This window comes from Pelobates fuscus, chromosome 11 (assembly GCF_036172605.1).
Source record: "Pelobates fuscus isolate aPelFus1 chromosome 11, aPelFus1.pri, whole genome shotgun sequence".
NCBI lineage: Eukaryota > Metazoa > Chordata > Amphibia > Anura > Pelobatidae > Pelobates > Pelobates fuscus.
The window spans coordinates 49214877-49359055 of NC_086327.1; the positions used below are offsets into that span (position 1 = coordinate 49214877).

Below are 144179 nucleotides of genomic sequence, written 5' to 3' on the forward strand. Positions count from 1 at the left end.
TGACTTGTAAACGGTGCCTACTTTGCCTAATGGGCAGCCATAGCTTATTTAGGGATAACTAAGACAAATATTTCATTTAATACATAAAAATACACAAAAAGAAATACATTAATATTATAAATATATTGCTACATTATTACATTTAACATTTGGTTTCAGCCCACCTCCCTTCCCCTTTGAAAATAGGAAAGTCACCCAACTGGCTGTGAGATCGTTATGTAGTGGATTTCTTTTATGCAAACCAATAAGTTTGAATGACTATCTGTTCCTGTCCAAATTAGAAATAATAAAGTTGCGTGCACGCAGAAGTAAATTCACACTGAGACACGAGGTTCAGGTTAATTAAAGAACTTCAGGAAATTTAATGGCATCTGTTAAAAAGTGGGTGCGCAGACCCTTATAAAGGCATAATTACATCACTATAGAATTCAAGATAACAACAAGTAAACATTATTAATTGGTTTAGGTGTTAAGTGGTTAGTTAAATTCCCTCCCTACTGGGTGTACCATCTTATGTCATTACTGTCGTCATGAAGTTCTGCTCCGGATTCCAGCACCATCTTGTTAGCACGAGGAGTTCACTCGATGGGAGGGGGGCTTTGGCAGCCATTTTGAGTAGTTGGCACGTTAGTCTCAAGGTTAGTTCTCAAGGCTTTTAGTAACTTCACATTTTATTAAGACTAGCTGCTACAATGTTTCACTCAACAGGAACCTAACATTTGCGCTGACACATAATAATTTCTACTAACAAAGCATTCTTATAAAACTTGAATCATGAGGCCTAAGACAAAAATTTATGGGGCCTAATAATTCAACAACAGTCCCCCCTTAAAATGTTAAGTTAATATCGGAAGACTTGTTAGCCCAAAGACACAGAAACCCCGTGGCCGCTAGCTTGGTGTTAGTGCAAAGTGCAAGTCTATCCCTTTTCTGACCCTAACAGGCTGCAGCTCATCCGTCAGTACGGCTCTCGAACACTTAACTCCATGGGTATCCCGCAGTGGCTAGTCCACCACATCTCCGCACGGTAGGCTAACCCATACAGACGGAAGCTGTCCCTGAGCTGTCCCTTCCTAGAATTTCTGCACTTCATCAGCATAAGGGAGAGTTTGTAGCGGAATACAGGGCGATGTGAGATATTGATCACCAATTTCCAGATGAGTAAAGGTTGGTGTTGCTTCGTCTACAGTCTTCTGTAGGAATTTTCTGAGGCATGGGAGGACACAACAAACGAGAAGAGCGAGAACAAAAAGGAAAATTAGTAGAGCCATACCAATATGGACTAAAGCTTTCTGCCAACTAGTCATCCAACCAAACCATCTTTCCCAGGGATCTGTTACCCCAGAATTCCTTTTCAACTCTTCTGAGAGTTTATTCAATTTTTCTATGGCCAAGGTGACTTTACCATTGGGACCTGTGTTTTCTGGAATGTAGTTGCAACAAGTCATGGTGTCGGGTAGTATTTTACATACACCCCCCTTTTCGGCTAGAATCATGTCTAAGGCCAGTCTATTCTGGAAGGTCATTTGGGATGTGGCCTGTAATTGTTTGGCCAGGCCCTGGAGGGCATCCCTGGTGTAATTAACAAAGGCTGTTGGTTGTAATAGATGTAATTAATCTAATTAAGGTTTTTGTTGGCAGTGACTATGGTAAACAGTGACTCAAACCCTACTGCAACTTCATCTCTTGCTTTAAATTCATTAGGTACCCCCCTAGGCACCCCAATGGCATCTATGTAAATGTGTGGGTCAAAACTGCCTTTTACTGGGGTTTCACGCTTGACTCTGGCTGGTGTATGTGGAGGACCGGGTGTGTCAGAATGATTATCAGAAATAATATGAATGGGCATGATAACTTTAGCTAGGGCACATTCACCCCACCATTCAATCTCTAGCCTGGATCTTATCAGTAAATCCCCACATAACCAGTAAATATCCCCTAGTGACCTGGTATGGTGTTGTAGCAGGTGCATAGGAACAGTTCTGTAGGTGGCACAATAACCATTGGAAAAGTTACCCACAAATTTACCAGTTCTGTCATAGTTAGTATAACAAGTGTAATTACCTTTGTAAATCATAACTCCATCTGGGGGTTTGACATTTCCAACTAAGAGTGGGTACTCTGCTGTCCATGCTTTGCAGAGGGACTGGTTAGAATCATAGTGATTGGCAAAAAGACTTAGAAAACAATTCTCTATTTCCAAAGGGATAGTTAAGGGAACAGTGCCAAGATGGGGTCGGGCACCACCACATACATAGCATGCAGTTCTATTATGCTTATTAGCATTATATCTCATCCACTCTAACCACAAATTAATATCATTAAAGCCAGTTTCAGCGGCCATAGTATCTTCAAATGTGGGGTTAGCGATGGCCATCATGTCTAGATGGCTAAAGGACTGGATATGTGGTTTCAGTGGATTCGGGACCATGTGCACAGCCCCTTGCCACTCTGGAGAGTGGCACATATCTTTAAGATAGAAATGACCTAGTTTGCTATAGGAACCTTTCTTCCAATACATTCCCATTACATACTGGTCAGCATCCTCTGGGCCAGGATGTTCAATGTTTAACATTAATTTCATGGGCGTACCTCCTCCAGGCTTCCTCAAAGTCATTCTTTGAAGGAGGGATCTACCATGGTCATCTATTTTAGATAAGGCACTTTTGGGTTTATAACCCCAGGCAGGCCCAGCATTCCATCCTGCAGCCCCCCAATGGCTACAGCTGTGCCCCCACTGCTTGTCAACTGCACAAACATAGGGGTCTTTCGTATGTGGTATATCTCTATAGATGTCTTGGATCTGTGACTTGGGGAATGGACAATCTACAATGTCACAGTAATCAAAGGTAAATGTAGCTACGCGGGTGCATGATGAATTATACCAGAAAGTATACCCGCTATCATCTTTAATAATGGCCACTTGTTGGGCTCTAAGGAAGTTAATCAAGGGGATAATGTACCAGAAGTACATGGTTGTACAGAGTCGGCTTCCTCTGGGGCAGGTGTTCTTGCAATGGGAGGCGTGGATCCAGTTGGTTCTTCCAGCCAACTTGACAGAGGTGGATGTGATCAGTAGAACTTGGAATGGTCCGTCAAATCTTGGTTCCAAGGTATGCTTCCGCACAAATTTCTTGACTAGGACCCAATCACCGGGGAGCAGACTGTGATTTCCTGTGTCAGAATCCGGATCTGGAATTGAAGAGAAAACTTGGGCATGGATTTTGTTTAAAGCACCTGCAAGTTTAGTCACATAAGCTACTAAAACGTCAGTTTGAAGTTGTAATTGTTGAGGAAAATAGCAACCTAGCCTAGGTGCGGTCCCGAATAGAATCTCGTATGGGGACAATGAGGGTTTTCCTCTGGGTGTATGCCTGACGCTGAATAAAGCTATTGACAGGCTTTCTGGCCAGGGCATCTTTGTTTCTTGTGACATTTTTAACATCCTAGCTTTTAAGGTGCCATTCATACGTTCCACTTTGCCACTACTCTGTGGGTGATAAGGTGTATGGAAGGCAAGGGTTACTCCTAAAGCAGCCCAAATTTCTTTGGTTACTGATGCGGTGAAAGCTGGGCCTTGGTCGCTTTCAATTACTTCGGGGAGTCCAAATCTACATACAATCTCCGTAAGCAGACGTTTTGCCGTTGTCTTAGCGGTGATGTTGATTACCTGGTAGGCCTCTGGCCATCCTGAGAACATGTCAACTATCACTAGTGCATATTCATAGCAACCACTCTTTGGCATCTGGATATGATCTATCTGAATTCTCTGGAATGGATACATAGGCTTAGCCAGGTGTTTTGGAGGGACTTTGGCTGTTTTTCCCGGATTACACTTAGCACAAATAACACAGGCCTTGCAGTAGTTGTTGGTTAGTATAGTAATTCCTGGTGCATCATAGTACTTTTGTACAAGAGCATTCATTAGATTCTTTGATAAATGTGCAGGTCCATGTGCCCATTGAACCACCGCTGGGTACAAACTCTTAGGGAGGCAGAACTTGAGGTTGTTGTAGTACACTCCATCTTTTAGAATTGCCCCTTTCTGCTTCCATTTCTGTATTTCCTCAGGGGTAACTGCAGCCTGTTGTTCCCGTAAGATTTTTAGATCAGTTGGAAGAGTTTGCAGGGTAAATATGGGGGTTTCTTCATTTCCGGACACTCTTCTTTCCACTTCTTGCGGCTCTCTTGCAGCTTGCTTGGCAGCCTGATCAGCCAGATGGTTGCCCTTTGCTTCATCTGAGTCCAGCTTCCCATGTGCCTTTATCTTCAAAATAGCCACTTCTTCTGGGAGTAGGAGGGCGTCCATCAGCTCCTTGATTGCAGAACTGTGCTTGACTGGTGTACCGGCAGTGGTGAGAAATCCCCTTGTTTTCCAAATCAGTCCGTAGTCATGAGCCACGCCCAGTGCATATCTTGAATCTGTGTAGATATTGGCGCGCTTTCCTTCAGAGATCTTGCATGCTGAGGTTAGGGCTTGTAATTCAGCTTCTTGCGCAGACTTTGTTGATGGTAATGGTGATGATTCAATAATTTCATCTGTTGTGGTGACGGCATATCCTGTATGGTATCTTCCTTCTTCATCAGCATACCTTGAGCCGCCCACAAACAGGGTGATGTCGGGATCTATTAGTGGATCTTCATGCACGGTTGGTAGATGTGTTGTTTCCATTTTCATTTGTTCAAAGCAGTCATGGGGTGTTTCTGGATCATAGTCGTGCTTTATGACCAGATCTTCAAATTCTTCTTCCAGAAAGTAGCGTGGCCATGCTTTTACATGTTCAGGTTCAGTTGATGGATACTTGACAACGCCTATTTCCTGAAGCTGTGAATCATTCATGGTGGCCCATAGTTTTGCCATAGGCCCAAGATCACCCCATGACTTAGTTTTTGACTTGGTTACAGGGACATGTGGAACGGCTGTGTCCCAATGATGATACAGATGTTCAAGTCCATGTGGTAATTGGACTAAAGCCATACTGTTGCCTTCAGTATCGCAGTAAAAATCTTGTAAGATGAGCATTACCTCAACCAATTGATAAAGTTCATCTTCGTAATGAGGGTCGGGGTTGATGGTTGGCTTGTACCACATGGTGCAGAAGGCATATTCTGGCCCGTCGCAGGAGGGCAAATTGGGGTGCATTTTTCCAATGGTGTGTGTAAGGAGTAGGACATATCCTTCGTCTATGATGAATCCATAATAGCTACCCCCCTCAGGGAGTGGCAGAAGAGTGGACGGATTTAAAACCTGGCATCGTTGAAGGGTGACGTTGTCGGGTAGCAGTAGACGACATTGGAGACGAAGGTGTCTGGCAGCAGTAACGTGTTTGATCTGGACCTGGTTAATTATGGCCGAAATATCATGAGGTGCCAAAACAGTAGGAGAGTGGCCAAGAACCAGGTCCCCAGTACATTCAATAAGTTCTTGAGCTGCAAAGCGCGAAGGCAGGAGGGAGTTCCTCTAGCCACGATGTCTAGTTGGCAGGAGAAGAATCCAATAGGCCTCTGGCGTCCGCCAGGACCATGGGCTTGAGTGAGGACACCTGTAGCATGGCCTTTTCTTTCAGACACAAATAATTTGAAAGGTTTGTCGTAGTTTGGTAGGCCAAGAGCAGGGGCAGAGGCAATTGCACGCTGAAGAATATAGAAGTTGTCATATGCTTCTGATGACAGACAGAACGGGTCTGATTTGAGAGCATCATACAAGGGTTGCATGAGCAGAGAGGCCTAAGGGATCCATGCTCTGCAATATGAGATGAGGCCTAGAAAGGCATGAAGGGATTTTGTATTCTTTGGAGGTGGAATGGCCAAAACTGCTCTGACACGATCACGGGTGAGATGTCTGGTGCCATGGGACAGGCAATGGCCTAAGAAAATTACAGTAGGTTGACAAAATTGAAGCTTGACAAGAGACGCCTTACATCCCTGATCTGCAAGATAACAAAGGAGATCCAGAGAAAATTTTTCTGTTGTAGGGACGTCGTCTCCACAAAGGAGTAGGTCATCCACATATTGGAGCAGGACAACCTCAGGGTGGTCAGATTGCCATGGGTCAAGGATGGAACACATTGCTTTTGCAAACTGGCTTGGAGAATTTTGTGCCCCCTGGGGCATAACAGTCCATGTATATTGCTGTTTTTCATGTGTGAAGGCAAATAGATACTGGCATTGGGTCCAGGGGAACACTGAAGAATGCATTGGCCAGGTCAATTACCGTGAAGTATCTAGCAGAGGGTGGAACGCCAGAGAGGAGTGTGTGTGGATTTGGCACAATTGGGGTGTCCAGAACTGTGGCCTCATTTACTGCTCTAAGATCCTGGACCATTCAATATTTCTCTGGTTCACCCTTGGGTGTCTTCTTCTTAACAGGAAATAATGGAGTGTTACACGGTGATTCACACTTGACAAGAGCTCCTTTTTCTAGTAGTGCCTGGACTTGTTTAGTGATGGCTGCAGCTTGGGCAGGTTTCAATGGATATTGAGACTTCCTCGGCAGTTTGGCTCCTGGAATGAGCTTGACCATCACAGGTGGGACTTTAAGATGGCCTATATCCTCTGGGCCTGAAGACCATAGTGTCTTAGGGACACTGTTCATTAGAGATTCTGGGAAGTTGTCCCTCAGAGCCTTTGCATCACCATGGGGTTTCTCTAGATGAAGCATCAAAGGCAAGGAGCACAGTGCTGAGGTGTCTGAATCAGACAGAGCAGAGGATAATTCCACTTGGCCGTCTGGTGTGAAGGTGATAGATGCCTGCAGGCGAGAGAGAGCATCAGCACCTAACAGGTTAATGGGGCATGTGGATGACACCACAAAACGGGCAAGCAGACTGGGGCAGTTGCCAACCCGTAGAGGAGTGGTCAGGGGACTCTGCCTTGGAAGGCCATCCACTCCTACACAGGAGACATCAATATTGGAAAGGAATGAGGTGTCAGGCAGGTCTTCTCGCAGAACACTTCGGGCTGCACCTGTGTCAACAAGGAAAGTGGTGGGGTGACCTTCAATGGGTAAAGTTACAGTAGCTAGAGGCCCCCCTTGTTCCCCTGAAGACACTGCCATAACAGGGGTTAATGACACAGGCTTGCCGATGTCCTAGTCTTCTTGGGCTGAATCAGGTGAGGGAGGTTTTGGGGCCTTTGTGGTAGCTGTAGGCCTGGATACTTCCCTGTCAGCATATGGTTTTTGGTATTTAATGGGTGCAGGGCAATCACTCTTGAAATGGCCCTTTTCCCCACAGTTAAAGCAGAATCCATCTGCAGGCTTGGTGCCTTTAGGGACCGGTGGGCGTGACACCATAATAGGAGTGGAATTAGATCTTCTTGGAATTTGTGCTGACTCTAGTCCTCTGGCAACCAGAAGTAGCTTATCAAGGGAAACCACTCTATACTCAGGGCGTGCAGCAATAATACCCTTGCGTATAGAGTCTTTGATGCCCTGAACAAAGGCACCAGAAAGCATTTGAGCGTGTATTTTGTTGCTGAGGTCAAACCCCAGGTCTGTGAATACTTGGAAAAGCCTAGCATGAAACCTCTCTACAGATTCACCTTTTTCCTGGATAACATCATTAAGGCCAGCTGCTAGGTCCGCAAGCTTATCTTTAGCCCAGGCTTTCAGTTGGTCACAGAACTCAATTCCAGACATATAATCAGTATCACTGACAAGCCAATTAGTGCAGAGGTGGCGGGTAATGTTAGGCCAATAGGCATCTCCAGCCTTAATGGCACAGAGGCTCAATAAATCTCGCCATGCGGCGGAATAGGTTTGTTGAATCTGAACTACTGCTCTGTAGAAGGGCATGGGCTGCTTTTCAGGGTCAGGAAGTGATTTCATCAGGGTTAAAAGTGACATACATTATAGGAGCCTTGTCTCCCTGAGTCCGGCGACCAAAAGGGTCATTTATAGAACGACGGGGTGGTTGGGGCGATACCTCCCTGGATTCTGGCAGGATCTGGTAACCATGAGAGCTAACTGTGTCAGACTCATCTGCACGTGTCACTCGGACTCCCGGAGGGTTTAGCACTACCTGTGGTGTCAAGGTTGGAGGTAGAAGAGGCACCCCACCAGCCGGGGCTGCTGGTGAATTATGAGTTGGTGGTAGCAGATCATACGGAAGGACTGGCATGAGAGGTGCCAGATTGCTGGGAGACGCCATATTGGAGGCGTGGAAGGAAGTGGCGTTTGGGTTAAGTGAGGAAGTGACGGCCATGTTGGATGTTGGCACGGTGTGGGTAGGTGTGACCGGGAGGCACAGGGGAGATGGCTGAATAGGGCGGGAGTGCGGAGTAAGGATAGGTGAGAGGCCAAGGCATTTGGGTGGGCGCCAGGGCTGAGTAGGCGTAGGGCGGTGGCGATGGGTAGGGATTAGGGAGGGTGGAAGGATATAGAGGATACGGATATGATGATGGGGAAGGGGAGGGATGGGAAGCGGGTGGAGTAGGAGGAGGAGAGGGTGGAGTAGGAGGGACTGGAGGAGTAGGTGGAGGAGAAGGTGGAGTAGGAGGAGCCAGAGATGCAGGAGGGGAAAGTGAGGGAGCAGTAGGAGGGGAGACGGATGGAGGGGATGGGTCAATGGGAGGGGAAGAGGAAGATGAGCAGGCAAGGGGGCATGCAGGTGATGCAGCAAGGGAGGACGGGCGGAAGGAGGGCATATTGGAGGGGTGAAATGGGCTGGAGGGAGATGGCTGGGGTAGAGGATGGGATGAGGATGATGGGAGCTGCGGGACTGATGGGGGGGAGAATAAGGATCCATCAGCATTCAGGACTGGGCAAACGGGGGCAGTGATAGGGAAGGGACCAGGGGTGGGAGCCATGGTCAGCTGCATTTCAGTCATTGCTGATGTGATGCTGGGAGTGGCCACCTCGTGTGCACCATATCTGGGCGCCGGCTGGGAGAACTTCCCGGCAACATAGTTTTTATAGTATACAAACAATCTTAAACCTTTGTGATCAACCTCTTCCTCAATCCATCCCTCTTGCTGAATAGCTTTTGCTACTCGGTACCAGGCTTCTGCTGTACGGACTAAATCATGGTCCAACAGCTTCCCTTTCTTTTCTGTCAGTAACAGCTTTCTGGCTGCAATCTGCCGCACGGAGGTACGGTAATTCCACACACTTTAGCAATTTTATCAACTGTCTTAACCATCTCTTCTCCTTCTCTATCTTCTACCAAATCACATGCTAACCAACCCTTATTGGGTTTATCTAACTTCTGTCCCATCCTCCCTATATAAGGTGTCCCAGATATAGGGAAAGAAAAACGGAAAAGAAGGTCTACAGTGCTCGACTGCTACGTAAGAGTGGGTTCCTACGTACGTCTTCCCAAAACGTAGACTAGTCACTAATTCCGCCTACCTGAGGCAGCAGCGGATTGGAGCGTGGCAAGAAGTGTGTGACCAATCACTTCTCTCAACAAAGAGAAATAGGAGGGGAAAGTGTAAATAGTACAGAGAGTAAGATAAAAGTAAGCACAGGAATCTGTGTGACAGACAATTAAGACAACATTTCAGTGTAAATACAGTGCATGCATCACAGTTCAAATAAAATCAACAGTAATCCCTTCCTTTACTCGTGTGGACGAAGCCACCTCCCTCAACCTCGTAGTGGCCCCGCTCGTGGAATGACCTGGCGGCGACGGAAAACAGCAAACACCGGGCCGAGTTCCGTACGCCTCCCTCGTTACAGTGGTTCTCAACCACCTCTACCCTCACTCCCGTAGTGCACCTGCAGACCCACCCGCAAATCTCACTACCACGTGGTGATGGAGACAGCAATGCCTGCCCGAATCCACACGCCACAAAAGTAAAACCGGAACACTACCAGCCTCAGCGCTCGAGGCTGAAGTGTTCCACCTCTCTGCAAGCAGAGTAAAGTAGTGTCCAATGAGGCTAGCTAAGCTGTCAAAGCGACACTATGGGGAACCCCCAGGAAGCAGTGAGTCTACACAGACCTCCACAGATCCCCCCTCCTCTTTTTCCTTACTGCCGTAGCCACTCGGCACCTAAAAGAGGTAAACAGGCAATAGAGGACCCCCAGGAAAACTTCCACAGATCCACCCCCCTCTTTCCTTACTGCCACAGCCACATGGCACCTAAAAGGGGTAAACAGGCAATCACGCTACCCGGGCACTAAGCTAAGGACAAACCAATACAAACACACCCAGGTAACAGATAGCCAACAGTTGCAGGTAAATTAAGTATTAACAGGTAAGATGTAGGATCTCTGGGCAAGCTATTACCTGACTTTGATGTCCTCTCGGCAGCAGTCTCAGACACTGGGGCAGGTTATAAAACAAATGGTACAATGCAATATACGCACTACTGAAGACAGTGATAGTAGTGAAATATATATACAAATACTTAGCTTGAATGTTACAATGCAGCCTCCCAAGATCGTTACCCAGAGATGGCGACCTTTTCATATAACCACAAACACTACAACAGACTGCGGGATACGGCTGAGAACAATTCTAAAAGGAACATACAAAATACACAGAAATAGTGAAGTACAGTTTAACACATCTCATGCGCTATATATAAATGCACTCACAAGATAACGGAGAATAAATCGCTCATAAGGTGCCTCCCCCGGTGGATATGGGGGGCTGGTAATCCCTTGATTCCTCGTTGGATTTCTTAATAATACTCAGGACTTCAGATGGGTAGTAGTAGAAAAAAAGATGCTTTTATTCAATCAATAAAAGCATATTTTTTTCTACTACTACCCATCTGAAGTCCTGAGTATTATTAAGAAATCCAACGAGGAATCAAGGGATTACCAGCCCCCCATATCCACCGGGGGAGGAACCTTATGAGCGATTTATTCTCCGTTATCTTGTGAGTGCATTTATATATAGCGCATGAGATGTGTTAAACTGTACTTCACTATTTCTGTGTATTTTGTATGTTCCTTTTAGAATTATTCTCAGCCGTATCCCGCAGTCTGTTGTAGTGACTGGGGCAGGTTAATCACAGGGGTGGGAACATACCGGCTAGGTGCTGCAGCAATCTCTACCGTGTATTCAGAGGTGATCAGACTCCTTCCTTCCCCCAGGATTCATCCACCCAGCGTCTTCTTGGACGGCTGCCCTAGTAGGGCATAACCCAGAGCCGCACGGTTGGGCGCCAAATTGTAGTGGATTTCTTTTATGCAAACCAATAAGTTTGAATGACGATCTGTTCATGTCCAAATTAGAAATAATAAAGTTGCGTGCACGCAGAAGTAAATTCACACTGAGACACGAGGTTCAGGTTAATGAAAGAACTTCAGGAAATTTAATGGCATCTGTTAAAAAGTGGGTGCGCAGACCCTTATAAAGGCATAATTACATCACTATAGAATTCAAGATAACAACAAGTAAACGTTATTAATTGGTTTAGGTGTTAAGTGGTTAGTTAAATTCCCTCCCTACTGGGTGTACCATCTTATGTCATTACTGTCGCCATGAAGTTCTCCTCCGGATTCCAGCACCGTCTTGTTAGCACGAGGAGTTGACTTGATGGGAGGGGGGCTTTGGCAGCCATTTTGAGTAGTTGGCACGTTAGTCTCAAGGTTAGTTCTCAAGGCTTTTAGTAACTTCACATTTTATTAAGACTAGCTGCTACAATGTTTCACTCAACAGGAACCTAACATTTCCGCTGACACATAATAATTTCTACTAACAAAGCATTCTTATAAAACTTGAATCATGAGGCCTAAGACAAAAATGTATGGGGCCTAATAATTCCACAACAGTTATTCTGATGACCTATGGTAAAACGCAATACTTCACATGGGGACCTATTTGTATGATGTTCCACAAATTGGATGTTTCTCATATTGAAGCATTTTACAAGTACAGCTTTAAGAGAAGAACTATTCAACATCATCATGCTGGTGTGATGATGTCAAATTGTAGACCTTTGATATTTTCAGGTCTTCATTAAACATGACTCTGATTTTTTTTTTTTCATCATTCTGATTTTTTTTAACCATAAAAGAAATACTATATGCATAGTTATATATATATATATATATAAAAAAAAAATGAAAACAGCAAGAAATGCTCCCCGATGGCCCAAACACTATGGACATGGATGCAGACCTGAGGGTGTACCACACTTGTCTCCTAGGCTGGGCCCCCTCATGCCTGTCATGCATAACCCCTGCCAGGTTTGCCACACTGGGCATGGTCCTACCTTGGAGGTGCAGAATACGTCCCGCTGAAGAGGATCTTGGGGATCTCTGGACTGATAGCACTGGGAGACCTCTTAGGTGATGGTGCCCCGTCACAATTGCAAATGTTCCACTACTCCCAACTCCCACACTTCTACTGTGACTTAAGTGATAGCACCGCAATACACCGAGATTTGTCCTGGTTTGAGGATCTATGCGTTCTCCAAGGTGATCTGCCCAAGGCTATATCAACATTTTACCAACACCTTCTGGTAAGGGGCCTGACTAACAAGACCATGTTTATTTTAAACGGCGGTGGGAAGAACTAACAGGAAAATATTTTTCAGATGCTCAATGGGAAAAAATCTTAATTTTACACGACAAGAGCTCTATAAGCTCTCGATACCAGGAGGTTAATTACAGACTACTCTCTTTTGGTACAGGATGCCTACCCTCCTACATAGGACCTTCCCTGTGGTCTCGGCGACATGCTGGAGGTGCAATGAGGTGGAGGGCACAGTAAGACACGTGTGGTGGGATTGCATTGGCATACACAACTGGGACAAATAAAATCATAGAAGTACTGGGTAGTGGTCTACCTCTGGACATTGACCATGTGCTACTGCACTCTACACCCCCTCCAATCAGCAAATATAAGAAATCAATACTTAGGCACCTGCTCAATGCTACAAAATCCCTGATACCAACACTCTGGATACAAACCACATCTCCTACAATGGAACAATGGATTGAGAGAGTGGCAGCCGTGGATAATGTACCTGGTGAGACGGACAGGAGGTTGGCAGAATGGTGATGGACTGAGGGGGGGGGGGGGTGCCTGGAAGATGTGCCCCATTACCTGTACGCTATACCTCCTCTCCCCAAATTCTCACTGTAACTATTCTACTTCTACTTTCTTCCTACTTACTTTCATCTTCTCTTCTGGGACTATTTAAACTAAATGGGTTATTTCAGCAGAAGAGTCTCCAGTGCCTGTCAGAGAGACAGCCACTAGATGCATTTAAACCCTGCAATGTAAACATTGTCGTTTCTGTGGAATGGCAATGTTCTCAGTTGCATTTTTAAAACTAGATGGACTTAAAAACCCAGACCACTTTATTGAGATAAAGTGGTCTGGTCGTTTATAGCGTTCCTTTGATAATTTTTTTTAAATGCTGTAAACACAGTGTGGTTGAAGCCTGCCATTGCGAGTCAAGGTTGAACAGATTTAAGAAGATACTGCAAGGATTTTTGGCTGCCCAGGAGAAGATGCATTTTGCCACTCTTCACCTTACACTCGTCTTTCTCCAGCACTGCCCTGCACCCAGGATATCTACATGAGAGTTAAACATTCATGCCTCCCAAACATAGCTGGATTTACCTTTAATGCAACTAATATATACCGTATTTATCGGCGTATAACACGCACTTTTTCTCCCTGTGTGCACACTTCCTTTCAGTCCCGCCGGAAAACCGGAACCTGAAATTTAAGTTCCAGTTCCGCGGTGCGCGCTGTGAAGCCGGCCCACGCTTCAAGACAGGTAAGTAAATATGGGACAGAGGGAAAGTGCACTAGGGGACACTATGGGAGGGGGGGGGGGACACACTATGGGGGGGTGGAGAATAGTATGGGAGGGGGGGAAGAATACTATGGAAAGGGGGGGGGACACTATGGGAGGGGGTGGAGAATACTATGGGGGGAGAGAATACTATGGGAGGGGGGGGGATTACTATGGAAAGGGGGGGGAACACTATGGGATGAGGGGGGGGAATACTATGGGAGGGGTGGAAATTTCCTGGAATTTCCTTCTGGAAATGAGGTGCGTGTTATACGCCGATAAATACGGTATACACACACATTCATGCACACATAATCACACACACATTCAAACACACATACATACCAATTCTCATACATACAAACAATATTACAAAATACATTCTCACACACACATTCCCTCAAACCCACAAACTAACACACACATACAATACACAAAGATCACAATCTCACACACACATATATACATTCACACACATGGACAAACACATACATACATTATCACACACACATAATCTCTCACACACACACACATATAATTTCTCCCCAGTGAGGGTTGCTTTGATCACACGGTCAGATTTCCCATTGCTTTCATTAAAGTAACTAACGATCTCATCGTGGTTAAATCCAAAGGTCAATACTCCATACTAATTCTTCTAGACCTCTTTGTTTCCTTTGACACTGTTGATGATGCATTCCTTCTGCAAACTTGTCACTCTTATGGTCTTTGTGAGACTGTTCTTTCATAGCTCCTGTCCTTGCTCTCCCAATGTTCATTCAGTATCTCATTTTCCAATAACACCTCTTCCTCTTGTCCTGTCATGGTTGGAGTCTCCCAAGGCTCAGTTCTCTGTCCCTTTTGTTTTCTGTTTATACTTACTCTCTTAACAAACTTATTAATTAATTTGGATTCTGCTACCACCTATATGCCATTTGCAGAAAAGTAATGATGGTCTAGGCACCCAAGGTAAATCCAATAATATAAGCCACATTTTGGCCCAAAGCAGGGTGTTTGTCAAGCTAACCACAAGTGTATTGATATCCTTTATAAAGGGTAATCAATTCTTAACACAGTGTATATCAAGACATAGATAATCAATCACACATCACATTAATCCCATGTTAATAATGCATACTAATAAAGCTTAAAAATAATTAGAAAACATAATGAAGTGCACAAGTGTCACTTACATTATCATCCACGCAATTATAACAAATAAAAATATGTAATTGTGTAAGTAATTAAATACATATATATATATATCTAAAATAGAAACAATGATTCATCATCACTCTATTATCAATCCTCTCTATTGAAGAAAAAAAGGAAAAAGACTTACCCCATAATTATAAGCTTCAGAACATAAAAATCGCCCAGCTGACTGGCATAAAAGATTCCATAATGGAAATCACCAAACACCATAACAATCAGGGGGGCAGAGAACTCCCTACCCTACAGTAGCCGTTAAGGGACAAAACCACAAAACACTTTTGGATTCACAGGCCCTCGGTGTCAGCAGACTACAGAGGTCCAAAGGCCTCTGTGCATGGTCTTAGTGCCCATTCCCCAACGGCATTTTAAAATTTGCAGGCATGATTCAAAATGTGGACCGTCCCCGGGACCTGGAACAATAACCAAAAATGCAGGACTGATCTGGCAAATTTAAGACTGCTAGCACATATGATAATAAAGAGATAGCACCTAAATACATCTTGAACAATAACTGCTCAAATATATTTCAGTGTTTATGGGGCTTTAAGCCTTGCAATGAAGAAAGAGCTAATTAAAGAGTAAAATTCAGTCTTTAGTCAGGATCTTGAATGGGATATGGTAGTAGTTGCGGTACACATTGAGTTGAGAAAGGGACGAAGTGCTGAACTCTCATGTACAGCATTGTATGTATGTGTAAGAGACTGTCTATGAAGGGACATTAAACTAACATCAGACAACTGGTTCTGATAAAAAAAAATGACTTACTAATAAAAAAAAAAAGACGTAACATGCATTACAAGGCAAGGGGCAGTCAACTACACACTGGAGAAGATAGAATGCACAGCTTGTTTTACCCCATAAACAAGTTGGATATGGCAACAAATGACAAAACAGATTTCCACTTCTATGAGCAAAACAGAAATTGTGAAAGTCTCTCAGAATGAATCCCTAGCTCAATTAAATAATTATATCCCCTATATTGCAAGGCTACAAATACATAGGACTGTGACAGCTGCTCATGAAACCTCCACACACCCTCCACACAATGGGGTATGCCTTGAGTGTTGTTTTGGGATGGGATGGCAACACATTCAGGCAACAGCACATTCCATGACACCATCTTCCCGGAAGAGATCGAGTTCCCGTTAAATAAATGTTAAAGGTAATCTTGTTATCCATAAGATGTGTGCATTGTACAACTACTTTAGTAGTAAGAAAAGGCGGTTAATGTATTGTACACTCACTCAGGGTGTGTATCTGAAACTGATGGGAAACAAATTAAATACACACAAACATCATTCTTGAACACATTTATAGACACTTGTAAATTGTGACACTACAGGACTCACCTAAAAACATTGCTATCTTGACATAAACTAGATAGATAGATAGATAGATAGATAGATAGATAGATAGATAGATAGACAAACAGGCAGGCAGGCAGACATACAGACAGACAGACAGATTAGACAGATAGAAGAATGGACAGATAGTCAGAAAGACCTATATAAATATATGTTTATATATTCTTTAAGAAAGCACTTATTTATACACCTATTGTTTTAAATTATGGAGCAATTGTGTTAATAGACTATGCTGAGAGATATTTCTCTCAATACTAAAACCTACTGGATTAAGCTGGCTGTCTAGAAGTAATTTCAGGGCAAGAATAGTTTACCAGGGCATCATCTCCTTAAAGCCCTATTGAGTTCATTAGCTATGTTTAAAGTAAGTCGTTGATCAGCTCTAATTGCATGTAGGACACCCAGAGTGGAGGTGGGGCCTTCTAGGGACTTAAGGACATTATTCTGCTACCTAAAACTGTTTCCAGACCAGGCTGTTTAAGCTAGGGAAGTACTGAATGCCATGAGAAGAGGATTAGATCATTATAGAGGCAGGTGACATTATATAGACATCAAATCCTTTGAAAGTCATTTGCTAGTTAAGAAGGACAACACAAGTAAAGGAAGAGAGAGACACTGGAAAAAACACAATTTCTACTGCAAGAACTCAAGACATAGTGGAGCATTTTTCAGAGAAATATGAAGCTTTTCTCAACTTTTGTAGTTGTGTATCTATTCTTGGTTCATGTTTGCTGGGGGGAGTACTCTCTACCAAAATTTGTCTGCACCCCCATGCCTTTAGATATGGACTGCCAAGCGAGTATGCAACGTCATAGTGCCAGTGGCAGTGGGCACTGGGTGGGGATGCAGGAAGAAGCCAAAGAGACCATCCTACATTTGCGTGAGACAGTTGTACACCAGAAAGAAACTATCTTAGACCAGAGAGAGACAATCAGGGAACTGACTTTGAAACTGAGCCGCTGTGAGGGTTATCCTCATAGTAGCAGGGGACATGATGAAAGTTATGTCCATTTGCCTGAGCATGGAGTGGACAGAGAAAATGGCCATGAAGAAACACATGGGCATGAGAGTACACATGGGCATGAGAGTACACATGGGCATGAAAGAGAACATGGGCAAAAAAGGGAACATGGGCATGAATGGGAAGAAGGTCATGAAAGAGAGCATGGTCATGAGTGGGAGCATGGTCACAAGAGAGAACATGGACACGACTGGGAAGACCGTCATGAAAGAGATTTTGGACATGAACGAGAACATGGGCATGAGCGAGAGCATGGACATGATAGAGATCACATTCATGGACATGAGGACGGACACACAAGAGATCATGATTACCATCATCCCGGCCACCGGGAATATCGAGAGCAACCAGCCCACGATTCTTATCGAAAGCCCAGTTCTCCACCAAACACAATGGAAGATCCTCCACAGGTGACACCACCTGGGATTCATCAAATGGAACGAATGCTAGAGTCATTAAAAGAGAGACTAGAACACCTGCAGGTAAGTGCTATAATACTAGCTTCCCGATACAGAATTACTTTCTTTGGTATACCAGGTCTAATTTTTACTAATTTTAATAATGTTTTATTTCTAAAAGAAATATTATTTGACTACAACTTCCATACTTTTCTGTCAATATTTTTTAACAGAGAATTATGGGACTGGTATAAAAAGTTAGGCAACAACAGCCAACATGCCTACCTTGAATTAATAATTAAAACACATTTGCATTAAAGCTCAATACATATTACTCTGTTTCAAGATATACCAGTTAGTGTTTGTTCATGATTATCTGCAACTGGATTATAGGAGATGACTGAGGATGGAGGCTAGACAACTGTTGAGTATGTAGGTAGATTACATAATAATCTGATACTAGTTTGCTGGAAGAATCTTCTTTAATTAAGTACATTAACGTGATACTATGTTTCAGTTGTGGTTTCTTATGGTAAGTGTAAGAGAGGAGTCCTGAATGTTAATGTGTCATAAAAACATATTCTAAGCATAATACCAAGTGGCTATAATTTGATAATACTCACTGAGCATGATCTATGTTAGTGATGGCACACCATATTTTCTGTAACTACATGTCCCATGATGCTCAGCAAGCCATGAGAATTATTTCAACACATCTGATGTGCCTTGGTTATCCATACTTGCCCTATTTGATCTCAAAATAAGACTAGTGAACTCTTTTCTACTTTTTCCTTTGTAATTTATTTAATTATTAATAGAATGAAAAGTATAATTGAGTTCTTTTAACTTGTAATTTTGAGCTTCTAACACAAAAACATGCATTTCTTTAACACAATTGATGTTCAGTCTGTCAAGACAAGACGTATTTACTCAGGAACTCTCAATAGACAGTGAATACAAACTCAATCCTTTGTGCACTCCAATCAGTAAATGTTTAACAAAGTGCGATTCTGTTTTTGGGCAAAGACAAAACTACACACCAGTAGCCTGCAAGCACAGAATTTACAGATGCCCTTGAAAAATAATGAATAAACCCATTTGCATTCTGGATACAGTGTGAGAGCTGTTAAATAAATAATATCAAAGCCCTCGGGTTATCAATACAATGTTGGCCAATGCCAGATCTTAAGGGCTAGCATCATACTGTGCTTAGGGATATCTATCCTTAAGCTGAGATGCATTAGCTGCAACAACTGAACTACTAAAATACTGCTGTATTAATTAGGAGTTAGGTCATTTTGACTAGAGGAAATCTGTGCTCAAGCAGAGATTACATTGAAACCTGACTTTACATAAATTTCCAAAAATATCTCCATATATATATATATATATATATATATACACTGGAGATTGCCACATACATGCTAACAATGCCTGCCTACATGTGCACACAATACTATAACGTTAATGGGCTAAATGGAACCATTTCTAAATGTGCATTTTAATAGGATATTTAGCCAAAAATTAAACATCTCTGCATGCATCATTTTTAATGCGGCATCGCATAAACTGCACATTACTGCCATAAATGTATTGCCATGCATTACATATAACAATATATGATATGAAATGGGTATTGCAGGCACATATAAAATGCAGGCACATGCAAAATAATATTAATAATAATATAAATAATACAATATAATATGCAGACAGATATGTTTTTTGCATGTCTTTCTGTGTGTGTGCATTGTGATAATGCATGTAGCATGTAAATGAATATGTATATTGTGTGAGTGGACAAATATGTGCATGTGTGTATTTCTGTGTGAATGCATAATTTCATGCATGCAGTGTGTATGTTTGTGTAAATGCATTGTAAGTAATTCATAGTTTGTTACTTGTTTGTAAGTCAAAGCAAGGTTTTTGTGTGAGAATGCATGACTAAAGTGTTTAAATCCATGAATGTATCCATTACATTAATGGAATGCACTCATTGACATGGTTCTGTTGTCTAGTGTCCCCAGGCACTGACCCCCATTTCATTGTTAAAACATTTTCAAACATTTTAACAGTGAATCGGGATGCCTGGGTATCTGCAGCCCAGTCGCTTACTAAAGGAACATCTAAGAGTTATACTCCACCTTACACCATACCAAATCACACCAGCAATTGCAGACATTGATAGGCTCAGATATTTACTTTGGGCTTACACCTGTAGGCCTGTGTCTATTTTGAATATTGGTTTAGTCCATATGGCTCATGTTTTACCTGCGTTGTCTCTCTTCACTGCCTAACTATTTATGCAATAAGTTAAAATGTAAATTATTTCTCAAATTGTACATTCCACTAAGCTGTAAATGTTATATTAAACTGAGATGTTTAAATATTTTTTTCTGGACCAAAATTGTGCAAATTGTGTGTGTATGAGTCAGTGGCGGATCCAGAGCCTGATCTCGGGAGGGGCACTTGTAGATTATTTAAAAAAAATAATCCTAGCACAATAACCACTACAGCTCAGTGTAGTAGTTATGGTGCCAGTAGTGCCAGGATCCCACCCCGGAGTAAGTAGTCATACCGTTTAAGAACAGTTTGACAACTTACCTGGGGTCTGCTGGGATATAGGGCATAGGAGAAGTGGTGTGTGTTAGGGGTGAAGTGTGTGTGAAAGGTGCAGTGTGTGTGTGAGCGGTGAAGTGAGTGTGAGTGCGTAAGGGTGGCAGTGTGTGTGATAGGGGGCAGTGTGTGTATGGGGGCACTGTATGTCTGTGTGGGGCAGTGTGTGTATGGGGGGGCACTGTATGTCTGTGTGGGGCAGTGTGTGTATGGGGGGCACTGTGTGTATGGGGGGGTCGTGTGTGTGTGTTTGGGGCAATGTGTGTATGGGGGGGCAGCAGGGTGTGTAGGGCACTGTGTGTGTATAGGTGTGCAGTGTGTGCGGGGCAGTATGTGTATGGGGCAGTGTGTATGGGGACAGTGTTTGTGGGACAGTGTTGTATGGGGACAGTGTTTGTGGGGCAGTGTGTGTATGGAGGCAGTGTTTGTGGGGGCAGTGTGTGTATGGGGTCAGTGTGTGTAGTGTTTGTATGTGGGGCAGTGTTTTTGGGTCAGTGTGTGTATGGGGTCAGTGTGTGTAAGGGGGAAGTGTGTGTATGGGGCAGTGTTTGTGGGGCAGTGTGTGTATGGGGCAGTGTTTGTGGGGCAGTGTGTGTGTGGGGCAGTGTGTGTATGGGGACAGTGTGTATATGGGGACAGTGTGTGTATGGGGACAGTGTGTGTATGGGGACAGTGTGTGTATGGGGACAGTGTGTGTATGGGGGCAGTGTTTGTGTGTATGGGGGCAGTGTTTGTGTGTATGGGGGCAGTGTTTGTGTGTATGGGGGCAGTGTTTGTGTGTATGGGGGCAGTGTTTGTGTGTATGGGGGCAGTGTGTGTATGTATGGGGGCAGTGTGTGTGGGGTCAGTGTGTGTAGTGTGTGTATGGGGTCAGTGTGTGTATGGGGTCAGTGTGTGTATGGGGTCAATGTGTGTAGTGTGTGTATGGGGTCAGTGTGTGTAGTGTGTATGGGGACAGTGTGTATATAGGGACAGTGTGTGTATGGGGACAGTGTGTGTATGGGGACAGTGTGTGTATGGGGACAGTGTGTGTATGGGGGCAGTGTTTGTGTGTATGGGGCAGTGTTTGTGTGTATGGGGGCAGTGTTTGTGTGTATGGGGGCAGTGTGTGTATGTATGGGGTCAGTGTGTGTAGTGTGTGTATGGGGTTAGTGTGTGTATGGGGTCAGTGTGTGTATGGGGTCAGTGTGTGTAGTGTGTGTATGGTGTGTGTATGGGGTCAGTGTGTGTATGGGGTCAGTGTGTATGGGGTCAGTGTGTGTAGTGTGTGTATGGGGTCAGTGTGTATGGGGTCAGTGTGTGTAGTGTGTGTATGGGGTCAGTGTTTATATGGGGACAGTGTGTGTATGGGGACAGTGTGTATATGGGGACAGTGTGTGTATGGGGACAGTGTGTGTATGGGGTCAGTGTGTGCATGGGGTCAGTGTGTGTATGGGGTCAGTGTGTGTAGTGTGTGTATGGGGTCAGTGTGTGTATGGGGTCAGTGTGTGTATGGGGGCAGTGTATGTTGGGCAGTGTGTATGGGGGCAGTGTGTATGGGGGCAGTGTGTATGGGGGCAGTGTGTATGGGGTCAGTGTGTGTATGGGGTCAGTGTGTGCATGGGGTCAGTGTGTGTATGGGGTCAGTGTGTGTAGTGTGTGTATGGGGTCAGTGTGTGTATGGGGTCAGTGTGTGTATGGGGTCAGTGTGTGTATGGGGTCAGTGTGTGTATGGGGGCAGTGTATGTTGGGCAGTGTGTATGGGGGCAGTGTGTATGGGGTCAGTGTGTGTATGGGGTCAGTGTGTGTATGGGGTCAGTGTGTGTATGGGGGCAGTGTATGTTGGTCAGTGTGTATGGGGGCAGTGTGTATGGGGTCAGTGTGTATGGGGTCAGTGTGTGTATGGGGGCAGTGTGTGTATGGGGTCAGTGTGTGTATGGGGGCAGTGTATGTTGGGCAGTGTGTATGGGGGCAGTGTGTATGGGGTCAGTGTGTGTATGGGGTCAGTGTGTGTATGGGGGCAGTGTATGTTGGGCAGTGTGTATGGGGGCAGTGTGTATGGGGTCAGTGTGTATGGGGTCAGTGTGTGTATGGGGGCAGTGTATGTTGGGCAGTGTGTATGGGGGCAGTGTGTATGGGGGAGGGGAGGAGGGAAGGGAGGCTTTTTAATAAAAAAATAAAATAAAAAATGTATTTAATAAAATATATTATGTCCCCCCTCCCTTCTTACCTTTACTGGGAGGAGGGGGGACATTTTTCGTTCCCTGGTGGTCCCAGTGGGGATTCCCTGGTGGTCCCAGTGGTAGGAGTGAACTCTAGCCCGCGCTCCAGGGCTAGAGTTCACTCTCGCGAGATTTGGAGCGTTGCCGTGGTAACCGCGGCAACGCTCCAAATCTCGCGAGAGGAGGACCCGGAGGAGCTGCTGGTAACAGCTCCCGTGTCCTCTCTCCCTCCCCTGCCGGTCGGCTGTCAGTAATGTGCCTGCGGACCGGGGAGGGAGATCACTGATCTCCCTCCCGGTCTGCAGGCACAATGCAGGGCTGGCACTTGGGCAATGTCAGCCCTGCACTAGCCGGCAGGGGAGAATCTCGGGGGGGGCAATTGCCCCGTTGCCCCCCCCCTGGATCCGCCAATGGTATGAGTGGACGGTGGAGTGTGTGAGAGTGTGAGATAAACCCTATGATTAAAACAATATTGTATTTTTGAATTCCAACTGTTTAGATATTTTCTGCAGCCTACAGTCTGCTGGGAATCTGTAGGTTGTATTATGTTTGTTGAACTTGTGGAACGTCAGGCCTTGAGGTTTTTATATTTCAGACATTTTCATATGATTTCATGATTTCATGTGTGCCCTTAAACGTTTATGAACATGTGGAGGGAATCATGGGACATTAGCAATTTGCATAAAATGCTAGGCTGTGCCATATCAGTTTTGCATTTGATGTAGATAAAAAAAACGGTAAGGACAATAAGCTGTGGCAAATTACAAGATTGTGCACTTATATGTGATATCAGTTGTCGAAAATGTACAAGACAAGGATGTGCCTAATCTCCTAGTCCTATGTGAGGATACCATAGATACCTATGTGACAAGGAGTCCATAAGACCTTGATCACATAACCAATAATATCACCTAAATAAAAAATAAAACCAAATCTCTATCTTCAACCACCCATTTGCCTCTAATTATGTGTAGGGTAGGGTTCTTCCTTACATTTTACATAAACATTTAAACAACAGTATAAAAACAATATTTCAAACAATAACGCCAACTAATAATGATGCAGAAAAGGACCACCCAGAGCTAGAAGAGTCATATGAATTACATATAAATGAAGGTATAAAGAAGGAGGTCAAGTAGGGGATTTCAACATTTTCTTTCTTTAGTGATAAGATGACCAGTTATAGGTGGGTGTTCCTTGGGATCAGAGAAGGAGAATACCCTTCTGGTAATGGCAAGCATCACAATGGTTTGAGAACTGGACAGCCTTATATGTGGCTTAGAAAAACACTAGCATGCCATACATATATTATTCTTCCCATCCCATCACAAACAGGATGGCGACAAAGGATGACAGAGCTGAATCCAATGGTTATTATTTCCTCTATACATATAATTAATCGAGAGATTTATTTTTTTCTCTTACTAGGGGACTAATTACTGAAATCTCTTCTTTGGGATTCCTAGGGACTGTAAAATAACCGGGGGGGGGGGGGGGGGGAGTACATATAGTACCCCTCATAGGCATAGGGTGGGGAACTTTAAATTTGACGTGGACCTTTTGTCCCTAGCCTCCAACCATTGGCAGCAGGTGGGGCTCAAAATAATTATTCAAGAGAGGTGGACATTGAATTCTCCACCTCCCCAATTAGTGGCAGGGCCAACCTCCCTGAGTGGCTAGGGATACCCAAGGCCCTTGCCGCCATTCTGAAATTAAATTAACCCTTCTTACCACTCTCACGCTAATAGCAGTGTTAAACTAAACTTCTTTATTTTGGATCTTTTATTCTTCAGCTCCAAAAATGGTCAGATTAAAATCTATTATACACGACGCAACTCAAAAAAAAAAAAACATTCAAAATGCAACGCAATAAAAGATTCATTAATCTTTACCTTGCGAGGGCTCTAGTTGGCTTGTAAGCTGACAAATCAAACTGCTCTAACAGACAAATCTCACTATTCTCGAAAACGTGCCTGTCCAGAACCCTTGCGGTTCAAATATATTTGACATTTTTTACAGCATTCCAGTTTTTTCGGGTTTTTTTTGGGCAAAGCAGCTTTTTTTTTGTTCTCTAGAGTTGTACTGCGTCTAATGGATTTTAACTTTTACTTTTTTGGGGTGAGGAATAGAAAATTTTGAAGAAAGAAAACTTCCCAAGGTAAATATAATATTTGTCATTCTAAAGTTATTACTTTAAAGGCCAACCCCTTACTATTATTAGGGTGAGGGACAGTAGGTAGGGTTTATTTAATTTAAGGGGTAGTGGCTAGTGGTTTAAAGGACCCTTAGACACCTCGGGCGTGGACCATGCCAATACTTTGGGGGTGTTCAATGGCATTTCCACATTCCTTATATAATTATTTAAAGCCCCCCCCTGCTGCCCATAGTTGGGGTCTGGTAAGGTGACACCTATTTTGTAATATGTCTTATTACTTCTTATAATTGCCACCCATTATGTTATTACTAACATACACTTCCTGAATTCTTGAATATTAAAAATTTGTTTGACATATGTGGACTGCATTACCTGCATTGACTTGCCGCACATCATGGGAAATGTACTTTTTTAAAATAACTACTCCTCTTTATGGGCTACCATTCCCCAGATGCTCTATTAAGCTAGCTGAACATCATAAAAAAATCAATTTTCAAACTTTATCCATAACCCTACCAAGTTATGGCCATCTCAAGGGCTGGATTAAGTGCCCATTGGGTCTGGTGCTGACAATTATGATGGGCCTAATTACAAAATCTTATCGACGGGAAGCACTAAAACATTTATAACTCCCAGGTGTCATTTATCTGGAAGAGAATGTGCAAGAGGGAAGCTCACAGGAGGCATTTATAAGAATACACACACCCTATGCTAATCTCTCATTTTCATCTCTCAACCATAAACCAGGACTCAACATCGTCATCCTGTAAAGTAGGGCATCGTCAGACATTGTAAAACAAGGTGGGCCAGTGACTCAAATCACTTCACTGGCACCGACAAAAGGACAGACCTACCCTCTTTCCAGGAAGAAGAAATGGCAATCAGCCAGGCCAGGCATAGGCAACCTTCAGCACTCCAGATGTTTTGGACTACACCTCCCATGATGCTTTACCAGCATTATGGGTGTAAGAGCATTATGGGGGATGTAGTCCACAACACCTGGAGTGCCGAAGGTTACCTATCCCTGACCCAGGCCATCCAACTAAAGGTGGACTCTGCAGATAGCACTATTTCAGCACCCTGAGTTTGGCGCGAATGCATCTAATGGTGCTCCCTCTAGATTTTCTGAGAGTGCCTGATGTCTCCCAATACTTACTTGTCGCTCCTCTCCTTGCCTTCTTATTAGAAGATCCTGGTGTGCAGTGATGCAGTGAGTGTAGCACAAAGAGGGTCCCACTGCAGAGAGACCAAAGCGGCAAGAGCATTTGCACAGTGCGCAGTCAGCTTTACCTTAACTAATTTATAGTCAGTCAGTCCACACAAGTTTGATTCCTCTGCATCCCTCTTAAGTTCGTACTTAATGATTCCCTCTGCACAAAGCAAGAGTAGTAATAAAAAAAAATGTTGTGACAGTTGTAATGGTGGACTGGAAAGTCACCAGAATGCATTAATAAGCTGTGATGGGCATTGTTGTATACAACAATCTCTCTTCACCTCAGTGAGTTACTTGGGATACCCTACAGCACACTTTCAGTCATTCCCCTATTTTCCTGATATACAATTATTAAAAAGACACATTAAACACCATAACCTACCGCTTATTGGAGTAGTTACATAAAAAAAAAAAATCTTTGGATGCCATATAAACCTTATTGTGTTAAGCCATTTTGGAGTGAAGTAACACAAAATTGAGCTCTACTGGCATCTAAAGCCCAGCCCTTTGTCTGCTGCCAAGATAATGTGCAAGTGAACTTCCACATAAATTGTCCAACAAAAACATGTCAGCAGTGCTGTTTTTTGGACAAATAATGTAGAGGTTTACTATCAGCCACAGCAGATGAACCAGACGTTAGGTACAGGAAGAGCACCGGGTTTTGGAAAAGGGAGTAAAACCATTTCAACACAAACTGCAATAGTGGCACCCAACAACCATAATCACTTCTGTTATGGTCATAATAACTGTTATGCTGTTTAGTGTTACCATTTGACTAACATATTAATTGCTCTTTCCATAGCCTAACTCTGATTTACCTTATAAGATTTGTGCACCCACTATATTGACCTAACCACAATATATCTTCTGACTTGACTTTATAATGTATGGAGCAGGACACACATTGACACAGCTGGTAATTGTTCTTTCTGGACACATTGCGTATTTTCAAAATTTCATTTTGGTGGGGTTATAGTCCATTTTGAATTTTTGCTGTATTTTTGTTTGAGCACAAAAATCGTCCCCTTTCCTAAATGTTCTTACATGTTTTGCGTACCCACTCCTGGTGTAAATAAAATGATAGTACAAATAAAGATGCTGTTTTGAAAACTCTGTTGAAAAAAACTATACTGCACCATAACTTTAAAATGATGGTTTCTTTATTATATTACAGTTGAGCAGAAATTCATCACTTTTTTCAACAAGTTTGAGAGACAATCTTCAGAAAAAGATCAGCATCTTAGAACAACAGCTATACAACAAGCACAATGAAACTGGTCACCATGACCAGGACCATGATCGTACTCTTGAAGACTCAATTAGACACAAATTGGACAGTACATTACCGGGGAATGAGAAAGGTAAATTCCACCAAGAATACATAATAATTTACCAAACTGCATCTATGTTAATGTCATGTACTTCATCATGAAAATATCTATTTAGTTCCAAGACAGAAAGCTTGTCAAATTGGTTATTTTCCACTCAGTGATTTACTTTAATGTGGCATTAAAAGTATTAAGCATTTTGCTCTTAATGCATCTGGGAATTAAAAGGTCACATACAAACCCTGCACTTTACCATCAGCCACAACATTTAAACCACTGAGAGGTGTAGTGAATAACATTGAGTATATTGTTACAATGAAACCTATCAAGAAGTGGGATATATAGGGCAGCAATTGACCAGTCAGTTTTTGAATTTTATGTGTTGGAAGCAGGAAAAATGGACAAGTGAAAAGATCTGAGTGACTTTGACAAGGACTAAAGCGTGATGGCTAGATGACTGGGTTGGATCAAGTCTTGTGGGGTGTTGCCAGATGCAGTGGTTAGTACCTACCATAAGTGGTGCAAGGAAGGACAACTGGTGAACTAGCAACAAGTTCATAGGAACCCAAGGCTCTTTGATGCATGTGGGTAGGGAAGGCTAGCGCATCTGGTGTGATTACACTGCTGAAAAACCTTGGGTCCTGGCATTTATGTGGATGCTACTTTGACACAAACCACCTATCTAGCGATTGTTGCACACCACATACAATCCTTCATGACAATGGTGCACCCTACCAAATGGAAAAAAAATATTAAGGAATGGTTTGATGAACATGAAAAAGAGTTCAAGGTGTTTTCTTGGCCTCCAAATTCCCCAGATCTCAATACAACTGAACAGTGTTCAAACTAAAATAAATCAATCTAGATAAAAATTATTGTTCTTGGGTAGAAAACTGGATTAAAGATAGAGTACAGAGAGTTGTCATTAACGGTAAATTTCCACGCTGAACAAAAGTGGTAAGTGGTGTCCCTTAGGGTTCTGTTCTGAGTCCCTTCTATTTAACATATTTATAAATGATCTTGATATAGGCATTAAAAGCCATGTTTCAATATTCGCAGATGATACAAAACTCTAAAATAATGCAAAGTGAGCAGGATATTGCTTTGTGGCAGAGAGATTTAGTAAGTTGGGGGGACTGGGTACTCAAATAGCAGTTTAATTTTAATTTATCAATATGCATAGTTATGCACTTTTGAGTAAAGAAAGCACAAGCAACTTACACCCTAAATGGTAGTGAATTAGGGATAACTACACATGAGAAGGATCTGGGTATTGTTATACACAACAAACTAGGCAACAATCTGCAATGTCAATCTACTGTTGCTAAGGCCAGTAAGGTATTGTCATGCATAGATAGTGGCATTAATACTCAGGATGAGAATATAATTTTGCTTCTTTATAAATCACTGGTGAGACCACACCTTAAATATGTGTGCAATTTTAGGCACCTGTTCTAAAGAAGGATATTATGGCACTAGAAAAAGTGCAGAGGGGGACTACAAAAATGATGAAAGAAATTAAGCATTACAATTATGAAGAAAGGATAACAACATTTGGTTTAATTTTAGTTTGGAAAAATGGTGCCTCAAAGGGGATATTATAGAATTATACAAATATATTCGGGGCCAATACAAACCATTGTCTGGAAATCTGTTCATAAATAGGACCATACATAGCACACAAAGTCATGCATTTAGACTGGAAGAGATGAGATTTAGTCTAAGGCAAAGGAAAGGAAAGGGTTTTTTACAGTAAGAACAATAGGGATGTGAAATTCTCTGCCTGAAGAGGTGGTTTTATCAGAGTCTATACCGATGTTTAAGCAGCAATTGCATAGATACTTGCATAAACAAAATATACAGGGATATAATTTTAATTAGTGTGGTAATAGCTTCTTGATCCAGGAAGATATCTGACTGCCATTCTGGGGTCAAGAAGGAATTTGTTCCTAGTTTGTTGCAAAATTGGATGTGCTTCAGACTAGGGTTTTTGCCTTCTTTTAAATCAACAGCAAAAATAAATGTGAGAAAGCTGAACTTGATGGACGAATGTCTCTTTTCAGCTATGTAACTATGTAATTATCTGTGAGATGGGCTGCAACAACAAATCCAATCCATCGAGAACCCATCTGGTGCTAAATACCACAGTGCTGTTGTGGCAGGATGAGGGGAACCTACACAATATTAGGCAAGTGGTTTCAATGTTATGGCACATCAGAGTATGCATGTAATATCAGTTCAAGCAACCTAACAACAGGTACATACACCCACACAGTACACACCAACCACATATCCACTAGAAACCACATATCCACTAGAAACTGTACTAGTCCGTGGGGGCACTAGACGCCGTTAAGTGAGCATGTATTTGTGTGGCCACTGTTTTCAAAATAATGGGTAGAGCAACAAATCTGCATCATATTTTAATTTAAGCATGAACATTCCTCCATGGAAACTATTTATGTGATTTAGAAGGCTTTCGGGGACGATGCAATGAGTGCAGTGCTAATAAAAGTGTGGCACAAACGTTTTTTCAAAGATGGTCGGGAATCTGTTGAAAGATTTGGCGCCCTGCAACTTCTGACTTTTCCCAAAGCTAGTCACACCTTTGAAGGTGTTTTGAACAGTGTAAAAGACACTGGAAGGACTGTCTGAGGTCCCAGGATGCCTACTTTGAAGTTTACGGAGACGTTATTGTCCTGTGTACAATGTTTCTTGTATCTTGTATCTCCTTCAATAAATGTCTCTATTTTTCATATTACATGGCTGGATACTTTCCTGACCGCCCTTGTATACAGATAAATAGATAGGCAGATTGATGACAGATAGCCCAACAAACAGATATAACAATAGGTACATGTACACTTATTAGGCCATATACAATTTGTGGCTACCCTTTGGTAGCAATGAATTTTTGTTCATGTTGACATGATAGCATCTCACAGTTGCTGTAACCTTGTTGGCTGCAGATCTCCCCTTTTACCACATGCCAAAGACGCTCCATTAAATTAAGATCTGGTGACCAGCAAGGCCGTTGGCATACACTAAACGTATTGTCAGGTTTCAGAAACTAGCTTGAAATAGCATGTGCTTTGTGACATGGCAAATTCCCCCACCGGAACTAGCCATTAGAAGACATTTATACTGAGTTATAACCATACCATAACTCAGTCGAAACCCATCAGATTTTTTTCAGGTTTTTTTTACTGTCCAGTGTTGGTGCTTCTTGGTCTGCTGTAGCATAATTGTCCTGGATATTCTGGTGTATTCATTTTCCACTGCTGTAGTGGATTCACTTTAACGGTCAACATGTTTTGCATAGATGCCATTCTGCAAACCACTGTTATAATGTGTCGTTATTTTAGCTGCTGTCTTCCTGTGAGTGTAAACCATTCTGACCCCTCACATTAACAAGGCAATTTTGTCCCTCAAAAATATGATTTTTTTTAATTCATTCTCAGTGAATTCTAGAGACTGTTGTGGCCAAAAATCCAAGATCAGCGGTTTGTTTTATATTCAAACCACCACATTTGTTACCAAAAATCATTCAGCTTTCCTGTTCCAGATTAAACATATTTGGCTTTGTCCACTAAACCAGAAGGATAAATCACAACAGAAATACAAATCTCAAGTCAAAAGAGCGGACTTGGAAATTGGAAAAGAAAAATCTTAGATTATTTATTGTTGGTTTTACATAAAATTTACAATCCTGTAGTCCATTCTTTACAATTCTCAGTTTATACAACACATTCAAATTGAAAGTGATGATGCAGCTATGGGTGTAAAGATTATGAACTCGCAGGTATTAGAAGCAACTGAAGGCAACAATGCCACTGCTAAACTGGAAAATGTAATGTTAAAAAAGACTACTAGATACCAATAGGGTAAGAAGTATAGAAAAGCTGTTGCCACCAACAAATACCTACAAATATTTTTTTCGTTTAAAAAAAAAAATTTTGTGTTACCCAAAAAAATTCTGTAATCTCAAAATGCGAAGTACTGCAAAGTATCGTATATAGAAAATTTTAAAATGTACTAAGAATACAGTATTGTTAAAAAAAAAGTATAATAAAACAGAATGTAGACTATCAAAGGACTTGAATACGCCAAGCGAAATTATAATTTAAGTGAATTGAAGTAGTCATGGTGCCTGGAGACTGTGTTTTGCTATGAAAGTCTGTACATACAGAGTTTAACCCCTTGGCTGCCAGAGGTGTAATGTCACCACCTACAGTGTCATTGAGCCATCATTAGCCATCCCAGAGCAAGAGTTCCAGGCTAGCTAGTGTTAATTATGTGCATATTCTATGCACAGAAGGTCATTCATTGGCTAAGAGTGATCAGCTGATGCCCTCCACCAATGAATGACTAGCAGGGTCAGTATTTGACTCTGCAGAACGCGGATGTGGTTCAGCCACTATCGTTCGACCCTCTTCACCTTGCTGGAACAAATAATTGTGAAAACTGTTGTGAAACGGTTTGTCCCAAAGCTGGGAAATGGTGGCAAGGTACCCCTACCATCATAACTATGGTTAGAGTAACCATTTAATGCACTGTATAACTCATATATCTGTCAAGGTCTGGGGTGGATTATTACTATGTCATGCTTCTGATCAGGTCACATAAGAGACTTATACCAGGGTTAACTTTAGTTTTTTTTATTTGTAGACTTTGACATGGTTAGTTAAGAAAAACAATAAGTGTAGCAGGACTTAAAATAGAAGTGGAAATAAAATAGACAAAGGGAGAAAGCAGAACCTATAAACAAGATTACGATTACAGGTAAGTATATTGAGGGCTACAAAATAAATAGTTTGGACAATAAGCCCCAGACCGTTTATAAAGTAGCAGGAAAACCTATAAATGAGATTATAGGCAGAAGGTGGAAGGAGAACCTATAAATGAAATTATAGGCAATAGGTAGAAGGAGAACCTATAAATGAAATCATAGGTAATAGGTAGAAGGAGAGCCTATAAGCGAAATTATAGGCAAGTTTAAGGAGAGATAATAGAAAAGAGAGTTAGGCAATTTGCCCCAGACAGGTTATTAGGTAACAGGATAACCTATAAGTAATATTACAGATAAATAAAGAGAAGGAAAACCTAAGTAATGAAAATATAGGTTACAGATAGACAAAATACAACTAGACAGAACTAAACAGAATATAAAGGTTAAGTAATACAAGTTAGTTAGCCATTTAGTGGATCAGCCTATTTTGTTTGGAGGTAGTACTGCAGGTTTTAGATAGTTGTAGCAGGATCTCTAAGGATAGTTGCAAATATCAGGAATGTTTGAAATATCCAGGTCGGTTGCGTAGTTTTCGGTAAATGTACAGTAGGTTAGAAACAAAGCAATAAGGAATCAAAGTCCAGGATGGAATTAAGTAGGTAGGAATTGAAGATCAGGTTTGTCCCCAAGCGAATGGGAATGTAACAGGTTGGAAGGATACATTGGGTTGGTTCAATGATATCCAGAATTTAGCAGTTTTTTTCAGTAGGAGCCAGGATCAGAAGTCTTGTCAGGATCAGAATATAAACTTCAATCAATGTAAAGGCCATTTGTTTAGCAGGGTGTGGCCTCTCATAGCAGATTCAATAATCATGCTAGGCGGGTGAGAGGAACTGTGGATTAGACTAGTGGTTTGGGAGGCCACTACTAGTGGAAAACTGAAATTGTAGAAATAAAAACAGGAAAAATTGAATATAACTTTGGTTGTCAGGATAGGATCCGGAAATACTATTTGGATTATTGATTAAATATTTTGATAAATAAATGTTCAGTTTCACAGATCTCAGATAATTTTTTGTAGAAAAAAAAAACAGCATGATATAAGAAGTATTATATCTAAATGCTAGAGTGGGGGATACAGTTTTATTTTGGGAAACATTATGCATCCTGTTCTACATGAGGTTATATTTTCAAATAACTCCTCCTATATTCTACACAAGACTGTATATTCAAATAAATCATCATTCAACAGTTTCCTAAAGCTATTTTTACATCCACAACTGAACTTGTAAAGTCCATGGAAAGCTTAATTATTAAACCATATTATCTTCAGCTCCCGTTTACCAAATGCTGTTTTGAGAATTTCTCCATTCCATTGTTTGCTGATGGTGTTTATTTAAGGGTGAGCACTATGTACCATATTATACATTGATTATACATCACCGTGTCATATTTTCCTCCAACAGGACACAAAGGTGATAAAAAATCCAAGGACTTCAGGGTCAGTTTTCCTCTTAGAACAAACTACATGTACGCCAAAGTGAAAAGGACCCTTCACCATGAGATTTTTGCCTTTACCATCTGCTTGTGGCTTAAATCTAATTCGTCCCCAGGGGTGGGAACACCTTTTTCATACTCTGTTCCTGGTCAATCCAATGAGGTGGTGCTTATTGAATGGGGAAATAACCCCATGGAATTGCTAATTAACGACAAGGTAAAGTTTGGCATCTCCTTTATTGTCTTCCTTATGATATGATACTTTGAAATAAGTAGAAAGTGTAATTCAGATGTCTTATTGTTGTGGAAGGTTACATTTCATTCATCTAGTCATATTAGAGAATATATGCCCCTGCATTAATGGTATAATACAAGACTTTATTATAATCTGCTTCTCAACCCTGATTAATAATGACTTTAGCCAAAGAACTGTGAATGACTTGTGTCCAAGTACAGTTACAAATGAAAGAATCTAGCTTGACCATCAAAGGCATTAGAGTAGTATTCAAACTTTTCTTTCTTTAAGTTCTTCATTTTGTTACTTTTGTTACAGTGTAATTGTTTTTAATTCAGTAATGTTCATTTTGGAAAAGGTAAACTCTACCCCTTAAGATAAGCGTGCGCCCAAGGAGTCCTGGCACCATAACAACTCCCTTTAGATGAAGTTGTTATAGTGACCAGAATTTCCCTTTAAACATATATAGCAGAGTAGATAATCAAACAGAAGTACAGTCCAGGAACCTGGATACAAATCAAGGGTCCATGGGCTGTCTCCCTGTAACCACCTATAGTTGAGAACTTAACCCTCTAATGGCGTAAATGTATATAGAAAGAGTCCCACTAGGGGGAAACTAAAATGGGGGCTCAACCAATACAGGAGAGTGAAAGAGACCCTACCTTTCATAAATCTAAGGATATGCATAAAAACAAGCAATAAAAGGGAATAACAGGAGGGAGGTTAACTAAATGGTGTGAAGGTGATAGGTTGATTTAGAGTGGTCTAGATTCCAGAGATGAGGGGACCAAAGGAGAGACACAAATCTTCTCCTAAATATAATATAATAATGTAATTATTATGATTCTAGGGTTCCCAGGACTCCCTAGCATCTGACTGAATTGATAGGTAGGTACAAGACAGTGAAGAGGTAGGAGGGGAGGTAGATAGGAGGTTATTAGAAAAAAGGGTAAACCTATAAAAACACCTCAATAATCTCTCCCTTTGGATTACCTCGGCACCATGGGCAAGCCACTAATGCCTACCTATACCATCTCCCTACTAGACTTAAACAAAGAAAATAATGATAATAATGAAAAGGGATACCCTAATGAAAAAATAATAAGCATAGTGGTAAAACCATGCTAACTAGTGAGGTGTGAGAAAGAAAAACAACACAAAAGCTTAACGCACGTTTCGGCATGTTAGCACGCCGTCGTCAGTAGCATGTAAGTGGGGGCAGCTTGTTTAGTCCACAATATCTGGAGTGCAGAAAGTTGCCTACCCCTGATCCTAGGCAATGAACAAATTATTATGGTGCTTGTAATTCCCCTCTAATAGTTGTTACTTTAGCGATTCCAGTTGCCTCGTCTTCTGTATAAAGTGGTTTGCTCATTCGCTTTGTCCTAATTGTCTAACTTTCAACTCCACTAGCCTCAGCCACTGCAGAGTTTGTCATCGATAAGAAATGGTTCGCCCAGCAGATATTCTTAGAAATGTCTCATCAATCACTATAATTAAGGGGAACTGTGGTCACCTCTGATTAAGAACATTTCTATAAGATACTTTCTCCAGTAAAACATGATAGTTTTCTCTGTGGTTAAATAGCATCTAATCCTGCAGTTTCTACTGATTACTCTGTCCAATACCGTTTATTTTGCTCAGGGTGTGTGAATTTGAAATATGTCACTTCTACAAGAGTGTTCTTGCTCAGTCTGTGTAATTAATAATGCAATTTTTTTCTTCTGATCTGTTTAGGCTGCCACTCTTCCATTGGCTATTAATGATGCTAAATGGCATCATGTTGGCATTACTTGGTCAACTAGAGATGGTGTATGGGAGTCTTACCTAGATGGTGTAAGAAGAGGAAGTGGTGAAAACTTGGCATCTTGGCATCCAATAAAACCTGGTGGAGTTTTTGTCTTAGGACAGGAACAGGTATGAAAACATTATAGCACTTTCAAACCGAAAACAAAATAGTTTCTAGAATCAGGAAATATGATGTTTTGGCAGTCTGTGGCATATTGGCACTCAGCATTACTGAATCATGATTGACGGCCGAGTGTTGTCCTTGTGCACCGCAATAGAGCACCATTGATATTAGAGAAGTTTCCTAATTAAGGTTAAAGAATATTTTCTGAGATGATGCTAATTTTATCATAATGTCGAACTCTAATTTCAATTCTAAATTTTTAACCCTTAATCTAACTGTAATGTAACCCAAATCTGTTAAACCTTATCTATGCGCAAATCTCCAATCCTAATGCTTAAACCTAATCCTGACGCTTAACCCAACAGGGTACTTACTGAAATCCGATTGTCCTCACTCCGGATTAGCGATAATAGTCGGGGCCCACCTTGGGGCACTCAGATAACATAAAATGAATTTAGTTCTCCAGATAATAATGAAATACAAATGTATTCATATTACTTTATATTTGGATTTTTTGATATTATTTATTATATTTGCATTCATTTATTTATGTATTATTATTTTATTCATTTATGCACTGGCTGCACATGGTGTTAGTAGGCAAACACTGCAGACTTTTAGCTTGCAAGTTAATTTAGTTTCAGAATTTGCCTTCTACCAGATCTAAGTGAATCTAGTTGAAATTCTATATTATACATAGATTTCCCATGTGAGCATTACTTATTTTATAGCAGACACTGGATGATACTGATTGAGATGTGCTTTTTCAGTTGACCTACGGAATTTGGCTTTAGAAAATATAATAATTACAAATTAGGTTGAAATTCAGTTACTTTAACGTAATATAACTGATCTGGACCGTGTTTAGACTTTAGTGAATAACCCTGCTAATATTGAACACCAAATTCAGATTCCATGACCTAAACCATAATAACTTATTTTAAAGAAACAGTCAGGGCACCATAACAAATTTGTTAAGTTAAGTTGTTAGGGTGCCAGGGGGTACCTACTGCTTCCTTACATATAGGAGTTAAACCATTCACAAATTAATGAACCCCAAAGATGGCTCTCCAGCTTATTACTTGCTGTCTTCTTCCATATGATCTTTCAGAAAATCAGATAGAGGAAGCTATGGATTACGGACAGCGGACGCTCTAAGCAAGTCAGTAGCTCCCCATTGATTAAAAACGGCTTGAGAAAGATAGCTTTCTCAAGCCGTTTGCCTGAGGCTTCCTCTAGTTTATTTTTTGTAAGTGGATGTGGACAGTGACAATGAGGAATGGTACTGGAGAGACAACTTTGAGGTTAAATCGTTCATTAACGGTTTAACCCCTAAAGGTAAGGAAGTGGTTGGGACTTCCTGGCACCATAACAACTTTATATTGATTAAGTTGTCATGGTTCCCAGACTGTTCCTTTAATAACAGAATTCTCTGTGCCATAATGCTCCATTTTGTACTTTAGCAGGCTGTACAATTAATAAATTACACAATTTGTGCAATATCGTGCCATTTCAGGCAACTGTAAAACATTACTTTGAAAATTATCGATGCATTCCAGTCTGTTTTAAAAAAAAAATTCAGTTAAATAATAGTAGAAAGCAATAGCTAAGCAAAATAAAATTAAAAAAAATATGTTTTATGTTTATTAAAGGAACACAGCAGTATTAATGTGCCACTCCCCCCCCCCACGCTGCCAAAAAAACCCCCATAACTAATTATACAAAATGAAATTATTTACCCACCTTCTTTCCAGTGCCAAGTCTCCCTCAGCGCTGCTGTAGCCTGTGGCATCCTCCTTCTAGTGTAATGTTATCGTGGAGGTGTACAACAATCCAATGTCATGTTTGTGTGTATTAGGTGCAGAGTGGGCAGTGGATGCAGAGTGTGTAGTGTATGTAGTGTGTGTGTAAATGTTGTGTAAGATAGGGTCTGCATTCTGTGGGGGAAAAAAGCATTTTTGTTTTTTTACATTCATTTTAATACGTTATGATTGCATTCCCTGGAGGGCCGGTGGCATGATGAAGGCCCTCGGCTGCATGAATAATGTATAGGAGGCCCAGCACATTCCTTCTTCACTTTCCAGTTAATCCTCTCTCTCTAACTCTCGCGAGCCTTTCCTGCGTGCCGCGCAGAGCATTTCCATGGTAACCCGTGGCAACAGTGTCTGTCGCAGGACTTGCAACAGTTAGAAAAAGGGGATCAGTTGGCAAGTATGCAGGTAGCCGGGGCCCGCAGGTGCACATTTATATTGTGATAATCGCTATATATCTGGGCACATAAGGGATGGTAGCTTTGGGTATTAAAGCCAGGTAGCACAGTCCCATTGCACATACACAGAGGGCTTGGAGGTGTGGCTTTAAGCCACGCTTCCAAGCTTTCTAATTACTAAAACATTTAGATAGGGGCTTCTAGGCAGGGGGAATAACTGTTGATGAAGTTGTAATAGTGGGTACTGCGTTCCGTTACATACAACAAAGCTGTTTCAGTAATATTTGTTTGAACGGTATAAAGAACGCTCATTTTCCTAACTATCCCAATTTAAATTTTCTAAAAGAAGCAAGCATGTTTAAATGTTTAAGATTTCCTTCTTTCTTTCACCAATTTAATTTATTTTATAGAAATAACAGCTATTCATAAAATATATCCGATTTAGGGAAATGCACATAGAAACTTCCATGTTATTGAAAGAAGAAATAACGTCTAACATCGTAACAGATTCTACTATTAGTACATCGCAGGATCTTATTTATCAAATTCTCTATGTGTTCAGAGTAAAATGCAAGGCATTTATCGTGTTTTTGCCATTCCATTGTTTTTATAATGGAATAATGGAATATGCTTTATTGACCCATCATGTAAGATTGGTGGTCAACAATTTTATTTTAGGAATCTCAAATAAAGATTGATGATGTCTGATGTAACAAAACTGGATTTTAGTCGGCTGCATCACTGAGTTCATTTGGTAGTTTATTGACAAGAGTTTAAATAATAGATCTATATGATATGCCTTCCTGATTAAAAAAAAGTTAATTATAGCACAATAACAAACATACGTGTCAGAACCCTCCACGTGAGACCCACACAATAAATATCTAACCATGTCTGATTTCTTAGGACATGTAATAAAAAGGCACACCACGGTTTTGCACATAAAAGAGTATTTATTCATTCATAGAAAATACAACAAAGCATCATTATAGCAGAGAGAAATGATGCCTTGTTGTATTTTCTATGCATGAATAAATACTCTTATGTGCAAAACCGTGGTGTGCCTTGCGATCATTTCTTTTTTTTATTACATTTATATATCTGGTATGGGAACAGATTATCTTCCTTTAACCCCTTAAGGACCAAACTTCTAGAATAAAAGGGAATCATGACGTGTCACACATGTCATGTGTCCTTAAGGGGTTAAGAGCACCCTGTACCTTATAAACCACACACTTATTACCCATTTTTCAGTAGAGCATTTCCTGTAATTTTATGTTTGTATGTTGATTTCTTAGGACACCCTCGGAGGAAGATTTGATGCCACACAGGCCTTTGTTGGCGAAATTTCTGACTTTAACATGTGGAGTTACATCCTGACCCCAGGTGAGGTCTTCAAGTTGGCCACCTGTGCCTCTCATTCCACTGGTGATGTCATAGAATGGGCAGAGTCTACCATGGAGCTCCATGGAGGTGTGACCAAACTCCCGTTTAACTCTTGCCATTGACATGAGGAGTCCCTTCACACGCAGCATGCTCTGATACAGAATCCAGACATGGAGTGGATTTCTGGCACCCCAATGACTATTGCTTCAGTTGGAGTAGAAGTATTCTCTCTGTCGCCATGTTTCCTACCCATGTTTAGTTTTATACCCTTTGTAACTGCTTATATAACCTAACCACATTTCTTGTTTGTAGCGTATTCATTTTACAACTTAATTTCTAGTTTATAGTGAACTGCTAGTGGACTTATATCAACTATTATTGTCTTTCTCAAATGAATGTGAAGGAAAAAAAACACAAAAGCCCAATGTAAGATGCTGTTGTAAAACAAAGTTATGACTGAAGATAAAATCCCATTTTCATTTTATTTCTTATATATCTGGAAGAATGCACAGGACATGACAAAATCAATTTGTACGTTAAAAAAAAAAAAAGTTGGAATATTAATTGTAGTGTTTGATAAGTAAAAAGAACTGAATTTAGATTATGTATAATTGATTAGATATCACATATTCACAGAGATCCACCATGTTTTTGTTGTCTGCCAGCATTGAAGTATGGCCAACAACTAACAGAATTTCTAAATGATATATATATATATATAAATATTTGTGGCCGGGAACATAAGCTGTGGCATAGTGCAAAGTGGGTTGTGGTGTGCCGAAGCAGACATATGGGTAGGTCTGTAAATAGAGAGGCCCACCAGGATAGTGATATGATAAAGAGGAGACTGGTGGGTTGGGTCATCGTAGCTACTTTGCTTTGTTCAGGATGTACAGAAGCTTAAGCTAAGCTCCTCAGCTGGTGAACTCATATTATATTCACTTGAGTGATGCCATAGCAACTGTTGTGGCCAATAAGAATTAGCAGCTCTTGAATTCCATTTTTTTCCCAGATGGAAGACTATCTTCCTTGGACAGCTCCTTTCAGAATAGGAAACCTAAAGGGACACTGTAGGCACTATAACCATCTAATTGAAACGCTTGGAGACCCTTGGCACGGTCTCTCCAGTCAGCGTTAAACCATATAAGAGCGTTTTAACATTAAATAAGGGTCCCTGGCCACCCACAGCCAGGCTCCTACGGGAGCTATAGCCAAGGCAGAAATTACACACTACCTTCTAACTTTACCAATTCATATAAGAAATGGGCAGTGATAGGCTGAAAGTGGTCTGCTGATGCTCCAAGCAAGTCACATCAGTCCATTGCTGCCCAGACTTCTCAATTAACTAAGCAGCACAGAGGGGATGGGCTGCTGTGGACTCTCGTTTAGTAGTAAAACATTTGAATCGGTTTAACGCTGAATGGTAGGACAGCACCAGGGGTTCCAGCCATTATAACTACTTCAATGCAATGAAGCAGTTATGATTGCTACAGTGTCTCTTTAATTTTACACACTGAAGCCAAACCACCTGAAGAAACATCAAATAACAGAAGTTATCTTGGCTAAGAACCCAATTAGTCATGTGGGGAAAAATGAAATGAGTACAGAAAGAAAAGAAAAAAAGTTAATATTTGTTGTTCATATCTTCTTTGCGGTGTTTTGTTGTTTTTTTTTTTTTCCTTCTTTATTTTTTTGGTCGACTATATATTAATAAGTGTGTATAGAGTCATAGTTGTTCAAGTCGATGTGTATTACAGTGTGCAAACTTTTAGTTACAGTGTTCTTAACCTGGGGAGTAAAAAGAGCATTTTTAATATGTTTTACATTACTCAAGGGTCAGTTATACAAAGACTGGAAACCTAATACCATCATCTGCTGCAACGTGGAGGCAAAATCCATGTGTTAATATAAATATATATTTGTGTGCTTAACAAGTATACCATTGCATGAATGTCTGTGCGCATTTTGTTCAACATGTCATTTAGTTACCTGTATGCTGTTTATAACATAAATGTACCGATAACTCATTGTTTTCCCCTTATTAATTTTGCTTTTTATATCCCTAATGTGTGATTTTTTTGAGGAAATAAAATAAGGAATATTTATTTTATTTTAGGCTGACAAAAATTCACTGTTAAATATTTTTATGGGGTGATAGGGTAGTGAAAAAAAAAATTAAAAAAAATTCAGACCAGCAATAGGTGGCTATGATAGGCTGAGAGTGCTAAGATGCCCCTCTTAGCCAATCACCACCACCTATCGCTGCTCTGGCTTATGCTTCCCCGTGAGCCTGATCACCAGAGGGGACAGACTGACAGACACTTGTTTACCATTAAAATATTCAAAAATGTTTGAAGGCTGAATGGAAGAACAGCTCCATGCAATTCCAGACACTAAAACCACTTCAATTAAATGAAGTTAAAGGTGCCTGGAGCCTCCCTTTATCAACTAAAATAAAATGTGTAAGTCTTTGCTCCTCTGTAAAGTGACAACTCTTTCAAAGGTAATTTAGGAAAACGTTCAAAGTGGTTCTCACAGTCAGTGGACATTCATAATGGCAATGAGCCAAGATGCCTGTATGAAACTGCTAACATTGTACTTCACATGTGAGAGGAAAATAATCACATTTGTACAAAGTAACTGGGTAACGCTACATTAAATTCAGATCCGATTCATTTATTGTTTTCCCTTTCTTTTTCATTAAATTAGGAATTGCAAAGACTTTATAAGGGAATGCTGGAGACCACCCCCGCCCCCTACTACTTTAGCCCACACCACAATTGGGAATTACTATTATTATTGTTGTTTAACAAACACCACAGAAAATGGTACATGCAGAGAAGGGTACTACAAGTCCTTGAGAAGTAGAGTTCCGTGGGCTTTGCAAACATACCCTACCCAGGCAGTTAAAATAGCATTTCACAGTATTTGCAATTTACTGACAATTGTAATCCTGTTTCTCTAAATTCCTTTGTTTATATGCAAATTGTTATTGTGTAAAGCAGAACTAGATTAGTAAGAAAGCCAACCATTTAGAGCCACTCTATGATGCTTTAATTATTGAAGATCTATTATCTATTGAACAGAATACATACAAAAACACCTCGCATATAAGGTTGAACGGGCTCACTGATCCACCTCGGTTATAATCCAACAGGCAGCTGATAATTTGCAGGTAATCTGGTTCCTTTACTTTCTTTTGAAGAATTACTGAGCATTTTCATTATTGGCATTCTATTTAAATGTCCCATACAAATAAATAACTATCACTTGTGCGTACTACACTAGGCTTTCTACCAATTCTCTGAACACTTTCTGTTGGAGTTAAGTGGAGAGGATTTATCAAAGAGTTCTGTACTTAAAGGGACACTCCAGGCACCCAGACCACTTCTGCCCATTGGAGTGGTCTGGGTGCCAACTCCCACTAGTCTTAACCCTGCAAGTGTAATTATTGCAGTTTTTTTATAAACTGCAATAATTACCCTGCAGGGTTAACTCCTCCTCTAGTGGCTGTCTATCAGACAGCCACTAGAGGTAACTTCCGGATTTCTAGCAAAGATTTTCTTTGCTAGAGCGTCGCTGGACGTCCTCACGCGTCGCTCAATTCTCCATAGGAAAGCATTGAAAATCTTTTTCAATGCTTTCCTATGGGGAGCGCTAATGAGCATGCGGATTAGGTCTCCCCGGCCGGTGGGCGGGATCAGTCTCGCCCGCCGGCCGACGGAGTCAGTAGGAGGAGCGGCGCGGAGGAGGAAGCAGCGACGAGAGACATCGTCACTGCCTCAGGCAAGTTACTGAAGGGGTTTTCCCCCCCTTCAGCGATTGGGGGGTGGGAGGGAGAGGGAACCTGCAGTGCCAGGAAAACAGATTGTTTTCCTGGCACTGGAGTTTTCCTTTAAAGGGACACTATAGTTACCAGTGCAACTACATGTATTCCTGACCATATAGTGTTAACACGACCATCTAGCCCCCCTGGGCCCCTCATGCCTCTATAAATATAGTAAAAATTTTACTGTATTCAAGCCAGAAGCTGTAAATCTGCATGTGGTTAGACTCAGGAAAAACAAGCAGTCTGCTGACATGTGATAGCCTGATCCATTCACAGTTCTTCCCCATAGGATTGGCTGAGACTGACAAGGAGGCAGATCAGGGGCAGAGCCAGCATGATTCAAACACAGCCCTGGCCAATCAGCATCTCCTCATAGAGATGAATTGAATCAATGAATCTCTATGAGGAAAGTTCAGTGTCTGCATGCAGAGCGAGGAGACACTGAATCACAGGATGCTCGTGCACTGCAAATCTGAGTGGATGGAGGCATATTAAGCCTCCATCAACTCCGAAGTCCCTCTGGATCACTCTGAGTGACTGCAACTGGAGGCGTTCCTAGCTTTCAATGTAAACACTGTATTTTCTTAGAATGAGAAAAATTTTTACATGAGAAAGGCTGCAGGGAGCTATAGTTCTCACCTGAACAACTTCATTAAGCTGAAGTCGTTAAGGTGACTATAGTGTCCCTTTAAAGAGGTACAAAAAATATTCACAGAAACACATGTGCACACATCTTGCAGCTTCCCATTCATTAATAAAAGAAAGCAAATTAACACCCTCTCAAAGGGTCTAAATTACAATTAAAGTGTTTAGAAATCAGTCTGTGTAAATAAGATGCATTGTTCTTGTTATCAATTACACCTCAGTTGCATAATTTGTTAATTGTAAATTACACAAATCTCTCCTTACAACCCAACCCTAGCCACTCCCTCTTTTTCTAATTATTTTATTTATGTAGCGCCAGCAAATTCCATAGTGCTGTACAATGTACATTTGAAATGTATACATGTATTGTCAATGAATGTGATGGTGGAAGCAGCTACATTGACTTTTGTTAGATGTGCAGTAAAGGAAATGTAACTGCAGGGTCTTGTGTTTTTGGTGTTTACATTTGTTTGCCATTTAAATAGCGCCAACTAATTCCACACATTTTGTTCAGTACATTTTAAACTGATGTGACCAAAGGGCGAGTAGCTTCTAAGATTAGCTCAAAACAAAGTTAAAAAAAAAAATAAACTGTCACATTTTAGAACCACTATGATTTGGTAAAAAAAAATAATAAAAAAAAAATCAAGGAATGTGAGACTGACAATCTAAAAGTGTTTCTTAAAGGGACAGTGTAGTCAGCTTATTTTAGTTGTTCTGGTGAGTATAATCAGCCCTTAAGGCTTTTTTGCAGTAAACACTGTCTTTTCAGAGAAAAAAAAGGCAGTGTTTACATTACAGCCTAGGGACACCTCCAGTGGCGGCCACTCAGATGCTCTGCATGGAGATGCTGAACTTTCCCCATAGAGCTAAATTTTTTTTTTTTTTTTTTTTTATTCTTTATTTTTGTTGTGCAGTGATAAACAAGCAAATTTAGAATGACAAGTCTGCAAGATCATAACATGTACAAGCACATGTTCTGAGTGTTGAATTTTTATTTATTTTTACAAGAAAAGAAAGCAAGATGTATACTATGCCCTAGTGGCAGTATTAACATAAAAAACATTCGCCTATGAATTCAAAATAACAGGAGTGCTCAGCGAAACACAGAACATACCACAGGGGAAGGGGGGTGCAGGCCCTTTAGGAGCCAGGATAGTCCCAAAGGGGGAGATCAGCTACAATAATATGGGTATCGCAGTGTCACGATTGTAACCGTGAAACGACCGGGACCTCTCTCAGAGGGTGCCAAATAGGCATCGGTGGTTGGAAGTCAATTGGCAGGGTTAGTTAACCCCTAAATAACTTTTGAGTAGAAATTGGTCAGAAGCCAAAGCTTGCTGCTACTGTCCTGCATGGCGGCCAAGCCCCACACCCCCTAAATAGTGTTTTTAACACTATATGGTCAGGAATATACGATTGAATACCTGACCCTATAGTGTTCCTTTTACCTTGCTCCAGCACTAAAAAGGTTCATGAATTATAATTTGCATAACTGTAAAACTTTAAAAAGAACATGAACTACTTACTTATTTGCATTAAAATAACTGTAAGCAAAAGTTAGGGATCTTTATAATTTCTAATTGTGTAATCTGGGTCTTCATTTGTTTGTCAATTATTCCCATTATCAAATCAGAACATTTTAGATTGAGTTTGTTTCAATACTTGTGTCTGCAGTTCTCCTCTGCAATAACATACTTAAATTGTGTTTGAGTTCACCCAATCCATTTATTTATATAATGGCTTGGTTTAAGTGTTAATTTTTTTGTTTGCTTTGCTATACACTTACTATACATTTATAAATCAATCTCTATTTGTGCTTCCAATAATCATACTTATTGTTCAATGCCCCAGTTATTTATGCATGTTTTGCTAATCACACAAATAGTAGGTATTGTTACTTAGGAATGGTTATAAGCAACAGATCATTTTTAGACTGTCATTTTACTGATGCTTTCTATTGAGCTGGGGGGGAGAGGGGAGAAGCAAAATATATATATATATATATATATATATATATACATACATTAAAAAAAACACATCCAAGACAGCAAAATGCTGTACTATATCTGGGTAAATAAATAAAAATAGAAGATAAGCAGCTTCTGTAATAAGAGGCTTCCAGCTGGGGAGGCAACAGCTAAAACCAACAAATGGGCATATTTCCAAGCATTATTCTTTATACTATGTACACACTTTTTTTTTTTTTTTATAATTCTTTATTTTGGTCGTGCAAAGATAAACGGAAAGTCTTGCATTGCCATAACTGTTTTTTTTTTTTTTTTTTTAATGCAACTTCGAGGTGTTGGCAGAGAGCCTGACACCACCAGTAAGTTTAAGGAAATCCTGTGGAACAAAGCTTGCGCAAATGTATAGATAGCAAAAAGGTACAGGAGACTTGTGCTCAGACTTCTGTTTTGTACAATACCATGTGTAACAAATAGGGAAAGAATATGCCGTGTGTGACGGATTGGAAGTGATGGAGAATTCTACTTTTAAAGAGTGGCTTTAATTCATTATGAATTAGAAACGGTTTGGTGACAACCTACATTAGAAATGCTTATTTTCAGGACACCCTAATGAAGAAATTTAAGAAATCAAGAAAGTGCAACTAGATACTAAATGTGCATTTTAAGGACATTTTGGCAGTGACAAAGGGGAAATCCAAAACGTGTGTTTCTTTGTCTTATTTTGAATTTTGGGTACTGCAGTAACCTCTACTCTATGTGGCCACATTAGTGACATACATCTTTTTGAGAGAGTTCTTAATCTCCTTTTTTAAAATTAAACAGATCAAACCAAATTGTAAGTATTTAGAATGATTTTCATTATTTACTTGGCAGTCACAGATTGATATCTTACACAATTTCTCAGAGGTAAATAGTTCCAGATCTTTGCAACATCAGCACATTCTTAGATTCTGGTTTTATCTTACTGTGAAAACAAAAGCCTTTGCTAATCATATCCTTAGCTGGAGGATCAGTACTGATGTCATCTTCGGACATAGCCAAGGTCAAGATATTAATGAACAAATGCTACGGTGCATTCAGATCAAATCCTTTTCACTTTGTTTTACTATATCAATGCTTACCATTAGAGGCAACAGGTTATGACTAAATTAAAATACTAGAGCACGTTACCAAACCATTACAGAGAAGCGCATACTACAATTATTGAAGCACCCAAACAGAGAGCATTTTGTTACATCAACTCTGCAATTTCCAAGATGTGTTTTTTAGGTTTCTAAAGGGTTAGTGATGTTGGGAGGAATTCACTAAACAGTGAGTTGCAGGGTCTAAATCAGGGGTAGTCAACCTTTTTCTACCTACCACTAATGCATCTTTCTTGATGGAAAAATGTCCTTACCGCCCACCAGTTTTTGCACAAGTGCTGAATATTTTTAAGAAAGGAGGGTGTTTTTAAAAATAAAATAAATGTACATACATTTATCTTTTTATTTCTACTTTATCCATGTTTATAATGTTTTTAACTTTATAAAGTTTAACCCCTTAAGGACCAAACTTCTGGAATAAAATGGAATCATGACGTGTCACACACGTCATGTGTCCTTAAGGGGTTAATGAGAAAACAAAGTAAATTTAAATTACCTTTACTAGTGATTAATGAGGTCCTTGAGGTTGATGCTGCGAGACTAAATATTATCTGGTTCGATTTTCGTAAGGTGGATGGGGGGGCTGTGAGGTGGGTAGGTGTTCTGTAAGCTGGGTAGAGGGGCTGTATGGTGGGTAGGGGTTCTGTATGGTGGGTAGGGGTTCTGTGAGGTGGGTAGGGGGACTGTGAGGTGGGTAGGGGGGCCGTACAGTGGGTAGGGAGACTGAGGTGGGTAGAGGGGCAGTATAGTGGGTAGGGGGGCTGTGATGTGGGTAGGGGAGCTGTATAGTGGGTAGGGGGACTGTGAGGTGGATAGGGGAGCTGTATAGTGGGGACTGTGAGGTGGATAGGGGGCAGGGGATCTGTGAGGTGGGTATGGGGGCTGTATAGTGGGTAGGGGGGCTGTATAGTGGATAGGGGGGCTGTATAGTGGATAGGGGGCTGTGAGGCAGTATAGTGGGTAGAGGGACTGTCTGTGAGGTGGGGGGCTGTTAAAAGGTAAATACCTTTCAGTGTCCTCTTGGTCCGGTGGCAGCTCTCCAGAAACGTGCATGGGGCGGAGCTTGTGTGTGGCAGGCGGAGCTTCCGTTTGGGGGCGGGGCATGCGGCCGGAATGATTTCAGACTGTGCAGGGAGACTGGCAGGTCTCCCTGCAGCTGCTGGCAGCCACACCAGCCCCCAGCTCCTCCCCTCGGACAGACAGGCTGGCACAGTCCGAGGGGAGGATTAATCAGAATGATCATTAGGGCTGTCAGCCCAGCCCCAGCCACCCACTCTCTCAAACAGAAGATTTAGCAGCCGAAATCCCTACCGCCCACCTGGAATCCTGAAACGCCCACTAGTGGGCGGTAGGGACCAGGTTGACGACCCATGGTCTAAATAGTTGAGCTCAAACACATTAAGTAGAACTGCAAAGAATCCTTAACTCAGCACATTTGGAAACAAGTTCCTGCTTTGCAGTTTTAGTGTAAACTTTTCCAATTTTGTTGTCAATTCATTGTATAGTTAAGACATTTTAAAAACAAGTTTTTGTTTTTATTAAAAAAGAAAAACTTGATATAAATAAATAGAAACACAATGAAAATGGTCATTAGTTTTATTTGTGAAGAATGTGTTCTCTCTTGTAAATTTTGCAAAAAGTGCATTTTGCAATAGAAATTGGCACTTCTATAAATTAACTTGGGTACACCCCCTGGCTTTCAAGCAGACAGGTAATGTTACTTCCAGGTTTTGTTAGCTCAATGCAGCGGACCTCAAGAGGCATCAATTGCCCAGAGCACCTGACTTACAAAGACTTCTCATTGAGCTGTATTGGTAAGTCTGTGATTGGACAGCAACAGAAAGTCTAGGTGGGTGTTAGAAAGGGAGAGCTTGCAAAGGCAGCAGACGAGAGAACTGCAGATGTTGCAAGCTCATTTTAAGTAAAACTTAAATGGGGGGAAAAAAAATACATAATTAACCCCTTAAGACCGCAGCCAAATGTACAAGTTGTGATCCAAAAAAAAGTAAACAAAACCTGGCATTTGCACTATATGTCTGTCCAACTGTAATTCACCTCTTTCATATTAAATGCACCCCCCCTTATTATATATAATTTTATTCAGGGGAAACAGGGCTTTCGTTTAACATCAAATATTTAGGTATGGAACATAATTTAATATGAAAAAAATATTTAAAAAAATGGGAGAAAACAAGAATTTTTAAATTTTTTTTAGTTCTACGTGACATTTTAACTGTGAATGCCAAAATACGGTTTGCTTTTACTGCAATAAAATACACATTTGTATTCAGCGATGTCTCACGTGTAAAACAGTACCCCCCATGTACAGGTTTTATGGTGTTTTGGGTCAAATATAGCGTGTTACATATTTCCGTTTTTTCACATTGAAATTCGCCAGATTGGTTATGTTGCCTATGAGACTATATGGTAGCCCAGGAATAAGAATTACCCCCATGATGGCATACCATTTGCAAAAGTAGACAACACAGGGTATTGCAAATGGGGTATGTCCAGTCTTTTTTAGTAGCCACTTGGTCACAAACAATGGCCAAAGTTAGTGTTAATATTTGAAAATGCAAAAAACTAATCTGAATGCAAATTTTGGCCAGTGTTTGTGACTAAGTGGCTACTAAAAAAACTGAACATACCCTATTTGCAATACCCTGGGTTGTCTACTATTGCAAATGGTATGCCATCATGGGGATAATTTTCATTCCTGGGCTACCATACGGTCTCAAAGGCAACCTGGCGAATTTTTATGTGAAAAAACTGAAACGCAAACCTTATATTTGACTCTAACTTATGAAAACACCATAAAACCTGTATATGAGGGGTACTGTTATACTCAGGAGACTTCGCTGAACACAAATATTAGTGTTTCAAAACAGTAAAACGTATCACAACAATTATATCGTAAGTGTAAGTGCCATTTGTGTGTGAAAAATGCAAAAAATGTCACTGTCACTGACGATATCGTTGTTGTAATATATTTTACTGTCTTAAAACACTAATATTTGTGTTCAGCGAAGTCTTCAGAGTAAAACAGTATCCCCCATGTACAGGTTTTATGGTGTCTTGGAAAGTTACAGGGTTAAATATAGTGCTAGAAAATTGAATTCCCTGAACTTGCGGCCTGAGTCGTCAGGCAGGTCCTGCAAGTTGTAATTAATAAAATGACCAAAATTTTTAAAATTATTACATATATATATACGTAGAATATATATATATATAGTGATGTATACGTATATACTTATGTATATAGATATATATTATTTCGTTCTACATGTATTTTGATATCAATATATATTAATTTTAAAATAGAACGAAATTACGCATGTTTATCTATTTTTATCTATTTATTTTTTATAATTGTTTTAATTTTTTTTTTTAATTCTTTATTTTATTTGTGCATGAAAAAATCACATAAGGCACACAATGCCACAACAACTAGAGCGTGCAGGGTGTCATACATAGATTTACATTGGTTAGGCATTTGTAAAAACATAGCACAGTTTTATGGATTATTATCGCGTGACAAAGAGTTATATCTGATAATATTGTTAATGACAGCATTAAACTAGGTTATCCAGGAAGAAAACACTATAGACACAGTTCTATGTCAAGGTAGGTTAATCTGCAGGTTATGCATGCGAGAAAGGCTACATGTAGCTTGACCAGAGATAGATGTTATCAAGAACCTCGTTGTAGTTGTTGGCAAGCATGAAGTATATGCAAACAATACAGGCTACGCTTGCTGGATAATTGGCATGTAAGTAGTAAAGTGAACACAAACTAAATAAACTTAACGTGTTATAAGATTGCTAACAGGTACATTTTTAACGAGTGTTGCTTTGACATCGTGTTTGACCAGGGCAATAAACGTTAGCGCAATCATGCTTATCTAAGTGTGCTAAATTTCGTCTAGCTCAGGGGTACAAGGCTTAATAACATTATGGGACATAGTCCTCCATGACTGCATGGACGTGGTGGCGTGGCAGCTGTCCATGCCTCAGTGTGGCGGTGAGAGTAAATGAAAGTCAGCCGACTCCTGTATTCAGCACTGGCCGGGCACATACCGGAGAGTCCCATGGGGCCTCGGCGTCGCAGGTCATGAAAGTTAGAGGGACTCCGCTGCTGCCTCCCGGTTCTGCATGTGCGCCTTGGGTGGTGTGGAGGTATACTTTGTGGCGGGACAGCTTTTCCGCAGCCCGGGCTGTTTGGTGAGTGTGGGTCTTTGTGTGTCCCCTTGATGCAGAGGCACAGTCCCTCGGAATGCTGTTTGCGTCTGTGCATTGCTGCACGTGTGTAAGACGTTGACCGAATTTCTTGGCCTCGCCTGTTGTAGGCCAGGAATAGGCCCCTTGAGTGCACCATTTTAGTATGTAGAGTGGCGGGCCGCGTTTAGTGGCTCTCCGAGCCCGTCGGGACCCGGGTTTGCGGTGTCAAGTGCTCGGTCTGCGATTTTTAAATCTGGGTAGAGCTCTTATTGCCCTCTGCCGCTTTGTGTTGGTCGGTGGCATTGCTATGCATTTCAGCGCAGGTATACTTGCGGGAGAGGTGGCGGGCAGTCGGGTGGCTGCTTGGTTCTGTGCCAGTATGGTCTGCCACCGTGTCCAGAAAAGGTCGAAGGCTGCTGCTATGCGGTCCTCTTGGGTGTGCTCGCTTGCTGGCTGCGCCGATAAGGGTTGGATATGTGGGGGTGTAGAAGCTCGGTCGGCAGCCGCCATCTTGGCCTCTGGGTGTGTGCCACCTGCAGTCCTGGAGGCCTGCGGGGTTCTGTAACCCTGTGGAGTCTGGACCGGGATGACCCCCGCTGGTCCATGGGGGGTGGGGCGGGGAACAAGGGCCTTTAGCCATCGAGGTCGCTAATCGCGGCGGTAGGAGAGAGGCCGTCCCCCCCCACGCTCGCCACGTGATTCGGCCTCGATTGCCTGATCGGTGATGGTAGCTTCTGGTGCATCATTCTATGCTGCTGAATGTCCCCTTTCGATTGGTGGCCGTTGTGACCCGATTAGTCGCTTTGTGGAGCGTGAAAGTAGCTTTTAAGTGCTCTTGTTGCAGGAGCTTTCGTGGTTCACGTCTTCCCTGCACTGCGGTCAGGCCCCGCCCCCTTAATTAAATTTTTTTAAACGTATTTATATATTTATTTTTTATTATATATATATATATATATATAAATATATAAATAATGAAAATTATATATATATATATATATATATATTAATCAATATCATTGTACGTGTATTTTGATATATATATGTATTATTAATATTATAATACACGTAGACAGTGTATGTGTATTTATGTGTATGTGTGTATGTGTATCCCGCGATCACATGGCCCTGGGGGACCGAAGAGGACAGAGGGGGACTCCCTGGGCTCCCAGGTAAGTCCCCCAATACCGCGATCGCCGGCGACCGGGTAAGTACATAAGATCGCAGGGCGTTCTATGCCGCCCTGCGGCTTTTAGAGCCACCAAAATGGGGACGTCATAGAACGCCCTGCGGTCTTAAGGGGTTAAAGGCATGCAAGTTTTAATTTGGTGTATATCTACTAAAAAGTTATGTTTATTTTGTATTTGGGCAATGGAGAGCCCTTTAGCAGTGACAAAATAATATGCAAGCACATCCAAGTCAGCTATGCTTTCAAATGATATTTTGCCCATAAACTTTAAATTAATTTTGAATTCCCAATCATTCTCAGTTCAGTGAATAACCCTCTTAATATAAAGAGACTGTTAGGCTTTTGACTTTAAATTGTCAGTTTTTATTAAGTCAAAGTTTGCATACAATATTAAATAGAAAAAAATACAAACATTAATCCAACCCAACAATACCAATTCCTTCCCGTTTATGAGGAAGAGGCGGTACCCATCCAGAGGTGTATTCACAGTACTTCCTGTCAAAAGAAGAGAAAGGAACAGACAGGCACAGTGCGGGAGCAGGGGGGAACCAAAAAAATCAAAAAAAAAAAAAAAAAAAACACTTACCCCCTTTGGCACAAAAAATTTTACAAAACCCGCTAAATGTATCACATTACAAAAAAAACCCAACTTAAATAGGATTCAAACTTTAATGCCCTTTAGCTTATCTTGGTCAAAATTGTGTGCTTTTAATGTCTTCTAAAACAGCAAGAGATCATTAGACTGGTATAAAATGTTTGATTATCTTTTTACAGTTTGTAGTGTTTTATTGCCATTTGAACATAGCAGTACAAGGTCTGTGGACTGGTCCAATGACTGTGTTTACATGTTCAATTATATTTAAAACTAAATCTAGCTATTATTCAGAATCAACACCACAGTCCATTCAGATTCAATATTGCAGTGCATTTACTACTAATTGCTCTGTTATTTCAACCAACTTTCAGCAGGTTTCAATTTAGTTAGGCAGAACTGCCTAAAACATGCTTGGCATTTTGTATTTAATTTTTTTTTTTTTTTGCAAAATACCACAATACTTACACAAAGCAAAAAATTATGACTGTACAACAACCGGTCTAACCAGTTATTCCATTTCAAATGTGAAATAAAGAAGAAAAAAAAGTCACAAAAACCATGATCTGTAGCCACACAAAACCCCTATGTGAAATGTTCACTTGTCAAAACCACGCACTGTCTCTTCCTGTGAGAAAATGGAAACAACAACAAAAAAAACAAAACACAATGTTGACATATGAACTTAAAAGGAACGGTGTAGGCACTGTAACTGCTTCATACATTTGAATTGGTTATGGTGTATGTAGTCTCCTGGTGCCATCCTTCTATCAAGCATTAAACCGTTTTAAAGTTTTAGTGCTAAAATAGTCCCCAGCAGTTCATCCCCTCTGTGCTGATTGGGGTAACAAGTATTAGCCTAAACAGCAATGAGCAGCTGTGAGTAACTGATAGACCCACCCATTGCTGGTTTGAATTGGTAGGGCTAGAAGGAAGTATGTAATGTCTGCCTTAGCCATACTCCTAATAGGAGCACAGCGGTGGGTGACCAGGGACCCTTTATTTTGTGTTAAACTGCTTGAACATAGTTTAAAACTGAATGGAGGTAGAGTGGCAAGGGGACTCAAGCACCATAAGCCATTTAATGAGATTAAATTGTTACAGTACTGAAGAATGTCTCAAAAAAAAAAAACACGACTTGTATTAAAATTTAAATAAGGGGGGGGGGGAAAGAGAAGAAAATCTGTAAACGGCTAGTTACAAGACTTTTTTTTTTTACCAACATGGCTCCTCAAAACACCATCTTGGTGTTCAATCCATTCAACTGAAAATGTATACAATGTATTGCACAAAAGTGCACCATTATACGAAGTTAAGTGCCATACGAATAGCAATCCTAAGGCAATGGTTCTCAAATATAAACTAATTTAACTGTATTAGTGGAGCGCTTCACTAATACACAATACACTTTTATTGGGTGTGGTGCACAAGGGGAAAGCCCGGAAGGAGAGTTCAAGCTGCTGGTTATTCATATATTTTTATACAATTTGCACAATGGTCACACATGTGCTGTGCTTCTCTCACTTATTTGAATGCGACATTAGGAATTGGCTTAAAAATCGGTCATTTTCTGGCGGTTGCAGAATCTCTACCCTGTGTAGCATTTGTGTGTAGCAATTAAAGACTCATTTAGTGTGCCATTTTTTCCAAAAACATGAAAAGTTGCATATGTGCATGACTTGGTGGATTGCCAAGCTTTAATTAGGAACCATCAAATACGGAAAATTTTACACAAATACACATTTTTGCACATGACGACACACTAAATGGCCTCTCCGTTTTAAATAAGAAACTGTACAATGGTTTCCTCCAGCCCTAGTGAACAAGGAAACATTCCTTTCGCATAATTCAACCATTTCCACTTTACACAGAACGGTTTGCATTTATCTTTAGATAATATATTTATGTTTTTTAAGTGGCAATCTTGTGCAGTGCATTGGTCACATCTTCAGCACACAAAACATTAAGGACAGAAATAAAAGGATCAATATTTTAAAACACTGCTGTAAATACCCTATCTCAAGAGTGCACAGTATTTCGCCATTCCAAGTGGGATAAGGGGAAAGTCTGTGCTTTTATATATTTCCATTAAGACCGTAAAGGATATTTATCAAAGTGTTATAATCTAAAAAGTGGTGCAACAAACTAAGGTTCAGTCACCAAGGAAACCAATAGAATCAGCAGATCTATTCCCTTTGGTACTGCCTTAGTTTTAAATTTTTGTTAAATCTCCCAATATTTATACAACAGCTTTGGAGGAACCATACTTACTCTGTTAGCCATTCTATGTGTTTGCACTCCAAAAAAAAAAAATATATAAAAACCAAAAAAACACTTGCTTACTAGTGATGCTTAAAACAAACTTCCAGCTGAGGGAGTTTCTGCATTTTATTGTAAAGAACAATCCACTAAAATTGCCTAGATGCCTGATGCGAGAAAAGGAGACAAAACCTATCCATCTCCTGCTTTTCCTCTCTTAGCACATACAACTAGGTGGTTGGCAGTGTTAAGGCAGAAGACAAACCTGACCAATAGGGGTATATGGAAGATCTTGCGAGAAGGAACCATCCTTCATAGGTATAGTTCTTTTCTAAGACACACAAAAGAGATGCCATAGGCATGTATCGTGCACCGAAAAAGAACATGCCCCCCTCCTCTTCAGCCCTCATTTGAGACAGCTGATGGGAAAAGGCAAGACAACGCAGATGGAAAGATTCTGGATTTGCCATATTTAAAAGGCATGTAGATCTTTTGAATGCATTTGTAATTTCACTTTAAATTCTTAAGCAATATGCAGTTAGCCTTTTATAAAGATCTTATCTTTATGGAAAACCCAAATGTGACAGGCTTGCTTTAGACACATGGAGTTCAAGTACAAGGGATAGTCTTAAAGCACAGTTTTAGAACCTCTTAACTGCTAGTTTGTTCTAAGTATGACATCTGTTCAATGGTTCTATATAATTCTGGTGTCCAGCAAAGTGTCCTTATAGGTTGACCAGTGTGAAACTATAACTTTCCAATCTTTTCTGCCATGAATTTGTGAGTGTTGCTGGTCATATTGCTTTTTCATGCAGTTACGTCATAACGTTTGCTTGTCTGTAAGGCTGAAAATATATTAAAAAAGATTTTTCAAGCGAAAAAAAAACACCTAATTTTAGTCCATTATTAGAAAATCTACAAACTGGCTCATTTGCATTGGCATCTGTAGCAAACATCTTCATAAAAAAGTTTTGAAATGATATAAGACCAGACACACTCCAGCTGCAAGTTCAAAGTCTTTTGAACCAGTCCTGCCCCCCCTCCCCAATAACAGACAACCAGTATAAAGTTGCAAGCTTCACCTTGCAAAGGAGTGTTTGGAAGAGACTGCAGGCCAGAAGATGGCAGTATTGCCAAAACAACATTGTGTGTCCTTTTTAAGACTGTTCCTGCTGCTGCTGTTGCATTTGTTGCTTTTTCTTGACCGAGATCCTTTTCTTCCGAGCAGCCAGCATCTCATAGAATGGGTCCACACTTACAGCTGCCCTAAATAAGATACACTTACATTACCAAGCAGATATAATACATGCCTAGATATAGCAGAATTAATGAGCACAGGGAAAACTAAAATATGTAGAACCTGTTGCTGGGTGTCAGTCTTCACCATTGCAATTTATAATCAGATTTATTTAGAATCAAAGCAAATGTTTTGATTGGCTGTTTAATTGAAAACAATCAGACAGATCTGCACCACTGTGTAGAACAAAATAGTGACAGTGCTTTGCTGCAGTAAAAAAAAAATAAAATATTAAAAAAAGGCCTTTATTATTATTATTATTATTTTTTTTTTAATTCTGTTTGCAGATATTTAAGCTCTGTAGCTTAGGTGATCGTTCTATAGTTGCTGCAGCATACAATCCACCCAAGGGATACTCTCAGCACCAAGACAACTTAAGCTGAATGAATCTGTTTAAGGAAACTTACACTAAAACTGCTCCATTACGTTGAAGTGTATAGATCTTACTGCAGTCTCACTGCTTAATCCCTGTTATTTAGGTATTAAATCACTGGTTTCTGTTCAGCCCTAGGCAGTCCTCCCCTGGCTGTGACTCACAAACCAACAAGAAAAGTGTGTTTACTTTATAAGTTTTTATTTCCTGCTCTGTTAGTTGAACTTTACAGCGTTATTCTCTAAAGTGAGAATTCAAAGAGAATTTCAAATGTAAGGCTAAAGCAGCCAAACTGAAAGCAAAGCTGACTTATCCTTATGACTAAGGATTTTTTCAGTTCAGTTATTCTGACCTTAAATTCGAAATTTACTTTGAATTCTCCATTCAGTGAATACACCAATCACACAGGAGGCTCCTGCAAGCTCTAGTAGTTGATAAGCACAGAAAATCTAAACAAACTGTGCCATAGTGGAGGTTTAAACATTAGATTTCTCTTAACAGGAAATGTGTAGAGCGGCTGTAGGACATGCATGGGAGGTGAGACCAAGTCTTTACATACAAAGTGACATAAAGGGACATGCTTCACTCAAACAATTGTCTCATTGTCTGGGACAGTTGCCTCACTCTCCAGGCTGAAAAAAAGCAGGCAAATATGATATTTTTTCATATTTACCTGTTTCTTCTTTCTTTTGCTTTTCACAACCATTCCAGGGGGACACTGATCTAACCAATCCGTGTTCTATCCCTTGGAATTATGGAAAAGTGCATTGGGCATGCCTGCCAGCTTTACACAGCAGTTGGAAGACCTCTTCATCTTACAACATACTGACAGAGGGAGAAGAGAGGAGGTTTGATCAGTGTGATTAATGCAGAGCAGGCTCCGGTGTCGGATTTCTCTCTCCTGCTGCTGCACAATGATGGCTTGTGTCTGTCAACTATTGACTGGTCTGAAACAGAGATGGGAGGGTGAGGGGGGTTTGCAGAACTTCCCTTTTTACCTATGTTAGGGGCGTTTCCAACAATGCAATCTGACCAAGTTTATACATTTTTACTACAACTGCAAACTTTCTTTATTTTACATAGTTACATAAGCTGAAAAGACGTGTCGATAAAGTTCAGCCTTTCTCACATCTGTTTCTGCTATTGAAGGAGGAAAAATCCCAGTTTGAAGCACTTCTAATTTTGCAACAAACCAAAGAAATTCCTTCTTGACCCCAGAATGGCAGTCAGATTTGTCCTTGGATCAAGAAGCTATTAACCCACTAATTAAAAATTATATCTCTGAATATTATGTATTTGCAAGTGTGCATCCAGTTACTCTAAACATCTGTACATACTCTGATAAAACCACTTATTCCGGCAGACAATGCTACATCCTTATTGTTCTTACGGTCAACTATAAAAAAAATTAAAAAAAAATATTTCATTTGCCTTAGACTAAATCTCCTCTCTGCCAGTCTAAGTGCATGACCTTGTGTCCCATTATGAATAGATTTCCAGACAATGGTTTGTATTGGCCCCCAATTATATTTGTCGAATGCTATCATAGCCCATCCGAGGTGCTGTTTTTCTAAACTAAAGAGTTTTAAATTTGTTAACCTTTCTTCATAACAAAAAGGTCTCATTCCTTTTATTAAATTTTGTAGCCCGCCTCTGTAGTTTTTCTATTGCCATAATATACTTCTTTAAAATAGGTGCCCAAAATTGCACAGCATATTCAAGGTGTGGTCTAAGCAGTGATTTATAGAGGCAAAACTATATTTTCACCACTTTTTATACATGTTACCTTACTGGATTTAGTCACTGCTGATTGACACATCGTAGCTTAGTTTGTGGTCTTCTATAACATTTCCCAAATCCTTCTAGTGTGTTATCCCTAATTCACTACTATTTAGGGGGAAAGTTGCTTGGGCATTCTTAACCACGAAGTAGTACCTTAGTACCCTTAGTATTTTTCTACATTAATATTTTGGCATATTTGTAAAAAATTGTTTGCTTATTGGTTTAAAAGATAATGGTCGAGTGATTAATGTCCCTTTAACACCTAAAAGGCAGACATTTAATCAGACTGCATGGTCATGATCTATGCACCAAAACATCCCCATCAAGCAAAAGCTGTTATGGTTCTTATAGTATCCCTTTAATGAATGGCATGGATGCTAATACATGAGATGTACAAACAAAATACAGAGATGTACAAACATAGAAAGATTCTCCTTACTTTATAGACTTGATCCACTCATCTTTTTCTTCTTGCGTTGGTGCCGAAATTCTATACACATTATGGTTGCCTTCCACCACTCTGCCATCTGCTTCTGTCTTGCAAGCTTTTATCAACTGCCCTTTGTTATTTGGAATGTAAAGCTCAAAGCAGTTCTGTGGCAAGAGGAGAATTGAAGAGGGCAATAAGTTGAACAGTCCTATTTATCTTTAAGTCTAATCACAGAAAACTTTAAAACCAGCGAACAGTAAATGTCCTTATTTTGGCACAGAGACTGAAGGGGAAAATTACACTAAACTACCAAACATTGACCAGGCTAAGACTATTCATTGCCTTTTTTCCCAGGATGTTTGAGTCTTCTACTACCCATCTGATATACACTGTCCTTGTTTTTTTCAGAATTTATGCCCACTTAAAAAAAAGTTAATGTGACAGTATTTGCAGATTATGTGCATAAATTCTAAATAAAACACCATTAAAAGGGGTTCACTGGGCAGCATAAGAGCTTCATCAGAATGTTTCTCACTTGGTTTTGTGAATGTAGAGCTGATAGGCTTAGAGCATCAACGATGCTACTGGTACTCTCAGCCCATCAGTGGCACCCTTGTTCAAGGCTTCCTGATTGAAGCCTCAGACTGTGGTGGATGTTTGTGGGGAGAGCTATCAAGCGCCGGACCATGGCGTTAAACCATTCCATTTGTTAACGCTTTAACTCCTTGAGGTAGGCTGGTGCCCGTGGACCTCCTCACACCATAACCTAATTCTGTATGAATTTGTAATGCATTCAAAATGGTTCTTTTAATAATAATAATAATAATAATAATACAGATAAAATCTAAAGAGAGTTTTAATAATGGTACGTTCAATGAGGACACAAATGTTAACAGTGAAAATTCTTACTGGTTTCCTTGGATCCTCAACTTCCCGAATACTAAGATTCTCCAATGGAATGATACCACGTGGCTCCTTATCCTGTAAAGAAACAAATATTTAGAAGGAAAACAAGAAGAACACAGCAGTTCTGTGCTAAGCTTGTCTACATGTGGAACTCACCGTAGTATATTCAAAGTAATACAAACAGTTATCAGTTAGAATAAACCAACGTCTCTTCCACGTTTTCACTCTACCACCTGCAAGACATTAAAAATTACACAAACATCTACACAAGCAATAGTAATTATGACAAAGCATTCATTACATCTGCAGGAGAACAAAAAGTTATACAAGTACAACATCTAAGCCATGGGGAAGATCATAGTGACATCATTAACCCCTTAAGGACCAAACTTCTGGAATAAAAGGGAATCATGACATGTCACACATGTCATGTGTCCTTAAGGGGTTAAATATATATGGAATTAAAATGGTTATTTGGTGAATTTTATGATAACAATATGGCAATTAAACACCATCTTAGTTACGAACAGTAAAAGTAGCTCACTGTGCAAGCAAATAAATAAGGAAGACCTGTAGAAAACCATAGGCTGCAATAGAAAAAAAAATATTCATACATCTGTCTGTTTTAGTTTTTTATTGTGTCCTGGGAGAGTTTTTTTTTTTTAAATCAGGTGTGGTTTTTGACATTATTTTCTGGGTGAATGCAGATGTACAGGTATTAATGAATCCTATATGGGATGACTGCTGCCGTATATACTGCTTGCTCAGTGGGAATTTAGGCACAACACCACAAACTAGGACATAAAATGTTAGGTGCACTGTGGGGTCCGCATTAAAGGCCCTTTTTACTTGGGCTAAATGTTTACACATTTTATTTTTTAAGCAGAACTATCGAGGAGTTCCATGGAAGGGAGTAGATATACTTATCTGATGGGAAATAGCTGATAAGGTGGCAGATGTTCCACCCATTGCTAGATTTGCCAAATAACTGACTTGCTCATGCTTTGTCTAAGAATTTCGTTTCACTGCATTGAAATTTAATGTGAAATTGCACTGCAAATGCAAAGTTGTGGTTTTTTTTTCTTCATAAAAACTGAATCATCACAAATGTATTTTTTCCACAGGACCCAAGAGTGCACTTCTATTCCAGAGGTCTAATTACTAAACTTAGACATAGATTGCCATTAATATAGTTATGAAAAAAACAAGACTCCATGACTGATTGAACCATGATTAAGGAACAGTATCCAATGACTAACTTTGTAGATTGCTCTGAAATAAATCTATGGCTGAATCTGATGCTCTCATCGTTCAGACATATGATGGTACATATAAGGTTGAAATTTTGTAACAACATTTTTAATTCTCCAGTATGGGACCTATCTTTAACCCCTCCTAAAAAATTAAGAATAATTATTTTAAAAAAAGAAAAAGAAAAAATTTACCAAATTAACAGGATTCATGAATAAATTAAAATTAAGAACAAAACATTTGCCCAAATCTTAAAGTTTTGTTTAAAATAAACTTAACTTTAAGAAAAGCAAAAATACGTGAATCGATTATAAATACAAACACATAATTAATCCTAGCGCTCAGACTCCCACTACTCTTGGCCGTTCAGGACTCAAGCAAATGCAAACACACAACATTTTGGATTACACAGCCACGTTAAAGCCATTTCTGCTGAAAGCAGCAAGGTGAATTGTTAGTTTAAGACTCATTGAAGAGGTTTTGCCTTGACGTGGCAGGCGAGTGTACACTTAAATAACCATTGGAGTGATACTAAAAATCCTCCAGTTATTTAGAAGTACACAGTGATTTTGGATGGTGCTCAGGTAAACTTATTTTCTTTCTATGTAAATCAATTTGCAAACTGATTGAAGACATGAAACCACATTTCACTGGAATATTATAGGTGAAGCTATACAGTGGGCTGAGTGTAACATTTAGCTCTACCTACCTCCTGGGTAGTTATTGTGAGCAGACGGAAGAGCAAATGTCATCAGCCGCGTAGCACATAGGGCAGGAAAAGCAGAGAAAGGGAAAAGGGCAAAAAGGGGGAGGGGGGGAAAAAGTAAAGAGATGTGCAAAACATAGGGAGTGGAGCAGGAAGGTGGGCAAGGAGAGAGAGAAAAGGAAAAATAAGTTACATAAACAAAAGGCGGAAGACTAGGTTCATACACATCCTCTAGGCACAAAGTGTTTTAGTGCATTAAATATTAAAGGGTGTCAAGCAAGAACAAAATATTTCTAAGACACAGATTTTACTGGATTGCAGTTTTCTGGGGAGATGTGTTGGAAAAGGATTTGTACTCTATACAAAGTCAGCTCTTATCATAGCAGATATCCTACTTAAAAATGAGCCAATATTTTCATTTTCTTTTCATGTTCGTCATTGTAAATACACATTTCCCCATTTAAAATTCCTTGCAAAGAAGAGGCAGAGTATTAAATAGAATACAAGTAAATCTAATAATCCGAATACTGAGAATGGCACACCAGCTACCCTGCAGAAAGTTATAAATAAAACAAAGGATTATAGATTTATTGTGCATTCTTCATTTCAGTTTTCATTAAAACATTCAGTTGAGTTTTTTGCAGGACTTTTCTGCTCTGGTGTCATATAGGTATGGTATGCATACTATATGAGAGGACAGATATTTCACATAAATTGATAGTATTGACCTTTGTGCAGTTACTCGGATTACTGATTTTTGTACAATAAGTAAATTAAATTTGGCTGCAAACTGAACGCCCACGTTGTAACACTGGCTCTGGGTTTCGATAACTTTTTATTTCAACTGATGGAAAACAAACTATTAATTTAATTCTAAAATGTTTTAGCTTTTAATTTTTTTGTCGATTTATATATGGAGAATGAGGTCTCAAGACACGGATAGTCTCTCAAATTATATTTTGATGATTAATGGAATATGAAGTATGGAAAGGTGTCCCCCCCCCTCCCCCCCCTCCTTAGCTTGTGCAATCTGGAGGGAATTCTAGAAATCGTCTGCATATTTTAGTAGAGAGCAAAGTGTACACATTTCTAGCTTGTAAAGGTCACACTGCATATAACAAAGTGGCTCCAGAGGGATGTGGTGGGATGGCGAATAGAGGAGCAGAAAGACGTAGAAGAATAAAAGGCTTGAGACTTGGAATGAATAATTAAAAATTAAGTTCTCACCCAATTTTAGGAGCCAGCCTTCCCTGTCAGGGTTAAAGAATGTATGAGTCAGGTCATTCCCATCATCCTCTGGGATCTTAAATGGTTCATTTCTGATGCTGTCGTACAAGTTCTGCAACAAAAAAAATTAGAAGTTTTATACAGAAGACTATATGAGAATCATTTTCTGCACTTCACGCCCTTACATATTTATTAATGCATAGCAAGTAAGCCAACAGACAATACATTGTATACAGAAACAGTATTCTAAGTAGATAAGCATTTGGGGTTTTTCCACTAAGTTGCAGAAATGACTATGGAATTCTAGGCCAATAGCTAGCAGGAGATAACAGCTAGGCAGGATAGGGTTTATAATATTTGCCTACTTAGGCTTGTAATTGGAAATTGTACAGAGTTTGCAGGTTAAGGAGTAACCCTAATTATTTAAATGTAATAGATATATATACACAACTGGCAATTTTGATACAACTGTCAGCAAATCAGGAAGCACAATGCATCTCTGAGATGTCTTAGTTATGAAGTAATTAAGCAAGTGGTGACCAAAGCTGGATGTGAAAAATTACCCAATTTATTACTCATTGCTTTGCATGTGTGATGTTGTTAAGACATAAAATAACTACCCCAGCTAGACCAGTAAGGCCATTAGATCATACACACCTGTATAATACACACAAGTGAAAAGAAAGGCATATATTAGAACAAACAGCACGGAGCAACCACATCCCGTCATAAATACAGACTTTCAGTTTCACTAACCCTGAGCAGCTCCTCAGGAAGATCTCCTCCATCATTGATGCCCCTGTTCATTGAGATGAATCTCTCAACACTAGGCTTATCGCGAACATTGGGATTGTGTAGACTAGTGTTCAGCATGATAACAGCAAACGATAGAACATAGCATGTGTCTGCAAACACAACAGAAAATAAAAGTTAGGTTAAAGATACGTGCTGCTTTAAGTCTAATCCACCATGGCAAGTATTTTACTGAAAACAGGAGGCCATCATTTACTCATTCTCAACCATGCCTTTTCTTTGCAGCCTTTGTTTAAAAATGCAGTAAATCCCAATTTCAGTATAATTGAACGTCTCACAAACCATAAAATACACCTGGTCAGACAAAACGTGTACCTGTGGATTGAAACACGCCTGGGTTACACATGCAGTATCTTTGTGCAAATGCCTCCATCATGCGGTCAATTTTCTGTGCCTCTCCCGGCAGGCGAAAACTCCATAGGAATTGTCTAAATGTAACAAAAAGATTGGTTTGCAATAAGGCATCAGATGTCAAATGGAAATAAATTAAGCCTATGACTTGACAGATCCTAATTAAAAATTGATATTCAGTAAACTCGCCATGTTATAACATAACAATACTGCAAAAGTTCATTAAAATCATCAGCTACTAAGAGAGCTTAAATCTGAGCAGCCGTGAAGTTAAGAAAATTAACTTGATAAGAAAACAAATGGTTAATACACAAAAGCCACTTTAATATGTTTTGTGAACTTGTTACTTTTATGCAACAAGCTAAAAGATATGTTTATAAAAAAAACAAAATATATAATCTCTTTAAAATTGGTTGTTTTGAAATGTCTAATAAAGACAATATGGCCATGTACAGACCACATATCGCCTCAGACTTGTTTGACGCCTTCCTGAATGATTTTCTTTCCTCTCTGTGGTTAGAAACTTACAATGACCACTTCCTCCCTTAAAATCGCTCTATTTCTTAACTCAAAGACTATAGAACAAATATCATCTTATTTAAATATGTGACAAGCATCTATGTAACTTACCTTAGAGCCTGCACCAAATTAAGGTCTGTAAACTCATGAAGGTCCACAAAGGCATGGAGAACTGCAATGTTGAGATCCTCTCTTAAAAAAATTAATAGAAATGGTGATTGAATCATGAAAATGTAATTAGACTTCTCCATTTACCTGAAAATATTTTTAGGTATACAAATCGACAACAGTCCCAAAATTTCTTGGATAGATATCTAATGGTCTTTGTAAATCAATACTTTTATAATTTTTACAGAATTCAAAACAAAACTATTTAGTTAATTCCTGCATAATTTGACAAACCTACATTGTTAATTCAGCTGACACTTTAGTAGTCAGTCCAGCACAACTCCTTTATTTCTTGTGTGATAGAAGATAGTTAAAAGTTGTAAAGGGATAGAAAGACATGGCCTTATTCTGCAAGGTTTGGACATCACATCCTTACAGTGTTCTTAGTCAGGATACCGTACAGTGGGTCTTGAAACAGTCTGTCCTTTCCATAACTCACCTCAGTCAGAGGTAAGCATCAGAGAAGAGTACAAACTATCAAAAATAGGTGGCAAAAAACAAATCATAAAATACTGTAATTCTGTTGGAGATAAAATTTCTGTATTCAGGTCAGTCTTTAAATGCACAAAACTCCAATTTCTTTCACAAACCAAGATCCTGAAGATAACTTTAGTCCTTTTACATAACATTTAGGATTATATGCTTTCTTCCCTACACATTCATTGTCAGCAGAGCTTCCCAATGATTAGCAACAAAGTGCCCAAGTGTATCAGATCATCATGCAACACATTTTGTACTCAATAGACCAGCTTGTCTATCAAAGCAAAGAAACTGGAGAGTTCTGTGCTTTTAAAGAATGTAAACTTTAAGTGATACAGGAGTTTTATCACCAACAACAATATACCAACATTTGTATTTTACTAAAGTACCTCCGTTTTCTCTTTAGTAGATTTTAACCATTTTTAGATTTTATATTTACCATCAGAGTGGTTTTATCCTGCAGTTACAATTCTATTAAAGTGTATTTTACATCCTGAACTTTAATAGGTGCTACAGATTAGCATTTTTTTTTATATGGAGCAGGGAAGAGTAGGCTTGAAGTTCAATTCAGAGTTTGTGTAGGTACACATGTGAGTGGCTTCATATGCAAGTGTGTGAGCATGGTGATAGATTGTGAAGGACAGAGCAACGAATTAGGTGTGCAGACATGTTTTAGTATAATCAGGGCCGGTGCAAGGATTTCTGCCGCCTTAGGCAAAGATCCATCTTGCCGCCGCACCCTCATGTGACAGACTCGCTCCCTCCCTCACAGACACTCAAACACTCAACTCCCTGGGGTCCAGTAGGGGGCAGTCTCTCACTCCTCCCGCCCGCTGTTTAGTATGCTGGGGCCGGAATGACGTCATATTCCAGCTCCCGGCATCACAGAGGGTGCGCAAGGGAGGAGTGAGAGACTGCAAGAATAGCCTCCTTTGCTGCCTGCATTCTCCTGGGCACCTGCCATCAAGGTAAGCTGGTGCCTGCTCTGCCATACTGAAAGACAACTTAGGGGACGGGGCACAATGAGGTGGCCTCCTGGGCCCCCTGTGACAGGGCTTCTCTGGGTGCCACCACCTTCGAGCGCATGGAGGAGCAGCCCGTCGCTGAGGGGGGCAGCAGCACTGCGGCCCAAGACAAAGGGAGCCCATCAGGAAATATCCCGGTGGGCACCTGCCGGCAGGCAGGCTCCCTAGGCGAATGCCTAGTTCACCTAAGGTGGCGCCGGCTCGGAGTATTCGGTCTAGTTCCTAAATGTTCCTAGGAAAATTGCAAAACCCTGAGAATTACACACTCCCAAGTGCCCTCATCCGTAATGCACTCATTTTAGTATACAATATACATTTGAATACTATCAAGGAACCTCCCCTTACCTCTCTCCTAAATAATCACCGATCGCAGTTTTATTTAGGCCTTCCCCCTTGTAAAGAAAGCGTGATATTTCTTCTGGGGTGTTACGAAGCAGGTCATTTTCCTGTAAGTAAACTATACCCTTGAATGAGATGAGAAATGAGAAATCAGATTAGGTTGAAAACATTGGAGAAAAAAAAATAAAAACTGCTAAAAGCAACAAAACAGTATTACTGAAATTACAGTAACTGATATACCGTGCAAGTTACTTGAACGCAAAACATCTTTCTTATTGGTTTCAAATTTGTCATTCAGACCATTAAAATATAATTTTTTTATAGAAGTTAACAGTGTGTAATATATATATATATATACACATACATATATATATATATATATGAAAAAATCTCTTGCACGCACGCTGTAAATGTCCCTTGTTTGCCGGGTGCTAAGCCAGGGCTTGGTTATCCGGATATCCAAAGAGGTAGCAGCACTCTTGAGTTTAACCCCTTAAGGACCAAACTTCTGGAATAAAAGGGAATCATGACATGTCACACATGTCATGTGTCCTTAAGGGGTTAAAAGTCTTAAGCTTTATTTGGTCATATTAATCGTGATTTTTAATATGACCAAATAAAGATTAAGACTTAAACTCTGAGTCCTGCTACCTCTTTGGATAGAGATAGAGAGATATATATACACATACATACATACACACACACACACACACACACACACACACACACACACACACAATATATAGGCTACTCAAAAAGTGCAATATCAAATAAAAAGAACAATATTTGTTAATATATACACACATCCTACCTTTTTAGGATCCATGTTGAATTTCTTCCTTCCCATGCCAACTTTACGATTTCTCTGCAAAGTTTTACTACGAGAAAAATAAATATGTATATCGATTAGGCTATGAACAATATGAAAATTGTTTCTACGTGTGACTTATTTTCAATATGAGTAAGTCTAAACATGCAGGTATGCCAGTATGTCAAGAGTAATAAAAAAGTTCTTAAAAGCCAAATGTGGAGCCATGATCAATGCCATGTGTGAAATGTCATACCTCCCAAAAGCCACAGATCTAGAGTCCAGTCTAGGAGTTATTTATTTTGCTGCAATACTGATAGAATACATTAAAATAAGAATACTCTACTATAGCATAAAGTCTCCTGTTAAAGGCACACTAAGCACCAAAACACTTCATCCTAATTAGGTGTTTTTTTACGCACAGACCCAGTTACTTTGTTCATGCAGCGGTTCCAGGCAGCTTAGCCTGCCATGCCGCTGTTAAGAGGCTGTTACAAGGGACACTGGGGTCAGGGCTGGGGATTGTGTTGTCTGCGACTTTGTGCCAGTTTGCACAATAGGTGCTCCCTCGTAGTCTGGCATTCACTAGTGAGTCAGAGTTCAACTGCCATGACTCCTATGGTGCACTACATTCTATGAGTGCTGGACAGTGAGGGAGTGAAAACTGTGGTATTCACTCACTCACACACTGCAGACCATATACGCTCCCACACTAGATCACCAGGTACTTTGTTCTACAATAGACCTCCATAGATCATGAGCAAAACAAAATACACACGCCCTTCACACAGGAACACACAAATTACCTATCAGATGGTGGACACCACACATACCCATTATACGTGTGTGTGTGTGTGTGTGTGTGTGTGTGTAGAGCGAGACACTGTGTCGTGTCTAAGATTGTCATGGTGGACAATAGAGACTGGGTTACTTATATATTCTATTGAACATATGATTTTTTGTTCTACATTTCCACAACCCTTATTTCTGATAAACGGCAATTTTTACTTCTGTGCGGAAGCACACCATCTAGTGGCTGTTAAAAATCTTCCTGCTCAGGGCCTTCAATAGAAGAAGCATTTGACTGAGTGCAGCAAGTGCTGTGCATTTGCCCTTTGTCAACAATGTTTCTCAAGGTGAAGACCTGATTGGACAAGGATTATTTTGACTGATGTAATCAACAGAGGAGGAGCCTGTTGAGAACAGACTTTCATGGCACAAGAATATAAGCTGTCTTTCTCTTTTGTTAGAGGGACACTACATTACTCAAACAAAATAAATTAAAATCACTGTTTAGTAGATATACCTCAAACGAAAACATCCATGCATTTAATTATGCATTGTTTTCATTATAACCAGAAACAGCTTTCAAAACCTAGTTATCTTGTCTGCTGCCTTTGCAAACCCTCCCCTACCAACTCCAGCCCAGACTTTCTGTGGATGTTCAATCACAGACTTTACAATGCAGCTCAATGAGAAGTCTTTGTATACTAGTTGCTCTGGGAAATTGCTGCCTCTTGAGTTTATCTGCACTGAGCTAAACAAACCAGGAAGTAACAGGACCAGTTGTCTGCTTAAAAAGGAGGGTATGTAACAAGGTTAATTTAGAAAAAAGTGTCTATTGCTACTGAAATCTGCACTTCATGCAAAATGATAAAAAAAAAAAAATTGGACAATTTTCAGCAAGCTAAAGTGCTTTAGGGGTCTAGGATGTCTTAGAAATTCATGGAGGATCCCAATCTAAATACAAATGCAAAAATGATTAATAATAATATTAATATATATTTTAATATCTATTTTTTTTTAACAGACTGGAGAAAATTTCTAATTTCACTAACAATGCTATTTAAAATACAGCAACGTTCCTAAAAAAAGACAGCTAAAGCCATTCAAACAAAGTGAACATTACATTCAGACACACCCCTGCAATCAAACTCAAACATTTAATACAGGGGTGTGTTGGTATGTAATGTTTGTGCTCGATTGCAGGAGTGTGCTTTTACACTAAAACTATATACAAGCACCCCTTCAAACACCAACACTGTACATCACACTATAGCGCCAGTAGTAAGTGCTGCAGCGCTGTACAAATATATAACCTAGAAATTTTGACTTGGGGTGCCTTGGAAAAATATTGAAATATTAAGGGTGCCTTGAATCTAAAAAGTTTGGGAAACACCGATGAAGACAATTATTTCGGGAAATTGCAAAAAATATCAAAAAGAAGGGAGCAGATGCCAAAATGAATTAAGAAGAATTTTGAAAGTCGCAATTTCCATAATATGACATGGTCTATTTATTGAATGCATTATTCATCCAAAAAAAGAAAAAACCCTGTACAAAAATCATACCTTCCTTCGTTTGCTTCCAGGCCTTCCACCTCATTCATAGCCTCACTTAGCTCATCTTTCAACCTCTGGATCTCCACAAGCAGTTCCTGTTTCCGACGACGGATGTTCTCCAACTCAATACGCTCTTCAGGAGTAAGGTCAGCAGGGACTATAAAGGAAGCAAAAAAGCAAACATTCTCAGGATCTCTTAGTGTCTGCATTCTCTCATAGTTAAAACTAGCTGAACGTTTTAGATAAAGGTTGCAATCCATGCTGTTGTGGGAACTTGTCAGTGCTGTACAGTTCATCCAGCAGCCCTGAAGCTTTACCCAGTTATTGGGTAATACAGTGTACAATGCTCAATTTTGCCTCTTTGCACAACATAAATTAAATCGCCTACCGGTACTTGTTATCTGTTACACTGAGCATCTGCTATAAAATGGAAGGCTGGACTTGCATTGTGAAGAATGGTTTTCGCTTTCTACATCTCACAATAATCAGTTGCTTTGTGTCCTTTGTTACTAGTGAATTCCACTTCTCATAAAATAGAGAATATATGGTTCCTTTGTTCACTCCACAAGACCAATAACAGTGTCAAGCTATTAGTACAAAAAAAAAATAATTCAAAAATTACACTTTGAATCAATAACAAAACTAACCATTAATGAATTATATCTAATGTGAGAATATACATTTAAAATATCATTCGAAAGGATCCACTGCTTTCAATGGAGATTGCGGTGTGTTGCACAAACCTACCCCATACATACTGCAATAAAACTTAACACACAACTCCATTCTGAGACTTATGGATATAAAAAGGCATATATGCTTCATCAATAAAGAAGTTTTAATTCGTTAACATCCTTTTGCACACATCCTTATGCAACTTGCATTTCAACATATCAACCACAGTTTGGTCATAAGAGACCCTTGACGTCTGCTGAACAAGCCTCTAGAGCAGAGGTTCAATTAAAAAAAATATATATATACGCATTACAATCAAGCAGAAGGCATCTGTCAATCAATATCCCTACACCATAGCCAATTTTGTAATTCACCAAAAGCAGAGACTGCAGATAATTACAGTTGTACATGATCAGAAATGTGATATTTAAACCAGAAAATGGCATGATATTTCTACTTTACAAGGGAAAAAATAAAAATAAACTTGACAAGATTGGGGCATAAAATGGTAGACATCATAGGCTCACAACAGATATAGAAATGTTTTTTTGTTTTTCTTTTCTATTTTATAAAGAGGATTTCAGCATGCGTGGCATGAACCTACTTTTGCTATACAATATCTGGACATACACTATATGGACAAAATTATTGGGACACAGCTTAAAGGGACACTATAGTCACCAGAACAACTACAGCTTATTGAAAATGCAGTGTTTACATGACAGCCTAGGGATAACTTCACCGGCCTCTCCTTATGGCTACTAGAGGCGCTTCCTGGGGTAGTGCAACACAGTGTGCAGCACTGCCATTCAGTGTCTCCACCCTATGCATGAAGACACTGAACTTTTCTTATAGAGATGCATTGATTCAATGCATTTTTATGAGGAGATGCTGATTGGCCAGGGCTGTGATTGGCTTGTGCTGGCTCTGCCTCTGTTCTGCCTCCTTGACACGCTCAGCTAATTAAATGCTTTCCAATAAGAAAGCATTGTGATTGGCTTTGAATTTCACTTTTGATGTAAGCCAAGGAGACAGATCAGGGGCAGAGCCAGCAGCAGCAGACTGTTATAAAAGTAAGATTTTTTTTAAATATATTTAGGGAGGCTAGATGGTGTTTCTAACACTATAGGGTCAGGAATACATGTTTGTGTTCCTAATCCTATGTGTTCCTTAAATGATTACCGGTAAATTCATGAGTTTCACTAACTTGTTTAAATAAAAAATAAAACCTGGCTTCTAACTATTATTAACTGGCCCGAGATTCAAAGCACATTTGTCAAGCCCTTCTTAAAGGGAAACTCCAGATCCCTAAAGCACTTTATTGGGGGGGGGGGGTGATTTTTTTTTTGTGCTTAGAAGTCCCTTTAAAACTTTATTGGATAGGGTTTAAGAAAAATGTTTTTTTATTATCAACTGATAAAGCAATAGGCAGCAGAATACTATCATTTGGACTAGCCTTTGTCTCCATTTAAAAAAAAAAAAAAAAAAAGTCCAAGCATAGTGATTTTTGCATTAATAGTATAAAGACCACATATGTGTAATAACCACAGAAAGAGGATGACTAAACCTTGCAAAATTTAACAATGCACAAGGATTCTTGTTCAAATGGAGTACAGTATTGCTCCACTGGCACCGAGCTTAACACCAGTTATGCCTATCGCTTTTTTTCCAAATAAAAGCTGCATAAAGAAACCCATTGTTGCAAATAACTCGATTATGTTACAGTAAATCAAAATGCAGATTGAAAGGGGTCTGGGATACTTCAGATATCATGCTAATAAATGCCTTCGACAAAGGCATCTTTATTACGTTTAGACTGGTTTGACTTTATTCAATTCAAGACCCTTGTGATCGCCTGGGTAATGCTGGAAAGCTCTGGAACGAACATTTGAACTGGTGAAAGGATTCCTTCATGTAATAACAGGCCAGAACATTTTAGTGAACCAGCTTTACATTATGCATTGATTAGGTTTTTGGAGTCATTGCAGATTTAAAGGGAAACGTTCAGCAATTACCTGGCCTTCTCCACTTCCCTGCCACACTATGCTAGCAGAGGTGGGTGTTACACTTCTTCTGTAACACCCACCTTCGGTCTGCCTACGCTCCTCAGCTTTTCGTTGATTTGCCCTGCTAAGGGACACTTCCCCAATAGGGCAGACCTCCATGACGCTGACACGCTGGCTTTGTTGCCAGCATCTGAACGACACGTCATCTTGTTCCTATACATAGTTAGTGGCTAGAGAGTTACCATAGAAACCACCTTGTATGTTCTGTGGTTGCTATGGATGGAAAGTAGAGGGACACCCTGTTGGAGGTCTTTCTGTTCTCCCTGACAGGGAAGATCAACATCTTTAAAGTCATTATGGGCATTACAGGTTCCCTTTAAAGGAACACTGCAAACTCCATGACCTCTACAGTACGCACTGGCACCCTCTAATGTGAGTAATGAATCAATTCTACAACTTGGTTGAGGATCACCAGGCTTATACCAGTTGCTATCTTAGATATCCACTAGGCCTCAATCACTCTTACAAAGCTGGAAGCTCCTAATAGAAGCTTACATTAGCTTTCCTGAGCCAATGCCCTGCTGTGTAGGGTTTGATTATTTGCCAACATTGTCAGCTGTAGCGGTTATGGTACAAGAAGAGTTTCTTTAGACAATGTTTGGACAAATCCCTTTTAAAACTTATTTTAAACAAAAAAGGGTTTTTTAAGAATCTTTACAAAGTTAGTTTATTATGAAGTATTTTAATTTGTATTAGGGATCGACCAATATTGATTTTTTTAGAGCCGATACTGATAATCTGAATTTTCAGGCCGATAGCCGATAACTTACCGATATTCTGTACATTTACCATTTTGAAAAAATAAACTATTTCTAAAGGTAAATGCACAAAATATACATGCCACAAGTAGTGGATGCAGTGTGTTTAGACAAGGGAGCTGTGTGTGTTTGTGTAGTGTGTGTGTGTGTAGTAGATGCATAGTGTATTTGTGTAGTATATATAATGGATGCAGAGTGTGTTTGTGTAGTGTGTATAGTGAATGAAGGTGTTTGTGTAGTGTGTATATACTAAATGCAAAGTGTGTGTTTGTGCAGTGTGTGTATATAATGCAGTTTGTGTAGTGTGTTTAAAGTGAATGCAGTGTGTGTGTTTGTGCAGTGTGTTTATATAATGCAGAGTGTGTGTGTATATATTATATATATATATATATATATATATATATATATAATGCAGTGTGTTTATATAGTGTGTGTGTGTATATAATGCACACTACACAAACACTTTGCATTATATATACACACACACACTACATTATATAAAGACACTACACAAACACACTGCATTACTTGACCAGGGAGGGGGGGATATAGCATTCCCTAGTGGTCCATTGACATGGAAAGTACAGAGGGGGCCTGCAGCAAGCGCTTACTTACCTTCCCAGCAGCTCCCTTCAGCTCCCTGTGTAAATCTCGCGGCCAGTGTGCCGCTTTGCCATGGTAACCCAGGGACTCGCGAGATTTACACAGGGAGCTGCTGGGAAGGTATGCAAGCGCTTGGCTGCGGGTCCCCCCAGGACCGCCGGGCTTGTAATGGGTCCAGTGGTCCCGGTATGTATTATCGGCAATATCGATAATACAGAATATCGGCCAGACCGATAATCGGTCGATTCCGAATTTGTATGTCTTATCCAGTGGTCAGAGCAGCAAAATTGTGGTGCATTCACGTCTAGGAAAGTGCTTTGAACACAAATACACAAGATGAACACACACCATATCCCAAAAATATCAAGAGTAAATCTGTTTTTATTTCCCTGAAATTTTAAAATCTATGTGGTCTCTGAAATGCCTGTTCTTTAGACAGTCTATATTAGGACTTGGCATTAAAGGGACACAATAGTTACAAAAACAACCAATGTTGTCAGAGAAAAGGCATTACAGCTGAGGAACACCTCCAGTGTCCACTAGAGGCGCTTCCTGGGTCAGTACTGCAAAGTGTGCAGTACTGACATTTAGCATCTCCACGATCTGCATGGGGTTCTTGAACTTTCTTCATAGAGATGAATTGAGTCAATGCATCTCTATGCTCTGCCCCATCTCCTTAGCCAAGATCATCAGAATTGACAATCTCAGCCAATCTAATTATTTCCTATAGGAAAGCATTGTGACTGGCTGAGATCATCCATTTTGATGATGTCAGTCAAGGGGGAGGATTGGTGTTGAAGCCAGCAATAATGTGAGTTGTTACTGTATTTAAGGGGGACACGTTTGTGTTCCTGACCTTATAGAGTTCCATTAAGTGTACAAAAAGGGTATATGTGACTAACAATACCTATTTGTAAACAGAAGCACAAACTTATTCAATTTCAAGATGTATAAACTGTTCAACACACTGTTTCAATCCTTGTAGTGACTGCATTATCACTGTAGATTCCAAATGCCAGTCACTTTAGTAGTAGGCTATCATTATCCTTTTCCTTAACCCAATTTCTTAACAAGCAGACATAAAAAAAATGAGAAGACTCTTCTTTGGATTAGACCATAATGAATCACTGCTTTTGGAGGGGCAACAGGAATTGAAGTTCCTGGTAATAGCAGCATGCTTTGCCTGGGAAGGATGTAGACAGGAAATGCAAGGGACTGGCTTATTAAGAGTACAAAAGCTGTGTGAACAATCCGACAAATTTAGAACATTACAAGATAAATATATATAGTATACACACATCATCATTATTATTTAAGGTTGCTTTGAGTGTGATACTGCTAATGGAATGCACCAAATCGCTTTCTCTGCATAAGCAAACTAATCTTGCATACTATGGGCAAAGTACTTAAAGGGTAACTACAGTGCAAGGAATACAAAGTTGCATTTTTAGCACTATAGTACTCTATAGTTCCCCCTTCTCCCATGGCGATAACATGTTTATATTTTGTCACTTATCGGATTCCAGCGCTGATTTCCCTTGGCGCTGGGTCAGGTTCCACCTCAAATCGCGTTTGGACTATCCCATAGGTTAGCATTTCGCTTACTCTGGATGTCCTCACTTCCACCATGAAGTATCTCCAGTGGCGATCTGGTAGACAGTCACTAGAGGTGGAATAAACCCAGCAAAGTAGTTATTGCAGTTAATAAATAACTACAATAATTACAATTGCAGGGTTAACAGGGGCACTTGACCCACACCACTTTAACAAGCTGACATACTCTGGGTGCCTATAGTGTCCCTTTAATTTTGTGGTCTGCCTCTGAACGTTTTCTAGTGCCATGATATCAGTTTTTTGGCCAAAACAGGTGGCCAAAACTGCACAGCATATTCAAGGTGTGGGATTGATTTACAAAGAGGCACAATTACATTTTTGTATACATTTTTTTTTTTTTTTTTTTTTTAAATAGCTGAGTGTTACACAAATAAATAAAACAAACAACGCACACATCTGAATCGAGAAGTGAAGATGAAGCAAAACCAAGTAAATACACTGCTTTTATGCAAAAACTACAGAAGCAAAATTTTGGTCCATTCATATGGTACGATATACTCAAAAGAAAGGTAATTTTGTCTGAATATCCAACACTACAATATTCACAAAAATAAGGATTACATATAATGAATAAAATAAATAAAAACTTGACATCTTAAATCCTGTCAATTATCTCATTGCTACGGCTGGTATACATTGAGGCCAAATACAGTGAAAAATTATAAAATGTAAACCTAAACCATTAACCATGAAAACCAGTTGAATGTTCCACTTTTAGTACTTTACTCTATATTTATCTCTCGCTCTCTTTATATATCTCAGCAATGGTGCTGCCGTAGAGAGCATAATTTATACAAAATACAGATATAGGAAAAGCACACACATAAAAATACAGTTTTACAAGTTACAAGGCTACTTCATACCACCCATCACCAAACTAATTTGGGGAACATATGGCTAGATCGCGTCAAGCCCACCAATACATCACAGTTCCCCAAAATAGGTGCGTTCTACACCAATTCCAACAAGGAAGACAAATTAAAGATTGCTAGTGCTAAATGATCTAAAAGTGTATTTAATAAATATGTTGTAAGAGCATTGGGGATACATATAATGCTAAATTAAACAATTTTTTAAAAGAGTGTAAAAATTAAACAATTGAAGTGACAGTGCTTTAAAATATATAATCAGAATTATACATTTTAGGAAAATAAAAATTAGATAACATCTTCATGAAACTCATAAGTGTCAGAGATGCTTTATGGTAATGAAATGTGAAAAGTGTAATAAAGTTTTATACACAAACATAAAAGCTTAATAATATTGGATAAACTCTTTATCTAAAATCCATTATATAACTTGATGCAGCAGACTAATACGTTAACATATTTGTTTCAAAACACTTGTTCTCTTCTAAACCCAAGAGTATGCAGTTTATTATGTTTTCTTAGATCTTTGCCCTAAATATTTCAAGTAATTCTACAACGTTTACCCTTGATTGACCCAAAGAATTCCACATCGTGTTTAAATAACATGGCAGATTGGCAGGAGATTTCTGCTGTATAATTCCCATTACATAAAGAACTGACAAAAAGGCATTCTCATTTAAATACCAGGATCAGCACTGAATTTTTAACAAAAGAATGCAAGCCAAGCGTAGACTAACAACAATCAAGTTGGGTTCAGAGAATGCCGCTGGAGTCACATATAGTTTGTGATATAGAATACACACACACACACAAACACCTTTTCTCCTACTATTTATAGGTTTTAAAAAGTGAGTGAGCTGGATCTAGATTCTAGACTATTAAAAGAACACACTATGGTTTTAGAATAACAAATGTTTTAGAATTTAAAGGACCACTATAGTGCCAGGAAAACATACTAGTTTTCCTGGCACTATAGTGCCCTGAGGGTGCTCCCACCCTCAGGGACCCCCTCCCGCCGGGCTCTGTGGAGAGTAAAGGGTAAAAACGTACCTTTATTCCAGAGCTGGGCGGGGAGCTCTCCTCCTCCTCTCCGCATCCGATCCTCCCTTTCTGATGAATGCGCATGCGTGGCAAGAGCGGCGCGCGCATTCAGCCGGTCTCATAGGAAAGCATTTACAATGCTTTCCTATGGACGCTTGCGTGCTCTTACTGTGATTTTTTTCACAGTGAGAATCACGCAAGCGCCTCTAGCGGCTGTCAGTGAGACAGCCACTAGAGGATTTGGAGGCTGGATTAACCCTATTATAAACATAGCAGTTTCTCTGAAACTGCTATGTTTATAAAAAAAAAAAAAGGGTTAATCCTAGAGGGACCTGGCACCCAGACCACTTCATTAACCCCTTAAGGACCAAACTTCTGGAATAAAAGGGAATCATGACATGTCACACATGTCATGTGTCCTTAAGGGGTTAAGCTGAAGTGGTCTGGGTGCCTAGAGTGGTTCTTTAACCCCTTAAGGACCAAACTTCTGGAATAAAAGGGAATCATGACATGTCACACATGTCATGTGTCCTTAAGGGGTTAAAGCTTTAAAAAGAAACAAAAATAGCTTAATTAAATGATTTTGAATTTGTATGCTCCTGCAGTCCAACTACTCAATTATCTGCCATTTAGATTATTATGCAGCCCTAGCCACAAATCCCCTGGCTGAGACTCGCACAATATACTACACAATTCATGTATTTATTTCAGGGTTTTTTACATACTTGTCTTTTCGTTGCTTATCTTTTAAATCACCTGTGCTACTATACTAAAAATAACTTAAAGGGATACTATAGGCATCAAAACAGCTTTAGCGCAATGAAGCAGTTTTGGTGTATACATCATGTACCTGCAATCTAATTTTTAAATCTCATTTAGGGGTTAAATAATTTTTGTTTCAGTCCATGCAGCCCTAGCCACACCTCCCTGTGTGTGACTCACACAAAAATGGTTTCATTTTCAATCAGTTCAGAGGTGTGAATTATTTGTTTTGTTTTTTTAAATCTACTTGTCCAATGGACTAAAGTGGTAGCCCCAATCTAATTGTCCCGACAATCTACTTGTCCTGACAAAAATAATTTCCATTAGAAAAGTTGGGGCCACTGCCAAAAGCCCTGGACATTGACCCAACACTAAATTTTCACAAAATAAATCTGAAAGGATAATTTGAGGCAACGATAGCAACGATATAGGGGAAAAAATCTCCGCTATGGTCACAAAGTAACTATTTTCACCATTTCGATTTATTTTACAGAAATTCACAGCTTTGCAAATTACCCAGAGTGTTTTACCCTCAGCACTCCCATAGTCTGCCACTTTTTAGATAGTGTGTGCTATCTGTGCAGTGACAGACACACATGCACACTGCATACTGACATATATAAACGACACATTCACAGATTACCAGCCGTTGAAGTTAAGTGGGTGGGCAGCCTGTCCTATGCTCACTCTGCCCTTTACAGTACGTAGGTCAGCGGGATAGCATTTCACTCAAAATCGCAAACCTTGTGAGGAGCAGTAGGCTGCTGCCACTACTTACACCTCCCTGTGAGCTGCTAGAGGCCCCAGTCACTGAGTTCTGGTATATCTGCTTGAGATACTGCCCCTGCTGGGCACCAACTCCCCATAGACAATAAATGAATAAAAAAAAATATTTTAAAAAATAACTTGATAACCTATTATATGTATATTGAGGACTCAAATCAAAACAAAAAAAACTGTTTTTAAAACCAGTAGATGATAAAGGGATTCTCCAGTGCCAGGAAAACAGTTTTCCTGGCACTGCAGGACTCTGGAGTTATAGACAGCCACTAGAGGAGGACTTAACCCTACAAGGTAAATACTGCAGTTTATAAAAACTGCAATAATTACACTTGCAAGGTTAAGGGGGAGTTGGCACCCAGACCACTCCAATGGGCAGAAGTGGTCTGGGTGCCTGGAGTGTCCCTTTAATAGTTTTAGCTCAATTAGCAGCTGTCAAATAGGCTTAATCAATCCCCAAAAAGTATTTTTTTTTTACGCACAAAGAGGAACTGCACCGAAAGGCATATCAGAAGAACAGATAAATAAGAGAAAACGGATACCAACTAGTTGTACTCAATAAGCACAGGAGGCCGAGAAACTACCAAGAAGTTCATTATTGAAATGTAAAGATAAAAAGAAAAATACTTTTAAATCTAAAATCTCTTTTAGCTGTAACTACAACTGTGCTAGTAGAAGAATAAGTGAAAACAAGGGGCTGGCTGCACTCACCTAAACATGCTTAAATGGGGTGCTGCTGAGGGCAAATAAGTACAGTAAAAATAGAAATCCAGCGCACTCACTTATCCACTATACAGCTACTTTGATGCTGACAGATTTGACTAGTTTTATTAAAAACAGCCTTGTACTGCAGAGAACTTGAGATGGAAGGATTTCCCCAAGTGAGTAGCTCATTTAGTAGACAGTTGGCAGTGAGAGTAGGACCTGCCAAAGATGGGGTACATTGACGTTTGTGGCAGGCTTATGCAATGTATGATCATATAGTGTAACTAAACCCCCATTATTTTTTGCCCAGATTAGGTGTTTTTAATAAAACTAGTCAAATCTGTCAGCATCAAAGTAGCTGTTTAGTTGATAAGTGAATGCGCTGGATTTCTATTTTTACAGCAGAAGAAGGAACACTTAATAAACATAGGCCAATTCTTCTGAAAGATCATGAGCAGCAAACCATACACAAGTCATTTTAGAGAGGGGGGAGGGGGGGAGAGTCTCAGACCATTTAGCAAAAAATAATTTGAAAGAATTATTAACCTCAACATATTAAAAACAAAATATTAGTTTTTTTTTTGTTATTGTGGGAAATGTAAAGCATAGTTACATAGCTGAAAAGAGACTTGCGTCCATCAAGTTCAGCCTTCCTCACATATGCTTTTGCTGTTGATCCAAAAGAAGGCAAAAAACCCAGTCTGAAGCGCTTCCAATTTTGCAACAAACTAGGAAAAAATTCCTTCTTGACCCCAAAATAGCAGTCAGATGTCTCCTTGGATCAAGCAGCTATTACCCCACTAATTAGAAATTATATCCCTGTATGTTATGTTTTTGCAAGTATTTATCCAATTGCAATTTAAACATCTGTATAGACTGACAAAAGCACCTCTTCAGGCAAAGAATTCCATATCCTTATTGCTCTTACTGTAAAAAAAAACTTCTCTTTGCCTTAGATGAAATCTCCTTTCTTCAAGCCTAAATGTGTGACCTCGTGTCCTATGTATAGCCCTGTTTATGAAGAGATTTCCAGATAATGGTTTGTATTGTCCCCGAATATATTTGTATAATGTTATCATACCCCCTCTCAGGCGCCGTTTTTCCAAACTAAAGAGATTTACATTTTTTAACCTTTCTTCATAACTAAAATGCTCCATTCCTTTTATCAATTGTGTAGCTCGTCTCTGCACTTTTTCTAGTGCCATGATATCTTTCTTTAGAACAGGTGCCCAAAATTGCACAGCATATTCAAGGTGTGGTCTTACCAGCGATTTATAAAGAGGCAAAATTATATTTTCATCTCGAGAATTTAGGCCCCTATTTATAAATGACAAAACCTTACTGGCCTTAGCAACGGCAGATTGACATTGCATATTGCTACCTAATTTTGATACATGTATGTTCAACTGCAGTTTCCAACTTTTTAATTTATTGCACCAATAGATATACTGCTTTTTAAAGGACAAAATGGCCTTATTTTAATATGACATATATAAATTCTTATTTACTATTCAATAGTTTTGGCAATAATATTTTTCATAGTTTTGGCAATAATAATGTGTGCAATGTTTCATAATTAGCGCAGTTTAAATGAACACTATAGCAAGGATTACATGTTTGTATTTGTAAAGCTTTAGTGTTCTATTAACTATTGAGCCTATGTCTCTGTTTGGAGCATTGTAACAGTTTGACAGTTCAAGTTACCTTTACAATTTGAGTCTTGATAAAGTCCCGTGGGTGGGACGAAACGCGTAGATGTGGCTGTAGTTTACTTCTGGACCTGCTGTTTTTCCCGGCTGCCGACTTTTTATTTTATTTTATCCTCATTTTTCAGTTATTGTTTTATTTTTATTTATTTTTTATTTGTTCAAGAGAGTCCTTTAGTGTATCCTGCTCAGGACCTCTGGAAGGAGGGTTTTTCGGCCCTTGCTGACCGCTGCTTTCTTTCCTCTATACCGCGGTCTTTTGTGAAGGCTCCGACCGCAGTATCAGTCTCCAGCCTGTTTGCATCGCATCAGCTGTACCTGTGGGTGGTCCGTTATATCTACACCGCGGTCTTTTTCGAAGATCCCGACCGCGGCATCCTTTATTGCCATCTAACGGAGGTCTGCTACCTCGAACTCTCTGCAATTTTTTAAAATTTTCATCACTCAATCTTCATTTAACTTTGTTTTTTTTCCAGTACGGATTCTCATGATATATACCTCGGTGGGGGGCCCACACCGAGGCAGGTATTTAATCAATTTATTATTTTTCATATTCCATATTTGAGTGTTTGACTATACTTTTTCACACTTGTTTAGTTATTCCAATACTTTATTCTGGTGCACATTTTCGTATATATTGTAACTATTTTGCTTTTTATTGTTGTATCATCTATGAGGCAGCCGGTTGATACTCTTTACACTATGCATAAAATGTATCTATAATATAGAGTTCATTTGTGCATTGTTGTAAACAGTGGGTTCAGGTTTTATTTTTATTGCTTATTTTTATTATCCTATTATTGTATGTTTTGATTGATTTATTCATATGGATTTATTTTTATAAAGTGATTTTATATGAGTTATTACTCAATAAATTTATTACGCATTTCATATTGTATTTACTGTGAGCGCACATACTATTTTGACTTTTGAGCTTCCACTCAGTTTCAGACGCTTGTTATATGTATGTAGCTGCCCCCCCTTTTTAAAATAGTTGTGGTTTATCACACCTTGTATCTACTTTTCTATTTTACAATTTGAGTACCTAATACAGCTCATCTGTAAAACTGGGTCACTAAATATGGCCCTGGCTGACATAGGGGAGCTCCAAGTATCAATTGATACCTGGATATCCCTGGTGTAAGCAGGAGATTTTAAAACTACTCACACAAATTTGCAGCCTCTGGCATTTAAATCTCTATTTAAATGGACGTACGCAGCTCTCACTTTGAGCGCTCCCCGAAGTCATTGGTAAGCATGGGACCACTTATTCTGGCTCCAGCGATTGAGTGATTCCTTTGGTTCCCAGTTACCAGCAGGGAAACTGTCCATGCTGGTAAAATTGTACACAACGTAATGTGTCATGGGTCCTTTATGGTAGGACAATCATGGCAGAATAATTCCTTCATTGGTCATACAAGGGTTAAAACATCCGTACTGTCAATATTCATAGACTTATTTTACAGACTCATTATGGTGTCACCATTTACAAGCACTTTTGTTCTAGGTTACATAAATGAGTATATGTGTATAGTTAAGAAAATAACAGCTTTTTGGCAAGCATTCCTAATGCCTCCCTTGGGCTAAGAAAATCAGGATTGTCATTAATTGCCTATGATTCATAACTCAGAATAACATTAGGACGTATCAGAATATGTCGGTATGTAATGAAACATGCAATTTGTACTTGTGATCACGTGCAGCTGCTACTGAGAAAAATGTAATCTCTATTACTGAAGCATCTTTTGAATCATGAAATAAATTGCATACATAACTATAGCTGTTCCTTTTTTGCCATACTGTAGTAATATGTAGTATTTTTAACAATTTAGGCCGTAGCTATTTATTTTACTGAATATATGGCAGTGATGGTTTACTTATAGTACCCCACTTATGGACATTTATTGTGGGTAATATAGTAAACAACAGCAGGTGTGAGAGGGTTTAGCCATCAATAATTCATACCATAACATACATGCCTGACTAAATAATTAAAGGGACACTAAATTTACTATAGCAAGTTTATCTCATTGAATGTATAGTTCCTTGAGGGCTTTGTCCCTCCAAGCAGTGTTAAACCAGTTAATCCTTTTGAATTTATGGCATCCTTCCTTAACGCCATACGAATTCATACCAGCAATAGGCACTGCAATTGGCTTAGAATGCTAGCTGTCCGATTTCAGCCTATCACAGCAAACCATAAAAACTCAGGCTAATGTTTTCTCATTAACCGAAGCAGCACAGAGGGGGTGGGCACTCTCATATAGCATTAAAACATTAAATAGACACTGAAGTCACCAGAACAACTATAGCTTATTGTATTTGTCCTGGGAATGGTGATCATTTCCTGCAGGCTTTTTGCAGTAAACACCGTCTTTTCCGAAAAAAGGTAGTGTGTTTACATTACAGCCTAGGGGACACCTAGGGCACTCCTCAGATTGCTGCTAGATGCTTCCTGGGGCAGCAGCACTGCCATTTCCACCCTCTGCATGGAGACACTGAACTTTCCTCATAGAGATGCATGGATTCAATGCATATCTATGAGGAGATGCTGATTAGCCAGGGCTGTGTTGACATCCTTGGCAGTCTCAGCCAATCCTATGGGAAAGCATTATGATTGGCTCGGATATACACTTCTGATGATGTCAGCCAAGCAGGCAGATCAGGGGCAAAGCCAGCAGCAGCAGACTGTAATAAAGGTAAGATTTTGCTATATTTATGGGGGAGCCAGGTGGGCTAGCTGGTGGTTTTAACACTATAGGGCCAGAAATACATGTTTGTGTACCTGACCCTATAGTGTTCCTTTAACCCCTTAAGGACACATGACATGTGTGACATGTCATGATTCCCTTTTATTCCAGAAGTTTGGTCCTTAATGGGGTTAAACCTACAATCTAAAATACTGTAGTTTCAAAGAAACTACAAATTTTATATTGCACGGTCAAAACTGCTGCTAGTGTCTTACTACCAGACAGCCACTAGATCCACTTCCTACTTTTTCACAGAGTTCAACTGTGAAATGATGCTGGGCGCCCTCATGCTGTGCATGCGCAGTCTGTTCCCCCCCTGGGAGGAGACGGAGCAAGTGCAGAAAGACTTTGGCGCTGGAATATGGGAAGTGTTTTAAAGGCTTTTTAACCCTTCAATTGCCACTGGGATGCAGAGGGATACTATAGTGTTCCTTAATTACTTCAATTAATCTGGCCAGGTTTACAACAGATTAAGTCTTAAATATTATAAAGTTTAGAATGTACTGTGCAGTTTCACATCAAACAAACGAAAAAGAAGCTCAACAAATAAAGTGACAACTTAAATTATGATGGTTTTATAAAGTCCAAAGTTTAATATCCATAGGAACAAAACCTATCCCCTAAAAGTGGAAATGTAGCCAACTTCCCTGTTTATGAGTAGGAGAGAGAATACCTATGGCACGCTAGCATATGAAGAGTTCCTTTGATGCTCTGACAACTGGCTGGCTCAACATCTTGGGCAATGTAGTTCACAAGAGCAGGAATACCAAAACGTTACTCATTACTCAACAATTTAACATACAGAATCTACTAGGCCGAGATACAAACACTACCAAGCACACAGTAGGATTCCCCTGACACTCAAGATTTAGCAAGCAGTGACGGGTTATTCACCAAAATGTGAAATTTCAAAGTGATTTTTAGATCAGGATTCATAACTCCCAGTCCGACACTGCAAGCCAGGCCTAAAAGTTACTTGCCACTATGTGCCATTGCACACTAAGCAGGGGTGAATGTATCAGGGCTGAATTTTCACTTGTCAATGGCTAATGGAAAGTGGACATTTTAGCCCCATTTTACCTCAAAATAGCCAAACTGGAAACAGTTGATTTGGAAATTAATACTATTTTAGGTAAAGGGACACTCCAGGTACCAAAACAACTAGCTAAATTAAGTTGTTATGGTGCCAAAAGGCACCCAGCAGCACTCTTACCACAATTTTAAAACTATTCTCGAATAGTTTTACCCCAAAATTTAGATTGAGGAAGTGCAGAGTGCCGCTGGGCAGGGGCACCGCTGATTGTCTGAGAGCGGTGAGCCACGTTTCTTTCCAAGCCAGTTCTGTGAATGGGGAGTCAACCAGCGGCACCCCTGCCCGGCAGCACTCAATGCTTCCTGAATCGGAAAATTCAGAAGCCATCGGGGTAGGGCCAACGTTGGGGTTAAATTGTTGGAAAACAGTTAAGGCTGAGATAAGAATGCCTCTGGGTCTCCTAGCACCATAACAACTTAATTTAGATGAAGGTGTTTTGGTGCCTGGAATGTTCCTTTAATATAATCTACAATCTGAAATGTGATTTGAATGTCTGATAATTCACACTGTTACAGAACTGCCTCTTCCTATTCTAGAAAGCCAGGCTTGGCGAGTACCTCTGGTCAGACATGGTCACAACCTGACTTATTCATCCAGCAATAATAATTCATCACATGCTCCTGCTACAGTAATTACCCAGGGGGCTATGGCAGATCAGCACCCCCCAGGCAGATGTTAAACTACAACTCCCATGATGCTCTCGCAGTCATTCGGCTGGCAAAGCATCTTGGGAGTTGCAGTTCGCCATCCCTCTTCCATGGTCTTCGATCACATTGCACAATAGGAATACTCCCCCCACCTCAGGCAAACATGGAGCATCCTGTTTTGTTCATAGTGACGTAGGCCCTATTTTTGCCCATTCTATGGGATATGGGCCTGAAATGGGTTCAAACAAATCTCGAGGTCGAGGGGGGGGGGGGGGTAGTATGTATCCAGAGTGACCCTTCCTGCCCCCTCCCCCCATCGCCTTCCTCTTGGTACAGCCCGCACCACACTCACCGTACATGGTGTCTTCCATGCTGAGAGGCGACGGCTACCCGGAGTAAAGCTCGGCCGCGCCTCTAAGCGGCTACCTGTCCTGTCAGACGGCTCCCTTGTGAAGGTAAACGCGACAAACACGGCTCCCACTCCAAGCACCTTCCCACCCGAGCACCTCCGACCGGCTCATGGACTAACCCACCCAGCTCGCAACCTCCCCTCCCTCAGCCCCGCCCACCGCTTCCATAGCAGCAATGCCGCGGCTGCTCCCGCCCATCGGTACGCAAAGAGCGCATTGACTGGCGGCAGCATCCGCCAATCAGGCGCGACCTGAGGAAACAGTGACGTAGTAGTGAGGCGGGGCGTCGCTCGTGGATCGCGACCGCTTTGTCTCGAGGTCGTGCGTTCGGTGTTTGACTGCCAGTTCGCTCGGCCTATAGGAACGAGCGACGTTATGAGAGTGGGCGGGACGGAAAGATGTCATTGGAGGAAATGGTGAGGGTGGGTTATAAATTCAGAAGCTCCCGAGCTGTGAGGGCGCAACGCGAAGCAAGGGAGTGGACATGCTGATGGTGCGGTTTATGGCTACACGGGATAGTGTGACAGTAGGCTATTACCTGGGCTGTAGTCAGGGTTACTAGGGCCGCCATGTTGTCCTGGACAGTTATTACCTTATGGTTATATATAGTAACATGGGTCCATCGAGTTCGGACTCTCACATCTGTTTTTTTGCTGTTGATCCAAAATAAACTTTTTGAAGCATTTTCCAATTTTGCAACAAACTAAGAAAAAAAAATTCTTTCTGACCCCAGAATGGTAGTCTGCTGTCTCCTTGAACCAAGAAGCTATGATATCACTAATTACAATGTATATCCCAGTACAGGGCCGCCACCAGAAATTTTGGGGCCCCTAACTGAGCTCAGGGTCTGGGCCCCTGAGGGCCCACCTCCAAAACCGCCCACAGAGACCGCCTCCAAATCCCGCCCACAGGAATACACACACAGACAAACACATTCACTGATACAAAAGGACACAGATACACACACACACACACACACACTGATACGTACTCACAGACACACATACTGATACGCATATAGGCATACATACTGACACACACATACTGAGACATACACACATATACAGACACACAGGCGTACATAGTGACAGACACATACTAACATACATACAGACACACATCCATAAGGACATACAGACACAGACACATTCATACTGACATACACACATTCATACTGACATGCAGACATACATACACACATAATGACATGCATACATACATTCATACAGACACTGACATCCATCCATACACACATTCATAATGACATACAAACAGACAAACACACATTCATAATGACATACAGACATACATTCATACATACATTCATACAAACAGACCTTCACACATTCATAATGACATGCATACATACATACACTGACATTCATACACACATAATGACATGCATACAGACAGACATGCATACAGACATACATTCATACAGACAGACATACGCATTCATAATGACATGCAGACATACATACACTGACATTCATACACACAGACTGACATACAGACAGACATACACACAGACAGACATACACACAGACACACATACATACATACATACACACGGCTCATTTTCCAGCCACCCTCCTGTTTCTTACCTTATCTTTGCAGGAGGGTGGCTGGCTAGGGCTGATGGGACTGGCAGTCGGCTGGCTCTCCCTCTTCATGTCGGGCGCGAGCGCTCCTCCCGCCCGCGGCGGCATTTTTTTTTTTTTTTTTAAGGGGCCCGGGCGCGCTATACCACGGCCGCAGCGCTGACCGGGCCCCTGAAGATATGGGGCCCATCTGGTGGCCCTAAGTGCATGGGCCATCCGATGGGCCCCATCAGCGTGCGGGCGCCGGTGGGCCCGTGACAACCGTTATGGTTGTCACCCCCTGATGGCGGCCCTGTCCCAGTATGTTATGTTTTTGCAAGTATTTTTCTTCAATTGATGTTTAAACATCTGTATGGACTCTGATAAAATTCCCAGATTTTACTAGTAACATGACGTAAAGTCATGATTTTATTAAAGACACGGAGGCGAGTATTATGCATAACTCTTTCTTTATTTCCTCAGCAGCAAAGATAGAGGAATATAAATATTGTCAAAATGAAAGAAAAAACTGAACAGGCATAACAGTCAGCCAATCACATAACAGAGGAAGTAGCTATATAAGTCCTGTGTCTCCCACAATCCCCCTCTTTCTTGCGAAAACCGAAGACCAGGTAAGATAACGATGTCCCACTTGATCCAAACAGGAAACGGGAAACAATACGAAAACTTCAAGCTAAAAAAGATAGAAAAATATGGTAATTTCCAAACTCAAAACTGTAGACTTACCAAACATAACCGTGAGGAGCCATACAAAAAACTGTATTCTGAAATAGAAAATATATAAAATTAGGATCCAGCATAAAATGGTCAAGATCATTCAAAACATGATGCAAATATACGATATAAATACATGAAATAAATACAGACCTAATTGAAAAGCATACCTGAATAGCACCGAAGCATCTCATTTCCCAGAATCCACACCGGGAGGGTGGGCGGGAATAATACTCGCCTCCGTGTCTTTAATAAAATCATGACTTTACGTCATGTTACTAGTAAAATCTGGGAATTTTATTAAAGACACGGAGGCTCATATTATGCAAGTTCAAAGCTGTGCCACTACTCGAGATGCGATGTGTTCAATAGGTCTGAAATAGAAATCTCGAAAGGTCGATTCTCTGGACCAGTCCTCCGCTCGCATAATGTCTTCTAGACGACATCCGACTGAGGATGCTTTCGAAGCCATCGCGCCCCGTACAGAATGAGGCGTAAAAACAGAGGTGTCTATACCTGCAGAAGACAGTAGCCAACGCACCCAACGTGCCAGAGTAGGTGTCGAAACTGGCCGGTGAGGTGACTTAAAAGATAAGAACAAATCATGCAGATCAGCGGAGCGAAGGGAACGTGTAGCATCTAGATAAACTTTGACGCAATCCACTGGGCAGAGTGCCGGACAACCAGAAAACCTCGGGTAAGTAAACGACTTGGATGCGGATTTCGTCCTCCTGGATATGTCAAAAGTAACGCCTTCTGGGGTGAATGCAACGGCGTCCCAATCCAGGGCCCTGACGTCAGAGACCCTCTTGCAAGAGATCAAACAGAGCAACATCACCAGCTTGGATGACAAACGTTTTAAAGTCAATTCTTGGTTAGGGTACCATGATGAGAGGAACTGCAACATCACGTTGACATCCCAAAATGCAGAGAAACGAGGCCGAGGAGGACGGGCAAGGCGAATACCCTTGAGAAGGCGACATACAAAAGGATGTCTGCCGACAGGGGAACCATCCAAACCCTTGTGTCCGGCTGAAATAGCCGAGCGGGATAGGTTAATCGCGCGGTACGCCTTGCCCGAGTCAAACAGGAACGTGAGGAACTCCAGGATCAAATGTAGAGGGGCAGATACGGGATCCACTGCCCGTTCCATGCACCAACCAGACCACGATCTCCATGAAGTTCGATAAGCTGTTCGTGTGCCTGGGGCCCAGGCGTTATCGAGGAGCAGGAGAGTTGTCTGCGGAACGTCTGAGACAACCCAAGGTCCCCTGAAAGGAACCATGCTATCAGGGGCAACTGGTGTTGCAACACCAGGTCGTGTGAGTTCCCATCCGGATCCAGAAGGAGGTCCTGGAAGACTGGTATCAGCCGAGGGAAATCTATTGACAACTCCATCAAGCGAGGGAACCACGGTCGAGATCTCCAGAGAGGGGTGACCAACGCCACACGACAATCGTGGCGAACCAGTTTCGAGATCGTGCGTGCGATCATGTTGAACGGGGGAAAGGCGTACAGGTGACCCTGCGGCCAGTCTTGGAGAAAGGCATCTGTCGCCACCGCCGCCGGGTCCGGCCTCCAACTGTAGAACTTCGGCAGTTGAGTGTTCAGCCGAGATGCGAACAGATCCATCTGGAATTTTCCCCACAACATGTCCAGGCCCTGGAACACTGAAGCGTGTAAATGCCAGTCGCCAGAGTCTCTTAAGTGTCTGGAATTCCAATCCGCTCCCGAATTGTCCAGACCCGGAATGTGTTCCGCCGTCACTGAGACGTTGTTGTAGAGGCAGAGCTGCCAGAAATCTTTCGCTAGAATCGCTAACATTTTGGACTTCGTGCCGCCCAGGTGATTTATGTAACGGACCGCCGACACGTTGCCCATCTTGAGCAGAACGCAGCAATTCGCCCGCCCTGGGGTAAGGCTGCGGATCGCGAATGCCCCTGCCAGAAGCTCCAAGCAGTTGATGTGTAACGACTTCTCCACGTCGGACCATCTGCCTCCCGTGGAAACGTCTCCACAACGTGCGCCCCAGCCGTGCAAGCTGGCATCGGACTCTATCACTACGTCCGGGACGGAGCCGAAAATGGCTCTCCCGTTCCACGCCTCCATGTGTGCCAACCACCATTCTAACTCGTCTCTGGATTCCGCGTCCAGCCGAGATGCGAACAGATCCATCTGGAATTTTCCCCACAACATGTCCAGGCCCTGGAACACTGAAGCGTGTAAATGCCAGTCGCCAGAGTCTCTTAAGTGTCTGGAATTCCAATCCGCTCCCGAATTGTCCAGACCCGGAATGTGTTCCGCCGTCACTGAGACGTTGTTGTAGAGGCAGAGCTGCCAGAAATCTTTCGCTAGAATCGCTAACATTTTGGACTTCGTGCCGCCCAGGTGATTTATGTAACGGACCGCCGACACGTTGCCCATCTTGAGCAGAACGCAGCAATTCGCCCGCCCTGGGGTAAGGCTGCGGATCGCGAATGCCCCTGCCAGAAGCTCCAAGCAGTTGATGTGTAACGACTTCTCCACGTCGGACCATCTGCCTCCCGTGGAAACGTCTCCACAACGTGCGCCCCAGCCGTGCAAGCTGGCATCGGACTCTATCACTACGTCCGGGACGGAGCCGAAAATGGCTCTCCCGTTCCACGCCTCCATGTGTGCCAACCACCATTCTAACTCGTCTCTGGATTCCGCGTCCAAGCGTATCCGGGATTAGTAGGAGTGGCCCAGCCGAAGGTGTGAACCTTTGAGCCGTTGGAGGGCTCTGTAATGTAGTGGGCCCGGGAAGATCGCCTGAATAGAGGCTGCGAGGAGGCCAATAATTCTCGCCAATTGTCTTACTGACAAGTCCGAGACACGAAGAGCCCTCCGGATTTCCTTCCGAATGGCCTTCATCTTGGAATCCGGTAGAAATAAAAACTGTTGGACGGAATCCACTCTGAAGCCCAGGAATTCTATCGACTGGGCGGGGGTCAGGACCGATTTGTCCCAATTGATCAGAAATCCCAAACCTTGTAAAAGGTCGGTCGTCCATTCTAAGTGTAGTAGGAGGTCCGCCCTTGACTGGGACAAGATCAGAATGTCGTCCAGGTAAATAATGAGGCGGACCCCTCGGGTTCGGAGGAATGCCACTACCGGCTTCAAGAGCTTGGTGAAGCACCAAGGAGCCGAAGAGAGACCAAAAGGCAGGCAGGTGAAGCGCCATCGTCGGCCATGCCAAGTGAAATGCAGGTAGTCCCTGCAGTCCGCAGCAATGGGAACCGTGAAGTAAGCGTCCTTCAGGTCCAGTTTGGCCAGCCAGTCCGACTGGCGTAGAAGATCTCTGAGGCAGTGTATGCCTTCCATCTGGAAATGTTGGTAACGCAGGAAAGCATTGAGAGGGCGAAGATTTATCACGGGGCGAGCTCCGCCCCCTTTCTTTGGTACTAGGAACAAGTTGCTCGTAAAGCCTCTTGCGGCGAACGGCAGTTCCTCTATTGCGCCCTTGGACAACATTTCCACGACCTCCGCGGAAATCATCTCGTCCTGATCTGGTGGAAGAGACAATTCTCTGGGGGGACAAAACTGGACAGGCATAGAAACGAACTCTAGGCGATATCCCCTTACACACTGTAGTACCCAAGCATCTGATGTCAGTGCCACCCACCTGTGGTAAAACAAGGCTAACCTCCCCGCTACCTGAACCTGAGCGGGAGGGGAAGAAGGGGTACTCACCGTAAGGACGTCTGGTTGGAGCGCCACTGCGGGGGTATCTGGAGCCCCAAGCCCTGCCTCTGGCTGGGAAGAAGGTGGGTGCTCTCGGGTCTTGGAAGCCTCGTGACGGAAAAAAGGAACCTCTGGGTGCTCGGAACGAGCCTCTGTAACCGCGGCCAGGCGGACGGTTCCTGCTACGCCCGGCCCCTCCAAAAACCTTGGGCGCGAACATGCGCTTCATGTTCGCTTGCGCCTTATCAATTGCGGTAAAGGTCTTCACATAGGAGCCCATGTCTTTGACAAAGGAGGAGCCGAACAGTAAGCTCTCCTCAGTCGGGTCAGGTTCTGTCACCGTCATAGCGGCCAGTTTAGGGTCGATCTTTAGGAGGATCGCCTTACGCCTCTCGGAGGACATAGCTGTATTAGCATTGCCCAGCAGGCATATAGCCCGCTGGACCCATCCAAAGGCCACATCCATATCCAAAACTGAGTCTCCAGATTTGGCAGCTTCGAGAAGCTCGTATAATTTAGATAGGGGCCCCAGAGTATCCAGGATCTTGTCCTGGCACCCTTTCAGGGAGTGGTCAAGGCCCTTCTTGGGCTTCCAGCCCGACTTATTGAGAAATTGGGCAATTTGGGGGTCAATATCCGGGGTTCTGCCGGCGGCGCCGGGGAGGGAAGGCCTCGGGCATTCGGCGCGCAGTTTATTGCGGCCTTCTTTAGAGAGCGGGGTGCGAATACGCTTAGCCACGTACTGGGCAATATGGTCTGGGGGAACCCATTCAGCGGACCTGGGGTGCCGCAGGTCATCAGGGTCGAACAGGGGGTTACCCTGCGGGTCAAGAATCGCCTTGGTATCCCCAGAGGCGTCTAATAAGTGGCCACTGGCCTTGGCGGAGGAGCCCGAGGGGGTCACGCCCGTAAGGGGCAAATCCTCGCCAGATTCACCTTCATCGAAGGAGTCATATCCCATATGGTCGGACTCATCCTCCACACTCCGGTCGGTATCCGACCCATCATCCAGGGCTCTAGCCCTTTTCCATAGTCTAGCCTTTTTAGCCCGGCCAGGGGCTCTTTTGCGCGTGGGGTGCGCGCTATCAGTGACCGCTTCCAGCGAGTCATTCAAGGCAGGTAGCACCTGCATCGAGGAGTGGGAGCCGACATTTTTGGATTTGGCCTTAGCCTTACGTGCCCCAGGCACTGTCTGGGCAGGGGAAGGGGACCCCCCACCCTGGGAAGCTGGGGCGGTAACTGTAGGTAAAACCATCGAGTGCAGGGAGTGGGTAAATGAGGAGGAGACAGCCCCCATGGCTGAGGCAATAGCCTTCTGCAGGGAGGAAGCCATAGTGGCTTAAAGCAATGCTTGAAATTCCTGAGAGGCCATAGCACTCTCAGTAGTCTCCATGGTAAAGTCCCCTGAGGGATCTGCAGGCCCATCATCCCTATCCTGCATGCTGGCTATAGTTTGTAAGAGCCAACTTTAGACTAACGAAATGGGGCAGGAGAGAACTAAAAGGGTTGAGTAACCCACAGAGAAAAAGCAATAAGAAATAGTCAGACCGTTAGTGTGCCCGGGAGGGATCGAGGCGACCGACTGCACGGCAACTAGGAGGCAGACCGCATGGAGGTCCGTCCAAAATGGCCGCCGCACGCGAGGGAAGTGCTCGCGGCCGTGCACCCGTCGGGGGAAGGGGCGCGTGCACTCTGCCCGCGCGGTAAGACCGTGAGCGGGCAGGGAAGTGCACGTAGCCGCGGTCGTGCAGCAAGGACCGGCCGCGGCAAAAATCACTGTTTGCACCCGCGAGGGAGCAAGGGAAAGGCAGGGAGAGAAAAAATCTCCCGGTAAAGGGGAAAAACCCCCAGGGATCCCCAAGGCACACTAAGAGCACAACAAATAAAAACGATGCATATACATTTAAACAAGGGATGCATCAATAAACACAATACCAAAGTAAAACCAGTAAATGGCAATAATAACAAGAAATACCACAATCAAAGTACAACAAGTAAGAGAGCTAAACATGGATACTTAGCTGTCTGAGGAAGCAGCAAAGAAAGAGGGGGATTGTGGGAGACACAGGACTTATATAGCTACTTCCTCTGTTATGTGATTGGCTGACTGTTATGCCTGTTCAGTTTTTTCTTTCATTTTGACAATATTTATATTCCTCTATCTTTGCTGCTGAGGAAATAAAGAAAGAGTTATGCATAATATGAGCCTCCGTGTCTTTAATAAAATCACCTCTTCAGGCAGAGAATTTCACATCCTTATTGTTCCTACTGTTAGAAAAACCTTTTCCTTAGCCATAGACTAAATCTCTGACTAAATGTGATCGTCATCGCTTGATGCCCATTAGGTTATAGCAGTCACATGCTGCAAGAGAGAAATGTATTGGGCTTTAGTGATTAAATACTAAATTGGAAATGGATAGTTATTAATCTAATCTATTTGCATATAAGATTAAAGTAAGCGCTAAAACCAAATATAGGTAAGAGTATAGTGAAGAGCTACCAGGTGCTTTAAGGGAAAATCTGATCCCCCACCGAATCCATAAAATGAATAGAAAATAACCCCAAGCACACTAGAATAAATTTGCCATCATTTTTTTTTACATTTTATTTATACAGTGGATAAGTAAAGCTTGTACAAAGAAAGTGCAGATAACCGTACAGGCATGTAAACATCAAATAACATACCAATAACCATTATATATGCAGTAGTAAGCGCACAAAATAGAAACCTATAACATAACAGGCATACTGACCCAAGAGCAGGAGGCAGTCATCTGATAGTCGAACTCCAACGTTTCAGCGTCACTGCCTTCCTCACTAGGAATATATTATCTGATGGTCTCTGTTGCTTTTAATATACCAAGGGAAACACGTGTGTGACACGGAGGAATAACGCCGGTACAAAAGTTGGATCTGAACAGAGTTACTTCTGTGTTCGTCCGACGTCCTCACATTCGCGTGACCTCAGACGTAATCACGCGCACAAGAACATCGTATCATATCTACAGTGGCGCCGTTGGACCAAGAATTCTAATGGGAAATCACGTAAGTCGGACCAAGAGAACGGCTGTGCATAGGACTAACCTATCTATTTACATACATACAGCAAGAATCATAGTTACTCCAGTCTAAGACTCCTATATAGAAAGTCTAATATAACAAACAGCAAGATGAAACACCCATATGTGTAAAAAGAGGCGCCTAACAAACTGAAAAGAAATGTATATCCCTTGAAAGCTATGAAAAAGAGCAATTACAGCATAAGTTACAAAGATTTAGGAGAGACATCCTAGATTACATGCAGGATCAAGTCTATAGTTGGAGTGACAATAAGAAGAAGTATAAACAGGGCAGAACAGTCTGAAGAATAGTCACTGACTGCAATTCAGAGATCACAGATAGTAAAAATGTCAGGACTGGTCCGTCAACCTCACACATTTTTTTAGGGGAAACAACCGGCCAACGAGAACCCGGAGGGGCTGTAGAAAAACCTGTAACAACACGAGGACCACCCTCACGGAGATACCCGGGACATACTCGATGACAGAAACATTAGTTATAAATATCTCATCTAAGGTTCTATCGAATGTATGGAACTAAAATCTTCAGGGACTGATGTTTGACAATATTCTTATGAACATAACGACGTTCAGTGGAAACATTCCTCGAACAACAGAGACTATGGGAACCTACGCACAAACTGATAATTATATGTATGTGATGTATTTTGGTACTCCCGAAAGAGACCGACCGCACAGCCTGAATGCATGGAACTATTTTGGCCAGGTGCCTCGTGTGTGGTTGGTTTAAACTATACCCCGGTGGCGTTTCGGCTACATTCGTGGGATTTGAGTGATTTCGAGATATGTTGGGCGCTCAGATCCAGGCTATCCAGGGATATAGAACTTGAGGGGGTACCTCATTAAGTATATATTTTGGGGTATTTTTATTATGCATGTCCTGGACCTTAGAGGTAATGCAATTATGTGTATTCTTATGTTTCTGTCCCCTCTCAGGTCCAGTGGGGAATGCCCCTGGAATATGTCACCCAAAACCCCTTGCATAAAAGGCCAACTGTGGCTCCCATTGAAATCAGATCACTTCACCCTCAACACGCAGCCTTGTCTTGTGATTGTAGGGAACAGCTATACCTGCTTTTCTTACTGTTTGGATGACTACCTGGAATACTATAGCACTACTCACACTAGGGGGAAAGGATGTCTCCGGCGGTGGAAACCCTTCTAACCACCGGAGTTAACACTACATTTGTTGGCAGCAGTAAAATGGTCCTTTTTCCCCAGAGGCAGTGCTATACGAATGGAGAGTCAGTATGACAAGCTGAAAAGACTGACCCTAAAGAATCTATTAGAAAGCCGTGGGCGTCCCGCTAGCAACCGACCACGACAGGAGCTGATCGCTGAATTAGTCGACTTGGACCGAACAGCTGCTAAAGCCGAGATAAATGTCCCGAACATGGAGGAAGGCGAAACCCGGGCCGTTCGGTTACGTTTTGGCATTGTATGGGCCGAACACATTGGAGGACATGATCACCCAGGTATTTAGTGCAGTGGAAGCTGAAGCCTGAGAAAAACGGGAATATCAGCCACAATACAACGGCCTGAAAGCCCAGCTGGGATATCTACTACGCCCCCCGGGCGAACAGAAGAAGGTGCCTTTTGCAGCGTTTAAACAATTTCAGGAAACCGAGGGGTGATAGACGGATATCTATCTAGCAAATTGTCCGGTAAAGCTGACGAAGCCTTCCGGGCTATCCCTGACGAGGACATACAACATTATCACTCAGTTAAAGAGGCTTTACTCACTCATTACGCCGTTACCCCAGAGGCATATCACCGACGATTCCGGGAATCAAAGAAGAAAGGGGGAGACTCCTACACGGTGTGGGCCTGCCACCTACACCGTACATCTTCACATAGGGTCGCCGGTTCCCAAGCAGTGTCGGGAGAGGATGTACTGCAACTGTTCTTCTTAGAACACTTTTTAAACTCTCTGCAACCTGAACTGCGAGAGAGGGTACTTGACCGAAGACCACTCACCTAACCCGAAGCTGCCCGCTTGGCAGATGAATACACTAGGCGCATGGAACAGACCACTACTAGACCCTCTCCTCGCACAAAGTTTCGGCTCCGGTTCCCCCAGGCTAATCTCGCTACCTGGGAACCCCAGGTTCCAACAGAACCAACCTAAAATCAAATGCCATCATACCGTCATGTACGCAGTAACTGTCCCCTAGAAACACCCAGACCAACCTGGGGGCGACCTCCATCGGTGCCCCAACCTACACCCACCCGTACCCTGGCCGCTCACTGCTTGGAAGCGGAGGCCAGCTTGTAGGAATACTTAAGGGTACTATACAAGGCTGACCCTGTGCAAGCGGCCACCCAGGATAACCGCCAACAACACCGACAGGCGGTGTTGGGCAATGGGCAATCGGCACAGGGCTTACGGGACACTGGAGCTACCCTGACTCTAGTGCAGCGACACCTGGTGAGCAACAAGGAATGCACTGGACAAAGGGTAGCTGGGCGGGGGAGCTGTCTTTCGCCTCCCTACTGCCCGCATTCACCTCAACTGGGTAGCTGGATCCGGCATTGTGAATGTGGGGATTATGGACAACTTGCCTGCAGAATTGTTACTGGGGAATGATCTAGGACCCTTAACCTCTGTGTACATTCCTACTGAGCCAGCCACAGCAAACCCGGTTATGACACGCTCACAAAACCGATCCACAGACATCAGCTCACCTGTCCGGGAGACCCAGGTAAGAACCACTAACCCCCCGACTGTGTCTGTAGCCATGAACCCCTTAGAGTGGGACACCCCAGAGGAGTTTAGGAAGGAACGAGAGAGGACCCGTCCCTTCATAAGTATAGGGCTAAGGCAGCGACAGAACAAGGAGGATTAGAGGGGAAGAGGTTTATATGGGAACAGGATAGATTATACTGGTTAACTGAAACCCATAACACAGGAACAGCCCGATTGCAGAAGCGTCAACTGGTAATTCCAAGGAAATACCAGGTGGAACTTCTTCGGATCGGCCACGATATACCCTTAGCAGGATACCTGTGAGTAACTCGCACATCCCATCGAGTAACACAAAACTTCTTTTGGCTGGGAGTCTCTGGGGATGAATGGCAATATTGCAGGACTTGCAACGTCTGCCAGCGTGTAGGGAAGAGGGGGGGGGGGGACATCCCAAGGCTCGACTGCTATCCATGCCCATTATTGAAGAGAATATATACTTACCGTGGTGGACTACGCTACCCGTTATCCGGAAGCCGTTGCTCTCTCGAACATCCAGGCAGACACTGTTGCCAGTGTCGGGTCGGGGTCTCCGCCAGAGTGGGGTTTCCAAAAGAGATCCTTTCTGACCAGGGGGCGCAATTTACCGCAGATCGTACACATCAGTTATGGAAGATCTGTGGTATTAAGCCCCTACTCAGCTCTCCTTACCACCCCCAGACTAACGGTCTCTGTGAGCGTTTTAATGGTACTCTCAAACAAATGTAGCGGTCACCCCGGTGAGTAGAGGGGTTTCCACCGCCAGTGACGTCCTTTCCTCCTAGTGTGAGTAGTGCTATAGTTTTCCAGGTAGTCATCCAAGCAGTAAGAGAAGCTGGTATAGCTGATCCCTACAATCACGAGACGAGGCTGCGTGTTGAGGGTGAAGTGATCTGATTTCAATGGGAGCCACAGTTGGCCTTTTATGCAAGTCCCCATGCAAGGGGTTCCAGGGGCATTCCCCACTGGACCTGAGAGGGGACAGCAACATAAGCACACATATAATTACATTACCTCTCAGGTTCAGGACATGCATAATAAAAATACCCCAAAATATGTACTTAACAATGAGGTACCCCCTCAAGTTCTATAACCCCGGATAGCATGGATCTGAGTGCCCAACATATCTAGAAATCACTCAGATCCCACGAATGTAGCCAAAACGCCACCGGGGTATAGTTTATATAAATTCTTTATTTTTGTGTGCATATGGTTTACAAACATTCCGTCCATGCCCCAACAGCATCGACAGACAAGCAATTTAACAGCACTTAACAATTGTGTGGCATTTGATGGTGCTGCACTTTTTGTTAATATTTTGTGTGAGTTTTTCTCAGGAGTAGCAAATGATGTTGGTTTAAGACGGATAGCAGGTAAGGCTATATATGACATGCGTTTTTAAATAGGATTAATAACAAGATTTATAACAAGTTGTATATTAGTCTTTCTCTGGAGTACACCGGGGTATAGTTTAGACCGACTGCACATGAGACACCTGCCCAAAAAAGTTCAATGCATTGAGGATGTGCGGTCGGTCTCTTTCGGGAGTACCAAAATACATCACATACATATGAATATCAGTTCGTGCGTTCATTCCTATAGTGTCACGACTGCTAGTGTGGTCCAGCACACAGAACTATGTAATACCTATATAGACAGAAAAGCAAAAGGACAGAACGTAAACCAGTCCGTAGAATGGCCGGATTAGTACGTTGAAAGACAGAGAATGGCCAAGGGAAAGCCGAGGTCAACGAAGCCAGAAATACACGAGAACGATATAGAAAGCCAAGTCAAGGGAACCAGAAATCAGAGTAGTCAAGGATAGTCAAAGTCAAAATATCGGGAAGATCAAATACAAGACAAGAAAACACACTCTTGGGAACCAGGAACTGAAACCACGACAGGGCAATGAACTAGGGAACTTCTGGGATTTAAATATCCCTCCTTTTGGTGTGATTGATCCGAGCGTAACCTCTGACCCCAGAACATGCGTGTTAGGCTGAGGGGGGATGACAGGTTGAGAGGGGGTGACAGGTGGGGTGGTAGGCTGAGGGGGGTGACAGGTGGGGTGGCAGGCTGAGGGGAGTGATAGGTGGGGTGGCAGGGTGAGAGGGGGTGACAGGTGGGGTGGCAGGGTGAGGGGGTGATAGGTAGGATGACAGATTGAGGTTGGGTGATAGGTGGGTGGTAGGGTGAGGGGGTGACAGGGTAAGGGGGGGTAACAGTTGGAGTGGCAGGCTGAGGGGGGTGACAGGTGGGTTGACAGGCTGAGAGAAGGTGACGGGTGGGGTGGCAGGCTGAGGGGGTGACAGGTGGGGTGAGAGGCTGAGGGGCGATTACAGGCTGAGAGGGGGTGACGGGTGGGGTGGCAGGCTGAGGGGGTGATAGGTGGGGTGGTAGGCTGAGGGGGGTGACAGGGTGAGAGTAGTGACAGGTTGGGTGATAGGCTGAGGGGGGGTGACAGGGTGAGAGGGGTGACAGGCTGAGAGGAGGTGACAGGGTGAGGGGGGTGACAGGTACCTTTTTCCCTGGTGGTCCAGTGGTGGCAGACTCCCTGGTGGTCCAGTGGGCTCTCCGGTCTGCAGCTCTGCCTGGTGTGAGCTGCAGACCACATGGTGAATGTCTCGCGATCTCCAGTCAGAGCGTTGCCGTGGTAACCTGCGGCAACACTCTGATTGACTAGAGATCGCAAGACACTTCAGTCTGCAGCTCACACCCAGCGGAGCTGCAGACTGAATGCTGGCTCTCCCAGGCAGACTGACAGGAGGGGCCTGGCACCCGGTGGCATACAGGGCAAGCTGCCGGGCCCCCTCCTGTGTCGGGCCCTCGACATGTCAGTCTGCCTTATGGCGGTTTAGGCGGCCGTGAGGCCCCAGACAGCGCAAGGCCCTAGGCCGCCTAATTAGACAGCCGCCTCTGCAGAGTGTGTATAGGAGATTTTGTGTGTGCGTGTGTGTGTGTATAGTGGATCCAGAGTTGTATAATGGATCTAGTGTGTGTGTGTGCTTGTAATGTTATGTGTAAAGGGGTGCAGTGTGTGTATGTAAGGGGTGCAGTTTGGCATTGTGTGTTTGTGAGAGTTGCAGTGTGTGTGTGTGTGAAGGGTGCAGTGTGTGAGTAGTGTAGTGTGTGTGTGTTCCTCATTTCTTACCATTGCCTGGGAGGGGGAAAAGTAAGTAAATCCCTTGAATCCCTGTTGGTCGTAGTGGAGGTGAGTCCCTGGTGGTCCTAGTGGTGAGGGGAACTCCTGGAATTCACTCTCGCGAGATCAGAGCGTTGCCATGGTAACCATGGCATGCTCCAACCTTGCGAGAGGAACCCGGTGAAGCTGCAAGATAGAGCTCTCCCAGGTCCTCCGCACTCTCCCTCCCTTCCCCCCACACCGGCAGTCCACTAAAGTGCCTGTGGGCCAGTGAGGGAGATCTTTGTTCTCCCCACCGGCCCATGAAGACATATAACAGGGCCGACGCTCCGATAGCACGGGCCCTACATGGATCGGCAGGAGTGATCCTGTGATCTCCTCTGTCGGCCTCGAAGAGAAATTTACAAAAATGCATTAAATACTTTTAAAATATGTCAGCTGAAAGTTAGAATAGACAGTCAATTGGCGCCTGCAAACCTTAGAAACCACAGCGTTTATATGACGTTCACTAGTCTCAATGATGGAGAGGTGGTATCCTGGAGAGGATTTTAGGCATACAAGTACCTAAAATCCAAATACATACATATCAATTACTCACTTTCAAGTCAGGCTAAACAGTTGATAACTATTGTTTAATACTATGCCATAAAGGAGTTAAATCACTTTGTTTATGCGCCTAGTCACACCACCCTGCATGTTTATAAGCACTTCCTGTAAAGAGTAATCTAATGTTTACACTTCCTTTGATACCGGAGAAACTGACGGAAGCCAAGCACAGAGAGATGGACACAGGTTTCTTCAGGAAGGAAGAGATTCTTTATTCGGTTCACCGATCGGGACTCAGAGGGACTAATGTCACCAAAATACAACAGGTTCTGAGCCCCGGACAATAGTGCAGGCTCCTTATATAGGCATATAACTCCTCCCATATTAAGCTCCACCCGCACATTCTCTTAACCAATCAGAACAAATAAGAATTAACTTCCTGCTTGACCGCATGGCTTGTCCAGCACAATGGAGGAGGGGAATACTACATCCTGTATTCTCGCACATGCTCCGTACACTACTGATCGTATCTTGCCACGTGCAACCAACCGACCGATACGTCAGCATATGCACGTACACATGCCACGTGGTAATCTCGGCCTACTAAATTTATTTTTACCGAGATTCTACCACATTCCCCCCTTTGATGCCTCTTGATATTTCACAATTACTTGAGGCATCACTTAACCTTGGTTTGCATACACCTCAGGTTACCATGAACCAGACCAGACCTTTTCTTATGATGTGAATCCCTCAACACTCCTCTTCCTGCATTGGTTCTCCCTGATCTAGAGCCTTATATTTATATATGGCCATTATCTGTGCTGCAGCCTTCCTTTCTGCTATATTTTCTATCAGGCTTTGCACAGACCTAACTACTAAGGGAATAAGACATGGCAGGAGTAGACACAACATTAAAATCAGTATGACTCCGCCTACCAATGCCTTAAGCCCTCCAAACTGCTCATACCAGTTACCAAACCAACTACTTGGATTGTACCCTTTCCATACCTGAGTAGGCACATGCGCTAGTTTAACCATATGGCTAGTAAGCTCAGCTATTGCTTGCCCTTCGTCATCTATTTGAAGACAGCAATTGCTCAGGTTAAACTTCCCACATACACCTCCCTCTACTGCCAATAGGTAATCCAAGGCTAATCTATTTTGGTACACTGCTGTCCTCATCCTGGTATTATGCTTCGCTAGAAGATTGAGCGCTTGTGAGGTCTCATTAGTAATTATCTCAACCACCGCCTGTAACCTTATAATGCGGTTGAGCATATAAATTGGGGTCCTATACCCGAAAGTACCATCCTCTGCCCACGTGGCTGGCCCATAATAATCTATAATACGCTGGGGAGGCCATTCATCATCTTCCTGTAACGAGTATATACCCCTACACGCAGGATCCAGCCAAACAGAAGACAGCACAGAGGAGAGATACGTCTACCGGACCTTAGAGTGGCCGGACTCGACGTAATAGGAGAAGACAGAGTCAGGAACGATCCGAGGTCAAGGGCACAAAGAGACAGCGTAAACGAAAACTAGCCGGGGTCTGGTACACAGGAATCAGCAAGCCGGCAAACAGTACAGACAAGGATAAAGCGAAAACGAAGTCAGAATACAAAGCCAAGGTCAAATACGGATAAACACAACTGAACACAATAAGCACTAAAGGGAACTGAGCAGAAACCATGATAAGGCAAGGAACTAAGGGAAAAGGGTGAGTATAAGTAGCCTTCAAACTAATGTGATTGGCTCCTGTCACTTCCACACCCCCAACAGGTAAGTGTATGGGGTGATTGGCATGACAGGAGCCAATGGGAGCCTTTTTGCAATTTAGGCTCCCACTGTCTCTTTAAGAGCGCGCCCGAGACTCGCGGCGCGCTCTTAGCTGCAGGCGGGACACGTGAACGCATCTCGCGGTCACTGCCCGTCTTCCTGTTAGGAGAGTCGGATGAGCCGCAGGATCGCGCGCGGCTTGAAGAGAGGACCGCGGCCGGCCCCCGGATAAGGTAAGAACCGCTACAGTACCCCCCCTGAGGACACGCAGGAAAACGCAAATGGAAAGAACGTACAAGGCGGGGGGCATGAACAGCATCCGCAGAAATCCAACTGCGCTCCTCAGGCCCATAACCCTTCCAATGTACCAAGTACTGAAGCGGACCCCTAAGGAAACGAGAGTCAATAACAGCAGACACTTCGAACTCCTCATGACCCTCCACAGAGACAGGAGGGGGAGTATGCCGGGTATAGCGGTTGCGTACGTAAGGCTTCAACAACGAGGTGTGAAATACATTAGGTACACGCAGATTCTTAGGCAGACCCAAGGCATAAGAAACGGGATTAACCTTATGTATAATGCGGGGAGCCAATTTCATAGAAGGCACCCGGAGGCGAATATTTCGTGTGGAAAGCAAAACCCTGTCCCCCACAACATAGGAAGGAGCCGCTCTGCGATGCTTGTCAGCCTGAGCCTTCTGGCGGGCAGCAGAGTCCACCAAAGAACGCTGAACCTGCTCCCAAGTATTACGCAAACCAGCCAAATGCTCATCCAGAACTGGCATGCCCTGTGAGGAGAATGCAGCCGGAAGAACCACGGGATGCTGGCCATAGACAACGTAAAAAGGGCTTTTGCCGGAAGAATCATGAGTGGCGTTATTCCGAGCAAATTCAGCCCAAGGAAGCAGGTCAGACCAATTGTCCTGATGGTGAGACACAAAGCAACGGAGGTACTGCTCCAGAGGCTGGTTGGCACGTTCAGCAGCTCCATTAGACTGGGGATGGTAAGCGGAAGAAAATGAGAGAGAAATACCCATCTCCGAACAAAAGGCTTTCCAGAACCTGGAAATAAATTGGCTACCCCTATCGGATACAATAGATAAGGGAATACCATGTAATCGAAACACTTCTCTAGCAAAGATAAGAGCCAGTTCCTTGGAAGTGGGCAACTTGCGAAGAGACACAAAGTGAGCCATTTTGGAAAACCGATCTACTATCATTAGGATGACTGTGTTACCATTCGAAGGGGGTAATTCAACAATAAAATCCATTGATAGATTAGACCAAGGTCTCTCGGGAACGGGTAACGGATGCAACAGCCCACAAGGAACTCTACGAGAGGATTTCATACATGCACAAGTAGTACAAGCACTTATATAGTCAGTAACATCCTTACGTAAGGTATCCCACCAGAAATACCGAGAAACGGCTGACACCGTTTTGGAAATACCAGGACGTCCAGCAGTCTTAGTATCGTGATACAGTGACAGAATATCCCGTCTCTCGGGAACGTCAACGAACAATTTATCATTAGGCCTCTCGCTAGGTGCCATACTTTGTTTCGCTTGTATGGCCTGCAAGAGGGACGAGGAAATAGACAATATAGTAGTTGCTATTATCCTGTCTGGGGGAATGACAGGAGTGACATCAATCTCCTGTTTGTCAATAGTCTCGAATTGTCTGGACAGAGCGTCCGCTTTAGTGTTCCGATCACCTGGCCTATAGGTGATTATATAATTAAAATGAGACAAGAACAGTGACCACCTAGCCTGCCTTGAAGACAATCTTTTAGCTTCGCTAAGGTAGGATAGGTTCTTATGATCCGTAAATATGAGGATAGGATCCTTAGTGCCCTCTAACAAATGTCTCCATTCTTTGAGTGCTAAAATGATAGCAAGGAGTTCGCGATTACCCACATCATAATTCCTTTCTGCTTTGGACATTTGTTTAGAAAAGAAGCCACAAGGATGCAATGGCTTGTCAGGAGACTCTCTTTGGGATAAGACAGCACCTACCCCTATATCGGAAGCATCAACCTCAAGTATATATGGCAATGAGGGGACAGGATGCTGTAAAATAGGTGCAGAGGCGAACGTAGTCTTAAGAAAGTCAAAAGCCTGAAGTGCCTCGGTAGACCAGGCACGTGTATTGCCATCCTTTTTAGTCATACGAGTAATAGGTGCTACGATAGACGAAAAACCTTTGATAAAACGTCTATAATAATTAGAGAAACCCAGAAAACGCTGGATGGCTTTCAGACCTTGCGGCAGAGGCCATTCTATGACCGCAGCGAGCTTCTGGGGATCCATCCGAAAACCCTTAGCGGAAATCAAATACCCTAAAAACTGGACCTCGGATTGGTCGAATAGACATTTTTCTAGTTTGCAATAAAGACCATTAGCAAGAAGGGTCTTTAAAACTGTCGTAACATGTCTGTGATGAGTGTGTAAGTCTGTAGAATATATTAAAATGTCATCCAAGTACACAATAACAAATGAGTGAATAAAGTCCCTTAAGACATCATTAATAAATTCTTGGAATACTGCTGGGGCATTGCAAAGCCCAAATGGCATGACGGTATACTCATAATGACCTGACCTAGTGTTAAAGGCTGTCTTCCATTCGTGGTCCTTTTTTATACGTATCAGATTGTATGCTCCTCTAAGATCTAATTTGGTAAATACCGTAGCATGTTTGAGCCTGTCAAACAATTCTGTTATTAATGGTATAGGGTAAGCAGTTTTGATGGTGATTTTATTAAGACCTCTATAATCAATGCAAGGTCTTAAATCACCTTCTTTCTTTGATACAAAGAAGAACCCCGCTCCAGCCGGAGAAGAGGATCTCCTAATAAATCCCTTGTCTAATGATTCTTTAATGTACTCCTCCATGACACGGTTTTCTTGAACCGATAGAGGGTACACCCTGCCCTTGGGAGGTATAGTGCCAGGCAACAAGTCAATAGCACAATCGTAGGGTCTGTGAGGCTGTAATTTGTCAGCCTCTCTTTTATCAAAGACAGTCTTTAAAGATAAATACTGAGAGGGTATAGCCGTAGACAAAGGAGGAATGGTAGGAACATTAATAGAATTCACAGGCGTGACTTCAATAGTACATGACTCATGGCAGGCTTCACTCCATGATTTTATCTGCCCTGTCTCCCAGTCAAAAATGGGATTGTGGGCACGTAACCATGGATACCCTAACACCAACTGTGAAGAGGGAGAGGTGATGACCTGGAACCGAATGGTTTCATAGTGTAGAACCCCTGTGTACATGTGTAGCGGTGCAGTCTCGTGAGTAACAACTGGAGATATCAATGGTCTACCATCTATGGCCTCAACGGCCAAGGGTATCTCCTTCTCCCTGATGGGAATATTGTTTTTCTTTACAAAACCAGAGTCTATAAAATTCTCAGCTGCCCCAGAGTCAACCAGGGCGTATATATTTTCAACTATACAACTCTCTCCCATATGTAAAGAAACCGGGAGAAGCAGTCGGTTAGGAGGCAATGTAGGAGACTTAGAAATCACACCCAAGGCCAGTCCCCTATAAGGTCTTAGGTGCGAGAGTTTTCCGGGAGCAAAGGACATTCCTTTACCATATGGTCTCTCCTACCACAATATAGGCAGAGTCCCTCCCTTCTCCTATGTAATTTTTCATTATCAGAGAGTTTGGCAACCCCTAATTGCATGGGTTCCTCTTCAGATACTTTTACACTCTCCGGTGTATTAACTCTGGGGTGAATAGGTGTAACAAAACGTCTATTCTTGTTCTTGGTATAGAGCCTGTCACAAATCCTATTATCTATATCGATGAGGTAGTCAATAAGGTCCTCTAAGGCAACAGGAAGCTCCTTAGCTGCTACCTCATCCAATATAGAGTCTGATAAGCCTTCCATGAAGGCAGTAGTTAACCCATTGTTGGTCCAATCGACCTGTGAGGCAAGGGTACGAAACTGTATAGCGTAATCAGCCACAGACCTAGAACCCTGTTTAACCCTCATTAATGCTCTCGCGGCATTCTTAGACCTTTTCATAGTATCAAAAGTTCTGCGAAAAGCTGTAAGGAAACTGTGAAAGTCATGCACCATAGGTCCATTAGCCTCCCAAATAGGGTTTGCCCATTCAAGTGCTTTGTCGGTAAGTTGGTGCATAAAGAACCCAACTTTAGACCTCTCTGTGGGAAATGAACGTGGATACATATCAAAATGAAACTCTTTTTGGTTAATGAACCCTCTGCATGTCTTAGAATCCCCTCCATACCTAGGAGGAGGCGTTAAATGGGCCGTAGCATTAGGCACAGTCGATACTTCAGGAAGCAGGGGTGTAGGAGGGTTAGGTGCGGTTGCTGGAATGGTTCTAGCTAAGAGCGTCTGGAGAGCCTGAGCTATCTGATCCATACGGTGATCCTGCTCTACAAATCTAGCCTCATGGGACGCCATCTGTTGAGCTAAATCTGCGGGGTCCATGGCCCTATCGTAATGTAACGAGTATATACCCCTACACGCAGGATCCAGCCAAACAGAAGACTGCGCAGAGGAGAGATACGTCTACCGGACCTTAGAGTGGCCGGACTCGACGTAATAGGAGAAGACAGAGTCAGGAACGATCCGAGGTCAAGGGCACAAAGAGACAGCGTAAACGAAAACTAGCCGGGGTCTGGTACACAGGAATCAGCAAGCCGGCAAACAGTACAGACAAGGATAAAGTGAAAACGAAGTCAGAATACAAAGCCAAGGTCAAATACGGATAAACACAACTGAACACAATAAGCACTAAAGGGAACTGAGCAGAAACCACGATAGGGCAAGGAACTAAGGGAAAAGGGTGAGTATAAGTAGCCTTCAAACTAATGTGATTGGCTCCTGTCACTTCCACACCCCCAACAGGTAAGTGTATTGCCTTTTTGCAATTTAGGCTCCCGCTGTCTCTTTAAGAGCGCGCCCGAGACTCGCGGAGCGCTCTTAGCTGCAGGCGGGACACGTGACCGCATCTCGCGGTCACTGCCCGTCTTCCTGTTAGGAGAGTCGGATGAGCCGCAGGACCGCGCGCGGCTTGAAGAGAGGACCGCGGCCGGCCCCCGGATAAGGTAAGTACCGCTACACTTCCCAGGCACCTATCTCTATGGGTCCCCTTTTCTTCCTATGATTCATATCATATACTTTGACACCCAAAGTCTCACCTGTTTCAATAGGTAACAAGAAGAAGGATGGCTTGAGCATACCTAACACACATGCCCCTTCCCAGTCCTGTGGCAACTCCGAATAGGCCTTCTTACCACAGATCCAGTACAAATTTGCTGGGGCTTTCCAACTAGATGTGATAGATAAATCAAACCATACGTCCTTTAAATTGGCATATCTTGCAAACGGGTTAGATGGTTCTGAGACATTTGAAGCCGACCACCAAGTTGTATTCTTTGTATCATCATCATAAGCTTTTTGCCCTAGACAAGTTAATTCTCCTACAGAAGTATTAAACATCATTCCTTTCCTTGCTATGCAAACATAACCTATGATGGAGGTCTTTAATCTCCACTCAGATTTACCTCTAACACTCATCTGATAATCGGCTTGTGAAGATATTAATTGTTCAACTGCCTCAGAACCGGACGTTACCTCCTTTGCTTCCCAAGGCCATTGGTCTCCCATGTTAGTACCTCCACACACATAGCAGTTGGTTACATTAAGACTACCGGCAATACTTTCAGCTAAATCTATGAACAGGTTTTTAGCGTTATGGGGGATCTTATTATCTATACTCATCTCTTCATAAAACGAATGGAATACCTGATGAGTTTGAGAGGTTACCGTATCGGTCTCTATCCCTATAAACAGTACTGTCCCAGGGTCTAAACCCGTCCCGTATATTTGAAACCCAAATAAATTACCATATCTATCCAGGAATTGGTCAGGATTATTTATAAGAATATGGACTGGATTACATTCCATAGACTTACAGTATGGATTGGTAGGCAACTTAGTCACAATCATGTCCTTGTCTGCTGTCTGTCCCCAAGTTGCCCACCCCACACAAGACCAATATGGGCAAAAATTATAATCCCTATTTGGGCATCTAGGACTCACATACTTATTTTTACTACTGGGACATATATATTTATCATTAGACCCATACGTTCTCTCCCATCTAAGATCCCCACATACATTCCACGGCTTTCTACCACTTGATATTGCTTTACATGCATCAAATAGCAGAACACCCGAAGAATGTACGGTTTCTAACACTGTTTTATTTATTAGGGTCCCCTGAGGATCTCCATTCCTGAGAGTCAACCAAATTGTACGGGGTTGATACTCTGGATTGAAGCACTTAGGTTCTCCTATCCCTAAATGGCATACACTATACTCTACATTTAAGTATCTACACCTAGACACATCAACTTTACACTCATATTGCGAATGCCAAATTAGGGTCTGGGAAATATGGTTACCTGTTCTTGTAGTCTTAATGCATACCTCACAGCTAGGAGTGTCGGTACCTCTACCTTCCTGAATATAAAAATACATATAAATAAACATTATCACAAATACATCTTTCGTCGGCTGCATCCTCAGTCTTCGTCCGTGCGATGGCACCTCAGCTTCCAGGATGTAAGGGCTGCAGGGAATGGAGTTCTGCTCGTCTTCACAGGGGTCCCTTCGAGACTTTCCTGGCTTTTAAACTACACGTCGGTGAGCGGACAGGCTTTATTATGGCCGTCTCAACACTCACTTATCAATCTCTGAAACAATAAAATTTGTAATCCACAAGTTTCCTCGTCACTCCGACTGAGTCGTGCGTTTTAACCGGATCTTGCAGGGATTCTCTGGATCTGATGTAGCTTGCCAAGAATCTACCGCTGCTGGTTTAACCCTGGAGTGATGAATCCACGGAGTCACTTCGGCCACTTTTATCGCTGTAGGGGTAGACAAAAGAACAACATAAGGACCTCTCCACTTGGGCCCTAACGGTACATTATTCCACTCTTTAATCCACACTTGGTCTCCTGGGTGGTAACTATGAACTGGGGGATAAATATTCACAGGTAATCTGTCTTGTACCCATTTCTGTACCTCCTCCATAGTCTTACCCAACTCTACAACCTGCTGCCGGGTAATTCCTTCTCCCAACTGACTCAAATCCCCCCTTAAGTTACCAAGTACGGGAGGTGGACGCCCATACATGATTTCAAAAGGAGAGAGACCCATCCTTCTGGTAGGTGTACTACAAATTCGCAACAGAGCTATAGGCAAAAGGACGTTCCACTTAAGTTGGGTTTCCTGACACATTTTTGCCAACTGGTTCTTAATAGTTCTATTCATTCTCTCTACTTTACCAGAACTCTGAGGCCTATATGCCGTATGAAGTCTCCACTTTATACCAAGCATATGAGTCAATTGTTGTAGGCACTGATGAACAAAAGCTGGACCATTGTCCGATCCTATAGAGCAGGGTAGTCCATATCGGGGTATTATTTCTCGTAGCAGGAATCTCACAACTTCTCCTGCTTTCTCTGTACGAGTAGAACATGCTTCTACCCAGCCTGAATAGGTGCACACAACTACTAGTAGGTAGCGATGTCCACCAGATTTAGGCATTACTGTATAGTCAATTTGTAGATTGGACATAGGGAGTCCCCCCATATACTGAACTCCTGGTGGCTTTACTGGTCCTTGCCTTGCATTATTTTTTCAGCACACGTTACACATCTTCGTACAATGGCTTGAGTTAAGTTGGACAATCTTGGTATGTAGAAATGTTTTCTGAGAGATTCTTCTGTACTATCTCTTCCAGAATGCGTCCCGTTATGATAGTTTTGGACGATTTCTACCGCTAGTGATGCTGGAATAACTATTCTCCCATCTTCTAACTGATACCATTTGTTCTCCAAATACTTTCCAGGTTCAGTCTTTAACCACTCCTCTTCTTGAGCTGTATAAACCGGAGTCCATTGAGACAGTGGAGTTGGAATAAGAGCAGCTATATGTTCCACATATTCCTGTCTTCCTGATTCAGTGGCACGCTTAGCTGCACTATCTGCCATCCGATTTCCTTTGGTTACATCACCATCTCCTCTCAGATGCGCTCGACAATGTATAATACCGACTTCTTTCGGTTCCCATACTGCTTCCAATAGTTGTAGTATTTCAGCTGCGTACTTGATTTCTTTGCCTTCTGAATTCAATAGTCCTCTTTCTTTATACAAAGCTCCGTGGGCATGAGTGGTTAAAAACGCATACTTGGAATCCGTGTAGATGTTCACTCTTACACCTTCAGCCAATTGTAACGCTCGTGTCAGTGCTATCAATTCTGCCTTTTGTGCTGATGTTCCTTTTGACAGTGGCCGAGCTTCTATCACCTTATCTATCGTTGTTACTGCGTATCCTGCATAGCGAATCCCTTCTTTCACATAACTACTACCGTCTGTATAATATTGGACATAGGGGTTCTGGATGGGAAAATCCCGAAGATCTGGTCTACTTGAAAATACTTCATCCATCACTTCCAAACAATCATGTTGACTTTCAGTAGGTTGCGGCAGAAGGGTAGCTGGATTTAAGGTATTTACAGTCTCTAAATGCACTCTTGGGTTTTCACACAACATTGCTTGATACCTTGTCATACGGCTGTTACTAAACCAATGATTTCCTTTGTAATCCAACAACGTCTGTACAGCATGTGGAACTCGTACATAAAGTTCTTGACCCAGAGTGAGTTTATCGGCTTCAGCTACCAGCAGGGCGGCTGCAGCTACGGCTCTTAGACAAGGTGGAAGACCGCTGGCCACTGCGTCCAGTTGCTTAGACATGTAGGCAACAGGTCTTTGCCATGATCCCAAGTACTGTGTCAATACTCCCACAGCCATTCTTTTTTGCTCGTGTACATACAGGTAGAATGGTCGTGTGTGATCAGGTAGACCTAATGCTGGGGCACTCATCAAAGCCCTCTTCACATCTTCAAATGCCGTTTGCTGTTCTTGAGTCCATAGGAAGGGGTCGTGTTCTGTACCCTTGATAGCTGTATACAGAGGTTTCGCCAATATCGCATAACTGTGAATCCATATCCTACAGAAGCCTGCTGCCCCCAAGAACTCTCGCACTTGTCTTCTATTCTTGGGTGTTGGTATTTGGCACACAGCTTCTTTCCTCTCTGGCCCCATTATTCTTTGACCTTCAGAGATATGGAATCCCAGATATTTTACAGTTGGGAGACACAACTTAGCCTTCTTCCTAGACACCTTGTATCCTGCCTTCCAGAGAATGTGTAGTAGATCGTGTGTTGCTTGCTGACATATTTCTCTTGTGACTGCGGCTATCAACAAGTCATCTACATATTGTAATAATACACACTCTCCTGGGATGGACTTGAAGTCCAGTAGATCTTGACTTAGAGCTGAACCAAATAGGGTCGGTGAGTTTTTAAACCCTTGGGGCAGTCTTGTCCAAGTCATCTGGCGTTTCGAGCCCGTTACAGCATTTTCCCATTGGAAAGCGAAGATACATTGGCTTTCTGCGGCAATTCGAAGGCAAAAGAAGGCATCTTTGAGATCTAAGACTGTAAAATAGGTAGCCCCGCCCAGAATTAAAGCAAGCAGGTTATACGGATTGGGCACAACTGGGTGTATACTAACAACCACATCACCGGAATACTTCCGGAACCCGGAAGTATTGACTCGAGGTGGTAATATCTATCAACCGGCGGATACAAACAGCACATATCGTGACCGCTGGATGAGGAGAATCATTTGGACTGGTGACTTAGAAGCTATTTTTATACATTTTATCACTTTGTGTGAATTACCTTTTAAAATTCTTTTCAAATAAAGTGCTTCAGAAGGATTTGTCTGCTGTCCTGAATACTAAAGGTCTCTGAGTCCTGAGATAAGAGGACTTCTGCCATCATAGTTAGAGCAGACTTTTACTGCTCTACTTTTGTAAGTGTGAATATTTCCCCTTACATATACTTTGAGTTTTAAAGACATATTACCCTATGATCTCTGTCTTTTTGTGTTTGTTTTACATATTTGCATAGCCCTGAGGGGTGATCCACGCCAGTGGCGTTAAAATTGTGAGTGTGGATTTGCTACCCCATTTTTCTTCACGTGTTGCACATTGCACATGCACTTTCAACAATAATATTGAGAATTATTATTGTATTGTACACTATTAAGTTATTTAAAGTCATAGCGCACCTTATTTTTCTTGCAACCGCATCATTGACTGCTCTCAAGTCCTGCACAGGACGATACTCATCTGTACCGGGCTTTTGAACAGGCAGCAATGGGGTGTTCCAGGGGGAAGTACAGAATTTTAGGATACCATACCGTATGAACTTATCCAGATAAGATTGAATATTTTTCTTAGCCTTCTGCGGGATGTGATATTGCCGTAGGCTCACTGGATAAACCCCAAGCTTTAGTTCGATTCGAATGGGTGGAATATTGCGGGCCAGTCCTGGTGGGTTGTTCTCTGCCCAAACTCCTGGTATGTTGAATAAGGATTCATCACTCTTAGGGTTTTGGCTAGTCAACGCTGTATAAAGTCGCCACTCTTCTTCCTTTGGTACGGATAATGTCATAATACCTGAAGGTCCATTAAACTTTAAGGATGTTGTTCCGTTTGGTAGGAACGTAATCTGCGCTTGTAATTTGGATAGCATATCACGTTCCAGCAATTGGACTGGACATTCAGGCATGTAAAGGAATTGATGTTTTACTACGTGGCCTCCCAATGTACAGAGTCGACTTTTAAGAACCGGTTTTGCAGCACTCCTTCCAGTTGCTCCTATTACGGTAATAGTTCTTCCGGATGGAGGAGCAACTAGGTCAGTCACCACCGAATGTTCAGCACCAGTGTCGATCATGAATGCACTCCTTTTTCCCCCTATTGATACATTGACCATAGGCTCCGCTCGACCAAGGGGGATGGAGCCCGGTCGGTATCAATAGCTCTCCATGACCGTGTCAGCCAATCCTACAAAGTCCCTATCTTCTCTATCGCGGGACCTTTGCGCTGCGGGATAGTATCTATCTTCTCTTACACTTCCTCTGTTACCACTATTACTCCCTCCGGGACCTCCTCTACCTCTCGCTCTGCCTCTAAAGTTTCCATAACCTGCCCTGGGTGGATCTCTCTCGTATTGCTCTCTTTTTGGACACTCGCTTCTCCAATGCCCTTCTTCTCTACAATACGCGCACTGATTCCTACTCAGGGGTTCCCTATTCCACCTACTATCGCCTCTATCTGGGCCCCGTCTATCTACGCCTGCAATCGCTACCGCTAGCATATCCGCCTTTTTACGCATCTTGCGCTCTTCCTCTTTCTTACTTTCTGATTCCCTATTCATATATACCTTATTTGCTACCTCCATTAGTTGGGTGATGGACATTCCTGCAAACCCTTCTAACTTCTGTAGCTTGCGCTTAATATCTCCGTAAGCTTGGCTGACAAAGGCAGAGTTTACCATTCGGGAATTCTCAGTGTCTTCCGGATTAAAGGGGGTATACAAACGGTATGCCTCCAATAATCGGTCATTAAAGACACTAGGCGCTTCATCACTTTTCTGAATCACCTCAACCGTCTTCGACATATTTATGGCTTTCTTCCCTCCGGCTTTCATGCCAGCAATTATAGCGTCTCTATAGGCTTTTAGTTGAACCATATCTGCGCCATTAACATTCCAGTCGGGATCGGTATTAGGATAATGAGTTGCGGCCCATGCTGCTGGATTTGCTTGGTTTAAAGTACGGGCTTCTTCCTCCAGTGCTTTAATAGCTGCTTGATTTATCCTAGTCCTCTCCTCGTTATTAAACAATGTCATTAATAATTGCTGGCAATCAGCCCAAGTTGGATTATGCGTCTGGACTATCGAGGTGAACAGGTCGGTCATGGCTTGTGGCTTTTCAGTATACGAGGAATTGTGGGTCTTCCAATTCAAGAGATCGGTAGTCGTGAACGGGACATATACGAAGACTGGGTCAGCATACACCATTTGACCTAAAGCATCAAGATAGGCTGACCCAGGATTCAAACGAAGAGGCATCTGGTAATGTTTGGGTTTTTGGGTACCGGTCAGTTGTCGGGTTAGTATAGGGCTTCGTGGAAGGGCATCGGTTAGAGGTTCCGGTCGGGGGGTAGTAAGACGTGCGGATAGGGAAGCTTTATCATGGGGAAGGCCAGTGAATAAAATATTCCGAGCCGGGCTAGAGGAAGCCTGACCGGAATCTTGAAATGGCGCCAACTCGGAATAGATGTACTTAACGGGGGCTGGTGCCGGAAGGGGAGGTTTATTACGGCGTGGGGTGGATTCTGAACTGGAGGAGGATGGGGACAACGGGTGAGGGTGTGTGGAACTTCCTGTACTTGTATCACCTCCCCCTACAGGGAAGTAAGGGGGCGGCATAGGGATCTCGGACTCAGGGGACGTGTCCAAAATGGGCTTAACCGTGGTCCTAGTGGACAAACAAGTCCTGGCCACCATGAGGTGACATTGCTCCTCGTGGCATATTCGGACCCATCTTGGCGAGTCGTTTACGGCCTGCCTCCAACAATATGTATGGAAACTGTCCGTAAAGTTCAGGCCTACCTGATACAGCCACATGTACACGCTGAACCAGATTTGGATCCAAACTGCCACGTGGCGGCCATGCCGCAACCAAAGTAGGCCATTCCCTAGTGCACAAAGTGATCAAGCGGGTAGGAGACATTTTAACCCCAAAATGACATACTGTGAATCCCTTTTTAAAATTCTTTACCATACATCCTAAGGGATCCAAAATCGTCGACTCCGACGCGCCCATACTTATCAATGGAGCGTCGTTGGCAACGAATGCTATACACACGCTCTATTCAACAGTCACACCCGTTTCTTCCGGCAACAGCACCACGTGGTACAGTTACCAAGTGAAACGTACACAGTAACACAAGAAAAACACTCAGGGAATTCCCGTACACACACAGCTGTTACACCAGTCACTAAGTAATCGAAATTATACCCTTTGGCGAAACTATACCGTCACCCACACTATAATTCTCTATATATGAATTACCCGTCTATAACACACCCCAGTAACATCGTCTTTTACAAACAGCAGTTACAGTACGGTTAGCATAGGTCAAAGTACAATTTAAGGTCACAATACAATTATTAGTGGTTATGGTGTTAAACATGCAATAGACGACAATTATTAGTACTTATATACAGTGGCGTACACATGACCTATGGGGCCCCGGTGCAAAAATTGATCCGTGGGCCCCCCCCGCACGCTTACTCTGCGCGGGCCGGGGCCGCAACACATGGCGGCGGGCACCTGGTCACAGGGGTTGCAGGGCTGCGACCCCTGCGACCGCGGTATGTACACCCTCTAGTTTTAACCCTGCAGCTGAAAGCATAGCAGTTTCAGAGAAACTGCTATGTTTCACTGAGGGTTAATCCAGCCTCTAGTGGCTGTCTCACTGACAGCCGCTAGAGGAGCTTCCGCGATTCTCAGACACTGAACGTCCATAGAAAAGCATTGAGTAATGCTTTCCTATGGGCGGTTTGAATGCGCGCATGGCTCTTACTGTGCATGCGCATTCGGAGCTGAGAGGCGGAGGGATCCCCAGCGCCAAAGGAGTCCGGCGCTGGAGAAAGGTAAGTGCTGGAGACACACACATACACACTCTCACGAACAGATGCATACACACTAGCTAACACACGCATACACACTAGCTAACAGACACACACATTTACTGACAGAGACACACTCAGCGACAGACATACATACACACTCACTTACAAAACACACACTCACTAACAGACATCAAACAGACTCACTAATACAAACACACTCAGTAACAGACACACACAGTAACACACTCACTGACACTCACTAGCAGACACACTCAACAGACACACTCACTGACACTCACACTAACACACACTAACACTCACAGTAACACTAACACACACTAACACTCACAGTAACACTAACACACACAGTAACACTAACACACACAGTAACACTAACACACACGCTAACACTCACAGTAACACTAACACACACAATAACACTCACAGTAAAACACACACTAACACACACAGTAACACTAACATACACAGTAACACTAACACACACACTAACACACAAACTAACACTCACAGTAACACTAACACACACACTAACACTCACAGTAAAACACACTAACACACACAGTAACACTAACACACACAGTAACACTCACAGTAAAACACACACTAACACACACAGTAACACTAACACACACACCAACACTCACAGTAACACTAACACACACACACTAACACATTTTTTTTTAATTTAACCCCCCCAGCCTCCTTACCTTTTGGAGTGCTGAGGGGATTCCCTGGGGTCCAGTGGTGCTGCTGGGCTCCTGGGGGGCCGGTGACCCGGCGAGCAGTCAGGCTGGCCGGTCCTGCGGGTGCGCGAGGGAGCACTCTCCCCTGAGTGCTTCCTCTTCAGCTCCCTCGCGCGCCGCGTACTGATACCGGCGCCGGAAGATGACGTCATCCGGTATCATTGCGGTGCGCGAGGGAGCTGAAGAGAAAGCACTCAGGGGAGAGTGCTCCCTCGTGCACCCGCAGGACCGGCCAGCCGGGTGACAGCAGGGCCAGCCTCGGGGGGCCCGGAGGTGGCCGGCTCCTGGGCCCCCCAGGAGAAGAGGCTGGCCAAGTGGCATACATACCAGGTCGCAGGGGCGGCCCTGGTATGTACGCCACTGCTTATATACAGTGTCAATAAATATACAGGGTTATGGTACCATGCACTATAATACAGCAACACACTATTAACACTCTCGCTAGACGGCAGAGCTCACGCTATCTAACAAGATATACACGTTACTAAACAATCTTTATCACATATACAATCCCAACTAATCTATTGGCCAGTACCTTGATGGACTACCTAAAACTATCTACATCCGTTTTGGTTAGCCACACTGCCCAAGCACCACATATAGCGAACTAGAGGGCGGAATTTACAACAGAACCCTTTTAGTCTTTCTACTCTATCAATAGTCTAGTGGGTTCCAAATTTACACGCCTTCCCACTTAGCCAAGATAGGTTGAGAGCTAGCGGACCGAATTTACACAGACGCCGCTTAGTCTCCCGGTCCCTCCGACCTAGCGAACAAATTGTACACCCTAGAACGCTAGTCTAGACAAGACACCGGTGTCCAGAATATATGTATACACACAACACACGTGCTCCCCAGTAGGTAAAAAATATATAAAATAAATTTACCAAATGTTAGATTGTAAGAAGGACCTTCAATCTTCTTAATACAAATATACAAAATACAATCTACAGGAAGGAATGAACATAGAGAAATAGAGAAAGTTGCAACTATAGACCTTTATTTTTGCCCCTGAGGAAGTTCGGTTTCGGACGAAACGCGTAGGGCGGAGGGACCACAACAGCACATTATTGAACTTTATTGTATATTTAATATTTTTTATTTTGTGTTATTTTAAAGTTTTTTATGGTTTTTTTATCCGGCTTTCTTTTACATCAAACTTTGGGAAGAAGGATGTCGACACTGTGATTCCCTGAGTGACTGATATGCTGGATTTCAACCGATTTTGTGTGAGTGCAATCTAATAAAACTACATAACTTTATATTTGATTGGTGCACTATGGTTTGTGTGTCTCTCCTTTTCTAATAAGGTCCAAAAGAAGTTTGCAGTTATCCGTCAAGCCTGAGAGATTATTTATACGCCCACATTTCATTTGAATCCTGTGAGTGCAATCTTATTCAGCGCATTTATGGTGTTTTAATTTTACCACACTATATTTCTCTATGTTCATTCCTTCCTGTAGATCGTATTTTGTATAAAGACACCGGTGTCCGGCTAGGGCTATTTACACAGAACCCCGCCTGACTCCAAACCAAATCAAACGGTCTTACTAAAGAGCGTTCGATTGAGCGGTGCGCCTTCGCTCCTTCCCTCCGACAGAGGGGGCAGATTCCATACACAGATTAACCCCTTATGGGCCTACCGCACAATCAGTATACCCCTAGTGGGTCCGCCGTCTAAAACAGCGGTCGTCTTACCTCCTCGTTCCTGAACCTGAGTTCACACTCATCGACGGGGACACCCCAGCACTTACTACGTAGAGGCCGATGATCTCCTGGACAACAGACCAGTGGCGCCGAGACGAAGGGAGGTCCACGCAGAAGTTCAGGGGTGCAGCCGTAGAGAACGTGGGCAAAGATAGACCGTCTCACGCCTCTGCTTCTCAGCTACCGTTGAACGATGAGCTTCCCGGCCAATGCACCAAATGATACCGGAGAAACTGACGGAAGCCAAGCACAGAGAGATGGACACAGGTTTCTTCAGGAAGGAAGAGATTCTTCATTCGGTTCACCGATCGGGACTCAGAGGGACTAATGTCACCAAAATACAACAGGGTCTGAGCCCCGGACAATAGTGCAGGCTCCTTATATAGGCATATAACTCCTCCCATATTAAGCTCCACCCGCACATTCTCTTAACCAATCAGAACAAATAAGAATTAACTTCCTGCTTGACCGCATGGCTTGTCCAGCACAATGGAGGAGGGGAATACTACATCCTGTATTCTCGCACATGCTCTGTACACTACTGATCGTATCTTGCCACGTGCAACCAACCGACCGATACGTCAGCATATGCACGTACACATGCCACGGGGTAATCTCGGCCTACTAAATTTATTTTTACAGAGATTCCACCACACCTTTATTGCAAATTCTGTTAATTTAGAATTTCTTATCTCCTGCTCTCTTGATTGCCTACTAGACCCTGCAGGATCATCCTGTATCTGATTAACGTAAAATACGTATACAGCAGGAGATAAAATGTTTAAAGTAAATTACGTCTGATTGAAAGTGAAACCTTTTTTTTTCATATAGGATGTGGACGTCACAGGCAGGGGAGGTGTGGCTTGTAATTTAACGTCTAATGGCAATGAATTGAGCAGGAAACTTCAGAGACATGATCTATATACAAAAACTACTTCATTAAGCTAAAGTTGTTTTGGTGACAATAGTGTCTCCAGTTCAGCTATTTTGGCCTCTGATTTGAAGTTCACTTTAAATTCTCATTTTGGTGAATAACCCTGTGAGAGTCAGAATAGGCTTAAAATCTGAACCATAGTCTCACAGTCATGGGCATCTATGGCATTGAGTAAGAGGAGTAAAAGGCCCACCACAACTACTGAGATGCTCACATCAATATCTGCCACATTAATAACAAACATAGCACACATCACATTTTAGATACTAAGCAAGAAAATGCACCTACCTACACATAACACACAGCATTTGTCTAATCATTATTCCATCTCTCACTCACACATGCTGTCTAGATCACACTTTCAACACTGATAACAAAAACACAACCTCACAGTAACAACCAACCATGCAGGCTGCATACAAGGCTTATATGCCTTCAATCAACTATAGAACAGTCCTCTATCAGGCATACATCACACCTCAACCACACTCTATTTATACAGCACATATGGCCTACTCAGAACCCAGATGGAAATGATTTCATAACTAGCTCAGTCATACAGAAGACCCCTTTCATCACCATTATTTTTATACAGTTACCACCATCATATGTTTGCAAATGGATCCACTCCACAGTTATTTATATACTGCATTTACTCCTTCACAAATTATTTTGTGGCACGTGGAAATCTCAATTAATGTACTGACCTTATTGGGCTGAGCAGAGAGAAACCTATACATGCAATAGAAGCAGGAATAAGAGTATGTTGCCTACTGATCGGAGGACTATAGGGCAGTGTTTTAATTCTGGTGTCCTAATATGCCTGTGACAAGACCAATCTCGCCACTGTGCATTGGAGGAGCCTGGTTGCCCGCCTGCTGCCTTTAGACTATGGCCCCATGTTGAAACGCTTGATTTTCCCCTGCAAAGACATGAAAGCCGGGTCATTCGGTGCTCGCCCTGTTTGAGCGGTGATACCCCAGATAGCTATGCCATGGAGCCCATTCGTATAATGAAAGACTATGGGAAAGACTTTGGCTCCATGGCAATTGAACTGTATGTGTGTGGTCTGAGCGCCATTCAGTAATAATGTGTACTCAGACCTAAGCTATCTGGGGATATGTTGCATATCTGTATTTTATGTAATAAATGTAACTTTGTGTATTTTATTGTATTTTACTGTCTTTTTACTGCCATGTGCTTAATGGAGTTTTGCCTCTGTCCTTGGAGATGATTGGATTACTTCCCAATTATCTCCAGGATAGAAGACTCTGTGGAACTGGTTTTGGGCAGAAAAGCCATGCTTCATTTGGTCACAAAGGACTACGATCTATCTTTTGAACCACTGGACCAATTTGTATGATTTTGACGTATGTTTGTATTTGGAGCATGCTGATTCTGAAAATGTAAGTGAATGTGAATGTGATGCATACTTTTAAAGTTATGAATAATGTGGAAAAACTGTATTTCTCTGTATTTCCATAGTGTAAGGTAATTGTAAGGTAATTGTATCACAGGCAGAGGGGAGGATTTTGTGTGGGAGTGTCTGAGTGTATTGTACGTGTTTATTGGTTGTTTTCCAAAACCCTGTGGGGGGTACTAATGTGTATATAAGAACAATAAACCCACAGCTCTGTCTGTTCACTGCTTGACCCTCAACACGGAGCTCTGTCTCGTTCTTGGGGGGATTTACTGTATGCTGTTAGAGACTGATTGCCAGGAGCGTAAGCCGCTTGGGTGCTTTTCCTGTTCAGCTGCTAGCAGCTATTCGTGAGGTTCCAGTTCGGGAGTTTGGAGTACTACTTGGTATCCTGTTCGGGAGTTTGGGGTTCTGCAGTAGCTGTGCCTGTGTCTCTGGAAGGGGAAGATCTACTAAACGGCTTTTAACCCCTTTTATGCCTGGGGGTGCCGTTACAATGCCAATACTGTGTTCGCTATTTCTTTAAAAGAACATTCCGGTCACCATAAAAACATCATCTAAATGAAGTTGTAATGGTACCAGGAGTCCACTGGGCGCTTTCTTACCTTAAAAGGTTAAACCATTTTCAAACAGTTTAAACACCAATGTTTGTCTCTAGCACTTGTCTTAAGGCCCTCCATGCCAATTAGTAGCACCCCATTCATGAAAAGTTACCTCCTATTATTTTGAATGAGGTCTGATCCATTTCCATTGCTCACAAGCATTTATTTCCAGCAAATTCTGTAGCACTGTACAATGGGTGCTGTTGCTCTTCTTTCCATACTCTTAGTTCTCTTCATTCTTTTCTAATACCATTCTTGTTTCTCAACATTTTTTTCCACATTGGCAATGACAAACAAAGTGTATATTTTAGACTTAATAAAAACACTTTGTGTCAAAATGTTGCCAATTCATGTTCGATGCCCGAATAAACCACCATGTGTGCTGAGGTGTTTGTTATTCTATTAAAATATTGGTCCATTGAACAATGATCATACCTGTGTCACATGCACCGAAAATGTGTTGATTTGATTGAGTGCCCTATACTGATTACTCTTATTTGTTATGTATAGTGGTGTGACATTAATGGGTGTTCAGACTTAAATAGGACATTCGTCACTTTCTGTTGTTTGTATCCAGTTACCTGTTTTATTGTTATCTTGTAATATAGCACTATTGTACTGTGTAGCATATGTACTAGCCATAGTTCACACCTTTTAGAAGAATTAAATTACAGTAGTCACAGATAAACATTATTTATGGTCATTAGAATCTAATTCGTGCATTCCAATCCCCTTTTAAAGTCCATAGCTTACTTCTTTCATTTGTTTTCTTTATTTATATATTATCTTTCCCTGATACCTAGCCAAGAGAAATAATGATTAAAAGCATCCAGAGGCTTTAATTTTTGTCGGTGCAAGAGACAGGTAATTCCAGTATCACATTTGAGCTTGCCAAATTCTCAGTTACTGGGAAAATCCCTAAAAGAAAAGAACATATGATTAATTGTACATAAATTTAAAAATGATCATAATGCATCTTATTGTTAATGCCAAAGTCAGCTAAAGTTGGAATTGATATAGACCTCCACTGCTTGGACTGGTTGGACAGGAAGCAGCATATAATTAGAGGAGCCCGAGCACACTGCTGTCTTTCAATCCCTAGATAATGAAGCGTCAGATCAGCCTCATAATCTGCTAATATACAACTGCTTTCTCATGGTCAGGAGGTATTCTTCTCTCAAAGTCCAAAGGGCTAGATTCTGTAAGATTCATTAACTCTGAAAGTGTTTTCAAAACATTATCACATGGGGAAAAGAGGAAGTTTGGAGCTCTGCTGGAGTGGTAGTACAGAGAGCCTGAGGGGCATTGGGTATTTTAAAAAGATACTAAGTGAGCAATCAGTCAGTCCTGCTCATCAAACCATTATAAAGATACTGAATTTTCCAGGGACCAATAGTGAGTCCTGCTCATTCAACCATATCCTGAGGGCTAACAAAATGAGAAGTGTTGTGCCAGCAAGGCTGCTCTGTAGTAAGATATTATGTAAAGGGTGTTCAGTCATCACTATACGTGTGGTTAAGGGTTTGTTTAGAAATGTATCAAAAGGTGGCAGGGCTTGACCACCAAGCTGAGAGGACTCAGCAAGCCTGAACTCCTGACCAAACTTCTCAATTAATCGTAATTGGGGGAATACCTATCCTACTCATCGCTACCCTGTACCAGATCCTGCAGTCTGGCACCTCTTGGACGGCGTTGGCGCGGAAAACGGGTCCAATTTCTATGGGTGACCGTGTACCCCTACTGCATCCTCCAGCTGACTGTGGCCTGGTGCATCTCTCGGGTGGGGGAAGCAGCCAATCTCACCGACCGGGACTACACGGGCCTCTCTAACGCCTTTGAGCTCCCTATTCCCCCCCCCCCCTCTGGGCCGGCAGGGGTTATCCCAATCCTTACCAAGCAGAGCAAACATACCTGCCTGAGGTTCCTGAGCGCATCTGGGGTGGATGGCCCCCACGAGGCCTTCTCAAAATGGACGACGGCACCTCAGCCGCGAAGCCTACAACACTGAATCCGGCACAAAGCTGGGAAGGGGAGTTTAACAATAAGTTTAATACCATCTGTCAGCAGTTCTCACGGAACCTGCAAAGGAAGCAATCTGTGCTACCAGTTATTGAGGTGACGCCTACCCACAGATCACCTGCTAAGAGAACGTTCCAGAAACGTGCTTCACCAGTCCGTGTGCGGGCCAAGTTCTCCTGAAGATCAAAGCTCCCTGGGTCCTCAAGGACTTTTCCTGTCCGCCGACAGTGGAGCATGTGGCTGCTAGAGCTGGATAGTGGCGGTAAGATACGGAGCACTCAAAGGTTCAGATCAGCATTTATACCCGCATGGACACTGCCAGTTTGCTAAGGGCATTGGATGAGAGGGAGCCAGATCTGGGGATACCTGTTTCTCTTGTGCATCTCCATTATAATTCCAGTCCTCAGCCTCGCTGTCTGCTTTGCCTTCTCATTTTCCATCCAATGCTCCTTGGATCAAGTTGCAAAGTTAGTTTTCTCCAACTGGAGCTCAAATTCCTAGACTGTACAGGGGGATGGTGCTCTCCTGGTGTAACGCACCATTTTGCACACAAGAGGTTAAAAAACGTTTAGGCGATATTCCCCTTTCAGATGCACAGGCAGCTACTGCAATCACCAATCTCCCGAACTGCAAACACACGAATTCTCCAACTCCCGAATTGGAACCATACGAATCCTCCAACACACGAACAGGAAACACACGAATGCTGTTAAACAGCCGAAGAGGAAAAATCATACAAACAGTTTACACTGGCAGTCGTACGGTAACAGCATACAAACCAATTCCCCCCAAGAACGAGACGACACTTCGTTTGAGGATCAAGCAGAACTGATTTTCTGTGGCTACCTGCCCGGCTTTTATGCAGGTCTCCCACCTGGTGGACACTCCCCTAGGGGACCAGATGGAAAACTGGGACATATATTGGACAGTGACCAATCACAGACACACAGGGTGAAAACACTCCCACAATGCATTATAATCCCTCCTCTCTGTCCTGGAGATAATTGGGAAGTAATCCAACTATCTCCAGGGACAAAGACAAGACTCCATTGAGCACATGTTGGTTAAAAGACATAAAAATACATACTGTTACGAATATTACATAGAACATACACATTCTACCTAGATAGCTTAGATCTGAGCATTACCGAATGGTGCTCAGATCACATACATACAGTTCAATCGCCATGGAGCCAAAGTCTTTTCCATAGTCTTTCGTTACACGAATAGGCTCCATGGCATGGCTATCTGGGGTAATGCTGTTCATACGGTTAAATGACCGAATGCAGAAGCAGGGAGGCTGGCGGCTCAGCGGTGTTCGTGCAAATAAGTGTCCGTTTTTAGTTCCATAGTTTGGGCGCTGAACACCGGTGGCCATTCGGGACTTTACAATGGCCGCCGCCACGTGTTAGCTACACGAACAGCGGTCACCCAGCGTTCACCAATTAAGCTGCAGTTAACCGCAGCTTCTGGGATGTCAATGAATGGCACACTCCAGTTCCCAGGTGGTCGATCGTTCGGTAGTTTGTTAGGTAGATTCAATCTACCGAACGCCCAGGCAGAAAGGCACGAATAAGCCTTTTTAACATGGGGCCATAGTCCTGCAAGAGGTGGGCAACCAGGCTCCTCCAGTGGCCAGTGGCGAGGTTGGTTCCGCCACACCTGGGTACTATGCCCTTCACCTATCTCAGTTCTTGCACCCAGTGCCTTGCATTTTATCTTTGTACTTTCTTATATATCCACTAATAGCACTGTATACTTGTAACATGATTTATATATATATAAAATGTGCAGTTTAGCTTTCACTGTTTTGTTTTCTCATGACCAGTTTCGTGCCGCACAACAGTGCTGAATGCTGTTTTGTCTTATCAATGTACAACAAAAATAAAGAATTATAACAAAAAAAAAAGAAATCCGTCAAACTAATTTGTTTATACCATTTTGCAAAGCAGACAGACAGGATTCTGGAATATGATTAGAAATGGAGCAGAAAAGGTGGAATAATTCTGGGAGAACATTATTTTTTACCGTTTCAATCTGCCCCAGCTAGGATAGCTCCAGCGTATGCAAACTAAATAGATCAGCCTCTATATCATGGGATATAATTTTTTTTTCTCTTATTCCAGCACTCATTTTGAATAATTACAACTTTTATAACAGTCATATATATCTAATAGTTTGTATAATATGTTCACAAAATAGTTTTTATATCTGCATATGATATTCACTTCGCGGTCACATAATGATGACATCATGACATCCTGTGATCAGGAAAAGCTGATATTTCTTTCTTCAAATGTTTTTATTAATGAATTTTCAATAATAACACAATAATAAAAAATAAATTACTAATAACAATAATAATAGGGGAATAACTGTAACTAACCTCATCTGATGCTATAAAATAGACACATATATACATACTATATTGAACATAATATATTGAACATCTAAAAAGTAATGGTTAAGAAAGCCTTGTATAACATTTTTTTTTACAAAAATTAATAACATTTTAATGTTCATATATATGAATCAGGTTATAATTTGGATATAGTGCTGTTTGGTTGGCCTTTGATGTCCCTTTCCCAGCTCGTACAATCTTCTCTCAGTGATTCTAAAAACACAGAGGGAGTCCTAAAGGCTAGTTCACAACACTTTGACCCGAATATGCTATGCAAGACCTCTGTCATGGATGGAATGGTGTCAGGGTTTTTGAATCTTGATAGAACATGTAATATTTCCTCCAATCATAGAGAAGTGCTTGCTTCAGCAATTTCATGGACTTATCAGGGAGTCCAAGAGATAGAATTTGTGGTTTATAAATATTAACTTTGTGGTAAGAAATGGTGCATCGCACTTCTAAAGTAGACTGTAGGTTAGGAAGCAATATGAGGGGCTCGGTGAGGGTCAACATAATACCATCAGCATAAATGGAAGTGTGTGAAAGGAAGGACTATCCTATAATATTAGGATTGGCCCGAAGTGCCAGTGGTTCCAATGCTAGTTGGATAAAAGATGTATTTTGTTATTGTGAAACTATTCTGTAGAAAGTCTGCATGGGAAACTGATGCAGAGGGGTTTGTGTAAACCCTTTGTATGGCAGTAAGAAATTCAGAGGGAAGTCCAAACCTCTGTAGAGTTTCATATAATCCCAGTGGACTCTATATTTTTTCTGCATCCTGAGATAAGAGAACCACTATTTTTTTGTATTTTTTATTAATATATTTTTATGGAATTGGCATGCTGAAGTATATTGATACATTTATGGGTGTTGTCAGAAGGCTAGTGTCAGGTAACAGAGTGCAGAAGGGAGGGGAGGATAGCCGCTTGATAGAACCTTTGTGTAACGGAGCTTCCTGTACCCCGGTTGGGTACCTCTGCCGACGGATGCTTCTAGTGCTCACCAACAACATCAGCACCGCACCAGACACCATAACATCTGCAGACCCCACGAACCGCCGCAGCTTGGTTGGGGTCTCGCCGTCTCCTACCCACCCTAGACCTACGACAAGGCTCCAGGTTCCAGTGGGTGAACCTCTCTTCCTCCAAAGAGCGAATCAGGAACAGCTCTTAGAAGAGCTAGTGATTATTCAAGGGAGTATGAAGAGCATAGCAATCCCTTGTAGCAGTTTCCCCCAATAAGAGACAGAACTCAGTATTAAGGGTGAAGTAGAACAGAAGGTTTATTGAACACACTGGCCTTTTATACAGTTTTCACAGCAAAGGTGACGCCCAGGTGGACCTAGTTGTGCACCGAGCACAAAACATGCAGGCCAATCAGGGCCGGTGCAAGGATTTTTGCCGCCCTAGGCAAAAGTAAAGTTTGCCGCCCCCCCCATATGACATCACAATGCCCCATGTTAACTAACGCAAGTGCTGCAGTGCCGCCGTGTTTACATTAAAAGGCCTGCAGGGACAGGCTATAGACACCAGAACCACTACATTAAGCTGCAGTGGTTCTGGGGACTAAAGTGTCCCTTTAATGTGAGGTAAATTAGAGATTAGTGCCACGAATAATATACTAGATTGCCTACTTACAATCAGATGAGGATGGTGATGGGCTCTAGCTGCAGTCTGGCTCCACTCGTCTGGTGTAGAACAGGCTCTCTGGAGGTTTGTGTTCTGGGAGAACGGAAAGCAGCTCCATTTTTTTAAAGGCCCTTTACACAGCTCATGGTCTGGGCCCCAGGGTCCACCTTCATGTTCCACCAAATAGTTTGTTCACAGGAGTAGGGGATGTCCTGATATGTGTGTAAGGAATGCATTGTGTGAATCTGTGTTTGTATGTGTAAGGGCTGCAATGTGTGTTTCTGTGTATGTACGGGATGCAGTGTGTGTGTCTGTAAGGGGTGCATTGAGTGTGTATAAGGGGTGTATTGAGTGTGTGTAAGGAATGCATTGTGTGTTTCTGTGTGTGTAAGGGATGCATTGTATGTAAGGGTTGAATTGCTTGTGTGTGTGTGTGTGTGTCTGTGTGTGTAATGCATTGTGTGTTTTTCTGTGTGCAAGGGGTGCATTGTGTGTGTGTGATAGATGTCAATCTCTCCCTCCTCCCTTGTCACTCTCTTCTCCCCCTCTCCCTCGTCACTCTCTTCTCTCCCCCCTCGTCACTCTCTTCTCTCCCCCCCCTCGTCACTCTCTTCTCTCCCCTCCTCGTCACTCTCTTCTCTCCCCCCCTTGTCCCTCTCTTCTCTCCCCCCCTTGTTCCTCTCTTCTCCCCCTTGTCCCTCTCTTCTCCCCCCTTGTCCCTCTCTTCTCCCCCTCTTGTCACTCTCTTCTCCCCCTCCCTTGTCACTCTCTTCTCCCCTCCCCACTCTCATTCCCCCTCCTAACCCCGTCAATTCCACTCCCTGTCAATTACTTCCCCGCCCACCTTGTCAATTTATTTCCCCCCCCTTTCAATTTATTCCCCCCACCCTGCCTGTCGATTTATTCCCCCATCCTCCCTGTCCATTTATCCCCCCCTCCCTGTCCACTTATTGCCCCCCCTCGCTGTCCATTTATTCCCCCCCCTCCCTGTCCATTTATTCCCCCCACTGTCCATTTATCCCCCCCATCCATTTATTCTCCCTGTCCATTTATTCCCCCCTCCCTGTCCATTTATTTCTCCCCCCCTCCCTGTCCATTTATTTCTCCCCCCTCCCTCTCCATTTATTTCTCCTCCCCCCCTCTCTCTCCATTTATTTCTCCTCCCCCCCTCCCTCTCCATTTATTTCTCCTCCCCCTCCCTCTCCATTTATTTCCCCCCCTCTCAATTTATTTCTCCTGCCCTCCCCCCCTCTCTCTCCATTTATTTCTCCTCCCCCCCTCCCTCTCCATTTATTTCTCCTCCCCCTCCCTCTCCATTTATTTCCCCCCCTCTCAATTTATTTCTCCTGCCCTCCCCCCCTCCCTCTCCATTTATTTCTCCCCCCCTCCCTCCCTCCCTCTCCATTTATTTCTCCCCCCCTCCCTCTCCATTTATTTCCCTCCCCCCCTCCCCATTTATTTCTCCCCCCCCTCCCTCCCTCTCCATTTATTTCTCCCCCTCACTTCCTGTTAGTCCGTCCGGGTACAGGAGACAAATGCTCCCTGTACCGGCAGACAGTACAGAGCTCGGCCACGCTACAGTGAGGGAGTGACAGGAGGGAGCGCTGAGCGCTTCCCTCCTGTCAGCTCCTCTGTTCATGCTGCGCCCGGGCGGTGCGCCCTCATGGACGCACCAGCCCGGGCGAAGCTGCAGCCGCCTGAGGCGCTCTACAGAGCGCTCGGGCGGCTGCAGCATTAGGGGGGCTGGCGCTCCTGGCGGCGCCCCTTCCCAAGGGGCGCCCTAGGCGGCTGCCTAGTCCGCCTTAATGGTAGCGCCGGCCCTGAGGCCAATCAAAAACACTGATCATGAATAACATTCCCACATACTGTACACAATCCCTCCGCTCTGCCTGTGATATAATTACTGAAGACAATGGACTAACTCAATTAACTCTAACAGAAAAAAAACATACATTTAAAAAGTCTGAAAAACACCCCAAAACACAACATATCCTCATAAATCCCCTGATAGCCCTGGTCTGGGCGAACAATATATCCAAAGTCCATGTTGAAGTGCCGTTCGAATTGTCCAACGGTGTTTGACTCCAGTCGAAGAGTCAAAGTCCAGAGAAGGTAAAGTTTCAGAGGTGATCGTGCCGTCGCGTGTACGATTTGAGTTCCATTAACTCGACGAGAAAACACCACTGACCTTGTTCGACTGAATAAAATATCCGCCGCCACGTGTTTGAATGTCGAGTGGCGGCCACTGTTTCCGAAGTGCCACTTCGAAAGTGTAAATTCGTTCCATCAGTATTTAAAGAGGCAGAAATAGTGCCTTAAAACCAAATAAATCACAGGGACCATAATCCCAAGGTAAAAGGCTGGCCATGAGTCCTCTCCACACTTTGCATGGATCTTAGTGTCGACAATTAAAGGATCACTATAGGGTCAGGAACACAAACACAAACTGACCCTATAGTGTTAAAATGTAATCTGCACCCTGCCCCTCTAAATATAGTAAAATCTTATCTTTATTCCAGTCTGCTGGTGCTGGTTCTGCTTCTGATCTGCCTCCTTGTCTGACATCATCAGTAGTGATGATCTCAGCCAATCACAATGCTTTCCCACCCATAGGAAAGGATTGGATTGACTGATATTGTCAATTCTTCTGATCCCAGCCAAGGAGGCGGGCTTGGAGTTGAGCCAAACGTCGCCCTGGCCAATCAGCATCTCCTCATAGAGCACTGAATCAATGCATCTCTATGAGGAAAGTTCACTGTCTCCATGCCCCAAGAAGTACATCTAGTAACCATCTGAGGAGTGGCCAATAGAGGTGTCCCTAGGCTGTAATGTAAACACTACTTTTTCTCTGAAAAGACAGTGTTTACTGCAAAAAGCCTTCAGGGACTGACTATACTCACCAGAACTACAATAAGTGTTTACTGCAAAAGGCCTGCAGGGACTGACTATACTCACCAGAACAACTACAATAAACTGTTATTATTCTGGTGACCATAGTTTTCCTTTAATAATATTTGGGAGAGTAATGATATGTGCATGTATGAATTTTTCAGGAACATAAGTAGATGTAGTTAAACATTTAAAATAATTGGTAAGGTATGGGGTTGTTTGAAAGTGTGGTAATTAAAGCCAGTGACGTCTTTGGGTCCTGGACTACTGTTTTTGAGTAAGGCTAAAATTATTTTTACTACCTCTTCAGGGGTAATTTCAGCGGAGATAGAAAGGGCCTGATCTTCAATGAGTTGGGGAAAGTTTAATTTGTTTAAAAATGTGTTGTTGGAGGTACGATATACCTCAGTCCGGATCAGGTTAGGGGATTCACGGCAAAGTGTAAGAGGTCTTGCCGGCTCTATGCCATTCTTAAGATGAGTTAATCACTGAAGCGGTACCATTGCTTGATATTTCCAACTTCACTGGGAAGCCCCATTTGTATGGTATATTCTGTGCTCAAAAGGCAGACGTGATGACAGTGAATTACTGTGTCAGTAGTATGGTAAAAAAAAAAAATAGGTCCGCAAAAATTTTAAATGCTTTAAATTGGTTGGTAAAATTTTCTTCTTTAATATTGTAGAAATAAATCTTGGTTGTAATGTCCATAGGAGAGTCTTATGCTGGCGAGGCCAATTTCGCAGAGACAATGTTTTTTGCCAAGCAGGATCTCTAAAATTTTCCAGTAGGAAAGCTATTAGGAAAGCTGTACATAGATGTCAAGGAAAACCCCAGCACGCAAGCTAGAGGCAACTAATAAAATTATGTAGTATGTATTTCCAGACCTAAGAGGGCTTAACGTGAGAAAAGGGGTAACTGGAGACAGGCCAAGGCCAAGGATAGGAGAAGGAAGAATAAACAAGTACACAAAGTCAGGGATTCCAGACCTTGACTTTGTTGGTTGTATAACAAATTCAAGTCAAAGCAGGAAAACACACTGAGTACTATAATGCACTCTTGGGAAATTATGTCACAGACGGATTTAAATAGACATAAGTGTGTGGTGACTGGTTAGCAATAATTATATATATATATATATATATATATATATATATATATATATATATATATAATGTATGTTTAGCCCACTAGTACTTTGAGCTACTGTTGCTTTAGTATAGGGCAGAACCAAGCAGGCTGCATCATTTCGCACATCCCTTGGATCCTATCAAAGAGTACAGTTATAAGGTCTAGGACACATATTGTGATGGGGCTTTTATTTAATGCTCCATCAAAAATCAATACCAGGTAGGAGTCTAATGGCACAATCAGAAGGTCTAAAGGTGTGCCTCTACCTTCCTCAAATCTGCATATTGAGGAGGAACAACAGCAGCCACAGGAGGAGAGGTAGGTGTATTCAGGGAAATATATGTTTGATAGATTTGATACATGTAAGCTTACAAGAGAGCCATCTGAAAGCATCTGTCTTTACCTCCAATCAAGAGTTGGGTTATGCTTAAAAAATCAAGTGAAACCAAGAACCAAAGAACAAGTCTGTGATCTCTTCTTTATGCGTGATGCCTACTGATAGTTACTGCCTCAGTTTCATTAGTTACTAGTGGAACAATGAATGATATACCATCTATGGCCTCAACAGCCAAGGTTTTTCTTTCACGTCTAGGGAAAGAGAAATGTATGTAACATAAGACATAGTCAATAAAGTTGTCAGCAGATCCAGAATCATTGAGAGCAGTAGTCCGATGACTAGAGGTGCCCCAAGACAGAGTTACAGAAGGTAGGAACCTATACAGAGCTGGTTTAGGGGACAAAGACATTATCCAAAAACGAACTTAGGTGCAGGAGTTTTCCGGATAGGTAGGACAGTCATTACGCAAATGTCCTTTCTTGCTACAATATAAGCATAAAATGTTCTTCTATAGGTCCTTTTTTGCCTCATACAGTGTGGTTATGCCTAACTGCATGGGTTCTGGAGCTGGAGCAGGTAGTTCAGCAATAGAAGAACAAGGCGTAATTAACCAGGTCCCTGCTGTGTCTGTCTGAAAGTGCTGAAAGTGAGGTAGTTTTGCCTGACTCTGAATTCTATATCGGACATGTATTCAATTAAATAATCAAGGAATTAAGGGAGATCCCTAGTGGCTACTTCATCTTGCAATGATTCAGTTAGACCTTTAAATAAAACTGCGGCCAAGGCACTAATGCTCCAGGTTACTTCGGAAGCTTGGGTACGGAACCCAAAGTGTAGTCAGCAACAGACTTAGCACCTTGTTTAATTCTTAAAGGACCACTCTAGTGCCAGGAAAGCATACTCGTTTTCCTGGCACTAGAGTGCCCTGAGGGTGCCCCCACCCTCAGGGACCCCCTCCCGCCCGGCTCTGGAAAGGGGAAAGGGGTAAAAACTTACCTTTTTCCAGCGCTGGGCGGAGAGATCTCCTCCTCCGATCCTCCTCTTCTCCTCCCCGTCGGCTGAATGTGCACGCGCGGCAAGAGCTGCGCGCGCATTCAGCCGGTCACATAGGAAAGCATTCACAATGCTTTCCTATGGACGCTGGCGTGCTCTCACTGTGAAAATCACAGTGAGAAGCACGCAAGCGCCTCTAGCGGCTGTCAATGAGACAGCCACTAGAGGACATAGGGGGAAGGCTTAACCCATTCATAAACATAGCAGTTTCTCTGAAACTGCTATGTTTATGAAAAAATGGGTTAACCCTAGAAGGACCTGGCACCCAGACCAGCTCATTAAGCTGAAGTGGTCTGGGTGCCTAGAGTGGTCCTTTAACAGTGCTCTGGCAGCAAGTCTCTTTCTATCAGTAGGGCAAAACACTTTTTTGAAAGCCTCAATAAAGCATACATAATTAGACACAAGAACATAATTTCTGTAACATAACAGATTCATGCATGCCCATGCCATGCTGTCTGGTAAATTCATGATGAATGCTATTTTAGACCTATGTATCGTAAAGGAGTTTGGAGCTATCTCAAAGTGTACTCCCACATCATTTGGGGAGGAGGAGTCAAGTACAAATGCAGATGGGCAAGGGCCAAAAGGAGGTATGACAATAGACTGCAAGGTTAGAGTTTTTGAAATTTTTAGCTGTATCTTGTATAGCAGTATAGCAGTCTTTAGTATCAGTAAACTTTAATTTCAACTGTTTCACCTCTTTTAGTAAGGTCTCATGGTGGTCTGCTAGAGATTTTGGTCTTCTAATAGAGTATCATCTCCTCCATATAGCCTATGATGTTGGCAGGGCCGGACTGTGAAAGAAATTTGGCTCGGGCATTTTTTAATCGCAATGGCCCACTAAGAAGGGAGCGGGGCAACGAGGGTGTGTCTTGTCATAACCAATGACAAGCATGCCCCCTCTCAAAGGGAGCATGTTGGTTCAATGCTCTTCCAGGGCAGACCATGCACAGAGCTCTGCTGAAGAGCTCTAGCATGAGAAAAAAGTCCTGTATTTGTTCTGCACAGTGCAAGCAAATTTAATAACATGCTTGCGCTATGTTTCCTTGCAATTTGTCTCTGGTTTTTCTATTAATGGGATACCAGGAGACAAAAGGGCCAGGAAAGAGTATTGTGCATGTGTTTGGAGCCTGCTTGTGGGATTGTGTGTGTCTAGAGTGAGCTGATTGTGGGGTGGTATTGTGTAATAAGGTGTGCATGTGTGGCTAGGGGCTGTAGAGAGTGTGTGTATAGGGGTGCAGTGTTTGTGTGAGGGATGCTGTAGTGTATATATATATATGTATACATATATATATATGTTTGGAAGTTTTGTGTGTGTGTGTGTGTGTGAGTGGCGCAGTGTGTTGGGGAGTTTTGTGTGTATGTGTTAATGAACGGTGCAGTGGGTGTGTGTGGGGGGTGTAATTTGTATGTGAGGGGCACAGTATGTGTGTATGTGAGGGGTGCAGTATGTGTCTGTGTGAGGGGTGCAGTGTGTGTGTGTGTGTGTGTGTGTGTGTGTGAGGGGTAAAGTGTGTGTGTGAGAGGGGTGCAGTGTGTGTGATGGATGCTGTGAGTGGTGAAATGTGTGTGTGTGAGGGTGCTGTGTGTAAGAGTGATGTGTGTGTGTGTGTGTGTGTGTGAGAGAGTGTTGTGTGTGAGAGTGCTGTGTGTGAGAGTGCAGTGTGTGAGAGTGATGTGTGTGAGAGTGCTGTGTGTGAGAGTGCTGTGTGTGAGAATGATGTGTGTGAGGCATTGTATCCCCCCTCCCTTCTTACCTTTAGGCCGGGAGGGGGGACCGTGCTGCTGCCATCCGTGGTGGTCTTAGTTGTGAGTGAACTCTAGCCTGTAGAGTTCACTCTCGCTAACTTGGGGGCGTTGCAACGCTTGTAACGCTCCAGATCTCGCAAGAGGAACCCACTGGGTTCTCTCTCCCTCCCTCCCCAGCTACATGTCTGTGCAAGTGGCCCAGTGAGGGAGATCTTTGATCTCCCCACTGACCCGTCAAGGACTACTGCAGGGCCGGTGCTCAGATAGCGCGGGCCCTGCATGGACCGGCTGGGGAGGTCCTGTGATCTCCCCTGCCGGCTTTGGCCCATGGCCACCGCGGCCCACATGGCATTTGCCCAGTGTGCAGATGGCCAGTCCGGGCCTGGTTGTTGAAGTTAGCTTCTTATTCGGCCAGCTTCTTATTCACAGGCTAAAGTTAGCTTCTTATTCAGCCAGCTTCTTATTCAGTGATAGAAGATAGCTTCTTATTCATCTAACTCTTTCAGTCATTCAAAATGCATGTAAATATTATGAACTGTGCAATATAATTATTACTTGATTAATACAGTATTCATATGCAAGCCATATTTCTACTCATTTCTGATATAATAAATAATGAAAACAATAAAAAGAATAATCAATGTTATTAGCTATATAAATTAAGTTGGCTCATTCAAATTTCCTCTTGTTTCTGTAAAGTAGTACATTATATTTTTCGCCTCTAAAATAAATAAATAACACATTTGCCACCTAAAGGCGGCATCAAGATGCCACCTTCAATTCAATGCCATTTAAACTGTATCCATCTTCACCATGTTGGCATTGATTTCTATACACTGGATACCCCTCCGTATCAATAATATTTAGCGTGAACCAAAGAACAATTTTGATTAAAAACTGGCACCAAAGTGGCAACATCAACTCAATGCACTTCAGTATGCACTTCAGTATGGATTTCTGAGTAAGTTACCCAAAATACCATTGATTCTAATAAAATGGGGTCCTCTCTATGTCATCCAACAACATTTAGCCTGAGCCAAACCACATTTCGTATCACAAAGTGTCACCATCAACTCAATACATTTCAATAGGGATTTCAGAATAAGTAACCAAGGTTTTCCTATATGAAACCATCTTGGCTCACCCAGGTTTAATAATACAGGTTGGCTTTATATACAAAGCATCAGGCCAGAGGAACACCCCCTGGACCTGATGGGGCACCGAATTACAAACTGTACAGACCAATAAGAACAATGTAACAATGTCCGACACTCCCACATACAGCACATAATCCCTCCCCTCTGAAACCATCTTGACTCACCCAAAATACCATTGATTTTAATACACTGGGGGCCCCTATACATCATCCAACAACATTTAACCTGAGCCAAACCACATTTCGTATCACAAAGTTTCACCATCAAGTCAATGCATTTCAATAGGGATTTCTGAAAAAAGTAACCAAGGTTTTCCTATATGAAAACCATCTTGGCTCACACAGGTTTAATGATACAGGATGGCTTTATATACAAGGCATCAGGCCAGAGGAACACCCCCTGGACCTGATGGGGCACCGAATTACAAACTGTACAGACCAATAAGAACAATGTAACAATGTCCGACACTCCCACAAACAGCACACAATCCCTCCCCTCTGCCTGTGATAAAATTAAGGTAGATAATGTACTAACTTAATTATCCCCAGGCAGAAAAAACTAATTTTTACACAAAGTATAGAAAACACCCTAAAACGTAACACATCCCCTGATAGCCATGATCTGGCTGAACAACATATCCAAAAATCACCCAGATCATTGTTTGAATTTTGCTTTTTTTAATCTTTTAGTTAACTTTTTATTTACTTTATTACTTTGATGGTAAGTATTTAATCTCAGTTTGTTAATTGTTTTTCTAATTTTTTCTTCTATCATTAGGTTAATTTGTTTTTGTAGTTCTAAAAGTGTCGATCTTAATTGATTGGGTGGGAGATCTTTATTAATTTTAGACAAATTAGAATATTGAATATTTAAATCTGTTAAATCTCTATTTATCATAGTTTTAGTTTGTTTTTCTATTTTAATAAGATAACCTCTAGTGACCGCCTTATAGGTAGACCACAAGGTGGAATGTGATATTTCAGGAGTAGAATTTTCCAGCCAAAAAATCCTTGAAAGTTCAATTATGGAATCTTGATTTAATTTAGATCTGAAGAGAGAGTCGTCCATTCTCCAGGAATCCACAGATCTCCGCAAGACCTTACCCATTTCCAATATTGTTCCAATTGTTACAACCTCTAGTGTTTGAATTGGATTCTTATATTAGGGATACCAAACAAACACTACGGGCAATGGAAAACACCATGGTCCCTCCCTATACTTTGCTGGCTAGTCTAGACGTGGTTTCCTTGTACAATAATATACCCCACGAGAAAGGGCTACTCGGTTGTGCTTATTTCTTGTCTAAAACTGATCGCTTCAACCCCTCAGAACAGACTTTCATTTTTTCATTACTAGAGTTCGTGTTAACACACAACTATTTCACGTTTAATGGAAAGTATTATCTCCATCTCAAGGGGAATGCGATGGGATCATCTTACGCACCAAGATATGCGACTCTAAACTTGAGATTCAAAGAGTGTATATACAAATGGTACAGATATATAGATGATATTTCGATCATGTGGACTGGTCCCCTAGCACTATTTGAATACATTTCAATAGGGATTTCAAAAGGGAGCCCTTGATAAAGGATTTTTTCTTGCCGAAACGTTGGGGGCTTGCTGACTGATTTTCTTCCCTCTTCTCCCTAGGCCTGGTATGCATCTGTTTGTTGTATATAAAAAATTAAATAGGTGAATATACAGTAGTAAAATATGTGTAGTAGCAGGGAAATAGCTACAGACCACCAAGTGGAAACCCCTTATACCACTTACACAGAAATATTGAAAATAAATACAATTGGTGGAACACACATCTGATGATTCTAGAAAATAAAACAAAATGACATAGTATAATACTGTATGGTCAAAATATATATTGTAAAAATAGAGCAATATTAGTTACAAGCCCAGAGCCAAATCAGCATATGGCTCTCATGGGAAGCGTAGTGGGACGCTTAATAGGATGTCCCCATCCTTCTTCTTGTTGCTCCTTATTGATCCTTAAATGATGGCTTGTAAAGGATGAGATATTCAAGTATCTTTCAGTATAAAAAATATTCCTTTATTAGTTGAATAAATAAAAAATGCCAAATAGCAAGGGATGGAAATTCCAATGAAGACATAAAAATAAAAGTACTGTGTATACAGTCTGAGCCAAGTTTGTTGCATATAGATTTATTTGTGGGTTGTTATGATCTGGTATCTCATATAGCTATGTACTACGCTGATATTCAGCAATTAGTTTACAATAAATTTTGCGCATATGCAATTTTGCTGTACCACTTGTATGGTAATGTTTGTCTTTATTTTGATTTATTGATATGTATGATGAGATATCCATTTGCTGTGGACCCATTTAATAAAGATATTTGTGTATATATATATATATATATATAATAAACAATACACAAGATCCAGCGCACTCTCCTATCTACTAAACAGCAACTTCAATGTTGACAGATTGTATTAGTTTTTAAACGGTTTTATTTAAAAACACCTTATCTAGGCAAAAAATAATGGGGATTTAGTTACATTATATGATCATACATTGCATAAGCCTGCCACAAGGTCAATGTACCCCATCTTTGGCAGGTCCTACTCTCACAGTCTAATGTCTGCTCTTATGAGATTAACCCACTTACTTGGGAAAAAAATTCCATCTGAGGCTCTCTGCAGTACAAGGCTAAATAGGGACCTGAGATGAGGCACCTGTGACAGGGAGGGGTGCAAAACCAAGGAGTTGGCTAGACTCCCAAATATATATATATGGAACATGGGGGGGGGGGGGGGTGGTTGCACTCACCTGAACATGCTTAAATGGGGTGCTGCTGGGGGCCATATTATACAATAAACAATACACAAGATCCAGCGCACTCTCCTATCTACTAAACAGCAACTTCAATGTATATATATATATAGTTGTGCTCCTTATTTGGGTAGTACTTGTAACTCTTTGGGTCCTTTGGGAATGGAACCTTGTGTGAATGAGCACCCAGTATCATTTGTTTAGCTCCTGAGACTGTCTTTATTAACATTTGTAGTGTCCCTACTAGAGATGTCGCGAACATAACATTTTCCGTTGGCGAACGTGAATTTCCGCAAATGTTCGCGAACAGGCGAACCGGACGAACCGCCATAGACTTCAATAGGCAGGCGAATATTAAAACCCACAGGGACTCTTTCTGGCCACAATAGTGATGGAAAAGTTGTTTCAAGGGGACTAACACCTGGACTGTGGCATGCCGGAGGGGTATCCATGGCAAAACTCCCATGGAAAATTACATAGTTGATGCAGAGTCTGGTTTCAATCCATAAAGGGCATAAATCACCTAACATTCCTAAATTGTTTGGAATAACGTGCTTTAAAACATCAGGTATGATGTTGTATCGATCAGGTAGTGTTACGCCCGCTTCACAGTGACAGACCAAACTCCCCGTTTAACGCACCGCAAACAACCGCAATCAGTCCATTTGCACAACCGCAAACTCCCCATTTGCACAAGGTTGGATAACAAGCCATGTCCCGTTCCTTGTCCTCACTGATGTCATTGAAGGTCTCTTCCTCCACCCAGCCACGTACAACACCAAGGGTCCCCGAAAGGTGACAACAAGCCCCCTGGGACGCCTTCTGTGTTTGTTCTTCCACCTCCTCAAAGCCAACTTCCTCCTCTGACTCCTCTTCATCAGACTCCTCTCTCTGCGTTGCCTCTCTCTGCATTATTATAAGGTGTGTTAAGTAGTACTATTCCTATCAGTTTAATCCCTGTTACGTCCCCTATCAGGGGACGTGTATATGGCATCGATTTTAGGAACCGGGATATGGAAAAAGATGCTTGGTCGGTCCTCCTACTTTAAATTTGGGGCCCTGCGTGTGCAATCTAATGTGCCACCAGATAGGAAAGGTGTGTTAAGTAGTACTATTCTTATCAGTTTAATCCCTGTTACGTCCCCTATCAGGGGACGTGTATATGGCATTGATTTTAGGAACCGGGAGATGGAAAAAGATGCTTGGTTGGTCCTCCTACTTCAAATTTGGGGCACTGCGCGTGTAATCTAATGTGCCACCAGATAGGAAAGGTGTGTTAAGTAGTACTATTCTTATCAGTTTAATCCCTGTTACGTCCCCCTCATCAGGCCTTTTTTAGTCGAATGTATCGCCCACTGTCAGTCCCTTCGGAATCCATCCCTCATTCATCTTAATAAAGGTGAGGTAATCTAGACTTTTTTGATCTAGGCGACTTCTCTTCTCAGTGACAATACCTCCTGCTGCACTGAAGGTGCTTTCTGACAGGACACTTGGGCGGGGCAGGCCAGAAGATCTATCGCAAATTGGGATAGCTCAGGCCACAGGTCAAGCCTGCACACCCAGTAGTCAAGGGGTTCATCGCTCCTCAGAGTGTCGATATCTGCAGTTAAGGCGAGGTAGTCTGCTACCTGTCGGTCGAGTCGTTCTCTGAGGGTGGACCCCGAAGGGCTGTGGTGATGCGTAGGACTTAAAAAGCTCCGCATGCCCTCCATCAACAACACGTCTGTAAAGCGTCCTGTCCTTGCCGACGTGGTCGTGGGAGGAGGAGGAGGATTACTTTCACCTCTTCCCCTGTTAGATTCCCGTTGTGCTGTGACATCACCCTTATACGCTGTGTAAAGCATACTTTTTAATTGATTTTGGAACTGCTGCATCCTTTCCGACTTGCCGTAATTCGGTAACATTTCAGGCACTTTCTGCTTATACCGGGGTCTAGTAGCGTGGACACCCAGTACAGGTCGTTCTCCTTCATCCTTTTTATACGAGGGTCCCTCAACAGGCACGACAGCATGAAAGACCCCATTTGCACAAGGTTGGATGCCGAGCTACTCATGTCCCGTTCCTCGTCCTCAGTGATCTCACTGAAGCTATGTTCTTCCCCCCAGCCACGTACAACACCACGGGTACCAGATAGGTGACAACGAGCACCCTGGGATGCCTGTTGTGGTTGGTCTTCCTCCTCCTCCTCAAAGCCACATTCCTCCTCTGACTCCTCTTCCTCACAATCCTCTTCCAGCGTTGCCGCAGGTCCAGCAAGCGATGCTGATAAGGCTGTTTCTGGTGGTGATGGTGACCACAACTCTTCCTCTTCCTCTTCACGCTCATCTACGGCCTGATCCAGCACTCTTCGCAGGGCACGCTCCAGGAAGAAAACAAATGGTATGATGTCGCTGATGGTGCCTTCGGTGCGACTGACTAGGTTTGTCACCTCCTCAAAAGGACACATGAGCCTACAGGCATTGCGCATGAGCGTCCAGTAATGTGGCAAAAAAATTCCCAGCTCCGCAGAGGCTGTCCTAGCACCCCGGTCATACAAATAGTCGTTAACGACTTTTTCTTGTTGGAGCAGGCGGTCGAACATTAGGAGTGTTGAATTCCAACGTGTCGGGCTGTCGCAAATCAAGCGACTCACTGGCATGTTGTTTCGCCACTGGATATCTTAAAAGTGCGCCATGGCCGTGTAGGAACGCCTGAAATGGCCACACACCTTCCTGGCCTGCTTCAGGATGTCCTGTAAGCCTGTATACTTATGCACAAAGCGTTGTACGATCAGATTACACACATGTGCCATCTTGCCCAAATTCAATGTCGCCAACAAATTTCTTCCGTTGTCACAAACCACTTTGCCGATCTCCAGTTGGTGCGGAGTCAGCCACTGATCTACCTGTGCGTTCAGGGCGGACAGGAGTGCTGGTCCGGTGTGACTCTCTGCTTTCAGGCAAGTCAACCCCAAGACGGCGTGACACTGCCGTATCCGTGATGTGGAATAGTACCTGGGGAGCTGAGGGGTGCCGTTGATGTGGAGCAAGACGCAGCAGCAGAAGAGGACTCAGCCGAGGAGGTTATGGAACAGGATGGAGTAGGAGGAGTAGAGGAGGTGGCAGCAGGCCTGCCTGCAAGTCGTGGCGGTGTCACCAACTCCTCTGCAGAGCCACGCATTCCATGCTTGGCAGCCGTCAGCAGGTTTACCCAATGCGCAGTGTAGGTGATATACCTGCCCTGACCATGCTTTGCAGACCAGGTATGAGTGGTCAGATGGACCCTTGCCCCAACACTGTGTGCCAGACATGCCATTACTTCCTTTTGCACAATCGAGTACAGGTTGGGGATTGCCTTTTGTGCAAAGAAATTTCGGCCGGGTACCTTCCACTGCGGTGTCCCAATAGCTACAAATTTTTGGAATGCCTCAGACTCCACCAGCTTGTATGGTAAAAGCTGGCGGGCTAAGAGTTCAGACAAGCCAGCTGTCAGATGCCCGGCAAGGGGGTGACTTTGTGACATTGGCTTCTTACGCTCAAACATGTCCTTGACAGACACCTGACTGTGGGCAGATGAGCAGGAACTGCTCAAGGCGAGAGACGGAGTGGCGGATGGTTGAGAGGGGGCAAGGAGGACAGCAGTGGTTGACGTGGCTGAAGATGCTGGACCAGGAGGAGGATGGCGGCTTTGAGTTTGTGTGCTGCTTGTACTCATGTGTTGATCCCATAGGTGTTTGTGATGTGCGATCATGTGCTTTCGCAAAGCAGTTGTACCTAGGTGGGTGTTGGACTTCCCACGACTCAGCAGAAGCTGTAGAAGATTGGATGTCTTGTGTTAGCCAGTCAACTATGTCCTCAGAACTTTTCGAGTTCAGGGTATGTGGCCTCTGAACACTGGGCATTATTCTAGGGCCAAAGGGAGTCAAAGCACCACGACCACAACGGCCCCTGCGGGGTGGCCTACCTCTGCCTGTCATTTTTTTTTCGATTAGTGGTACTATGCGTGCAAGCTACTGTGACAACAGATATGAGTGGCACTGTGCACTGGCAGAAGTTGGCAGAGTAGACGTAGGCCTGACACACATGCTTGCAGACAACTGCTATTCAATCTATTACAGTCAAAATTGTATTTATTTTTTAAATGTACACTACTGTTACACCAGATATGAGTTGCACTGGTGTGACACTGTGCCCTGGCAGGCCCTGAAACGCACACATGTGAAGGAAACTGACTGCTATTATTTCACAGTCAAATTTCTAGTTTTTTTTTTTTAATGTACACTACTGTTACACCAGATATGAGTTGCACTGGTGTGAGACTGTGCCCTGGCAGGCCCTAAAACGCACACGTGTGAAGGAAACTGACTGCTATTATATTACAGTC

General features: G+C 42.4%; 2 protein-coding genes across 3 annotated transcripts; one reads left to right on the forward strand and one right to left on the reverse strand.

Moving 5' to 3' along the window:
- The first annotated feature begins 16726 nt into the window (after positions 1-16726).
- Positions 16727-41654, forward strand: LOC134578026 (neuronal pentraxin-1-like). The gene is made up of 5 exons (XM_063436994.1): positions 16727-17786; positions 27062-27248; positions 33411-33658; positions 35414-35593; positions 39096-41654. The coding sequence occupies exons 1-5, from the start codon at positions 16962-16964 to the stop codon at positions 39303-39305; spliced, it is 1650 nt and encodes a 549-aa protein (XP_063293064.1). The 5' UTR covers positions 16727-16961; the 3' UTR covers positions 39306-41654.
- A 14247-nt stretch (positions 41655-55901) lies between these two features.
- On the reverse strand, positions 55902-86438 carry CYTH2 (cytohesin 2). Of its 2 annotated transcripts, none has more exons than XM_063436599.1 (12): positions 86262-86438; positions 69850-69997; positions 67502-67568; positions 66697-66815; positions 64790-64870; positions 64124-64236; positions 63752-63900; positions 62996-63107; positions 59968-60044; positions 59815-59886; positions 58915-59069; positions 55902-56289 (listed from the first exon to the last, which is right to left on the reverse strand). In XM_063436599.1, the coding sequence occupies exons 1-12, from the start codon at positions 86278-86280 to the stop codon at positions 56181-56183; spliced, it is 1221 nt and encodes a 406-aa protein (XP_063292669.1). In that variant the 5' UTR covers positions 86281-86438; the 3' UTR covers positions 55902-56180. The 2 variants fall into 2 exon arrangements, with proteins under 2 accessions (XP_063292669.1, XP_063292670.1); XM_063436600.1 differs by having other exon boundaries at positions 56176-56284; positions 59968-60046; positions 62995-63107.
- Between the last annotated feature and the right edge of the window lie 57741 nt (positions 86439-144179).

Bases quoted from the DNA above. Each gene is read 5' to 3' on its own strand.
- LOC134578026 (XM_063436994.1), top strand. From the start codon at position 16,962: ATGAAGCTTTTCTCAACTTTTGTAGTTGTGTATCTATTCTTGGTTCAT. The intron at 33,659-35,413 runs GTAAAGTTTGGC...TGATCTGTTTAG, and splicing joins AATTGCTAATTAACGACAAG to GCTGCCACTCTTCCATTGGC. The intron at 35,594-39,095 runs GTATGAAAACAT...TTGATTTCTTAG, and splicing joins TTGTCTTAGGACAGGAACAG to GACACCCTCGGAGGAAGATT.
- CYTH2 (XM_063436599.1), bottom strand. The intron at 67,569-69,849 runs GTATGATTTTTG...TTTTTCTCGTAG, and splicing joins CTGGAAGCAAACGAAGGAAG to TAAAACTTTGCAGAGAAATC. The intron at 59,887-59,967 runs GTGAGTTCCACA...GTTTCTTTACAG, and splicing joins ATTACTTTGAATATACTACG to GATAAGGAGCCACGTGGTAT.